Source organism: Aplidium turbinatum, chromosome 4 (genome assembly GCF_918807975.1).
Source record: "Aplidium turbinatum chromosome 4, kaAplTurb1.1, whole genome shotgun sequence".
Taxonomy (NCBI): Eukaryota; Metazoa; Chordata; class Ascidiacea; order Aplousobranchia; family Polyclinidae; genus Aplidium; species Aplidium turbinatum.
The window spans coordinates 37125203-37241450 of record NC_137475.1 but is presented as its reverse complement, the minus strand read 5'-3'; the positions used below and the strand labels follow the sequence as shown (position 1 = coordinate 37241450).

Below are 116248 nucleotides of genomic sequence, written 5' to 3'. Positions count from 1 at the left end.
AAAAGAGAATGTAAGAATCGTTATCCTCGCACTGGGTAGGATACTGACGCAGGCCCGGTCACCGAAATTGACATTGAAGTTTCCGATTGTTCAAGTGTTGTCGTGAATTACTCCATCCGATATATGACGCTAACTTTTCAGGTTTTGTGACCGTGCTTAATTATATTTATCGATGCATGTACAGGCCCGGATTTAGAGGGGGGCAGAGGGTGCAGGTGCCCCGGGCCCCCAACTTTTGAATGGCCCCCTACGTGGAAAAATGTGATTTTGTGTTATTATTATTTTTCCTTTCAGCTTCTGAAGTTTCTGCAAAATGCTGTGCAGTGCAGTGCTAGATTAATGCTACTGTAGACGTAGAGGTGGTCTTTCGCGCCGTAGGCTCGAAATTTTTTTTTGCACGGGGGCCCCCATCTAAAAGTGCCCCGGGCCCTCCATCAGCTAACTCCGGCCCTGTGCATATACACCCCAATAGCCTATTAGATCTTTTCGTGCACGTCTTAAACTATTAAGGTTTTGCCATCTTTTCCTTTTGTTAGTTTTGTTACCGTATTTCTTTTTCACAATATCATTTCTTTTGTTGAGAAGGAGCGACCTTCCTGGCGTCAGCACTACCTGACTACTCACTATAGAACAGCGAGCATTGTGTTTCGCTAACCATACCGGTGTAGCCTCCACACTAGCCATCAAGACTAGGGATCAAGACTTTTCCAAAAACATGTGTTTCTCGGCAGTCAAGTGTAGCAGAAACTCAGCGATAAACACGTGTTTCGCCCAAATTGTTGAATGGTTTGATATGCTTCTAAGCAGCTGGTATTAGTCCCACTGCGGACTTAACTACTTAACTTATCCCGGGGGGGGGGGGGGGGGGGGGAATTATTTTTTGTTATTATTAAGGTTGAAATTATCCATCGATTATACATTTTAATATCAACATTTGTTGGAGCTGGCTCAGCTGAAACCAACGCCGAACCAAATGACGTCAATTGAAACAATCTGAAACTTTGAATTGTTTTATAGTTTAGTCTTCATTATAATTTCAATCAATTATCGTAGGCTATATGCCTGCAAACATACAAATATCCAATTGGTCATGGACACTGCATACAGGGTTTTAAACCAGATTTCAAGTTTACTTTGCATGCTTAGCAATTTTTATTCCAGCAAAATTTATTGATGAACATGGCTGTTTTAATGTCTATTTTATAGCATATCGTATATGTCGTAGTATCATTGTTCACAGTGGCGTAGCCAAGGCCCTTTGGCACGCGTGTGACGTCACGATATTGAGAATGATGCTTTCAGTCTATATGTCTCTAAAACAAAGTTTGCCTAATTTTAAGCAAAACTGCATTAAAAGAGCGAGTTTTGCCAATACCAAACATTCAAACATCTCAGCCAGGAATTAGCAACAAGAAACATAGAGAGTTAGCTTTATTACCGAAAAAATGCCGAAGAAAACATGATCTTATCTTTTTGCTATGCCACCGGACAGCACCATTTTACAGGAATATTTATACCCATATTTTTGTTGAAAATGCTCTCAGAATGCACCAAATTCAAAGTAATTTTTCAAAATTTTCTGAGGGAGGCCCCCAGACCCCCCGCCGCTGAGTGTCGCCTTTGGCGAATACGCCGTCGGGCTTTGCCTCCAAATTCCTGGATACGTCACTGATTGTTCATATCTGTTTTATCTTTTTCTTACTTTTTAATTCATTTTCAAATTTTCTGGCCCCCCCCAAAAAAAACTCTTAGATTCGCGCCTGGTACCGCACCACTAGTTCCTGCCACATCATTTTGTTGGTTGAGAACTATGTGGCAGGAACTAGTGGTGCGGTACTGATGAGCCCAGCCTCATGGGCGAAACACGTATCTATCGCTGAGTTCCTGCTGCACTCAACTGCCGAGAAACATCATTTCTTTTGTCAAGCGTTGCTCAAACGTAGATCCCGAGACATGAACCAGTCGCGCTACTTGTCCATATCGTTTCTTCGAACGCAAAGTCGGACGGACTTTTGTTGTCAATATTTCTGGACCAAAAAGCTGTTGAAAACGTGCTTTTGGTGGTAATATAATTCAAAAAGCATGATGTGAAAAGCCCCTTTTTAGGAGTTGACAAACATGTTGCTAGATCAGATATTTAAGAACGATTTGGCAACAGTATCGATGTCAGCAAGAGAAATCTAAAACTTCAAAAACAGAAAAGGAATCAAGGTTGCCAGATAGGCTTTTTTAAGGCCAAATTTCTCGAATTTGGCTTTTTTTATAGTCTGTTGGCCTTAAAATTTATACATTTGGCTTTTTTCTAACTTTGGCCTTAAATTTGGCTTTTTTTAAAATTTATTCTTCAAAATGCATAATAATCAATATTTCTCATACATCGTAACCTTTACCAGATAAAAACCATATTCACCATTGTTCAATGTTCAATGCATGTTCTATAATTGTTTAATACTCGTAATATGACGCCGGCGCCGAGTCCCAGTGGTGCAAGATGTCACCACTGTAGCGGATTAAAACTCATGCGCTACAGTTCTTTCATAGGCCTACCTGCTATTTTTCGGGCTCTTTCAGAAATATTTTGCTACAATTTATTAAAACCCGCTACAAGTAATAAAATATCAATAAAAATTAATATTATGGACATTACATTGATAAAAAGAGGTAAATATCCATTTGGCATTTTTTATCTAATATTTTCCTTGTTTGGCTTTTTTGTATTTTTTTGACTTTAAGACCTTTTCATAGTCTGGCAACTCTGCTGCTGAATGCTGATGTTCAACAAGAACAAATCCAAGCTCGGATACTGGCACATTGAGTCACGACTTACAATGCTTATTCTATCTTGTTTGAGTTTGACTTTTTTGGCCTTTTTTCTACTGTACTTAATTGGCCTCAAGTTGGCCTATTTTTTTGGTGAGTTTGGCCTTTTTTGCAAATTTCAGTCTGGCAACCCTGAAAGGAATCTCAGAAATGATGTTATGATGTTCTTCAGCACGATTTCGTATTGACAAAAATTCAAGTTCTGCAAATAAAAATATTTTTCAAATATGTAGTAAGAAGTATGGGAAATCCACAGTTCAGCATATATATAATGTTTGTCTAAGATCAAATTTTATGATGTTGTCTGTAAGTGCAATGCCTCAGAGTGTATTTTTTTCTCTTTTTTTCTCTCTAATGTAACTCCAAATGGATGTGTAACATATGTACTGTGTGCATATCTGAAACAAACAATAAATAACGTCAGTTGCATTTTTGGTAATAAATCAACAGTACAGTAGTAACCTTAACATTGAGATTGATTATAAATGTGTTAGACAGTTGAGGATAGCCTAGCAAGACAGAGGATGGGTGCAACCTATGGTACGGTAGTTCGTACCCTGAACAGTTCATACCCTCAGTTTGTACCCTGAAAAGATCGATAGAAAAAAAAAAAACGAAGTCGCTGATCGCAGTTTCCACAAACATTTTAAAATTTTTCCCCTGAAAAGATCAATAGAAAAAATTTAAAAAAAACTGAAGTCGTTGATTGGAGTTTGCGTTTTTCTGCAAACATTTAAAAATTGGCTGTGGCTATATTTACACTATATAGTGTAATAATAGCCTCAATAGTGTTGCCAGATAAGGAATTCTATCCTAATTTGAGAAAAGTTAAGCTATATAAAACCAAAACTTGTATTTTGGAAAAAAAAATTATTCCTGGGCAAAGATCAAAACCCTAATTTAATTCCTAACTCTAATCCTTATCTTAACCCTTCCTAACTTAATCCTAACTCTGGCAACACCTGATTGTGGAAAAATAGCCACTTCCTTAAAAATTTCCGGTAATGATCCTAAGAGTTTGCCGAAGTTGCTGATCGCAGTTTCAGCACACATTTTAAAAGGGTTAGGGTTAGGAAACAATCAAGAGAAAAAATAAAAAAGGCCAAAGTCGCTGATCGGGCAACACTATGCGCTTAAATGACTTCATCTATATATATTAGGCAGTGGCTATTTGACCGGCTCCGGTCTTTGAATCTGAAACACTATTTGACCGGTCATGACGTCACTATACGTCAGGGTTGTCGGTATTTTACCCGACCCAAAAAAACCCATAAAAAAACCCAGAGCATCATATTTGTCCAGTTTTTATTAGAAAATTGAAAAAATGAACAAAAACACTACAAGGCACTTACAACAAACTTTAAATTAGGACTTAAGGATGTGATTGTGAAGTAAATTTCCAAGAATAAACTGAAAACGCAGTGGATATTGTACAGTACTGTACACAAAAACCAAGTAATGCCCCTTTGTGTATACTACACTAAAACTCATTTATGCAAGGCCTTATAGTTAAACTGGTGAAAGTACTACTCTACTGTAGTCTGTATATATGATGTGAAATGGAATTTAGGAGGCTATTTACCAATTACAGATTCTACGAAGCAGGACATTAAAGCGCGAGACAAAACGACGCAGAAAAAACGGCGCAGAGGAAAAACGGCGCAGACATAACGGCGCCAAAGTCAACACAACAAGTTCAATTTATAGAACGATAATACTCTGCAACCATAACAAAAGTTTATGTGTGAATAAGGATTTTTGGAGCTGATATACAAGTCCCCCCCACCACCCTTGGCAACTCATGACAAAGAGGAATTGACCAAAACATGTTAACAAAATGAGGAAAAGGTTCTGAGCTGGTTACGTTGACTTTGGCGCCGTTTTGCTTCTGCGCCGTTTTGTTCGCGCCTTAATGTCGTGGACTGCAAATTCTGGATTCTAACGCATGGCTGTTTCAGAGCATTTGCCTAAATGGCCATTGGCCACGCAATTGCTCATCCATTACTATATATAATATATATATAAATGATAAAAAATATTTAAACATGATGGCATAAATGCTCCTTGCCTTCAAATCTAAAGCAAATGATGCAATAATGTGATTTCTACCACGGTAGCATCAACTTGGTATAGAAATCAGTGGATATGCAACATCCAACTTGATCTTGAAATTAATGGATGATGCAACATTCAAGCAACATTCAAGCAACAACAGCCTTAGTGCATTATTTTATTGAGTTATGCAAGCATGTACTGTCTGTGAGTGAAAGGCACTTCATTCGTAAAAAGTAGTTTTGAGGTGAAATAAGCTTGAATCTACCTTTTTTTTGCATCTTTTTTAAAAAAAACCAATAAAACCCAAAAAAACCCGGGTTTTTCTCAACCCTGCTATACGTCACTATTTTTTCTTTTTCTCTTTCAAAGTTTCAAATAGCCACTGCCTATATATTACTGTATATGCATATACAAAAAACAAGGCAATGGCTATTTGACCGGCTCCGGTCTTTGAATCTGAAGCACTATTTGACCGGTCATGACGTCACTATATAAGCGCTTTTTTCTTTTTCTCTTTCAAAGCAACAGACGAGAAGCGCCGATATAAGTTCTAACTTCAACACGTATTCTTCAACTCAGTCCGTGGCGCGTGCGATACGTCTCTGGCTGCCAATTTAGAGGGGATGAGTTCGATACCATCCGGAAGCATTCTTTTTTTTTCATTTTTTTTTTATCTAAATTTTGACCCGAAGCGCATTTTTGTGGTCAATTTTTAATTTGAGTAGCCTACAGCCCATTTTTTATGTCTTTTCAAATGTGAGTAATACTGTTAGAGTTTTTTTAATTTGCTGGAATTTGAGAATTTCTCTTGGTAATTTTCCGATCGTCATAAGTGAACGTGTGTTGCCGAACGACCCTACATTTTTCTCTCAAGTTAGTTATATACAATACTTCTTTAAAAAATGGTTTTACCATTATCATTTCTTTTAAAAGAAGCATTGTATATAACTAACTTGAGAACTATACTTGAGAACTATTAACTAACTTGGACTGTAGGCTACTCAAATTAAAAATTGACCACATAAATGCGCTTCGGGTCAAACTTTAGATAAAAAAAAAAATGAAAAAAAGAATGCTTCCGGATGGTATCGAACTCATCCCCTCTAGATTGGCAGCCGGAGACGTATCGCACGCGCCACGGACTGAGTTGAAGAATACGTGTTGAAGTTAGAACTTATATCGGCGCTTCTCGTCTGTTGCTTTGAAAGAGAAAAAGAAAAAAGCGCTTATGCAGTGACGTCATGACCGGTCAAATAGTGTTTCAGATTCAAAGACCGGAGCCGGTCAAATAGCCACTGCCAAAAAACAACTTAAGTTTTGAATTGCTACCTCATGTTTTGCTGTGTGTACATATGTTTGACCTTAATATGTGACCTGTTTTTGATCCAACGTAAGTATGCCACAGCAGTGAAGGGTTGTTTTCCATTAACGGATTAAATGCTTTGTTGATAGTATACTTCAGAATAACCTCAGAGAAGCTGCTGGAATATGGTAGTTTGTTTTCAAGAGGTGGCTATTTTTCCACACTTAATACAATGGTTACAATCAGGTGTTGCCAGAGTTAGGATTAAAGTTAGGAAGGGTCAAGGTAAAGGTTAGAGTTAGGAATAAGATTAGGATTTTGATCTTTGTCCAGGACTAAAAAAAGATTTCCAAAATCCAAGTTTTTGTTTTCAACAGCTTAAACTTTTCTCAAATTAGGGCAGAATTTCTTATCTGGCAACACTAGTGAGGCCATTATTACACCATATAGTGTAAATATAGCCACAGCTTTATTTTTATTTTTGGTGTTACCCTGGGCTGTTCTATTGAACATATTTCAAGGTGGAACAATTACCGTAAGAAAACAACATGTTAATTGTTAGAAAAAAGAGTATTCCCAGACAAATAGCCAAACTGTGGATTGCTGCGTTTTCTTCCAGTGCTGCAACTTTGCAAGTAAGTTTCTTAAGCTATCTTACTTCGTAAATTAGAGACTTATGTTTTTACCTTTTTAATATGTTTAGTTAGCATGTTTGTGTAAATTGCCAGCCTTTCAAGCATTTTTTTTAACGATGTGTAATTATTTTCATAATTCCTTTTTCATTAAAATGTTGTGTACTGTTGTGGTATGTAAAAATATCCGTATTATTGTGTCATTTCTATGAAGGTTATATGGCAAATGTGTTGCTTTTTGTTTCAGAATGAAAAAGTTATTCTGTCTGGAATACAACCAACCGGAATCCCTCACATTGGTAACTTTCTTGGTGCCATTAAAAAATGGAAAGATCTACAAAATGAGTCAGGAAAAATTTATTACAGTATCGTCGATTTACATTCCATTACTATTCCTAAGGTAATTCATTTAATGTTCAACTTATAGTTTTAATAAATGTTATTGTGCACTTGTACAATGCACATGTGTAGGTTTCACTATACAATGGATGTGAATTCTTTACTAGTCTGATTAATGCCTCCTTATCATAACATGCCCTTGGCATGTTTGACTCAAACCTTGGACATCTGTTGATCTATTTTAGGAGACAACAGCAGTGTAATCTTGAAACTTCCAACTCCAATACCGGTTGATTGCTAATGTTTTTAGTTTTTGAATTGATTGCTGATATTTTAACTTATTTTTAAAGTATATACACTTACGTGATGTGCATTGGCATCGGTATGAATTCTAACCTTGCACTTGTCACTACCTCTGTTGTCACACTGATAGCCGTACCAAAAGTAGACGTGTGCCCAGCTTTGCAAAGCTTTTCGCAACATTGTTGCGAAATCACTTTTGTTGCGAAATCTCTTGTGGAGTTGTGACAATAAGTGACATTAACTGAACTTTATATCGCACTGTCAATTCGTATGATACAATTTCAACACTCCTTCAAGGTAACTGCAACTGGTTTGTACATTTAATCAAATGTTTATGATGAGTGGCTATTGCAACGGTGGACATCCGCAACTGTAAGATGGTTTCACAGCCTCTCACACTTGAAGAGTGTTTTTATATTTGAACCATAGACAGACAATATTTGTGTTTCATAATCTACCATTATTCTAATTTCTAATTGATATATTTCAACCAACAATTTGTCACAGGAAAAGTCGACTTTACAAAGCAACATATTTGATATGACTGCATGCTTATTAGCTTGCGGAATTTGTCCAGATAGGTCAGTGCTCTTCCAGCAATCAAATATCCCTGAACACACAGCGTTGTCTTGGACTATTGGCTGCCTGGTTCCAATTAACCGATTAAAGCACTTACCACAGTGGCAGGTTGGAAAAATATTAAATTAAATCAGCAACTGATAGTACTTAGTGTTGCTAGTAGATTAGCATATGCTTGTATTGCTAATTGTATGCTTTTCCATACCCCAATTGCAGACAGTTTTGTTCTGTGTAAGTATAATACAGTAAGCAACACCAACATTCACTGTTTACGTCTACGGTATGTTTATAGCTTATGAATTGTAGCAGTGGGAATGCGCCAAGTGTTAAAAGTATCAAAACCTTTTGGCATAATTTGTCTCAATTTCTCTATGCTGTATTGACGGGAGCAAGTCTTTTAGGCGCTGACAGTTAGGCGCTGGTCTAATAGGCGCGCACACTGTGGCGTCTGGATATTTAGGTGCGGAGCACTGTGGCGCCCGGTCATTTAGGTGCTATTCCTAATAAAGTCTGTAGATTGTATCAGCTTGGTAGCTTGCCAGAAAATTATATCATGGCTTCAGTGAGTGAAGCTGCTAAAACCGGCAATGCTTTTCACACAAAATGTTATATTGAGCAGAAAAATATATTGTTGTTTTATTGATTTATTATTGTTTTATTTGTTGTTAGTCCAAGTTTGCGTTGGTTAAAGCTTTATCAATAAATTATTCAAGCTTCCGAACATTATTGAGTTCACTTTTTAGTTAACTCTTTTGCGACCACGGACGTATACACACGTCTTGGGATTTTTGCCATGATGACCAAGGAAGTATCCCTACGTCCAAGGTTAAAAGGTAGCCTATTTCAAGCAAAAAAAATAATGTAAATGATGGCAGATCCATAGTCTTTGCCTGTCCTTTTTTAACTAATTAAAAAAAAAAAATTTGGCGGTGCAGTTATCGGATGAGGACTTCTTAAAGATGGGGACACAGTAGATTTTTTTTTCTTTCATTCATTAGAATTGGCAGTCAAAACTGGCTAGGCAACCCCTTACTTTGGAATTTCTCGATCAAAAAGACTGTAGGCTAAATTACGTAAACTTTTTGCTTAAAATTTTCCAAATTTCTCCATAATCATTCTGCTGTACCTCCTAAAGCATTGCGCGCAGAAACGAAGTAAATTTTTTCTCATGTGCAGAATTGTTTTGGCATTCGATTAAACTACATATATTTTCAAATTATTTTATCATGCTTGGGTAGTAAAGATTATAATGAAGTAGCCTACACTTTTCTGCCAATTTTTAATTTTTTTAGAAATTAGAAAAAATACCGTTTGGAAAGTTGCTAGTTGTACATACAATGTTTTAAATTTTATTGCAAAGCTTTGCATCTTCGGATAGCTGAAGGTGTATGCTTTCATTTGATGTCAAGATTGTGCGTCTACGTCGATCACATGACATGTTTTTACCGCGTAAATACAACAGATTTGTGTAAAAAATGTCTGGTAATTTAGATTAAATATAAATTACTTCTGTTCGGGATGGATTGGCCATGTGACGAGAACGCGTAAGACGCTCTACTACTGTTCACATGAATACATTTCTACAGGGCATATAGGCTACACCTTGGCTACAAGTTGCAAGCATAATGGTGAGACTTCGCTCGTTATTAAACCCAGTCCGGGTTTTGACGAAAAACTAAGTTACTCTTCACTCAAGCCTACCGCCCTCTTGAGTACAGCTTATGGTACATTTTTTACTGATGTTTAGTTATTATTTGACCTAACTAAAAGTGAACTCATACATGTTCGGAAACTTGAACAATTTATTGATAAAGCTTTTGCCGGCGCAAACCTGGACTAACAACAAATAAATGCTGAACACGCGCATTAAAAAAACAACATATTTTTCTGTTCAATATAACATTTTATGTGAAAATCATTGCCGGTTTAAGCAGCTTCACTCACGGAAGCCATAACATATTTTTCTGTTCAATATAACATTTTGTGTGAAAAGCATTTTCGGTTCAAGCAGCTTCACCCATATATTTTTCTGTTTAATATAACATTTTGTGTGAAAAAGCATTGCCGGTTTAAGCAACTTCACTCACTGAAGCCATGACCAACAACGCACACGCATTAACAAAACAATATATTTTCCTGTTCAATATAATATTTTGTGTGAAAAGGATTGCCCGACGCCCCTACCTACCTGCCAAGCTGATACAATTTACAGACTTTACTAGGAATAGCACCTAAATGAACGGGCGCCCTAGTGCTCCGCACCTAAATATCCAGACGCCACAGTGTGCGCGCCTATTAGACCAGCGCCTAACTGTCAGCGCCTAAAAGACGTGGACCCGTATTGACTAGGTCTGATGGCTAAAAGCCGAATTTTTATGTAAGATTTTTATCAAGGTTAACTACAGTTACATGTCTTCTTTCCAATCTTTGCAGGAGAGAATGAAACAGTCAAAGGATGGTGGATACTTAGGTACATTTTCGTATCCCGTGCTTCAAACTGCAGATGTTATCTTATACAAAGCTACACATGTTCCAGTGGGTAGGAAATCATTTCTGGTGAACTGCTTTGTTTATCCAATCTTGCTCATTTTGTGCCCTTGAGAACCTTCATGGACTAAGAACGAACAGTTAATCCCACTGTGGGTGGGTGCACAATTCAGTTTTTGTGCTAAAAAATTCCCTTGTGCCGGCACTGCTTTGCCGAGCAGCATTAGACCTTATTTTGAGATTTGTTTTGCAACATTTTTCAGGAGATGACCAATTTGTTCACATGCAACTGACTGGAGAAATAATTGCTACTGTCAACAAAAGCTTAAAAACAAACTTCTTTCCAACTGTCAACTATTTAAGAAGTATGTTCTTTTTCAATGTTTTCCTTTCTAGATTGACACTATACCTATGACATCAACAGTTGTTTAACTGGTCAAAGTACAATAGCCTATCTTGGTTATGGCCTCAAAGTATTTTTTATCGCTGCTGATAAATCGACCTTCATAATTTTGAACTGTCATTTGGTTCAACTCTTCAAGTACCTGTCTTGAGACTTAATCTAAGTGTCTAACTGTAAATACCATGAAAGGTTTGCAATACTAAGATCTTAAACGCGCTAATTACTTCCTTATTCTCAGCTGGGCCCTCAGGTAGAATTCGAAGTCTTCGAGACCCTTCAGTGAAAATGAGCAAGTCTGCTCCCAATGCCAAGTCACGTGTTGAATTGACAGATTCAGATGAAGAAATATGGTCGAAAATACGTGGCAGTGTGACCGATTGCACCTCAGAAGTGACTTACGACCCTGTGAATAGGCCAGGTGTTAGCAACCTTATTGAGGTAATTGTATTTTCACCTGTCCGTAACAATGCAACCACATGCTCACGTAAAAGTTTTGACTTTTTACTCTTTCACCCATTCATGGAAAAAGAAACTCTGTCTGTTGTCAAACGATATGCTATGTTGGGCTGTTACCATTACATTTACAGTATTTGAATGTTGCGTCAAGGTCTGGCAACAACTATCAACGAAAAGGTTTCTAGTGTATTGATCGATTCTGTTCTGGAACTTCTGGTATTGCAGCAACATATCAATTAATGAGATTCAAGTTTGCAACGGTGTACCTTTATATCACTTTTGTGCTGAACATATTATGTCAGAACGGGTTTAGCGCTTTAGGTGAATCACTAGTTCTTTTTTTTTTTGCAGATTCACTGCGGCTTTGCCGACATCACGCCAGATAAAGCTTGCAAGGAAGCAATTGGCTTGGATACTGGAATGTACAAGAGAACTGTAGCTGACGTTGTCGTTGAATCGTTGAAACCAGTAAGAGAAGAGTTCTTGCGATTGAGAAGCGATGAAAGTTATTTAGAATCGGTTTTAATCAAAGGCTCAGACCAAGCCAGAGAAGTGGCGACGAAAACTTGGCGAGATGTTCAACAATTAATTGGAATGCGAAGATAACGAATAATTGAAAGAAAAGTGTTGGTTGATTGTTCTATTTTGTCTGCTAACGTTTTTTTGCAGTTTATATTGTGTTCAGCCGATGTAATTTCTAATCAAACATGAGACCACTCATACTTTTTCACCATGGCCATTGGCCATCTTTATTGCTGTCATGTCATGGCCTGTGTAAACAGCACCTTTAGTTTATTGTTTGCATCATTATGTCGCTTAAAACACTTACGTGTTTTTTTTGTTTGTTTATCTTTATCCTGCATTGCGGGAAAGCGGACTTGAGCGCTATGCATCGGTGTACGCCTTCCGACATACACCTGACCCACGCTGCAGCCGACGGCAATGTCTGTTTCCGGTTGTCTACTCTACTTATGACTTAAATTTTGGTACTACCCATTACTCGAAATCGATCACTGGGTAGAGGCAATTATCGTAAAGTTTCTTGCCTAGAGAAACAACAGCAAGTGCGGGTGGCTGGAGTCGAACATGCAGGCTTTCGACTGTGAGCCCAACGCGCTAACCACTCGGCCATCCAATTTTATAGCATTGATACCAATCATTTTTGTAAGATGTAATTGCTGGAAACCACAAAATGGCTTGTTTTACCGATCTCATGTTGAAAAGTGCAAAATTCTAATGACTCACTTCATCGCTCATAGTTTTGTTTACTTCTACAGATGTTAAAAGCGATCTTCGTAGCCTAACCTCACTTGCAAGGGAAAGTTAACGTATTTACAGCAGTAACTCCCCACCTGGGATGCACAAAGTAAGTGAAAGCTTGTAAGAAGTTCTGTAAATGAATGAAATTTAGGAAAATTTATGACATTTTATATTTAAAGTCACCCATGGCTACTTAAAGATACGACCTGATTTGTCACATTCTGCAGAAATTTCCAGATTTTGCCAACTTTTGGTGAATGTTTAAATAATTTTTTGTAAAAATTATATTTTCACGCTTTCTTTACTGTTTTCCCCTGATGACACGAAAGGTTTTAACATCCTCAGATGTTGAAAAACAAAGAAAATTTGATTTCGAAGATTTTAGCCAGACTGTTAATTTTTCAATAACAGTCTCAGCGTTTTTCAACTCACTTTTTCTCATTTGCTATTGCCTTCCCAAGGCAACAAAATGCTTTTACTGTACATCATTAGGAGACAACAAAAAGTAAAAAAAATCTCAGAAAATGTCAGTAAAACACTAGCAGTAGTTGTAATCAAAATCTCTAAAATGTGACAAATCAGGCCGCATCTCCAAGGTGGCCATGAGTCAGGTGGCGTTGGAAAAGTCAAAACAGTGTTGTGCTGTGGTGGCGATCTCACGATATTCCGCAATGACTTTTAATCCAAAACACCAGCCGAGTTGTAGCCTCGAACATAGTTTTAAAGCTGACTTCATTTGCAATATTCAGTAGGCCTAGTTGATCATGCAGACATTCTCCATTTGCATGGTTTGTTGACGAATGGGTCGACTTCCAATTCCTTACCAGCTCGTGCGTTTTTTGTGGTTGGAAAGTAGCGCTTGAACTCGTTTGGAAGCAAACAATGATTGTCGCGCACCAATTGGGAGAATGAAGGTTTAGGCTCAGTTTCGCCGAATATCCCCTCAAATGTTAGAAACATGTTCGAAATTTTTGTGTTTATGCGCCGTCCTCACAACTCCATAGCAGGCTAAAGCCAGTTTGCAATTCTGTTATTAAAATGTGGTGCCAGCGGAGACTTTTTTCTGATGGGAATCTACGCAGTGGCTCTCCGAATTCAAGCATTATGCTTAGCGATTCCCCTCCAGAAAATCATCTTATTTCTGAATAAAAGGTGTCTGCGCTTTGCCTCCCTCTTTCAAAGCTGCTCGAACAGGCGCAAGTCAAGGGAGTGTTCTTTGATGAGGTTAAGTATTTTAACGACATTATTCGACACGTTGTTAAATTCAGGTGATATTTCGGGCTTGCCAGGTTTCCCTGTGATTGATGCAATAGGTAGATGCAATCTCCTTAATATGAGCAGTCAGTTTGTCACGACAGCAGCGCCGTTTGTGCCTATGCCGGCACATTTCACAGTTTCGCCACGTTTTCACGCTCATTGACGTGCTGTTAGCCTATATCGCTAGAGCTAGGACTATCTTCTTTGTTCCGGGTAAGTTACTGACAACAAATAAAATGGTGATAAAAAGGACCACTTTATTCATCCTGATATACAACTATCTGGTGAATTGAACGGTTTTGCTCGAAAAATAGTTTATCTCAGATGGTTGATTCAATGGAAATAATTAAGTATATTTGTGCGTCTCGACACCAATTGATCCGCAGACGGCCTGAGAGTGAATGAGGAAGAAAGACCATGGTTTACACTTACAGCAGGTGAACTGTTGGGATTATACAGCAGAAGATGTTACGCTTTTGTTAAACATAGGCAATGGCGTATCTAGAAAGTTTGTTAGGGGGGACTCGGGGAGCAAGACATTGTGTCAGTCAGCCGTGGAGCGGCTGGAGGCCAATGGGGGTAGTAGGCTACACACTGGGTAGTCCCAACGGTAGTAGGGGAAGGTCGGGACCTGCGAGCCACTTTTTCTTTTAGATGCATATCTTCTACGTTTCTCAATATTTTTCTCTAAAAATTGGTTTTGCAATGCCTTGTAGTGCTACCTACTCTACAGCAAAAGCACAAGTTATTATTTCAGCGAATGTTTAATTTACGCTCAAAAACATAAACACGCGCCAAGCGTCTCATCGCACCCCACATGTGGGGAGCGATAAGCCACAATTGCGATAAGCCAAAAAATGTAGTATTTTAGCAAAGAAATCACTTCACCATATCAAAAATACAATTCTAAAACATAGTTGCATTATTTATGTGTCAAATCAATCTTCAAGCCAGCTTCCAAGCTTTAAATTTTGAAACAAGCGATGGAGAATTTTCAAATGATTCCTTGGGATGAGTTGTCAGAGTTTTCATGTGAAATAGCATAATTAATAGTTGCAAACGAAACAAAAGTCAGAATTGTGATATATCCTAATGGAAAGGTGTGAAAAGCAGAAAAATGATGTCATATGACACTTTAACATCTACTATCACAGGCACTTGTCATGGCTTGCAGGTCCCAACGCAAGGTGACTCAAGGCTCCCTACCTGATCTTTCAGAAATGAAACAACAGCTGAAAAAAAACTAACATTGTATCTAAAAAACTTTCAGCTTAATCTCATCATAAATACATCACCTACCACTACAAAAAAGTTCATGAACATTTCTTGCATAACAAATGAGTTATTTTAAAACACATTCAGTCAAAAAAATTTACTTTTTTAACACAAAACCTATAAATCTTCATTGCACCTTCATTTTTAGTACAATTTTGACCAAAAGATTGTGGGAAAGTTATCCAAGCATAAAAAATATAATGACGTCAAAAAATGCAAAAGAATGCTTTATATTAAAAAAAATGGGGGTGGATTATGGCTCCCACCATGATCATGGGTCCCGACCTTCCCCTACATGGAAAACACAAATTTTGTAAAAATGGTTGTTAGGCTAATTGTTTCAAATTTTTTCTACTCGGGTAAAAATTAGACTTGTTTGAGTAGCCTATACCAACCAAAATGTCATATGATGCGTCAGAACGGAGGGAGGGGTTAGCTGAAACCGTCAGATAGGAGGGAAGGGGGTCCAAAATCAAGAGCGAATCCGCAGAAGTAAGTTACTGTCCCAATCAATGAACCAACAAAAGATATCAAACACTTCAGAACATAAACAATAAGTTAGTCCTTCCGACCTCGAATACCTTTTGAACATTCTCGGCGATTGGCAATGATAATTTACAGTTTAATGCGATGGCTGCGCTTGGCAAATATATCAATGACTGCATCATACTTGAGTACAATATCCTTGTTTAACCCTCTGTCTACCGTGGGGTCCAATGGACCCCAAAACAAATTTCGCTCTGCGATTTCTCAGCACATATAGCAGATGCGATATTGATATACCTTGACTTTTCACAGCTTTGCTTGATCTTTAGGACAATATAATAATTATTGATCTCAAACAAAATTTAGTAGCATAGAAAAAAATAATAGCATCTTGTACCGTGGGGTCCAACGGACCTCAAGCCTGCTGCATTCGAAGTAATCTTGTATTACAACAGCACTAAAAGAGGAGTTGACACTATTGACAGAATGTTTAGGAAATACACTTCCAAAAGAATGACGAGAAGATGGCCGATAGCTCTATTTTACAATATGATCGATGTCACTGCTGTCAATGCTTTTGTGATATGGCATCAATTGCAAAGCGAAAATAGCAGCAGAACATTGAAGCATGCATGCATGAAAGAGAAGAAAATTTTAGATCCAACTAGGAAAAGAGCTTGCTGGATTACCAGCTTCGACTTCAATATCAACAAGACATCTAAATCCGCAACAAAATAAAAGAAACAGCTGTTGAAGATCAGGCGCCGAAATCAAAGAAGGCTATAGATGCTATTTTTGCGAAAGACACGAAGACCAAAAATGCAGACAATTCTGTAGCCTACTGCTTGCAAACTCAAAGTTTGCCAAGAACATTCGCAATTAATTTGCAATGAATGCGATAATATATAAACTCACAATATTTCTTGTGAACTAATATGTAGGCCTAATATTCGCTTTTTATCCTAATCTCTCAATTGTTTGACCATTGCTCAAGAGTAGACTAATTCCGTATCAGTTTGGTTTGTGCATGGGCTACTGTAGGCTATGACTTGTTTGTTAAATTTCGAGTATTTTTGGTTTTTCTACAATGTTTATAAGTTATGATTTTTGTAGTCTGTTACGTCCTCTCCTATTGAGCTTTAATTTTGTTTTGTTTGTTTGTTTGTTTGTTTATCTTTATCCTGCATTGCGGGAAAGCGGACTTGAGCGCTATGCATCGGTGTACGCCTTCCGACATACACCTGACCCACGCTGCAGCCGACGGCAATGTCTGTTTCCGGTTGTCTACTTTACTTATGACTTAAATTTGGTACTACCCATTACTCGAAATCGATCACTAGGTAGAGGCAATTATCGTTAAGTTTCTTGCCCAGAGAAACAACAGCAAGTGCGAGTGGCTGGAGTCGAACATGCAGGCTCTCGACTGCGAGCCCAACGCGCTAACCACTCGGCCACGGCTGCCGAGTTTCGTCATCATCGAGATTTCATCATCGGAGCCAATTTTTTTGTCCAAAACAAGCACTTTGAAATTTGGGGCCCAATGGACCCCAACGGTAAAACTTGCACATTTTTTTTTCGGTAGACAAAGGGTTAAATACATCTAAGCTAGACCATCCAAACGTGGCTCGGTCATGGTCGTGAGGTAATAATTTTGCAGGTAGTTTAGTGGACTGAAACATCGCTCATTGGAGGCAGTTGTAACTGGAAGCGTAGCAAAGATTCGAAGCAATTTATGGATAATCGGATAATAGCCGAGTTATTCAGCAACTTGACACGTATCTACAAGAATCGCATGTCGTTTATCCACAGAAACTGCAAGCCAATTCGCTCTCTATCTTCGCAATTTAGGCTAATAGTAGCTGCAAAGCAATTGCTTGGTTCAACACCCAGCATTTCATGGTAGAAGTCGAAAATCTCGTCGAGTGGGCGGTCCTCATATTCATGAATTAATGATGGCAGAGATGTGCTGGCTTTAAAAGTTAGCGAGCAGTGCTCAATAAATCTCTTGTAAATGTGTGCCATGCAATTGTCAAGAAAAGGAAGAAAAACTGATTGTTTGAAATAGATCTCCGCAGTTTCAGCTGAAATGTTAGGTCGATGTTGTTGTCTAGGTGCTCTCCGCGGCATTCGGATTCCTTCGCCAAAAACTGAGCATTGCTCAGTGAGCAAGCCTTGCCAAAAAGTTGGTGAAAAAGCCTATTGATTATCGCCTCTTAGGTCTTGTAACACAATTGCACAGGATGAATCATCCAAGCAATTATGTCTTGCGCTACAACTTTTTTTTTTTTTTGCAAAATTTGTAATTTTATTTTTTACCTGATCATTAGGGGGAGGCCATCGCCTTTTACCCTCCCCCCTAAATACTTTACTGCCTATAGGTTTAGTTTTTCGTTGTGATGGTTAGCAATAAAAACAAGCAACTGTTTTATAATTAATCAGTTTTTGACCCGTTGTTGGTACAACTTGTCGCTAGTTAGCGGTAAAGAGCTAAAATATTTTAGCTTTTTGTCTGCTTGTCCCACCACTCATTTTGTGTTATTGATTCTTCAGGTTTGGTCCTGTCTAGAGATGTAAAAAAAACGTTTTTTTTTGTTTTAAAAAAAACGTTTTTGTTGTTGTTTTTTTATCGTTTTTTTTGTTTTTTATTCGTTTTTTTGTTTTTTTTTACCTATTTTGACATTAAATGTCACAATATGTAGCAATTAAGGTAATCTCATTGCAATAACACAACAGATTATTCGTCTGAGGACTCTGATCTTGCATAGCCACTTCGTAGCAGACAATAGACTCTTACTACATCAGATTTTTGTTAGTTTCATTAAATTTGTTCTTGTTCCCAAATAAAATAAGTTTTCATCTTTGATGTTTGTTTTGTATCTTTCTCCTGCATTGCGAGAATATGGGTAAAACCAGGCGCGAATCTAAGAGTTTTTTCGGGGGGGGCAAGAAAATTTGAAAATCAATTAAAAAGAAAGAAAAAGCTAAACAGATATGAACAATGATACTACGACATTAGGGCGTGTCAATTTACTCAAAAATTTTTAATTCAAAATGACGGGTGTTAAAAACTTGTAGTTGGACTAGAAGCTTCGCTAAATATATTTTTTTTCAAAAATAAATGACGTCTTGCTTGGTAAATTGTTCCCTAAAAATTCAAATATTTGACAATTTTTCAAATTTTACCGACTTCTAGAAATTTTCATTTACAACTTGTAGGTTATGTGACGTCATAGTTTGCTTCCTTTTGAAGCTTGCTAAGAAGGTGTGAGATATCAAGTGAAGTACTATGATATCATAAAGTGCAGAAATGCTAGCAAAAAACTCTCATTAACCAGCAACTTTTGCCTGCGATGACTGCAATTAAAGTAGGTTAATTTGATTTAATTCAATTACTGTAAGTAAACTAAACTTAGAATCAATTAAACTTAGTACCGGTAGTTGTTGATCAACTAACTTTTGTAACAGTAAATACTATTGCTGTATGACAATTTTTATTTCAACGCATGCCAAACTATCAGTTAACAGTAGATGTTCGTCGTCGTCGTGTGAGCCTCTAGGGCCGAGGGTCTATCCTTTTACCATCCCAGATTCACGATGTTCCCGGACTACAGTGGAAGGCTACTAGAGAGCAGCCAGTCTTTGGTTTCATCATCCATGACACGCAGACCTTCCGATCCGTTAGGTGGCTTGAAGATGGAACAGTCATTGATGATATGGTCTGCGGTCTGTTCCTCGGCACCACATTCACAGGAGGAGGAAGAGGCCATTCCCCATTGGTGCATGGTTGAACGGAAAAGTCCGACGCCCGCACGGAGACGGCTGAGGCGCACCCACGCCCGTCCCGGTAGTGCCAGGCCGATGGGGTGCGTGTCGGCGTCGGAGATGAACGAATGGAGTCTGGTGGCGGTTGACTTCCATTCAGAACTCCATTTATGGTCCTCCCAAGTAGCCGCAGAGATGTCTTGTACATCAGCTTCGTTGATAAGAAGTTGAGCGGCTGGCACGAATGGGTGTCTTGATTTCAGTCGACGGGGGTGCTCGTTTGGGAGAGCAGAGATCTTGTGGTGGAGGAGGTGGTCAGGCTCCAGTGCCCGTCGACCGAGGGACAGAGTGGCTTCTTCGAGACGAAGCTCAGCGGGTTGGATGCCAGCGAGAATGGGGAGATTGTCCAATGGTGTGGGACGCAGGCATCCGGTCACTGTGCGCAAGGCGCTGTTTATGGCAGTGTCGATGTTGTGGCAGTGAGCACTGCGACACCAAACAGCTGCACAGTACTCTGCTGAAGAGCAGACAAGGGCTAAGGCCGCCACACGCAAAGTGTCAGCCCTCGCCCCCCAGCCAGAACCCGCCAGGCGCTTGAGTAGCGCAGCGCGGGATGTGAGTTTCTTGCGCAGTGACACCAAATGGTGGCGGTATGTGAGCGATCCGTCCAGTGCCACCCCAAGACATCCCGGCCCGGGCAGAAGGACAGAGACCCTCCGCCGCTCTGGACGCGTAGCTCACGATCAGCCCCCCGACCGCGGAGGTGGAAAGCTGCTGCCACAGTTTTGGTTTCGCTGAGTCTCAGTCGCCAGTTCTGGAGATAGAGAGAGTTTTCATGTCCTGGCTAAAGGTGTCCTCCAGACCTTCCCACGACTTTGCGGAGTGGAGAACCGCCAGGCCGTCCGCACAAGCGTATTTTGCGGATACCGCAGCCGGCAGAACTGGTTAGTTTGTTTGGTTAGTTTGTGCACTTCACACAAACGAATTGCCACTCCGGCATTTAATAACCTGCTTGGATGGAAAAACTTTATCTAACAACAAATGGGCTGGAAACCTTGGGAAAATGCTGGAGAACGCAACTGACTTGGAAATACATCAATCCTTTTCCAAGATATCTATTGGAGAAGCACTTATTCAATTTGAAGATAGTGTTGTAGATACGGTAATCTTTCAACTGACCAAGCATATGGTTACAGGATGACACAGGCAATCAAAACCGGAAATCTTCCCTCGGATTTGGCTCTCTTACACATTAGCCCTGTCAATCATGCTAGATGGTTGACCACAGCAAACAGATTTTGTCGAATATGGGTTTCGAAAAACAATCTAAAAGGAAAAAATCTCAAAAATTTGAAATTGATTGTTGGATATCTTGTTGGTGTCTATTACCCTTGTTGGTTTCAAATTAAAGTCAAGCACAATTGGATTGAAGGACCACGGCATATTTTGTTTCAGCTTCGTCTACTTCAACAGCAAAACAAATCTGTCATACAAGCAGTTTTGCCGACAATCGAACGATCAGCGTGGTATGCATTTAGCGAGATGATAATTCAAACTATGTTGTGCTCAGAAGATATGGAAGAGAGGAAAAAAGGTCTGGAAAAAATAACAGCAATAAGAGGCGGTGACAGAGTATCCAGTTTAGGTGATGACTCTGTTCGTCCTAGAAAGACTCCCACAATTAACATTAATGCAACTTCTTTGATTGAATTGATCGATTGGTCAACAGAAGTCTATGAGCCTCCTTTAACTGTTGTGCTACTATTGGAAGAAATCAAAAAGTTTGTTGATACGCCAATGAAAGTCCCTGAATGGCCCAGCCACGGCCAAGCTGTAGAAAGATGTGTAAAGATGGTGACAGAAGCTGCAAGCCGAGTTTACATCCACGAAAAGAGAGATAGCTTTGTTAGAGTTCAACAAGCGAGTCGACGAATTATGAGTAAAAATGAATCGAAACAGGATTTAGCTCAAATGACAATGCCTGCAACTTTTTAAAACTATTTTTGTATTTGTGAACAGAATTTCAGACAATTTTGCAAAGTGTAAATTGTTCCCTCTTATGTGCAAAGTTTGAAAAATATACACAATTTTTGGCAAATATAGGTGGTTTAGGCATTTTTTCACTAAATTTTCAAGATTTCTTCTAAACAAACTTGTTTTTCTTACTTGAAAGAACAAAAATTGAACAAATAATTGTTGCTTATGTCAAAAAATATAATACGGAATAAAGTGACGAAGAATATTTTAAACTGGGAAAGAATCAACTTAAAATAAATTGAAAAAAAATGTTTTTTTGAGAATAGTTTAATTTTTTGTTAATTTACCAAGCTAAACAACTAAAATTTATTGAAAAAATTGCATATTCTATCTTACTACAAGCATACACAAGTTTTTAGACCCCATCATCTAAAAAAAAATACAATAAAAAATTTATTGCTACAATTGACACGCCCTACTACGACATATACGATACGCTATAAAATAGACATTAAAACAACCATTTTCATCAATTGTGATGCCGAGGGACTAATATCAGCTGTTTAGAAGCATATCAAACCATTTGATGCGGAAACCTACAATTTTTCACAAAACTTCGGGGGGGTCCGGGCCCCCTGGGCCCCCCATAAATCCGCGCCTGGGTAAAACTTTACACTTGTCAGGAAAAGTATTATGAAGCATTTATTCACTCTGTGAACACTGAGCATTGCTGAAAAACTCCACTTTAAAGGAAAAAAATTTTCATTCAGGGTTGGTAGTTACTAACAATAGTCAACATGGGTGGTGGGTATTTGAAAGGAACATTAACCTAAACCTTTTCTGACAAATGCAGTTACTTCTGACAGCTAAAAATATCAGTGATAAGATCTCTTGCATTATGTCACAAATGATCTGCATCAATGACAATCAGCATCAATGACAAAGTGTCTAAGACCTTACAACACACGAAAGGAATACTTCTGTTTCAACATTTATAAAGCATATACATCGTTGCTAAGCTATCAGTTAAAAAACATGTTTAAACAAGCTTTTGGCAATAGCTTGAAGCATTAGTAAATTACCACAAACAAGGTAATGTGTGTTCTGAATACTGCCATCCAGTGGCGTAGCCAAGTTTTTTTGGGGGGGTTTCAACCCCCCTTTGGCACGCGTGTGACGTCACGATATTGAGAATGATGCTTTTAGTCTCTTTATGTCTCTAAAACAAAGTTTGCCTAATTTTAAACGAAACTGCATTAAAAGAGCGAGTTTTGCCAATACCAAACATTCAAATATCAGAAGAAAACATAGAGACTTAGCTTTATTTCCGAAAAATGCCGAAAAAAACATGATCTTATCCTTTTGCTATGCCACCGGACAGCACTATTTTATAGGAATATTCATACCCACATTTTTGTTGAAAATGCTCTCAGAATGCACCAAATTCAAAGTAAAAATTTTCTGGGGGAGGCCCCTCAGACCCCCCACCAGTGGGTGTGGTCTTAGGCGAACACGCAGACGGGCTTCTCCCGCCGGCCGTCAAAACCCCCCCTTTCAAAATTCCTGGCTACGCCACTGCTGTGCCATCTTGTTTTTGCCAAATTTTTGTCAACCCATTAAGTGTGTACAAGAATAACAAGTAGGCTACCGGTATACTAACACCGTAGGCTACCTTCCATAAAGGGCACTTCCATAAAAGGAAAAAGAAATTAACTCATCCAAATTATGTCATGTATCAAATTGCATTAATTCAATGTTTGTCAGGTCTACTGCCACAACACATGCCTTCTGAGAATGAAGAAGAAAGTGAAACAACGTAGGGCTATGCAGAAAAACATATGCTGCTGCTAAGCACAAACACTTAGGAATTTCAGCACACCAATAAAACCACTTTTACTAGTTTAATGTTTTTCAAGAGCACTATAATGAAACTAAGCTGCAAATTGTAAAGAATTTGCAACTTTTCCAGAAAAATATGAAAAAAAAACAATAAAAACAAAAAAACGCGTGTTTTTTTTGACCCAAGTTTTTTTTGAAAAAAAACACGTTTTTTTTGCATTTACAACTCTAGTCCTGTCCAATAATCATGGGATTCTTGCTTTTTGGCACCCTTTCCCAGATATTAATTTTTATTTCTAGAACAATATAATTAAAAATCTTCGATAGAAATACTATTTTCTATCTATGCCATGGCTGATTTGCAGCCTGCTTTGACCATTCACGTAACAGACGAAATAAGAAGATTCTCTCTCCTCGGATGACATGCTAGGACTACCTAGGTGCATTTATGTTTTTCAACTTTTAAATGCAATGTTTTTTACATTATAGTCATTCATGGCCTATGCATGTAGGAACTTATTGTTTCACGTAATAAGCCTGTTAATAACCTAACGCCTGGTCAACCTAACCACAAAATAAAGAGTCCAAAATGTAGACTAAATAGTAAACTCGTGTTTAACAAATGTTTCAAAAACTAAACTTTTTTCATTACAAAAATATGTCATCCAATAGCACTGAAGATGAAGACAGTCTAGGTTTTAAAACGTTTGCTGAATATACATTTACTAGGAGTATTTACATTTTGAGTTTATTTATTTTTATTAGGTTTGTCGCTGTTCTAAACTAGTCTGTTTTTGAACCGAAAAAGTTTTGAACAGTGACTTTTTAAAATTTATAAGCTTACTGAGATGTACGACACTGTAAGTCGATATTGTTTCAATACTTGCAAATTTCTATGGCAGTAGGCTACACACCAAAAACGAGCTTATTGCAATAGCATAAAAGACACTATTTCGATTTAAATATTGGCTCAAGTGGCCTTTTCCACGCAATCACCTACTTTCATTTGAACATTTTTTTACAAACAGCGTAGGCTAATGTTGGTTACAACACGGGAGTTTTTGTGCCATAAATCACCAATAGCCCTAGTTTGATGGGCGGTTATATTCAAAAGCTTAACGAGTACATTTGTTGTGCAAATACGTATGTAGATGTCACCCGACGTGTGAATTCTGATCATTTTAGCATTATCCGTGATAACTTATGATTGAAGGATGAGTTTTTTTCAAACGTCTGTCATAGAAAGGTAAGGTCATATATGTTTCCAGAATTCCAGACAAATGTCGTCAACGCCCAACAAACAAGACTGAAGATCATTTTTTTACCACGTCCATAGGATCGGACTACATGAAATTTGACAAAGTAGCGCCTGAAACAATGTTTATCAGGACTAAATATTGACAGAGAAAATTTTAGTAAATCTTTGATCTTTTATACAAGTAACTGTTGTGGGTGTCACTCTTTATAAACAAAACTCTTTAGTAGGCTAAACCAAAACTCACCGATTGTCTGCAAAGACTCGCTGCATTTTGGCTAGTTAAAAGCAACATAAACAAGCCTGCTCCAGATTCTTCTCTTGGCTTTATTTCCACTTCAAGTGGGGTCGCCGGTATGGATTGCAGTCCTCCGAATCACTCTGTATGCAGCATCTTCCTTTTTCACTCCTACTATTTCCATATCTTCTGCCACACGGTCTCTTTATCTTCTTTTTGACCTTTCTTGCTTTCATTTTCCAACTCTCAATTGTCTCTTTCTTCCGGCACAATCTTCTGTCTGCTCCAGATATTTTAATAAAACTTTTGATTTAAGAAACTACACAGTTTGTAATAAACTGCAAAATATTTGTTGCAACTTTTTACACCAAAGAAATCACTTTTACTTTATTGCGTAAAAGCCTGTAGGCCTGGGCTACTAGCCTACTGAATGTATTGTAACTATTGCTAAATCTAACTTAGCCTAAACCAAAAAGTAATAAAACCAAATAACAAAAAGCTGCTAAAGAAAGTGTCAATTAAATTTTAATGTAGGCCTGTAGCTGCATGACCTATGCTGCGTCAGAAAAAAAGCGTTGAAACAATATCGATTTTCGTCAGCAGTAACAGGCTGTAGTTTTTGTAAAAACCATTGGGTCTACCGAAAAAGTTATTTTTCTAATAGGCACAAAATGTTGAAATCTTCCTCTTCCATCAACTTAAACAGTTTTTAAAAAAGTTGAAAAAAGGAAAATAACCTAAACCTACTGTAGCTGATCAACTATTTTTGGTTTACTGCTGTTGAAATAATAAACATCCTGAGACATGTTAATTAATCCAGACTTTATCTACCACAAAGATTGATTGACATACAGAACACCATCGCAGGCACGACGCACTTGATAATAATTGTCTCTTGTCTACTCTAGAAACTAGATCGACCACTAAGTAAGTAATCCGCCAGGCGCGCTAAGCTATCTAGACAAAACTTGCGGTGTCCTATATTTACCCCACCGCCTGTGAACCCACCTTTTGTAGGCATTTTTCAAAATGGGGCGGGTTGTGGTAATCTATTGATAGTGTAGTCCAGATCTTGCTCTAGATCCCGATCTTGCTATCAAAACCCTATGTCACCGCAATGGTGATTGTCAGGGGCTTTGTCTGGTCAGTAGGCTATCCTTTTTTATAGGGCCAGCCGTCAGGCACTATCTTCTTCTGCTAAAAATAGAGGAATTTTGAGGTCTTTAGCCTACATGTGTACATTGGGCCAACAAGTTACTAGAAAAGTATCAACAGCCGGGGTTCACCTCTAAAGCATGTTGAGGCTTCTCTGTAGACATTAGGGTTGAGCAAAAAAACTCTCCAGATACTTTGACTTTCGTAGAGGAAGGCTTCTACCAACGGTCTCTTGCAAACATACTGTAGGCTAAAAAAATACCCTTCATAGAATTTGGATTTTGAATAAATTGACTGTAACCGATCAATATGTGCTTATTTACAACAACAACAACAACAACTTACTTATCCTAGTATTTTGCAAAGTGTTTTACACATATTAGGCTTGTTGTTGTAAAATTTTCTATCGTCTGAAGTTTCTGAACATAGAATATTTTAAAAATTGATGTAAAAATGCTATGCGTCCTTGATTTGAGGTACGGTAAAGTCGAAATTACCAAGGTTGGGTTGAGTATGGGCTACTTAGTTACGTCGTGTAAACAATGCGGGTACAGGACATGCCTTCAAAGTCAATCTCATGATTAAACCAAACGAGAAGATCATTAAGGTAAAATAAAGAATTTTTATTTACGGAAGGTATACATAGAGATTGCACAAAAATTGTAATTGAAGTAAAATCGCCCATGCATAGTTAAGTGCACATAGCTCAACATTGCTCAAAACCCAGTTTTTGTAACCGGAAAACCATATATTGCTTTGTAAAGCCCGCAACTAATAAGCGTAAACAAATTTTACAGCAGTGTTCTTGAAGCAATAAAGACGTGTGAATGTGTGACAGTTGTTGTCACATTGGCAAAATGACTTTTTTGTGGTTGATTTTATTGCTTCCGTTTGCGGTTGAAAAATAAGCACATTGCCCAACCATCTTGCCCATCGAACTTGTTATTTTCCATTCGGAACAAATCATATACTTCAGTGATTGACATTCTTTTGAAATAAGGAAGCAATTGCGACAAGTTTCATGACTTTGACAATCAGTCCGCGTGTTTAGAGACGCTTTTTATTGGACAAAATTTGCAAACATTAACTTCCGGAATTCGATTTCTTTTCAGGGGATTTGAGTGACTCGATTTAAAAGTTTATCAAGGAATTTGGCAACCCTTACAAAGCTTTCTTGCGCTGCAAGTTTGTAACCGACAAGAAATAAGAATTTGAAAGCATCGAATAGAAACACAATTTGAAACCAGTCCAATTGATACAGTTTGAAATTAGTTTAAATGTAAAACTCCCTTCAGCATATAGTCTAAAATGTCTTGAGTAGTTGAGTACCGTAACATAATTAACGGAATCCTAAGTACGTAGTAGATTGGCATGAGTCATTACACATGCACGTGCTCACAAGTTGCATTGCATATTCATGGTCTCTAACTATTCAAGCAGCCAACACCAATGATTAAAGTGTGTTTTATTGCGTTAAAAGGATACTTGTGGTCAAAATAGACTCTTGACACTTCGCTGAAGTGTTCGTTGGGTTACAATCTGCCTTTTAGCAATTCAAAACATTCCAACGTCTATGTAACATTTACAGGCATAGAATTGACCTCTAAGTTGGACAATATGATAACACTTGAAATTAGGTCAAAGCTCTTCTCCAGCGCGTAATGTCAGCTCCAGATGGTTACTTCAATTTTGTTTGCGCTATCATTAGCAGAATTGCACTAATTCATTTCTATTGTCGAGATTCCAGAAGTTGTTCTGTTTTTTGTTTTGTTTTTGAGAAAATCTAGCGTTTTTTTCACAAATTCATTTTTTCCAGCGTTTTACTATAGCTACAGCGATATTTATACCGATGCTTCAACTACTGCTGTTTGAGTTGAATTAATTTTACTAGTAACGACCATTGGTTTTACTTGTAAAATGTCTCTTATGACAGCAACACCAACCAAGAAAGTCATAACTTTGCAGCAAAAGTGATCTGCAGACAGTGCCATTGATCTGACCACAATGTTTCTTATCATATAAAATGTCATGTTCTAATCTAGCACTTGATATTTACTTTTCTGGTTCTAGTTGAAACAAAACCGATGAGATAAAACTGTCAATGAACAATGGTTTAAACACCGAAATTTGCAAATCCAAACACTTGACCTTTGTATGCGGTAATATTACGATGTGGTAAGCTTATGAAAACACTTCGTTTACATAGCGGTGTTTCAAACGTGTTGTTTTGAAGTACGGCACTTCTGTCAAAAGTTAACCATTAACTTCAGATTTTGTGTAATAGTGTTATTGGCAACGTTACGTTTTGGTTTCCCTATCTTTCAAGCGTGTTGTGTTGATGATATCTAAGTTTTTATGTTGTGTTTTTCATTTTCCGACGTCAAATTAACGCTGTAAAAGTGTAGTTACAGCATGGCGGCGAGTGGCTACAGCCTCACTCACTGACTAGACTAGACCGTTGAATGGAGACTGGAGAGCCTGCTGTCCTTAAATGCGATGCTGACGTGTCCACAGTGAGAGTCGAACCAGCGCTGCTTGATTTTGATGTTTCTTCGTTTGCAGGCCCAGAAATTGATCTCACCAAGCTGTCGAGGCAAATGTTCTCTTCAATCAAAAATTTTTGTTGGGTTTCAAAGCGCACAACCTGCAGCCACGATAGCAGCCATCACAAACTTCATGCATGTCAGTGAATCAAAAAACAAAGTGGTGTCCATCTGCCACCCGAAGATGTTGAGACTGAAATAATTAAGCTACTGTTGCAACAAAAATTATTTGCAAAAGTAAAGATGAGCAAAATTGAATAATTAGGCACTCCAGAAAAGTAGGTCTATTACAACAACATTTTTGATTCCATAAATGTATTTGCACACAACAAATGAGCGTTTTCTGCGTTATGAACTTGGTGTTGCAATGTCTACAATGGAGAGTTATTTCAAAATACCAGTTAACTCCTAATTTGAGCAAGTTTATCTTCTTCAAGATAAGCTATGCTTTCAGTGATGGTTGATAAAAATCCATCACAAAAATATCTCCATAGTAAAAACCATTTGTACAGAAAATAGTTTCCTGAGCAAACATTTGGAATAAAAATTGCATTCCCACTGTCCATTAAGGGTATTCGTATGAGGAATTTTTTCGTGAGAAGTTTATTCCTACATTCTTTACCAGAGTTCAAAAGTTTACAATGCTACTGTAGATTATTGTAAACTGTTGGGTTCACTTATTAAGTTTATCACTGCGACCACAGTAATACGAACTTTTAAAGCAATGGTTATCCAAACCTGCTTTTGCTATTCATCAACTCAGTGTGTAGGTCTACGTAATTCACATGGGTGACAGATAGAGTAGGTTATGGCCGCGTTTTTCCCTTCTATCTTTTTTCACGCTCCTGCTATGACACAGCAAGTAGGCTATTTTTCTTTTGATGGTAGATGTAAAAATAAACTGAATTGAGTAATTCGCCTGTTAGATTGCCTATGCAAAAAAACAACTTTTTGAGATGACCTGAGTCCCAACCGCGATAGTTAATTTATCATACGTTGGAACAAGCATCTTGAACTTTTAAAAAGTTCTTTTAGTACTTAGTATTCAGAGCGTAAGTGATCGGTCTATGTAGCTATCGTGTATGAAGATTAATAGCATTTCTGGAACCAGAGAATGTTTGCAGATGAACCGCAGCAATTCGTTGAAAATGAGACCATTTGCTTTAGTGGTGCCAAGCTAGCAATCGCATTAAAAGAGAAAGCGACAATTTTACTAAGTTTAACCAATGCTCAGTTGTTTATCGATTTTTTTTGCATCAAAATTTTAGTTTTGCAATATTGTGCTTTTCATCAAGCAATATCTTAGATTGATTACTTTGTTTAAGTTACACATCAAACAGTTATTATAATAATCGTTAACGGCCCTGCAGCAGACAGTTGTAAACCTGCTACAATGTCTGGAGACAAGCCGACAACAAAAGTGGGCGTACGAAACCAGACAGCGTAGGGTGGTAGCGTAGGCGTAGGCAACAAAATGCTTATCTCAGTGAAAGGATTAGTTTGTTACTTTTGCAAAATGTCAAGTGGATTTTCTGTTAACTTATATTTAGAAGCAATTAATCTAAATTTGTTCATGTTCAACTTGTGTTTAGAAAATTTTTTATTTACAGTTTTACGATAAAGGTGAGATACAATTCCATCATTCAACTTTTATAGCAGTTTGTGAAAAGTATTTTTTTACTTCGCATATACAAATTGAATACGCTAAACGTAACGCAACACTGATAGAATTCCTCAAAAGCCTTGTTTTTTAAAATCGACTTCTTTTGGTACTTTTGACATAAAGTTTGATTAATTTAGAGGTCGAGAGTGGTTGCATTCTCGCATTCAGGCTATAAAAAAAACCTTCGTGATGACTTTTCAATAGTCTGCAAGTAAAATGGTTTCCTGTAGACTACAATTTGAAGCGACTGCCTGGCCGCGTTTTGAGAGGTCTGGTACGACGTTCGGAAGGGCTTAGGTTCGACACCGCTCAAGATCATGCGGCTGTGTGTTTGGTAGGACACTTAATGAGTTCCTGGCCTTTGTGTCCATTTTGTTTTAATCTAAATCTTCAACTACCGGGCGTAAGCCTGGATATGACAAAAAAGCAGGAAATGTTTCATTGATATACTGTACGCTGTAACTGAACCATTGTGGTTGCACAAATAATGGAGCTATCACACGTGTTGTTAAATAACAGCACTGGCTAGTCAGTAACCAGGTACATTGAACCATACTAAAAGTTCAAATCGTTTTCATGCGTCATTTGTTGTGATTTTCCAACGAGTCCTACGTTTCTGATACAAAAACTTCACGTAGGCTACGTACTATATGTATCCAATTAGTTAATCAGTTCATTTTTGCATTGATTTACCGTTTGCAGATGCTAAATCAATGTAAAAAGAGACTGGTTCACTGGCTAGTTTTTTTGCTTGAACATCATTTGATACATGGTCAAGATTCTTGACCTCTCTAGATGCAGTGACAAATTGTTTTTGTCTACCACAAATCGTAGTCCAGTCTGATATCTACGTTTGTCTACCAAGTGATCTAATGACGTATTGTTTGTTTTGTTGCAACGTCGCAAGTTGGACGATCTGGTAGGGCAATTTGTAAGTTATGTACATCCATAATTTCATGGTGTTATAAAAATAGGGAATGATTTTACAGCCAATCTCAAATAGTCGAGATTTTGTGTTTTGTGATGTTCATTAGCTAGAAATTGAACCAAGTCCGTTTGGTCATAAGATGGCTTGGCTGTTTTCTGAGATGATTGAAAGCACCGTGAGCATTCAAACTGCGTTCTCTTGCTCCATGATGCCATTTTTAACTTGACTATACTTTGCAATCTTTTTCTGCTTATCGTTGTGCAAGTGCAAGCATGCTGCATGCATATTGTAACTGGTATTTTTGGTTTAGTCCAAGATAAGCAAATGATAAAAAATAAAATCACTTTTGCGTGAGCCTATATAGAAATCCAAAGACTTCTTTTATCATAATAAGGTGTCACTTGCCCAGACTGCACTGTGAAATCGCTTTAGCCAGGAAATGAGTAATGTACAAATAGCATTTAATCGCGGTAACAAGCCACTCACAAAAATGTTTATTTTTAACGTTTTTTCTGTAGTGTTCACTCCTTTCAGCTTAGCGATCATCTTGCCGCAAGAAAGCAAAGATGTCACACCGAAATAGATCGTTTAATTAACTTCACTCTGAGACCAGCTTGACTGTGTGAGATTAAATTCACCTTCTGTGTGGTCGTGAATTTTGTTAAAGTATCTGTTTTTCAACGGCTACTTTAGTATTATAAAATAAACCTAGCTGAAGAATATACAATTTCAGCAATAAAAAGTGTGTAAGAAGACGATCTCACAAGTATTTACCCCACTTACACCCTGCTCTGGGGCGTATTTTGCCGAAAGGTATGAATAAATTAACTTTATGACAATTTTTCATATTTTTATAATCTTATTGTGTTCGAGGTTTTCTGAGGTTCGTTTGTGAATGTCACACGCTCGCCTTTATGACGCAACACTGAATCTGGTTTGACCAGAGATACAAAAACATTTTACTCAGTTACTGCTTTTCCGTGATTATTCATACAATTTAGCGGTGATCTTCATAATCTGATCTTGCTGTATAACAATGTGCGAGTCATAAACTGCTAAAAGGTTTAAGTTCTTGAAGTGCAGATCTACCGTCAATCAAGCGAAAAGATATATACAATTTTCAATTGCGCACACATGCCCAAATTTTTACTCATGGCGTTGACAGATTGAATTAAAGTGACGTGCTCAATCGCAGACATTGACTCTGAAATCTTTATGTAAAAAAAAAACTTTGTCGTTGTTCGTCTAACCAGTGGTTCTTAAACTTTTTGAGACACGCCTCCCTTTAACAATTCTAACAAAATTCGCGCCCCACCTTGTTTCAAAATCACAAAAACATTATTTAGGATAGCAATTCATTTTCAGGTAAGTTGCATTAATGCGAAGGATATAACTTTTTTTGGATACCAAATGTTTAATTTGGGGATTAGTAGCAAATAATGCACATCTCAGATCGGTTGTCTTTATGTTCACGAGAGTAGAAAAACCATTTTCGCACATGTGAGTGGATGAAAATGGAAGAAGTGTGCGTATAGCCACAGCACCCACACTCTTGTAAATGTGCACATATTTCGCCTAGAACTCAGTTGGTGGCATTGCTTCAAGGTTGTCACTTTCAGTAGAATTTCATTTTAGCTTCAAGAATTTCTCTTGTAAATTGTCGGGAATAGTTTCCTCATTTAGACGAAAGGGATTCCTTGTCATCTGCCATTCTGGAAGTTCGGTGTCACCCAAGTCTGGAAAATAGCGTTCAAATTTTTATTTCCAAAGTTGACGGTGGCAATTCACTTCGAACTTAAGCTCTCCCTTCAGTTCAATTTGGTTTTTCTCGAGTATCAAGGTTGGAAAATGAAGCTGCGTTTCCTTTTTGAACTCGACGATGCCGCAGCTCCAGTTTTGCTATGAAAGCATGGATGGCATCATAGTCTTTGATGCGATTAGTATTCTTGCCCTGCAGGAGCAGATTTAAATTATTAAGGTCTTCGAAAATGTCCACGAGGTAGGCCAACTCGACGATTTCGCCGACGACAATTGGCAAAACCACTCGCTACTTGCAATCTTCATTTTTTTAAAAGAGTCTTTCTTGCATTGGAAATAAGCTAAAGATTTATTGTACTTTAGTGGTCAAAGTGTTTTTTTTTTCAAGATGACGCTGCGAACGAGTTGGTCTCAAACCGTCGTTGCTCAGATTTTAAAAACATATGACGCATTGTGGTACAACGTAGTCATTTACTATGGCATCTATAAAGCCAAACTTCAGATAATTTTCGTCATACTTTCTCTTTTTCCCCACTCATATTATGTCAATAGAACTGATTAATTAAAAATGAACCTAATTAAATCAATGCTAAAATTAAAAAAAAATAGTTTACGCATGGTACTATTGTAGAGTTGGAGATACTGCTGTACTTCTAGCCTCTGTTACTTGTTGGTCAGTCGTTGCCATTATCATTACAACTAAAGCTCGAGGCTTCTGTGTCAAAAAACCGTTGTGTTACGAGAGTTACGGTGTCACAGAAACATTTAGCAACGTCTAAAACATCACAAAAAATGCGAGATGTGACAACAACACGCTCTACAAACACTGTGCCACTGTAACACAAAGATTCATCCTCAACAATCGACTGTCCAGCGTAGTTGTGAAGACATGTTTAGTCATAGTTCATGCAAAGTTTTTTCAATTTCTTGCGCCCCCCTTGCGAGCCTCACACGCCCCTCAAAGGGGGCGCGCCCCCTAGTTTAAGAACCACTGGCTCTAAGCAGTGAAAGATAGAGCCTTTAGCCTGCTACGCGTAAAGCAAAGCCTAATTGTTTGTGTATGTAATCCTAACGGAAAATCATCCAGAATTTTTACATTTCATCACCCAGGGTCATAGATTTTGATGAAATTTTAGCAGTAATTGTAATGTTGCTTTTCTGATTAAAGTGTAACCAATTTTAGAACAATTGAATCACACTTTTGAAATGTAAAAATGAAAACAAATGAAAGGTGAAATAAATCAAGTGTCTTCAAATGAATCAAATTAAGAGGCACGGATTTCGGCCGGAGTCGAAGTGGAGCAGGAGTCTGAAATCCTTGGTAATAACAGGACCTGGGTGGGAGTCGGAGTTTGATTTTTTGCCTAGTTATGCTTTCAGCGTACAAATATTTATGCTGCACTTGGCGCAGTTGTTATTTTTATGTAGGCTACTTCCAGGGGCGCCGGAAGCGGGGAGGGGGCGGCTGCCCCCCCTGCTCTCAATTTTTCTGTAGATGGAGGGGCAGGGAGGGAAAAGGTGCCCTTTTAAGTTCATGTAAGCTACTGCACATTTTGCAATATAACAATTTCTGCTATTCGCTTTTAACCTAATTATAATCATTCATTTTTGCCTCAAAATAATATATACGGCACAAAATTTTGCAACACAGTTCAGACCTTAAAACTCGTTTTTTTTTCGGCAGCCAACGTGGCCTACCGGGTGCTCTTTCTCGGCGGCCAAATCTGCGTGCTTGGATGCCAAAATACAAAATAAAAATAACGATTGCACAAGTAAATAGAATTAAACTTGAAACAATGCAAAAATTATCACTTAGCGTTGTTGAAGTCTGAGCCTGGGCGATGTCCTACAATAGAATCGTTGCACCACGCAATAACTGCTTTATCGGGATTGTAATCCAATACTGCGGGACCATTAAACGACACTCGCATGAGTGTCTCCAATGTGGCTGATTTTTAAGAAGTTCGCCACTCTCCTAAAATTCTCTTTAGCAAGGAAAAATAACGTTCGACATGTGTTGACGATGACGGCAAGGTAATAAAATAAGCATTTCAATGATGTGAAGGACATTACTAAAAGAAGCATAATTTTTGCAAAACATGATCAAAAAATGTTTTCCCCTCGGATGTTCAGTTCAGTTCAGTTTATTTTTTGTTTTGTTGGTGAAAAAGAAAGACACAAAAAGCAAAAACACAATAAACACAAATAATTCACACAACAAGGATGGCAGCGAAACACCAAAAGGTCACTAAAGTCAGCTACCACCCAAACATTTAAACAAAAGACACATGTACTACCATTTACATAACTGAGTAGATTTTGGCACTTGTGCTGAAAATCCAAAAAGTGTCTGGCAATACTGGTGATTGGAAAAAAATTGTCATTTTTTAACGTAAATTTAGGAGTTTTGCAGTGTTTTAGATTCATTGATCACACTTTGGCAATTTGGATTCTCTAAATTATCATTTCAAAGGAATATAGAGTAAATTTAGCTTATCAAAACTACATAGGCCTTCAGTCTGGGCCTCCAGTTCGTTTGTTGTCAAGGCCTGTGTATATAAATCGATATGGTTTACACATATGCTACAGTAACACAGTTTCGAAAAATGATTTGTAGCGTTATGTGAATTTTATATCCCTTGTGTAGTTTACGCTATGTAATGTAGTACTACTGGACTGGTACACACGCCCTGCAAAAACACATGCCCTGCAAAAGAAATGCTGTAGTAATCTCAGCAAAATTACTACTTTATTTATTTTTCCATTTTTGTTTTCAAAACGGAATCCTTTGAATGTTTTGATTGTTGCGTCAATTTATCAATATTGTATCAATGTTAATCTACATTACTTTGCAGCATCTTTGAATCAATCAATCCCCTAAGTTTGTTTATCAATGCTTCGCACCTGGCCTTCATTCGCACCTGCTGTGCTTTGTCATGTTTCTGTTTTTGACTCAAGCTAAAATTTTAATGGGAAAAGTACACTGATTTTCGAAAACCTTCATATGAAAGTTGTTAGAACAACCCAGACAGCAAATCAGTCATTCAACGTCTGAGACGTTGAATGAATGTAAAACACGACTGATTTGCTGTCTGGGAAATTTCATTCGATCGAAGCAAAACGAATTTGCAATCAAAGATATACTAACTTTTAATTGGAAAAGTACACTATTTCAGGGTTAAGATGAAATTTATCAAAATATATTTGGGGTAAGCCACCCAGATCTCCTGCAAATTATTTGCTTCTTTGATCTTCAACTTTTAAATTGTCTTATTTGTTTCAACTGTATTCTTCGTTAAAACTCGGTGGGCCCAAATTTTTTCGTGGATTCACTACTGCATGGGACTACTCAAAGAATTTCGTATTCCGTCTTGGCCACGATTCAACACTGAAATTTCCGTATCGCTCCATAGCATTTCCTACTCTTTGTATTGTCGATTAGCTTCAAGTAAAACACTGGATTTGTCAAATCAGACTCGTTATTTTTTCCTTCCTATGAGCCGCCATATTGGCGATGGGAAAGTTCCTTTTGAGTAATTGGCTGGTTTTGTGTTTAGATACGTGATTTTTTCCATGATTTCCATCGAGTTGTATTGATCTAAGGTGGATCGTGGCCTAGAAACTACCACCGCAGACTTTATGTTTAGCGTAGATAAACTAAAACACCGATGAAAGAAGGAATGACCTAGGGCCTAGGCCCAGGCCTGGATAGGGGGGCAGAGGGTGCAGGTGCCCCGGGCCCCATTTTGAAGGGCCCCCTGACGTGGAAAAAATGTGATTTTGAGTTATTATTTTTTTTTCTTTCAGCCTTTGACGTTTCTGCAAAATGCTGTGTAGTGCTGGATTAATGGTACTGTAGACGTAGAGGTGGTTTTTCGCACGGGGCCCCCCGATCTAAAAATGCCCCGGGCTCCCCATCAGCTAAATTCGGCCCTGCCTAGGCCTAAAGAATTTGAATATTATATTTAAACATTGTTCATTAATCGATCGCATAATGTGAAGCTTGTTTTGGCAGTAAAAGCGCAAAACACAGTATTTCGGCAAATAAACTTAAATGAATTTTACTGGAGTGACTAAACGTCTCAATAAATTCATCTCTTTTAACTTCAGACAGTGCTTCCACTTCTGACAATTGATAAATCCTCTTCAGTTTCCTGTTTTGTCTTGAAAAATCCCTTTTTTCTCAGTCGGAAATCCTTCAAAATTTCCTTCATAGGCGAGGTTATTTTTGACGTTATTTAAGTTAAAAAAGGTGCTAAGTGCTAATACAACTTTAAAGTTATTATAACTTCAGTTAAAGCTATTTTAATCTCGATTTTTTTCAGTAGCACCGGTATGTCGAAGCAACATTGTTGTGCGAATTATTTGTGTTTATTGTGTTTTTGCTTTTTGTGTCTTTCTTTTTCGCCAACAAAAAAATAAACTGAACTGAACAACATTGTTTTATTAGAACAGTAGGCTGCACAAAAGCAGCACATATTTTACAATAACATGGTTAACTTCCTTTGTTCACTGTCCAGCCAAAAAACTGCTTGTCAGCTAGTCGGTTCTGGGACATTTATTACCTGGAGTTCTGGACATCATTTACGAATTGCCACTCTCACCTTTCCTACCCGGACTCCTAACCTATCCCTAACACGGAAAATGTACAGATAGTAAATGTCCAGTAACGAATTATCCATCCATTAACAAATTTATTTTTGTGTTTAGTTCGGTTTTCCTTGATGCGCTAACTTAACACTATAAGCTAGGCCAGGGGTCACCAAACTTTTTTCTCTAAGGGCCGGATTGCTGCCAGATTAACAGCTGCGGACCGGATGCAAATTGTGAAAAAATAGGTACAACTATTTAGAATCTCTATTGACTTGAATTGAGCACAATAAATAACAAAGTCAGCGGTGGAATAGCAAAGTTGTGATGAAAATCGAAAGGTTGAGCTAGAAAAGTTATCCCCTGCTGTGATACTACACTAGGCCTACAAGGCATAGTGCTCTTGAAATAACATTACATCTTTCCAAATTTGGCCTAGGCTGTGCCCATTTGTGGTGGCCTAATGATAAAAACAGAACACCAACATGTAGGCTGCCTGCTGGAAAAATGTACAAATTCAACATACAACAACTAACTATAAGAACAAACAATTTTAACAAAGAAGTCTCTATTACACAAAAAGGCAAACCAGCTGTTATTTCCACAGCACGTGGCGGGCCGGATGAAATCAGTTTGCGGGCCGGTTGTGGCCCGCGGGCCGTAGTTTGGTGACCCCTGGGCTAGGCTATCTCTTTTTTCTCCTTGTCAGTAACGTCTTCGCAATCATCGAAAACTGATGAAAAACTTCAGGATACGGCCTATTCATGATACTGACTCAGTCTAACTGTGTACACTATAGGTCAAGTTCAACTGTAAATCAACGGATTACCTAATTTTAACTAAAAGAATTGAGAACTAACTCACTCACTGCACTCACGTCCAATTTCCAAAATGGCGAGAATAGAAATCAAGCGACAGAAAGGCGAGAATGGGAAAGAGAGTGTGAGCATAGATAGATGGTGAGAGCTGCTGAGAGGGGGTTCCGGATGGCGAGTGATGACGGAAACCAGCTGATCATAGTTATTCCAGTCGTTTTTAGAACTTTTAAAACGGAATATTAATAAAATTTTCTTTAAAATTGCTAAAAACAACAACTCCCTTTTTAAGACAAAATTTCATCCTAAAATTGTTAAAAATCCTTAAAAAATCCTTGCGATCTTCATTTCCTTTTTTTATCCTTCGAAGCGTTGAAAAATCCCGATTTCGGGATAAAATCCTTCAAAGTGGAAGCACTGACTTCAGATGTTGCGCTAGGTGGTCGTGCTAAATTTATTTTTGTTTAGTCATAACTTTACGGCTTAGAATAGATTGTGCCCATTAGCCTACAGACATTTTTAAATCAGTGTAGTTTTGCCATCGTTTTATTTGTTGGTTAGTTTCCGTATTAGGCCTATTGTTAGTTTAATGTTGGTGTATTATTCAAACCATTTTAAACATTTTGATGTTTTTGCAGAATTTTTCTTTGTATGTTGACTTTGCATTTTTTCTACATTATAAAGGCTTGAATCACCGGTTTTGAATAAAATGCTGCTGAAAATGTAACTTGCAAAAGTTTGGAGACTTTCTTACTCATATTTTGTTGCTGTCAGCAACTCATTAAGAATTAATTAGCCAACAAAATGTTAAAGTTACAAGTTTTGCAACAAATAACCTACGCTGCGCTTGTTAATTTATGATGATAATGCATCTCTTTACAGTAGATGAGGAATCGAAAAACTTTCCTAAAAAAATGTATAGGCCACATAGATTATATAGATGAAAAGTTAAAACATTAGAATTTTTTTAAGAAATGTTTATGGAAGAAGATTTTAACATATTTTAATTGTATCTCAAATTTTAGCTTTATTAGGACTTACAAAAGGTATTAAAAAAAACGTCTTAAGCACCTAAAACGAATTTTTGATGACACGACAGAACCATCAAAAAAGTTTGACTTGACTCATTTACAATTCCTCTGGCAGCCTGGCTGCGTTTGTGCAAGAAGTACCGTAGCTCTAATATGCTAAGCAAAATTTCTACTTTTTATAATTTTTTGTTGACATATGCTAAATTATGATGTTGTCTTTGAGAATTTGAGTGGATTGTTCTTTTTTATCACATTCGGATCGGTCATAATGTAGGCTAAATGGCAAATTTAAACAGAATTGCTAGTTTTTAACCTCACCAGGCCTGTAGGCAGGCCCTCGTCTCAACAATACTGACACTCAAGATACGAAGGGATTTAAATTTGTGGTTGCTGAAACTATTCATTAAGTCTGCGAAGGAAAGTGAAAAATTAGACGTAGTTTAACATTTTTGCATTACGAAAGAGCATGAAATTGATCACCGAAATCACGGCAAAAATGCGGCACAAGGAGAGGCAAAACAGAGCAAGAATTATTGAAATTCCAGCGCCCGGTAATCGATTTTCTCGAATCTCAAGAGTTATTTTCGTTCAGTTGCCAGCCATTACTGGCAGGTCAAAGTAAACTGTTGTCCAGTTGAACAAAACAGCTTAATCTTCAAAGCAGGTATCAGACGGTCACTTGTTTGTTTATGAAAGATTACGTTTTCACAGAGCATTTTGGCGGCAGTTTCTTTGATAAGTAGCGCAGCCTAAATTTTTTTATGTTTCTGATTCAGAATCAAAAGCTATTAAGTCAGTTTAGTTGAGCTATATAAAGATATTTACGATAACACAGACCTTTTGTAGTAGCTGCAAAATCGACCAATGTGGGCGTAAGTTGTCATAATCTTGAATTACAGCGATGTGGTATAGGCCAGTCCAGACTTTCATGGTCTCGGTGCCAGCAAAAGAAATTTCAACGCATTTCGCAGCAAAACTGAAACCTCAGATCGTAAATAAATACCTAAAAACAATTTGCTGTAAGTGTATAGCCTACTCATAAAGCAGTAGAACCGAGACAAAAACTACTGCATAGTTGAAACGAAAAGAAGTTTCAATACTACAAAGCGGTTCAAAACGAAATGAAACAAAATTCTTCACGAAGGCGTTCCATTTAAAACGAAATGAAAGCTTTACAACTTTGACATATTTTTGAATTACTTGAGTTGATCGGTAGCAAGTTTAAAAAGCATAAGAGAAAATGCAAAAGCAAATGTTTAAAGAAAAATGATTTAGTAGCCTAAGGGATTTGAAGGTTTAGACATGTTTTATGCAAGAGTAAAGTGACATTCTTTCCATTTTATTTTGGTTTCTGTGTTTTGAGATTCTCATTTTGGTTTCGTTTCGAGTTTACGAAACCCAATTGCTTTCCTTTCGAACCGAACAAAACGAAACGTTTTCTAATTTATATGAAATGAAGCCAAGAAAATGAATTTAGCATCGGAACGACAACGGTTGAAATACATTTTTCTCGAACAGCCTTATAAATCCACATCAAAATTAGTTTTTTTATACATTCCTGCAATAAAACTTGTATAAATTTCCTTCTATAAATTAAGAAATGCTTTTTTGTCAATAACATATCAAGAAAGGCATTGACTTGCCTTTATCGAACTAAACCGTAGATGAGTTTCGTAGAAGCAAATCGGGCATGAAGACAGAAACTGCGAACTCAAATTGCCTTTGCTTCAACTGCAAACTGTGGCATATTGCATGTCTCAAATTCCTTGGCCGCCTAAGTTAATGGCTAAACAATTCGAAGAATCTTTTTCTAACGTTAAAGGGTAATCATGATTGAAGTTGAATATCACACGCACACTACAATCGCAATATTCGTCATGAAAAAACGGAAATCAAGCAAATTTGATAACAGACTAAAGTAAATTTTCGATCATTTGCAATTATTGTTCTTCCCACTTGCGAATATTTTAAAGCAAACGGATATTATTGCGTAAAGTTTTCGAAAGACGTATAACTTCTTTGTAGTGATTTGTTTTCTTTCGAGATAAGTTTCTTGCAAAATAATTCCGCTTCGTATCATTTTGATCAAAAACACCTTCTCAAACAGCCCTGAAAGCTGCACAGTGATAAAGTGGGTTGACAATTAGTTCATCGTAGCCTATTTGTGTGATAACAGCTTTATTATTAGGTAAGACTTGATAGAAAGCATCTATAGGCCGTAAAAATTTAACGCAGACCATTTTAGGTTGTCTAGTGAATTTTGCGGTTAGAGCAGTGCTTTATAATCTTCTAATGTCAGCTGAAGTGACATATTTAGACATTCATCAGTTAGTTAGACCTTTGTAAGCGCAGTAGATGAATGCTATGCGTCGTTTGCATACGACTTTAAATGTTTGTTTTAGTCAAAAGAAGTTGTTTTGTCTAACCCTAACTACAATTCAGAGGTTAAAACAGTTGTTACCTTTTTAACCTTGGAGTTGTCATGCTAGATCTGATAACTTTGTATAGGCTAAACTTTAGCATTCTGCAAACTGCCAAATGCAGATTGAGCTACAAGTAAAATCCTAACGAAAGTTTTAGTTTACAACCTTATGTTGTTAGGTGGCGGTCATTTACACCCCATTTCGCCTTTTCTTGGCATTCTCACGAGTTTACCAGTGTAGATGAAACACTAGGCCTACCCTTATCTGCTAAATTACCTGTTTCCGGAGATTTAAGTCAAATTATTTGTAGAATTCGTGTATATTACTGAATTACAATATGTGGCCAAAATGTCAAACATTTTTCCTAAAACCCTTCTTGGATCGTATTCCTATTCATTAACTGGCATCAACTACGGTACTCACATCGTTTTAAATAAAACGCTCGCTTTGAAAGTCTTGAATTTCTTCAAGTAGGCTACAAAGGCAAAGCCATGAGCAGTTGCAATGTATTGGCGTAGAAATAAAGTATAAAGGAAAGTTACGGAAACTCGACAGCAACTAAAATCGTTGTTCAATGAAGAAATTTCTCGACCATAAGACTTTGAACTTTGACGTTTCAGTTAAAACGTTGTTAGGTAGATAATGAGGCCTAAAGTCAAGCGGCTGTAGCCAAAACTTTTCACATCAGTTTTCTATGAATGAGCTGACAGTGTTTTTGAAAATCATTTCGTTCCCTTTCTGTGGTGCCTTTGATCTGATTTGCGTCTGAAAGTTTGTTGTAGTAAAGAAAAAAATAAGTTTTGCTTGGGCAGTCAATCCAAACGTTCATTGATCAACAAACCGATATGAAATTGAATTTGTGACTGTGAGATGGAAAGCTATTAAACTAAACTTCAAAACAGTGTTGCATAATAACAGGATATCTGGAGCTTGTATGATTATCTGATATTAACATTTCCTTGTCATGATTTTCTGTTTTACAAAGTCTGTATCGTGTTCTGAACGATGTATTGCATTATTTCGTGATCAACACATTGGAAGAACATGGCCGCAGAGCAGCTATAAGCATTTTCGTATTGATTGAAATGACCGCAGTGTTTTAGAAATCTGATTGATAAGGCGAAGATTGAGGGGGAAACAAACACAAACAATCTGATTTGCGTTTGGACTGCTCAAAACTATTTTTTGATCAAAACGCGAGATTTTACTTGAAAGAATTAAATCAAAACGCATCGCAATCCTGACAGCGAATTTCGTGTCCAAGCGAGACGAAAAGTTTTGAAATTTTTAAGCATTCTTGCGTTGTACACTTGTAAGCATGAATAACTTTCAAAGAGTTTCGTTTAGAATTCACAACGAAACTAAACTGCTTTTCTCTTGAAACCAAAACAGACTATTTTCCGTGGAAAGGAAACGAAATATCTCGAAACAAACTTGCCATTTTTTTTTCTTCAAACTTTTTGCTGCGTAAGCGGATTAACGATCTGTGGTCACATAATTAAGACTTCAATACTTCGCCACTATTCTGAAAAACATTCTATGACTAGCCGATCCATTCATATTTGGACAAGTCTTCAAATACCTTCACTCAAACTTACAGATTCAGACAGACATGTTTATTTATGTAAAAGCCGAGCCTTATTCATCACAAAATAATGCACTTTTCCTTGGCACTCCTGGTAACAGGGCCGTGTAACTGTAAACCGCCCTTCGTATCTCCCGGCAGGGAAGGGAACACGTCTGTATAGGGGCCATTTTAGTCTGTTAAATGTTTTTTGTCTGTTTTAAAAACGAAAAAATCTACTACACAAGCTCGATATAGAACAATTTATAGACCAAACAAAGATTATATTTGTCAAAATTTTCCGGGAGGCAAACCCCTCACACCCCTATGTAGCTTTAGATTTTTGGACATTAAGTTGTGCATTGTCCATTCATCTTATCAATTTTGCTTTGTTAAAACTCTGGTCTTTCTGCAACTTTTTTCCAGATCCGCTGCAGCATTGTCGGCATCTTTAGGCCTACTATTTTTTTCTAAAAAAATCTGAGACTTGTTTTAGTTTCTCCTGAAATGATGAATATAAAAAGTTTCTTAACAGTGAAAGACTTTGCGGCCATAACCTAACGCTGTCTTGTTCTATTTCAAAGAGATAACATAAAACATAAGGGCTCACGAGTGGATTTTGTGGGAGGGGAAAAATGGTGCTCACACTGCCCTGAGTGGTAGGCTGCTGGAAAAGGTTATAGAGTGAACGTGTCTGAGCTTTTAATTTTCTTTTATCCAGGTGATTGGTTTTGAAAATAAATGTTTACAATACGTTAATCAAGTAGTTTTCTGGCTGAATTTTCCGCGAGTGAATCTACAATAATTTGGTGAAATATCGAAATAACGTTTCGTTGAATCTTGATTTTGATTCAAACAACAGCATATGTCAAGTTGCCATTGTTAAACAATTTACAGTGAACCTTAGCAAATAGCAGGGAGCCGAAATTACTGTAAACTTAATATAAAGCAAGGCATCAATGTCCTAGTGTGGTTCTCATGACCCTAATGTTGACATTTCTCTCAAGCAGAGAAATGAACTGCTGAAACTTCAGGTTACCAGTTCTTGATAGCATTTCTTTAATTTACAGCAATATACGTCAATTTAACATCACGTACATGCTGTTCTGTGTCCCCATGGCGAGTCGCCTTGTCAAGTCGATAATGTTCACTTAAAATTTTTCTGTTTTTTGAATTCAACTTGAAGTTCTCTACTAATTCAATTCTAGAGGCTTATGTGTTGTTTTAACAAGGCAATGTGGTTCTAAAACGGAATGATAAAATAAAACTAAATCCTGTTAGACACTTTCGATCGCTACGCGCCATGATTTTGTTTAACTTTAGAATGTACCGGGTCTTTTAAGGCAAGACAGAAATGTTTTTAATAAAGAGTGCCACGGCTACAAGGGTCTTTGCTCAACAAGTTTCCATTTGGTGAGAGAAGCAATGTAGTGCATCAAAGCCAAACGCTTTTTACACATTGTAGATACGCCAGCCGATTGTTACGCTCCACTTATGCCGGCTATATTCACATTTTTTTAAAACTTATGCTTGAAGTTAGGCCTAATAGTAAAAATTGAAATGAAACGAAATAGAAAAAAATCTTTTGTCCATTTATTTTTTTACTAATCGATTAGAATACTCCCCAACACTTATCAATGATCAGATTGGTTTAGACTGCACGGGGTAATGCAATGCTACCACATCTATGTAAACTGATAACATGAAAATAGAAAAGTATAAGTCTCAAGTGAATATTGAAGCTTTTTAGTGTTCAATTGTAAGTTTTCCAGAATTCTTTTAGTTTCGCATTATTGACGTTTTTGACAACTGTGACTTTGCAGGTGATTTAAAACTTTTCTTGTCATTTGAATATTTGCATAACTTAGCAGCAAAATGCCGAATTGAACGGCACAAAAGGAAAAGAAATAGCGGTCGAGAAACAAGAGCAGAAAGGTGTGAAGTCCTTTGCTGAGGCACCAACGATAAGACACTGCATTGCTCGCAACACCTTGAGAGAGTTACATAACTACTTGCTTTATTATAAGCAAGAAGGTGGAAACAGGGCCGTTGGGAGAACCATTTGGGTCTGGTACGGATGAGAAGTCCGCCCCCCCTCAAAATAAGAGACCTCTGAAAACAATAGAACTCCAAAGAATACGCGGTGTTTTCTTCGTTCTTTGTCCCTGAAAATCATCCTCGTCCCGGGTCCAAAAGTACCCCCTAGACCCCCTGTCAACGCTACTGGGTAGAGAAATTAACAAGCATTTGCAACCCGCGGTATTTTTATAAGGAAACTCAGCATGATATTTTCTTTGCAAGGCGTTTGCAGATTACAATAGAAATCAATGTAACAACGTGAGAAACTGTACGGTCTAGTGTAGCCTATGATTTCTGATCATACTACGTACAATTCATAGAACTCTAAAGATATGCTTTGTAAATAGTACATTTTTTTTAGAGTGCCTAACGTGTAGTTGGCACCTGCCTTCACGTTTATAGCATGCTATTTGATTTTTGTATCGCTAATCTCATGACTACCATATGCCATTCCTATCTTCAAATTGCTATTCCCTGTCACCAAAAGTAATTTAAAACTTCCATGGCGCTCGAAAACAAGATCGCTGCTGAAGTCATACCCTATATACGCATTGTATAAATTCTTGAAAAGGTTATGCTACTTGAGTTTTGTTTCTGATTTTAAGTTGACAAGACCAATAGTTGCTTTCTTTCCCGTCCATTCATTCTAGATCTTCTACCAGCAAACATATGCATGGATGTAATGAATTAAAACAATTGCTGAAAGTTCTTGAAGTCGTCAGGCCCGTAGCCAGACATTTTCAAGGGGGGGTTCCCAAATCCAAAATTATGGACCTTTTGATAACTTTCTTCTTGGCGTGTCCACAAGCAAGCAATCAAAACATAAGAAGTGGCCGTAAATGATATATAGACCAACAAACAGAACAAACTTCAAATTATCAACATTACAAAAACGAAATAAATAAATAGGCTACAAACAATTTTCACATTAACATCAGCACATTTACAGTGGAACTGACAGGGGCGTCGGAATCGGGGGGCAGAGGGGGCAGATGCCCTTTTAAGGTCATGTAAGCTACTGCACATTTTGCAATATAACAATTTCTGCTATCCGCTTTTAGCCTATATTGTCTACGATACAGGGATCCGCAAATAGTGGGCCACGACCCAATCTATGTTGGGTCGCGAGAACTTCCACAGTAAGTCGCAAAAAGGTTTAAACTTACTAGAAACTGACATCCCGCAATGGGCTACTCAAGCGTGGCGTGCGTGCGGCTAAATGCAACTGCTTGTAAATGCAACCTAATCTCTCACAAATACTATTGCAATAAATTGCATGTTGCGTACGCTACATTAACTTTATCCAACTCATGGATAAAGTTAATATGATTGAAATTTGCGCACACTAGCAGTAGCGTTGATAAGGGGGGGGGGGGAGGGCCCCGGATGATTTGAGAGACCATAACTTTTCCAAGGGGCCTGGTAACTTGAAGAAGCCATCGCGTATTCATGAGATATAGTGCGTTTTTTTCTTAGAAGTATCTCGATTTGGAGCCCTAGAATCTCATTGGTACCGAGCCCAAAATATCCTCTCAACGGCCCTGCACACAAGGCTACTTTTAACATCGTGTTTTTGGAAACAAGTGGGCCTTTTAATATGGTTGTCAGCAAATTTGACTTTAATGTGGTTTACGCGGACATCTATGTAGGTTAAGTGGTTTCTATTCCTTGGGGGTTCCATTTGACCACGGGAAACGACGTCAGGAATTGTATATATGTCATAAGTAGTAATTAAACACAAACTTGGAAAGGGCATATGTTAGATCATCTTACGCAAACACCGATAACGGTAAATGCTAGACCAATCGCAAATTGATCAATACACGTCATAGTAAATAAGATCATACCTAGAAGTATTCAAAGTGCAGCACTAATGTTGTTGAACATTCTGATAAGTTTATTGAAACATACCGAAAGCTCAACTGCTTAAACACTCTTGGGTGTTATCCGTGAGCACAAAGTGTATATTATAAATTGTAACTGTAGTTTAAGAATTTACGGATTTCCGTTATTGTGATTTCAAAGATAACATGACATGGTATCATGAATTGAAACGTGAATGCTGTGGGCTTGGTTTGCGGTAGTGTGTATTGTGGTAAGACTCCTGCACTTAGCCGAAGTGTGAAAGGAAGCAGAGGCTAGACTGTGGTTTGATCAAGCACCTCTTAGCACAGCAATTGCCACTTGTTATCAAACGATCCATGTTCATTGTTTGCTGACGTAGCGACATGTAAGTTTGTTACATATTTGGCATGCAATTTCCTAAAGTTTCAGCTAAATGACAGTGCTTTACTTGATGTATCACTAAACAATTTGTTCTGTTTGAACAAAACTTAATTATTTCATTTTTATCGGTCACATTTTTTTTATGCAAATGTGATCTTTATTTTTGCCATTAAATATATTCAAAGAGGGTCCAGTTTGGGCGCATTGCTAACGTTTTGTTTCCTATTAACTGCAGAAATAAACGTGAAAAAATATCCGCCTCTATTTAATATTTCTATTTGTTTCTATTCACTTCTTCTATCGAGTCTTCTAAAGTTCGTTGATACACCACAGATTGACACATTCTTCCGCAACGGAGTTATACACTGACAGGTCCCACCTGCTGCACCGGGTGGTAAGCCAAGGGCAAACAAGAAGGTGGTCCGCTGTTTGGAGATCGGTGCCACATATATATCCAACTGGGCCCGTGTCGTAGCCCCACTCCACCATTGCAGACTTAGTGCGTCCAACACCGGTTCGGAGTTGATTTAATGTTTTCCACTTTGCCCAAAGAGCGTTTGCTCCTGAAGGGAGGGACTCTGATGGTGGGACCTTCATTTCAGCGCATGATGGGTCATTTTCGAATTGTTGTTTCCATTGCTTAAGTCTTGTTTTTTCTATTCACTAATACTGTTCAAATGTCCCTGAAAATTTTAAGATAAGCATAAATCCCCATACAAAGGACCGCCTATCTATCGTGTATGTGCTTTCAGCTGCTCATACATAACATATTGAAAGAAACAAACTTGTCAATCAACGTTCTACCGGTAGCCATATTGTCGAGTTTAATTCAACGTTGTATTCTCATTGACTTATGCCAATGAGAGTTCAGACCAAAGCCACTGGTGTCATAGCCTTAGTTAATCTATTTGATTACGCAGGAGATGATGCTGCTTATGATTTAAATGATATATTTGACATGTCTGTTCTAAACTAGAAGATTACACAAGATTAGAATTTAGTACACAACATTCAATCATGAATCTTGTTGAGATTATGACGTCATTGACTTGTAGATAATGATGTCATGTCCAATGCCAACAGGATGACAAGTGTTAATTGATAATAGAGTAGAAAGCTTTAATAATGTGCGAAGAAGATTTATAAGCAGCCTTGATAGATTTGCAATTCGTTTCGAAGCGATTCCTTTCAGTATACAAGTAATAGGAAATTATTCAGGTGAAAAATTTCAGTGAAAATGTAACGAAACCAAAAGACAACCGCGACTGCTAAAATTTTCCTGCGACTGTAAAACAAAACTACTAGATCAATTCCGCGGCAAAACCGCAGAACTGGTAACCTTGGCTATTGGACCATCGATGTAATCGAGCCTTTTTTCCTTTACTATTTTTCAGAGTACAATAGTCAATGGCATTGCTCATTTCGTAGTTGGCTTTGCGAGGGAAGGTGCTGTGTCGTTGTTCAAAAAGCGGAGGTATTTGTAACCTAGCGTTCTAGAGCAAGTCGCCAGATTACGGATTGTCTCCGTCTGCTTTTCCAAGATATCACAAACTGAGTTACGAAGAAAAAGATCAAGTAATTAGGCTATCGCAAAGTTTGCAAAGATCTACAGTAAGTTTGTTTGCCGGAAAAGGCATCATGGTTCGCAGTTGGTGGTCTACTGGTATCTTCACGGTGATTGGACTTGTTTGTATTTCATCTGCTGTGAAATTAAGGATATCGGACTTTAGTTGGCAGCGGCCGCGTTTGCCCAATCTTGCACCCTCAGTAGAAGTCGCTACTGGTCCAGCAGAGTTCAAAGGTCATGTACGTAATGTTCTACGTGTAGACTGTGATCTGGATTGTCAGGTTGAAAAAGGAAAACAGCCCCTTACTTTTGAAGACATCGAGAACGATTTAAGTTATGAGACATTGGACGTATCACAAAACATGCGATTCAAAACAGTGGTAAATGTATCAGATATCCCAACAGAAATGCTTCGACAAAGTAATGATGACATTAGTAGGCAATTTACAGAAAATGTTACTTCTTCATCTGGGATTTTGAGTCGCAAAAAAAGAGCTGTGTTTGGATATGACACTCGACATTCCATTTCTACGGATAAATTTTCGACCATGTACCCTTTCTCAACCGCTGTAAAGCTGTCAACAGGCTGCGCCGGCGTATTGGTGTCTCCAAAGCATGTACTCACATCTGCCCATTGCATTCATAATGGGAAACGGTATTTGAAGGTACGTTTGTGGTTAATATTACGTTTTTTGTCATTGTCTGCAATGCGTTAATACTGAATGAGCGTTTTTATTTTGTACTGTCTTTTTCTGTAGGCTACGCAGTTTTTTAAGCTACACGCACAGCATTTTTCTTTTGTGTTGGTTGTTTATCAAGCAAATATTGTCAAGTTGAGCTTTTAATCTTTTAATTGACCGTCCTGAGGTAAAATAAACACCCGACTGCGGACCAAAGCCATTAGCGGATATCTTTATAGTAGGTTTAAAGGGGCAATGATCAAAAAATTGGTTGAAGCATGGATGCTTTTCGTTGAGTCAAAATAGTGCTGGTGGCTTCGTAGCTATCGAAGAAATACATTCACCTTTTTTGCTTCCGGAATTTAGGGAGTTTTAGTGAATTAAATTCCACGTTTAAAAATAATGTTTTCAAGTTTGAGGCAAAAACACTAAAATCTTGATTTTTACCCTAAAAAATTTGAATCATAAACAGGCTCGAAAAACCTTAACTGATGAAAAATAATGTAAAAAATGAGGATGTCACACTAGAAAGTTTTGTCTTTTGAAAATCAGATTAGCGTAACGGATTTATACATTTGTACACACGAAAACAACATAAGGTTTTGCTGAGATACATTTGCTATTGTTCACCGGTTTCCGTTCTTTTTCGTCTTGCTCTCTAATCGATAAGCTTTGTAAACCCAACAGGAAGAAAACAGATCTGTTTATGTTTTCATGACATTTTCTACTTCTCAAAAAGTTGTGCTGTTGTGATTCAAGCATTGAAATAGCAAAACTTCATCTTGTAGTGTGCTTAATATCCACAGTAAATGTGATGTAAAAAATACTAGTTAAACCTTGAAGTACATCATGTGACGTCATCTAATTGGTTCTATTATTTTCATTGTGATTTGTGACGCTTCAGGCTTGTCTGGAGTTTGAGTTGATGCTGCCAGGCCAGAACGGCTTCTACATCATGTTTGATTGTTTTTTTTATGCTGAACTACTGTCTGATATCAAATGGTACCCTAAATTTCATAGGTGATTTTTCTCACAGTTGGTGTATCTGCTTCCACTGTAGTAACTTGGAATGTTTAAACATAACTTCTTAATTTTCCATTAATGTAAACTGTAAAACAACCGTGATACAGCGCCACGCAATATATATTTTTGTTACAGGGAGCGATTCGCATATTACCCGAGATGAGTTTAAAACAGTATGAATTTGATCAGTTGCACTAAAGCACAATAAGACGTTCTACAATAATTTTCCAACATCATCATATCAACGTATCCTGAACATGTTTCAGTTTGTGGTACCCAGTTAGGCAGAATTTGCGTTGCCCACTCATGTTTAGTTGGTTACTGCGAGTGTCTGTTTCAGACAAAATGTTGTTTTGTGTGCAGATTTGTCCTCATTGTTGATTTGTGGTTGGTTTTTGAAAAGGTAATGTTTACTCTTCAACTTCTTGCTTGAGATTTCCAGTTTTCAAAAACGTGACTGCTGATCCACTAATCACCATATAACCTGCCTAGCCAGCTAGCAAATCAGTTATTTTCTACATTCATCAGACGTCTGCAGGCGTGTAATCATTGCAAAAAGGAACCGATTTGCTGACTAAGAGTTTCCAGCATCAAACAACTTGAACGACCTGAACACTAGATAGTAATGACTTCTGAAGCGCCAGGGGCTAGCTAGTGGCCAATGCGGCGAGTTTTAACCAAATTACATCTGCAGGCTTGGCAATATTCTCCAGGCATACAATCATAATTTTGTGGGTGGATTGACCTGGAAGTTTTGAAACAACCACAACACTTGTAACAATTGTTGAATACAACAGCTTTCCTTACCGAAAGTTTCGGTCCCCAAAAAAAGTGCCTGACGTTATGTTTGATTTCCTGGTTTCTCGTATAGAAACTTAAGTCCCAATAAATAAATTTTCAGCCAGCAAAGGCTGCTTTTTTACATCACTAGACGTTAAAAATGGCACGCCAAAAAGACAATCTTGACTGGTTGAGTTAGTTGGAAACGAAAAAGTTCTCAAAACATTGTTGAAAGAAGTTTGCAGTCCTCTGTGAAAGCTTTATCTGTTTTTTAAAAGGTGTTGGATAGTGTTTCTGAGTTTAGCATAGGTATATGATTCCATACAGCAAAGGCATGAGATAAAATTATAATACAGACTGCTGTTTTCCGTTATTAATACACTTGTCCAGACAATGAGCCAACATGACTGTAAAATAAACAAAAAATTGTTTGTATTTCTGTCTGAAAATCGATGTGTCGTCCATTATTTGATTTAGCCTATACTCAGTCGAACAACGCACTGCTACATGAAAGATTTAAGACAAAGCTAACAAAATAAAAATCCTATTTTATGAAAAAATGTCTACGTCCAAAAGAATTTCTTTCTAATGAAATTGTTAGTGGTCACATTTCTTTTTAAAGATTTTACGTTGTAAAAATATTTTTCACGCAGGAAAAAGTTCTCACTTAAGCAAAAGTTCTCACTTGGTTTTACTACAACAAAACTTTGAACAGTTTTAAGCTCAAGGGTGTATTTAATGCTTTGTGAGATAGACCAGGCGCCAAGTCTATAAAATTTATTAAAGGTAAAAGCGTTAAGGATAAAAACATATCATGTCCTTAAGCGAAAAGAATTTCAATGAATTTCAAGTGATTTGTGTATTCTTAATATATGCTATAAAGAGTCTTTGTAAAAATACCTGGCAAAACGCACGTTGGATTCCTTGAAGTCCGTTTTGGCTCTTTCTGTAAAAATGCAAATTTTGGTCGATACTACATCAACAAACATTGCATCAGCAGATATTGTGATGACAAATACGTAACAATGGATGATGCCCAAATGGTCCAAGCAAGCTAAATATCAAGTATCAGATAATGGGACAAAGACCTGCAGTAATATACCACGTGTCGAATATTTGTACATATTTTAAGTAATCATAAACGCTCGTCTATTGAAAGTACTTGACTAGCATTGTACAAGATCTTCTAATGGTCGCATTGAAACGGCTACCTGACCAATTTTTGACCTGACAATCTTGCTGACAAAACGATTCGTACACATGCTGGTTTGTGGTTAGAGCAAAATTACGCCTGATCACTGGTCAAGGAAGAATACTTTAAGCCTATTAAGTGTGCAGTGGCCGTAAAATGTTATTGGGCATTTTTTTTTTTTTGTTAAAAGCCAGACGTATTGCCTCAAAGCAAAACGCTTAGTGAATGGCAAATTGTCATCAAACTTCGCGATTTTCAAATATTCATTGAAGACGCTATTTGAGCAGATGTGTTTCAGTTTCATTTTTGGATTAAAAATCCCTTAGCCTACTTTAATTCATGTTTTATGTATGTCAGTGAAATCGATATACGAGCACTCGAGAAAACGCTTTAGTTAAAAATATCAAGGGATTGTGAAAATGCTTCTAAAAGTAATCACGAAAGACTCATGACATAATTTCAAGAAAATGATGTTTCTAGTGATGTAACTATTTTCGTGTCGCCACACATCCTGCTGTTTTTATCGTGTACCAGCACTAGCTTTTGTACCGAAACGTTGTCCAGAATCAAATTACTAATCATATTTTATGTCGTCCTGACAAAGTTATTCCTCAGAGAGACACTTTGGCGGCCTCCAACATCCCTTTCGGAAACCAGCAGTGTGTAGGTAAACTGATTTACTTCACCTTTTTGTGGCAAATCAATGCGGTTGGAACTCGATCAGTACAAATAAACCACTTGCATCAACACGACACCTTTGCTCAGTTACAACATAACATTGTCATTGTATTGTAAAAGTATCTGTATCATTCGCGTATGTATCTACAGTAGCCTACATGTTTTCTTCTTTTGGTCGACTACATGTTTTTTTTTAAATTTTTGGCATTGTTGCTTGCTGCTTTTGGATGTTTTCACAATTTTTGTCGTAACACTCGAAGTAGTGTAAGATGTGACCTCTTCTTTTGTATCTTGAATAGTTTATTTGAGTTACCGTGATGTTTCTTAACATTACAACCGTACGTTAAGTTTTGATTCGACTTGAATTTCAAATAGGGTAGTAATTGTTCCGCACTGAAAATACACATCCCACCCTGCAAAAATCACAACTCCAGTGCCTAACAACTTACTTATTGCCATTTCTGAACATAAAATTTACCGTTTTTTAGACCTTAGTGCTGTCTAAACTATCACCCATGAGAATTAGAACTTGGTTCGTCCAATTAGTGAAGCTTTGTGATGTCTATTATGACATGGTATAGGATTACTGCGTTTAGCTAAATATAAACTAGTTTTCATTAAACAAAGCTCTTAAATTCTTTAAGAATTTTGCTTTTACATTTTGAAGTTGTTTAAAGAGTTACTTTTAAACTCCATGCCCATTAAATCATGTGGCTATTTTGGTTAAATCGATATACTTATCTTTTATGACAAATGTCGTATTTTTTCTTTCCAATTATACAGTAAAAACTGTGTGAGCGAGCGTGTGTCTTTGATATAATTGTAGGTTACACTGAAATAAAATACATTTATGCTGTGTGTGGTTTATACTGTTAACTTTCTTTTTTATAATATTTGCATATGTCTGAACTCCAAAACGTTTTTTTATAATTGAGAGTTTTTTGATGAATTGTTTGAATTATTTGTTTTAACATATTTGCAGTGCAATTTTCATTTATGCAAATTACTGTAGATTATGTAAAAATGTTCGTCGTTAGATAGCGTGTTTTATGGGCCGAATCAATACCGTATAACTTCTTCAAATTTTCTTTCATATAGGAAAGTTTTAAGAAACGGTCTAAAAATATGTGTTTTTTATCAATCCATCGCTTTAAAAATGTTTTTAGTAGTCCAGTATTTTCCGAAGTTTTTGTCTGCGGAACACTACAAGGAACCAGAACAGTCAAACAAACTAAAGCTTTTTAAAACTAGGTCCGTAGATCATGACAACTTTCAAAATTGTTATGGAATCTTTGTGTTCCGTGAAACCCACTTTGGGAATCCTGTTACTAAATTTAAATATGCATAAGGTAGGATGCCTTTTTTGGTGGTTTAGAAAGAGGTTGAGTACTTTGCGTGGCTTGTATCAGTTTCAATAGTGTTGTTATTGATTATTCTAAGGCGATGCCCATTTCAAACGCAACTCCTCCCTTCGCACAAAAATAGCGCTACCTGCAACCAGCCTGCACAGTCAAAATATGGCAACACTCTATGGTTGTTGTTATGCGTCTCCTACATAGTTGCCAGTCTTTGGCTATTGTGAAAAGCTGCTTTAAGCTTTTGTGAGGTTTAGTTTTACGTAAACTAACGTAAATCCATTAGCTACAAATTTTCCGTGCTGTAGCAGCACAGAGACACATTGAAAAAATCGATATTGGGCCGTTCTTGTTCATGAAAGAGTTTCGTACTCGTGATGACGTCATACAAAAGCGACTGTACAAGTGTACAGCAGCCATCGTGTTACATCATATCGATCGAAACTGCTGATTGGATCTGCAAGCCTGCTTGCAAATTCGAATTTTTTTTGTTTCGTTTCGACACAAAATGCTTGTCTTGGTATCGATACGCAGAGAATTACGAAACGGATAACCAAATATTCATGCGTACGAGTTTTTAGTTCAAAAATATTTCCAAATTTTTCGTTTCTACAAAAAATTCGTTGGAACTTTGCTTTGAGTAACCCTATGTACATTATGGGGTCCCTTTGACGTTTACAACAAGTCTCCACGACTCTCTGCTATCCCGCCTACTCAATTGCTCTTTGCTTGAAATCCGTGGGTGGTTGTGCGATGCTATCAGGAAGTTAATCTTCGCTATGCGCTGTCGAAAGTTTATAACGAATGAAAGGCTTGCGTTTTGCATTGATGCAATTTATGTCAAATTAATAAAGAATTGCTCTTTTTAATGAAGCTTACCCAAAGTCCCCATTGTCAACATTGAGGTAATCCAGCAATTCAGCAGCAGGAAAGTTCTTCAGATGTGAAAACAATTTAACGTGATATATTTTTCTGTGCTCAGCTGTTTCAACTTGATGTTTAAAAGAATGTGCCACGGCCTACTAAAACACGGCCAAATATGTTGCTATTTGGGAAAATTTCTAAGAGTCTGAATTGTTACAATCATAGCCATGATAAACCTGTCATTTTTCCACTTACAGAAGTAGCCTATGTAAAACAAGCAACATTTGCATCTAGACATATTTTTGGCTTGTTTTACCAGAGATTAGATATGTATGTTAAGCACAATTTATGCAATAATATGTAAAATATGTAAGACTTTCAAACTGCATCCTGGAGGTAGTCTCACCATACAGTCGTTAGGTTTTTTTGTAAAGTGGGATGTTTCGCCAATAGCCATATTTTACTTGCAAAACTAAACTTGGCGAAAAACAAACGAATTAAAATTTAAATTGACACATCCAACGAACAGCTTACAACTTTGAATGCACAAAAAATCCTTGATATTTTAAATGGAACATGCAATTGCACCAAACGATACTACCTCCAGGGTGCAGTTGAAAAGTCTTACATATTACATTCTTATTGTGTAAACTGTGCTCAACGTACATACCTAATCTCCAATTAAACAAGCCAAACATATGTCTAGGTGCAAATATTACTTATTTTACATACTTCTGGTAATGGCAAGATGACAGGTTTATCATAGCTACGATTGTAACAATTCAGACTCTTAGAAATTTCCTCAAATAGCAACATATTTGGCCGTGTTCTAGTAGGTCGTGAATGTGCTTTTGTAAAAGTATGCATGCTGGCAGTCTCACATGTGACCAGGAATTGCGGCAATGTTTCATTCTTTCCTGGAACTAACAATGGTTCAGATTAGCTGTTAACCGTTTCGTTGCAATGCATTTGCATAGCACAGCCGATCAAAGTACAGACACTTTGTCGATGGGTGTTTCAACGGAAAACAAAACGCTCTCTTCGGTTAACACAAAATATTCGCATACTGCTCACAAATACTGCGGTCTTTGGCCATATATGCGGATGTGGTCTGATAGAACTTCAATACTGTATAACCATTTTGCTAATAGACGTCAGATCAGACTTCCGAAGCGGATTTTTGTTTTCGCAGTGATTTATCCAAAATTGCTTTATTTTGAGACCTAGATGTTGTTGAACGTGATAACAATTGAAGGTCGCACTATTGTGAAATATATGTTATGCAATTTATATTTGGCAATGGATTTAACCGAGTTTCAATTTTCAAGCAATTTATGCGCCAACCATTTCCTTATTGACAAATTAAGAAAAATAAATTTAGTGGCAATACCTAATTGGATGTTTCCGCTTTCTGTCAAAAGGTCAAAGTATTGTTGCCTTTTGCTTACCCACAATTTCCTATCCAAACCGTGTTGCGTTTATTGAAATACTTTACACCAAAAAGCTAGAGATAAGGCTATTCACAGAATGAATAGAACATGAAGCCACTAGAAAAATTTGATTGTTCCAGAACAACTGTTTTGTTTGTCGTACCCTGGCTTACACCCGGTGGGTGAAGATTTAGATCAAGTGAACGGGAAGGTAAGGAAGTCAATCTTCGTGTCCACCTTCAGGCACCTTCAGGCACCTTCAGGCAATTGTAAAGTATTGTGACGGAATTCTGCGGTTTTCGTTTACTTTTTCAAAGTTCAATTAAAGCTAATGAACGGAAGCTTTTCCGAACAGCAAAGCCACGAGAGAATTGATTAAGCTATTCGGTTGTTTTACAGGCAACCGCAGTGACTGTGCAGGGAGCCAATTAGGTTGCCAGAGCGACATCTGGGTTGACGTGAAATTGTTTGATAAAATTACATAAAATATTAAAGCGCTGGTTCAATGTTGATTGATTGGTTTATACTTTTTTGAATGCCTCACGAAATTGTGTCTGGTTTTGAAACAACTTGCTAAGCCCATGCACTGTATCCAATGCCTGCGTAATTTCATGCTGTGGAAAATTAAACATGGTTAGGCTATTAACGTTTTGCAATACATTTAGATTTCCCCTAAGCTGCTACACATCAATTAAATTAAATTTTCCGGTCTGTGTTGCTTACCTAATACCCATATTACACACTGATATTTGGAAATAGGCTAGCAAGGCCTACACTTACGAAAGCAGTAACATAGCCCAATTGGTGTTCTGCCACAGTTGAGCGAGAAGGGAATAACAGCAATACACAAGTCATCCAGTTAGTCGCTTTCGGAATAAAATTAGAGTTAAAAATATTGTTATTCTTAATTGGGAAGATTTGCGGTGAAACAAAACAAGAATTGGTAAAAGTAAAACCCATAAATCAAACATTTCTGGTCAAGGTATTTAATGCTGTAACACTGGAGCATATTTACCTTTATGTGATTCATAAAATTGACAGAAAACCAAACGACAAAATATTTCTTTACTTTTCGAAATTCTGCCACACCCCCAGGTGAGCACACGCGGTTGAAAAGGTTCTGCTGCAACAGAGGAATTTTCCAGCCAGCACATCAGACCTTTTTGCTATAGATTTAACTGCTGCAGACGTTGAACCACTGTAACAAAGACTGATTCGCTAACTGGTGGGAATTTTTGGCCAGAAAGATAAAAAGTGACGTAGGAGCCACAACTTGCATGGTACTGAGAATTGAAGAAACGATTACTCCTTTGAACATTTAGCAAACTGTCAGCAGATCATTTGTTCTCTTGTTATTATTCTGAAACGAAATACACAATCTTAACTGACGTCAATTTATTTGAAGAAATGCAGACGTTTCCATACCTTTGCTCATTTGTTAAATGTTTGAAAACTTTTCTTCGTTTCTTTGACAGCTTTAACGTTGTAATACAAAACAGAGAGCAACTGCTGTAGTTATTTGCATTTGTTTAGCGTTTGGCAGCGTAAATTAGATCACAAATTTGTTAACTTGAACCTTTAACAAAACTCCCATTAAACTTTATGTTTCGACTCCACATTGATCAAGTAAACCGCATTTGAGCCTTTCATTTACAAACATTTGAAAACACAATGCTTTTTGCAATCCTTTGCATTTTACAACATATGTATGTTTTGAATGTCAATGGTCGGGCTTTTGTTGGTGGTTTAAGAGCCATAAAAAGTAAAAAAACTTACATCATAAGGTTTCGTGGCTCGTAATTTCGCTGTGCATAATATTTCTGGTTTTACCTAAAAAGATGGACCATTTCTTTACCTACGATGTTGTAAGATTTGCGTAACGCTGTGAATATTTTGAGAATTTTTTTTACTTCACATTATGCAGGTGCTTCATTGATTTATTGTTATTTTACTTGAAGCTTTAAATCAGTGGTTCTCAACCTTTTTGTCTTGGCAGACCGTTTTACAATGTTTTATAACCGGGCGTTTCAAAGCGACACACTTAGAAAAATTTGCTAAACTTGTGACGCACTTATGACGTTTGATGACATTGAAGAAGTTATATAAGCTATATGTTGGCACACAGGATGAAAAATCAGTAATTTATATCCTGATTTAATTTTAATTTTTTTTATAAATTTTATCAAAAATTAATTGCAACCGTTACAAGAGTTTTTGCAACCGTTACAAAGAATATCTCCCTTTTTTCATTTGTCATCAATATTTTGTTGTAATCACAGTCATGGCAAAACTGTGAGTGCTGTCTCAAAAGAATTAAGTTAAACGTGGCCTTATTAAAAGATTTAACTGATTTACGGTATGTGATTTTTTTAGTCAGGAAACCAAACCTTTGTGCCTATAAAATTTCAAACGACGCATCAATGCGTCGCGACGTACAGTTTGAGAATGGCGGTAATACACAAATAATGCACAACTAAATTTTAATTTTGTAATTTATCAATCATGCTTCAAACTCGGAAACTTTCACGGACCCCTTGGGTTCCGCGGACTCCTGGTTGAGAACCACTGAGTACTTTAAATGATTTAACACACCTGGGGAAGTGATTTATTTCCTATCTCAGTTCATCCGCAAAATCTACGCATCGCTGAATGCAGGCGGAAGGCCTTGACCTTGATCAAGTATTTGCAACCTCCAACTCCAATCGTTATTTAATGCAAACACTATTTTGTATAAGAAGAGTAACCTGCGTTAAAGGGCATTAAAACCAACACTTAGGCCTACTTTGTCGATAACTGTGTCTCTTAGTTACTGATGATAGATACTGATGCGGTTGAAAAATATGACTAACAGTTCGTATGCTTTCTGAATTGCTGCTTTCTTGTTCTATGGTTGCAAAATTGAATTAATTCTTCCATTACATGTGCTGGAACATAGCAAACCTCTTTGCAGATACTTTCTGCTTTTAGCTATTACGTGATGACGCCAATGCTTTTCTTTTCAAGTCATTGCAGCAAAAATCAGCATGTTTTTTGTATCTAAAAAACGATTATAACCTGTCGGCACGATCTGAAGCTTTAGCAGGAGGGTCCACGAGGTACTTTTGCTGGCCTGGGATCATTTTAGGAGCTCAAAATTTTTCCAAGTAGCCTGGAAAGGAAAAAATCACTTCGTATTTTTTTAATTCTATTATTTTTTCAACTGTTTCAAACCTAGTGAAGCAGAGAGCGTTCTTCCTGGCTATCAGCACAAGGCTGTACAACAAGCAATTGCGATTTGCTAACCATAACGGTGTAGCTTCCACGCTGGCCATTTAGTTATACCATCCAATCAACTACTATGTTTTTCGGAAGCCGATTGCAGCAAGAATTGACACCGTGTTTCGCCCATGAGGCTTGGCTCGTCAGTATCGCACCACTAATTCATGCCACAAGGATATTTGACCACCGCCTTTACCAGTGAGCTTAACTTTTATGTAACAATTTCGTCATCAATTCATATTTGCCGTCGTTTAACTTCCCATGGAGTCAGCTTCCTTCAAAGTTTTTTTTTTCCATTTTTGAATCGAAAGTACAATCTTGAATTAAATTCGATCCAAAGATAGAATATCACGTTTGAAAAGCGAAATAGGTTTCAAGTGTGATTTAGTTAAGACATAAATTAGTTTTACAAGAGATATGTTGCTATTCTTGCACCACAGATCTAATCTCAATCTGAACGAATGCTTTACATTTCCTTACTTTGTTCCGGTCGTTAGTTGTCACTGGGTTGTACATGTACATTTCTTATGTTAAAACGTTTTACTTCTTTCAAGTTGCAAGATTAGATGTCTAATCTGTAACTACCGACTGAAGACGCACTAGTTTTCCTTGCACGCTTTGCTTGCCTTTAGGCAAAGCGCCACCTTTGATTCAAATCTTCAAGAGTTTTGTTTTGTACCATCGAATGATTGCTTGTGCATAACATTTGACAACATCAAAGCCACATTGCAAACACGAAATGTAATGTTGAAAAGCGCAAACAATGCCATAGTCCAGCGGTTAGTCCGATATCTTCTGGTTTCAGCATGAGGGAATTCAGCTGATTAGCAGCTGAATTCCCACCCCAACGAAAGGTAGCTTACTCTATGTAAGGTGTGGCTGGTGAAGGCCTCTTGTGAAAAAATACCTTATTATTTTCATAGTTTACGTTCACAAAGAGTAGGATAGTAAAGCCAACGATGGGCACTTATCACAAAATACCTTATAATTCTCATGCTTTACACTATTCACAGAGAGTGGGATAGACTTTGTTTGTTTGTTTTTCATATCTTTATTCTGCATTGCGGAAAGCGGACTTGAGCGCTATTTGTGTCTGTTTCCGGTTGTCTACTCTACTTATGACTTAAACTTGGTACTACCCATTACTCGAAATCGATCACTGGGTAGAGGCAATTATCGTAAAGTTTCTTGCCCAGAGAAACAACAGCAAGTGCGGGTGGCTGGAGTCAAACATGCAGGCTCTCGACTGCGAGCCCAACGCGCTAACCACTCGACCACTGCTGCCGACAATGATTGGCTAGTTGGGTGTATGATATTTTACTTTATTAGACATTGTTAATTCATGGAATTATGTAGCTATAATAAAATTATGCCGAACTGTTCTTCAACACCAAAATCTTGATTTATACGGATAATTGATAGACTTCTATCGTACTTGAAGAGTGCTTTATTAGGACATTTACTCCTCTACCACACACGAAAACAATAAAATAGAAATAAAAGCTTAAACTTTTACCAACAAGGTTTAAATGTAGGCTATGGTTTTGTATCTATCTTTTTGTTTCGGTTTATTTTCTGTCTGGGGCTGAGTGTTTAAGATACCGTCAGATGTTTTAGATAATAATTCAATGTACGGTATGAACAGTAAACACTTTATTTTAATTGTAGACTTCAAGATGAATATGGAGCTTTTTGTAGCCTGCAGTAACTTGATATGTAAATTGACCTTTAGCCCTGTAGGTTGTGGCACATCTATGACAGAGTTGAGCATCAACTGGAATTGACAAAAATTTTCTTACTCCCAAGTATAAATTTTTCACACTCTACATCTTTTGAGCGTACAAATTTCTATAACGATAATTAAGTGGTGTAGGCCTATACTACGTAGGCTGTGCCGTTTAAACAGAGCAGTAGGCTATTGCGGGAGATTTATTAATTATATCGTTGACTGTACTGTATGACATGAGTTGGACAAGAGCTCACTTTCAAAAGTGTCTGTTGTGATGGTTTAAATCGTCCTTTCCACCAAAATATATGGAGTATTATCCGCGTATGCATAATCACATTCCAGCCTATGCTATATTGATAGCTTATCTTATTTGCTTTTTTTTGCAGGGAGTGAAAAAGCTGAGAATAGGAAAATTCATCAATAGGAAAATCAAAAGAAGAAACAAAAAGAAGAGGAAGAAAGGGAAGAAAAATCGCGGCAGAAAACAACGCAGAAGAAAGGTCGCTAATGAAGAAAGCAATGGAAACGCCTTGGTTAGATCTCGACGTAGCGCTCTTAAACCACCAAAAAAATTCAAATGGATTCGTGCAAAGAAAACACACATCCCCCAGTCGTGGGTGCTGAAAAAAGGTCGTCGTCATCCGCAATTAATGGTCGAATACGATTACGCTGTCATCGAATTAAAACGGCCACTTGGGGCTTCACATATGAAGATCGGAATCAGTCCAGTCAAAGAGCACTTGCCTCGAAACCAGCGAATTCATTTTACAGCTTTTGACCAAGGCAAGAGCAAGGATCTACTATACCGATATTGCCAAGTTGAGGAACAGTCTTCTGAGATGATGTACCACTACTGTGATGCACAGAAAGGAACATCCGGAGCTGGCATTTATGTAAGATTGTACGACAGAGAAACTTCATCCTGGGACCGTAGGGTTATAGGGATTTTCTCTGGCCATCAATGGGTAGACATGGGTGAAGGCCAGCCCCCGAAAGAGTACAATACTGGAGTGCGAATAACTCCCTTAAAATACGCTCAAATTTGTTTTTGGGCAACGGGAGACTACAGTCAATGTCGAGGTGGATAAGGAAACATCTGATCGACGTAAAAAGTTACAATAGCATTAGGTGACAAGAGCCTATCAACAGTTCTGCTCTGCTGCAGGCGTTGAATAGGCTGTGTTGCACCTTGCATCAAAGTTCCGTATGTGCTGTTTAAAGGACTTTTGCTAATCGTGTACTATTGTAGCCAAACATTAATAAAACCTGAACGGAAAAGTTTGATCTTCATTTCCAAGCAAATCACGCATTTTCATTTTAATTTAATGTTGTTTGATATTGCGTTGTGGAAATATTTGGCTGTTGTAAACTATTGTACACTGCTGCGTTATTTATATCTTTTACAGTGATGACATTTATTTTATCTTTTGTAAAAAAAATAAAACATAATTGTTTAATGATAGCTATTCATTCAGCATAATATATTTATTCTAAGCTTGTTTGTAGTCAAGTTCACAATCTATAAAAAGCATCAATTACAAGCAAATGTTTTGTTTGCGACTTCACATGGTAGTCAACCTACAAGCAATTGTTTGCATTTTGTAGTTTCACTTTATGGAAAGTTCATTGCGAATTGCATAATGCTAGCCATGCTTATTTGAAGTCGGTAACGTTTCCTTGTGGAGCAGGCAATTTTTCGCAGCATAGTCAGTGTATTTAACCATTCGCATTTCACTGTTGAAAGAAACACTTCATTTCTTTCTGTAGATACGCGCAGATGTCATACAAATGTACAAAACATGTAAGCTTGAAAGTTGAAGCCGAACCTATGACTGTGTTCACGTTTTTTTTTAAATACTGAATCTGGAGGTTTGTGCATCATGATGAACACTACATTTCATGGATTGATTTGATTAGTAAAATCTTTATTCTCGGATTGAAAAAATAACTGAGACTTTACTTTGAATTGCTTTGTGCCCACTGCTGATTTGTGTCTACCTGTCGTCAAGCCGTTACCATGGCGTCAAGAAGGTAATCGCTCGCTATCCAGTCAATTAAGAAAAGCAAGCATGCTTTAACATGGTTTTGTTTTTAAACCAAATATTATTTCCTGTCTAGATTACATTATTTTCTCGAAAACCAAACAATGAATCTGTGACATGCGTTACATTACGGCCACCGCATTGCAGCTGTCACACGACTGCCATGAGCTGTTTTGAAAAGAAAAGACTGAAGATTTGCCAAGACTCGAACCCACCTCCTTGTGTAATACATGCGCACCTCACCAGGCTAGAAATTCAGTTCACTAAACCTTCTTTAAAACTTACCTGTGACATGTAAAAATGACCTGGCTAGTTAACAAAGTGGTATTTTTTACATCGATTTGGAGTCTACTTACGGTGACTGAATGTGAAAAACCACAATTCTGTTAACATGCAAGAAGAAACTTCTGTGGAATCGATACGAGGTGGAGTGGCATGGTAGTGAGAATTACCCGTGGTTTAGGATTGGGCGAACACTGCAGACCACTTATTTCTGTACATGTTGCATCAGTTCGGAAGGCACACAGTATAAATACAATAATAGTGGTGATATACTGCTTTTGACTTAATTATGATATAGTTTAGAATCTGGTTTATATGTAGTTCTTTTGCTTAGATGTTTACATGTATTAAAAGTAATTTTGTGTCAGTCTCCAATGATTGCCATTTGCTGCATTCCGTTGTTTTTACCGTCTCTTGCTAGTCAACTCGTCGTAATGCTCATTGAGTGCTGTTTGGTTTTAAGAGCAAGAAATCAGCACGTAACTTACATTTTAAAGCAGGCCAAAGCAATTTTTGCTCTTTTACGTGCTAATCTGCTGTTTTATATCCGAAATAGTAGGATTTGACCTTTTCAACCTGTTTAAGCCATTGGTGGATTGAAGATTTGCTTGTGTTAACTTTGGTGAAAAGTTCAAATACGCCCTGGCTATGAAAATTCGTGTATTAACGTCTTTATTTTTAGCTTTCTATGGTAAACTTCAACAACAAAGTATTGTCTGTTTGAAAACATTTCTTTTCTACAACGTTCAATATTATAAAATCTTAATTCCACAATTAATGCTATATCGGCTGGATTTCGTCATCTTTGTGAACACAACTCAGTATTTTTAAAGAATAAATACTATTAATACTACCATAAGTGCTCAATGCCAAGCAAAAAAGCCAAGCAGAGCAAATTACATCAAATACTTATTCTAAAACCTCTACAGCCTGTTTCACCCTAAAAGGGGGATTATCAGAAGGTCCTTGTTTAAATAGAATATTCGACTTGCATGAGAACCTTCTGATAGATAAAATATTCTATTTGAATAAGGACTTTCTGATGAATAGACTATTCTATTTGAATAACGACCTTCTGATGATCCCCTTTTTTAAGGTGAAACAGGCTGTAGAGGTTTTAGAAAGTAATAACTATATTTCATGGAATCAGTATTTTTATATTTCTTCCACGTGCTGAGACGTCAAAGCGATTCAGAAGGGCCGGCTTTCATAAACAAAGTGTATTTGTGTTTTTTTTTACCCATTTGAGGTGAAAAACCCAACAGTGACGCATCATTTTCACAATGTACAAAAGCGTTCATCGTCGTCTTTTGGTATATTGTGTAGTCTCATCGTCTTTGTATTGAGACAGATTGTTTTCGTATTCAGCATATCAGATTTAATTTTATCTGTGTCGTATTATGTTCTCAACACACTGCATCTCGTGCTGTTTTTCGTCCGCAATTGTGCATATTATGCTGTAGGCTTGCATGCCGATGTGCTATTATATCTTTACATCTGCTTGCATTAGTTCAAAGTCAACCGCGGAGAATACAAGAAAATTTTTGTCACTTTTCTTTGCCACACTGCTAAACCCGATAAAAGACAATTAGGCTATAGGCTATTGACGCATGTAATCTAGTAACTTGAAGCTAGAAGAAAATGTGACTTGATGCTAAACTAGCGCACAAATTCTGTGCGTTCAGTCATGTACTGAGGACAGACTTTTGTGAAGAGACTTTTTAATTTTCATGGCCTTGAGCAAGTCTATACAGTTGCAGCATTTCAAGTCCAGTACCGTTGAGAGGGTTGTTTGGGTCCGGTACCAATGGGATGTTGGGGCCCGAAATCAAGACAATTTTAAGACAAATGCACTGCATCCAAACAACAGGAGTTGGTCTCGTCAAGTTCTCGGGGCCCTACAGTCACCCTGGGTCTGAAACAAGTTTTTAATTTAGTTTAGTCTGGTACGTGCAAGCCATTTTTAATTTATCCCCCTTTCGTTGCAAAACTTATACGCCTACCTCCTGAGTCCAATTTATTATTTATACTTATGATGATGTAACTATGTTCCAACATGGCTTGTGCAAAGCGAACGTTGCAATTCACAACCCTGTAAATTGCTGGCAAGTTGCCAGTTCCGCGGCTTTCCCGCGGAATTGGGCTAGTTTTGCTTTAGAGTTCTGGGAAAAATTAAGCAGTCGCGGATTGTAGGTGTTTGGGCTAGTATTGATTTTGGTTGCGGCTTTTGGATTGCGTGGATTCATAGTTTTTCATTGAAAGCGATGAGCTTACAGTTCGCGTCATAGGCAAAGTTAATTTCATGCAAAAAATTGATGGCTTTAAAAATGGCTCTTTTTGGCTCAACGTATTTGAGGGAACAATTTTCTTTCTAAAATGGGCGTTTTAGAAAACTCATCATAAAATTCCCCTATCGATTGGATCTGACAGACAAACACTTGAAAAATGGACTTCGAATTGCGAACACTTCCATTATGGCAAATTTGAAAAAAGTCGCCAGAAAAGAAGCTAGCTGAAAATTTCTCACTGAATTCGTTTAAAGTCGGTGAGACAATAACTTTAGATAGCAGATTTCTTCAGAAATTTATACCTATTTAACTTATTATATATAATTTAACTTGTACATAATATAATTTAACTTATTATTTCTGCAAGGAGATAACCCCTAACAATACCATAACATCAATAATAAAAGAAAAAACTATTTTTTGTGCCTGCAACTACTAGTCAGCATATGTGAAATAGCCTAAACGTGCGGCTTGTGGTTTCACCCAGTTATTTATATTTGGCCCTCCTGTAATAAAGGTTGCACAGCCCTCTTTTATGCAGAAACACATTTACGTAATCGTTATGCATAGTTTGTGGTATGGAGGTCTAATACTTCTAAGAGTTTCGCAATGATCTTTTGTGTGTAAAAAATAAGATTATTCTCCGGAAACATTAAAAACCTGCGGCCCAGCTAGAAATAAAAATAACTCATTCATCATATCAAAAAATTCGGTTCTACTTTTGTACTTATGATTTGATTGGCATGTTTGCTACTTCACTGAGGGTATAACGTAATTATTATGAGACTTTTGGTGCATCTTGTTTGCAAGATTACTGATATATTGGAAGCCAAAGATATCACTACCAGTAGTGGTGAAATACCTGTCTATGTCTGCAGCTGAACATACCAGACCACTGAAACCAGCACAAATGTTTCAACAACTTATCTTTGAAAAGAATAAGCGGTTTTTAAAAACATCGGTTTTACAGTCGCTTCACTTTCGGTTCGTCACGCTTGCGTGCATGCAGTGATTTAACGAAAGGAAACGGTTTTGACACATTTTTTAGTCAATTGCATTCTGCCCTCACCTATTCAAACAAATCCGCTAAGTCAAACACCACGCACCCAAGCTAAGCGAGCGTCCTTCGTTGGCTTCAAGGATAAGCCGAATTTTGCGGTCTTGCCAAATCACGGAGCAGAAGACTTCAAGATCAAAGCATTCCCGTTGGAAGTTGGGGCTTGACATAGCCATCAAATAGGTCCGAACTTATGTGACGTCTTAAAACTGACATGTCATATGTGGTGATTGAACCGCATAAAAGTTTGCACCAAAATTTGAACAATGTTTGAAAATAATAACATGTTTGACAATAACAATGTTTGAAAATAATAACAATCCCAATAGATATCATGCCCCTTGATAACCACCCCAAAAGCAACGTTTTGTGATGTTTAAACTAATAAGCAGTTTCATTCCGTTGCGGAAGCGATAGAAATTTAACCTTTTTTGACTCCACAAGTTTTTTGAAACGAAAATGTTTTCAAACCAAATTAACTGAACTGTTAATCACCAAAGTGTTTATTAGATGCCAAACGGTTCTTAATTTACAATTCGCTTAATAGGCTATGCAGTTGAACGACTGTTTTCTATTCCACTAATGACATTTTATTGGCGCACCGTGGATTAAGAAATTTAGGGTCAAATGAGGGGGGGGAGCTCGATCAGGTAAATAGTCGGCGCACAGTTTCTAGTAAATATGTTATTTGCTTTCTCTCCTGTGCAAACTCCTTTCTTAATCGTTCTTGTAAACGGAGTTTGCAAGCTAGATAAAGACTTGTTCAATCCCGGATTACAGGGTTGAATGTATAAATCTTCTTTAAACACCGGAGGCTAATCAATCAACGATCAATTCTAGTCGGACACGTATTTCCCAGGACTAGTGGTGTAACCAGATCCATTTTTCAGGGGGGCAACATTTTCAGTGAAGTCATAAACGAAGGCTGTATAAACCAGTAGCGTAGCCAGTAATTTTGAAAGGGGGGGGGGGGGGGTTGACGACTCAGCGGCGGGGGATCTGGGGGGCCTCCCCCAGAAAAATTGCTTTGAGTTTGGTGCATTCTGAGAGCATTTTCAACAAAAATGTGGGTATGAATATTCCTGTAAAATGATGCTGTCCGGTGGCATAGCAAAAGGATAAGATCATGTTTTCTTCGGGATTTTTCGGAAATAAAGCTAAGTCTCTATGTTTTCTTGTTGCTAATTCCTGGCTGAGATGTTTGAATGTTTAGTATTGGCAAAACTCGCTCTTTTAATGCAGTTTTGTTTAAAATCAGGCAAGATTTTTTTAGACTGAAAGCATCATTCCCAAGCATAAAGAGACTGAAAGCATCATTCTCAATATCGTGACGTCACACGCGTGCCAAAGGGGGGGGGGGGTTGCAACCCCAACCCCCCCCTTGGCTACGCCACTGGTATAAACGTTAAACAATAATTCATAAGGCTTTGGCTGGTCATACGCACGCGCGTGGCTAGCAAAATAGTTCAAAGACAAATGTGTAGTAGTAGTCCAGTTTTAATCCGGTGATGTCCCGTTACCGAGGGTGGCCGGATTCACCTCCAAATGCCGCAATCGCCTTCACATCGATCTAACGCGTCCTCTCTTGTCAAGCCCACCTTGTTGCTTTCTTCCTCAACTTGCCTTTTCCACGTTTTCTTGGGTCTTCCTTGTTTTCTACGACCCTCTACTCGCAACTCCAGCGCTCTTTACAAAACATCATCTTCATCCCTTCTCAAAACATGAGTAGCCTATCAACAAATCAGTAGCCTATCGTAGCAGACCCATGGGGGTTTGGGGAACCTCCCTTAGAAAGTTTTGAAAAAAGTAGTCCACTTTGATAATGCGCATTTTAAGAGCTCTTTCAAACCAAACCAATAGTAAAACTTCGTTAAATAATGCTCTACAACTATACAAAAGAATTTCAGAGGAGGGGGGGGGGGGGGAATTATTACTCCTCTTACTACAACACGGATTGCACTTGCTGATTCTTGTTTGGTTACAAATGAAGAAAAATCGACGCAAATGATAGTTTCCAACAAACGATCCAGCCGAATCAAGATAACGCATCGTCAATTGTGATCAACTGTGTCACATTGCTTTCAGCTGGGTAGAGGAAAACGGATATTTAACCGAATCTGGTTAAAATAGGCGAACTACTGTAGGCTACTGCACCATGAAATACAGAATCCTAATCAAACATAAAGAATTCTAAACTAAACAATCAAACAGTTCTTCCTGATTAACGTCTAATTAGCTGCATTTTACAGGGGGAAACACCCCCTCTAGTTACGCAACTGCCCAGGACGACTACGCATTTGAGCATTCAGTTTCAATCCAAGCATATTATGTCAAACCGCACGAATTACAAAGGCAAACTTTTTTCGAGATTAAACTCCCGGCTCCTGTTCTGGCAAAAAAATCAGCATTTCTTCGTATCACTATAGTTTGTTTTTTAATATATAAATGAAATGCATGAAATTAAATAAAATATGAAGGATAACACACGGCCATTGCAAATAATAGATCAATGAAGGGAACGTAAAGGTCACGTGGTTTGCGGCGTCTAATGCAAGTCATCAAAAATGCTGACGTAGTGAACAAGACCTTGAGAGAGATGGCAAATGACTTTTCAAATTTTCTTTCAGATATTCAAATATTATGTTCGTACAACGTTAGAAAACGGTAAAACTTTGACTAAGCAGACTGTCTAGAGTTACAATTAAGCCACAACAGACAGCGCCTGTTGAATTATTCAAAGCCGATTTTCCTGCAATTGATTAGGTTTCCCTTCAAAAGAAAAGCCGATTACCCTGGATCGGCTATGAATTTTTCATTGCTGACGTCACACAATCAATCGAACCACCCAGACAGCAAAACCGTCATTATTACATTGACTCAACGTCTGCAGACATGTAAAAATGATGGATTTTGCTGTCTGGGAATGCACAAATACTGAAGACAGCAATCTCACAGTAATTATGGGCAAATCTGCAACAAAGATTGGTTTACAAACTGTGGCTATGAAGGAAGTGAATAAAGTAGCAAAAGCTTTGTTTCTTAATATGCAACCCAGACAGCAAATCAACTGTTTTTACATTGATACGTAAAAAACGGTTGATTTGCTGTGTGGGAATTGCTCATGTACGCGATCAGAGTCAGTGACGTATGCTAATGAGCTGTTTCAGCATGTTTGCTGGTAACAACGCAACTTATACAAATTTGGAGCGGAACAAAGCAAAGTACTGAGACGTAAAAACAAAGGTGATCGTTGTGGTTGCATACGCCTTCGCCATTTTTGCATTGATTCAACATCTGCAGACGTTGAATCAATGTAAAAATGATGGATTTTGCTGTCTGGGTTACTGAAAAAAAAAAAATCAAGTGTGAAGCAAAATGTTGTTTTGAAAGCAACTGCACTGAGACTAGTGAGATGGTTCATTGATCTGACATTTTGCTTCAAGTACAAAGGTGCATGAGATCTTTGACATAACTATGTTCACCATTACTAATAGGAAGTTGATTTAATTAATGTCTAATCGTTAACACATGTAAGTGCGCAAGTCAAGACAGAAGCTGTTTGAAATCATCCAGATAGCGCAATATCCGTCATTTTTGCATTGATTCAACGTCTGCAGACGTTGAATCAATGTACAAACGACGGATATTGCTATGTGGGGATAAGTCTTACATTATTCTAACCGCTACACAACGTCACAGAGTCAAAGTATTGCACATTGCAAAGCGATGACAAAATGATGCAGAACGTGCTGAAGGATCAATAGAAAGCACGAATACCTTCTATAGAGAAGTAGTTTCAACCTTTTTTTTTACCTTTGATACAAGAGAAACTGTCAAAATGGATCATCCGACAAAAAGGCATTCCAAGTGGTGTTTCCTATAGCCCAGGGGTGGGCAAACTTTTTGTACTGAGGGCCACATTTGAAAAAATGTTGCAGCCGGGGGGCCGCACACTCTCATTACAAAGTAGGAAAATTTACCCTGGTAAATAATCGCATATTCATATTAAACACAATTTTTGTATTTCACACTCAGTTACGTTTAAAGCTATGCAATCATCATCACAAAAGTTAATGAGACTTGCGCAAGTGTTCACAGTTTTTCACAGTCTTCTGGTTTGGTTGTGTCTTTTTAAATTGTACTCCTAAACAGCCACAGACTCACGGCACAACAAGCAAACTGCTTTATTCCCAATTTCGATAAAATAGTAGTTAACAGTCCATTCCTTATTGAAAACACGACTTTCGTCTTCAATCTTTCACTTTTCAGCACTCATTACTTTAACAGAGTAAAAATATAAATCTTTTATTTTTTAACAAAAATCCTGTCGAAGTAGAAAACATTAAACTGTGCGTCTCAAATAAAAATGAAAAGCTATTTGGAGGAAAGTAGAAGTAGCCTACTGGTAGGCCTACGGTAGCTGCTACCGTATTTGTATTTTATGATCAAACAATTGAATCAAACAATGCGTGAGAGCATGTTGCAATACATGCGCGACTGACGTGTGTGTGTTTACGCACTGAAAGTGAAGAGAAAAACACACTCGTAAAGGGAATAATATTTTGTCATGTAATCTGTTTAATTAAAACAATAAGTGATGATTAGTAGTTCCTGCAAGTGCCGGCGGGCCGCATAAAATGGTCTCGCGGGCCGCATGCGGCCCGCGGGCCGTAGTTCGCCCACCCCTGCTATAGCCTACTTAGTTACAAAATCATGTACTTTTTTATTTGATTTAATGCCTGCAGTCTTTCAATCAATGTAAAAATGACTGATTTAATTGCGGAGTAACAGGCAATCATTGGCTTCACAAATAAGTTGTGATCGAGTGAATCTCATAAAAATGTTGCTCGTAGAAATTAGGTCCCGCTACAATGTAGTGTTGGGAAGCGCAAAAGCGGCGATTAAGCAAATTAAGAAACAAAATCTACATCGAAATGTTCTTAATATAATGATCAACAATTTACCTCGTCATTAAATGCATGTTTTTAAAATCTTGTGGAGGTAACTTGAACACAAGGACATCGAACCAACAACACACTTACTAACCAGATAGCAAAATTGGTACTTTTTACGTTAAATCAATGTAAAAAGTACCAATTTTGTCGGCTGGGTTAACATTCTAATAAGGGTCACAGATATACAAGCAACATCAACTTAGTAATCAAACACGGCAACTGAACCATTTCAATTCATTTTTCAAGCTTTGACCTAAAACTATCAATGACCTGTCAATCAATGACATGTTAATCAATCAAATGTCAAACATAAAAGGAATCTTATAATGAAATAGAGGATGGAACACTGATGAAATACTATGAAGAAGAGGATTAAGGAGAAAGAAGAGCATTTAAAGGATCATCAAATATGTCTGGATTATTATCTTTGGAAGAGGAGGCTGGTTTTTTTGTCTTCTTCTTTTTGGTTTTATTCTCCGATGCTTTTGGAGGAGATGAAAAGATGTCTTCTGAAAGAAGAACAAAAGACGAACATTACAAAGTGTCAACAACATTGGTCATTTCAACGTAAAATGACAAAAGAATAACAAACGTTACCGTCATCAAAGAGTGACGGAGCTAGGGCCGATTTAGTTTTCCCGCTTTTCTTCGTTGATTTCTTCGCTTTGGGTTTCGAAGACGGGAGATCCCCGAATATATCCGCGTCATCGGCAAATAAATCCTCCACCTTCGTCTTGGGAGGTTTGTCTTTGGTTGACTTCTTCTTGATCATCGGTGAACTGGTCAAGTCACCGAACAAGTCGTCTCCATCGAGCTGATGCACACAACAAATTTACTTGTACGTTGCACACAACATACATTCAGTAAACTCGACATGGAAATATACATGCCAAAAGTAGCTGGGCTGGGTCGGCGAGAAGTGCGAAAAAAAGCTACTAATCCTTAATATATCAAAGATAAAGTGAGCACCACAGTTTAAGTTTATCTTCATCTTGTTCAGTTATAGCTGCTTCCCAGAGTTGGTTAAACATGAACAGGCAAGACAGAAGGTATAATATTTCTAAAGCCATTGAATTGCGTATAAATTGAAAGCCTTTAAAGTTAAATAAAATTGTAATCAAAACAAATCAAAAGAACTTGAAGGTTAAAGTACAAAACGGGACGTAAATTTTTTTCCCACGAACTTTCTGTCTTATTTACATGTTTCGGTAAGTGTAGTCATTACTAGTTACCGCGTGCGGTAAATTTTTCTGTCGGTTACTTCGCATAGAGTTTGTACTAAATACCGTGTGAATGCAAGAATTTATTCGTTGGCTTGTTTAGTTCAGTGGTTTTATCTTGTGCCTAATGTTCGTGAGAACAACGGTTCCACACTCATCGAAGTGGCTACCCTTACAGAAATATGCAAATGAGACAGAAAGTTCGTGGGGAAAAAATTCGCAAATGGGACGCATGAATTAAGGTAGACAAATAACTGGAGTAACTGACAGATGTGTTGGAGAAAAACACGTAAAATTGTAGATGTGAAGGACACAAGATATGTCAGAAGGAGCACTAAAAAGCTGGTTAACTTTTAAATATCTTCATGACAAAAACATTTTCGATTAAATTCTTTGAGTTAATAGAGTATGTTTGCTACGGTAGAATTATTAAAGCTTTAATTATTTAAGCTAAAACCTCAATTGCTAAGGTAACAGGGATCAGTTGTCAGTAGATGTTACAGAAAATATATTTCGCACTTATTCAGTGCATCTTCAGTCCTGATCTCATTGAAACAATGTTAATTGGAATTTATTTGGTTTGGTTTCGTTTCGAAAAAAACATTTTGTTGTAAAGTTGAAACGCATTTCAACATTTATTCAGCTTTAATTATTAAAGCAAATAACCTCAGCAGCCAATTTTCCTTTCTCTTCTTTGGCGACCTTGCTTGGTTTTGAAAATGAAAGGGGACTGGGTGAACCAAAGATGTCCTCATCCTGTAAAAGTTAGACGTGTAATTAACTTTTATCGATTTAATTCCACTTTTCCTGAGAATGAAACCTTGCACTATTTTAAAAACATGCAAAGAGGGAAATACCTCACCCACCTATACCAACCATGAAATTTTATGGAGAGAACACATAATACAAGAATTAGCAGAAGTTTGTTTCATGGGCGAATAAACTTAACTGAGTTGGTAAAAACATCTACCGGAAACAGATGCATCACTACGACTAAAAAATAGTCAACAGAATGCAATGTCATCACTTTAAAATGTCTTTAAAGTTTTTGAAATCGCACAACACGTTTTTTCAACATCAAACTAGAATGGAAACAAGATATTATTGGACTCCGGTGTAGGTTGGAGCTCAAAAGTATTTACAGCCTTTAATACTAGCGTTTAGACTTCAGGATTTAGACTTCTGTTGAAAAGACGTGTTCCTACGCCAAGTCCACGTCAGCAAACTCCAAGCGTGTTTGTAAAATTTACAAAAAGTAATTTTTGAAGAATAGCTAGCGGAGAATAGTTATGATCGAAGTAATGACAGGTACTGACGTCATCAAGTGCTGGCTTGCTCGCCTTCACAGTTTTGTCCACGGAGGATAGCCTGTCATTGTCCATGTCACCGAACAAGTCATCGGAGAACAAGTTGTGCTTTTTCGAACTAGGCTTTTTCTTGGTCTCCGGCGAATCAAACAACGAGGTATTGGACTCGATTTCACCATCGGCCGCAAAAGTGTCATCTGTTGCAGGCGGGTTCTTCTTTTTTGTCGAAGGCTTCGGCTTGGCGCTGAAGAGATCGTCATTATCGTCGTCGTCCAGGCCGAAAAGATCGTCAACGTTGATCTTGGGTTTCGATTTTTTCGAATCTTTGGAAGGCTCAAACAGGCTGTCGAAGTTATCTGGAAGTTCAAACACAATTTTGTGTTTGCTGCCTTTCTTAACCCGATGTGTCATGACGAGGTCAGAAAAGAACCCACAGCCTTGCAGCACACGCCCAAACACCAATTAAAAAATAAATTAAACCATACAAAGCCAAGTTTGAGTACAGTACAGATGTGTACGCTGTGTCGACAAAAATATGATAATCATGATGATCACATAATAACAATAACAGTAAAAACAAATGTGACGATGCCGATGAATCAATAGACTTAAACAAGTGATTACCTATGTCGGCGGGTGGCTGGGTCTTTTCCGTGACAGCTTCTAGTTTTGATTCTTTCTTAGATACGGACGAAGACAAAATATCATCTGCAAGCAAAACGTTAGCAACGATTAATCGATTGTTGTTCACGTTATCATTACCAGTTACCATCGACTACAATTACAGAAAGCAGAATCTGTCATTTTTACATTGATTCAACGCCTGCAGACGTTGAATCAATGTAAAAATGACGGATTTTGCTGTCTGGTAATGATACCAAAGCTTTGCAACAGCTGAGATGAAAAATTTCGCAGTACCTAAGATGTCATCTTTCGTGGAGGTCTTTGGCTTTTCACTACTGGATTCAAGAGCGGCTGGTGCGGAAATGGCGGGTGTCGGCTTGGCCGGTGTTGGGTTGGATTGTGTTGACATCAGGTCTGAAAGTGAAACAATTGTAATGATAGTTGTTGATACATGAATGAGCTGCACCGTGGCTACATGGAGATACGGCCTTATTTGTCACATTTTGCAGACTTTTCCAGATTTTGCCAAATGAAATTTTCTTCGTGTTTTTCACTGTCTTTACCAGGTGACAAGTTGTATTTTAACATCACCACTCACCAGTCTTTGAAATACAAGGACAATTTGATTCAAAATTTTTTAGTCAGACTGCTAGTTGCTTAAACACAGTCTGATTGAACGTTTTTAAACTAACTCTTTCTCATTTTTAACTCTTTTCCCAAGGCAACAAAAAATTTTTATATCATACGAGTTAGCAAAATTCTTCGAAAATTGTTACAGACAGTAGCACAAATCTAGAAAATATGACAAATCAGGCCACCCCTTCAGATTGACTGCACTCGCTCTGACTAGAATGTTCATTGTTCAATCATTGTACAAAGCGTATTGATCTAGCTAAATAAACCGGATTGAACTGGTTCGAACCGGTATGTTTTATCAGTAATCACGGGTAAAGAAACTTGTTGACACTTTTCAGAAGACGCCTTTCTTGTCAGTAAAACAATACTAATCTGCTAATTAAATAAAACACAAAAACGGCAGTTATAGTACATCTCTGTTGCAGTGGAGAACAAAAATGGTGTAAGTGCTTGCAAAGACGGTGGCTGAAAATTACATTGTTGAATAGCTGTAAAAAGGTTTCCTGTGGTCCTACCATTGCTTGCCGCTTCTGCGATTTTTCTTCTCGCTTGCCGACTAGGAGGTCTTCTTCCGGCTTGACCCCTTGACCTTGTCTTGGTAGCGCTCTCTAGCGGCGCAGTAACGTCGATAGTGGAAACAATAGTGGGCGCAGCTCCAGGAAGCAGTGCGCTTGGGTTGATGGAAAGACTGGCCTGGAATTGACAACTTGAGTGAGATGGAACTCTTCGCCAATATGGAAAAGAGTACAGACTCCAAATTACAGAATCTGAACTTACATTCCAACAAACGTTTTGGAAATTATACGGTTCTAACCTTTAGTGTTGAAATTAAACGATATAAATCTTAGTGCAGCCAAAGGTGTTAAATCCGGTTGCTGCTAGGGTCGTAATGATTAGTTTCGGCATTTTAGCTTCTGTGCTTCTTTACATTACACGGAAACTGCCAACTAAGCTTGAAAATGGGCCATAGAGTAATTAAATAGACATGAGCTATTTAATTATTATTAAACATAAATAATTCAATAGTGATTTTAACAGCAACAAACGTAAATTTTGTTGAATTTGAGATCTATCAATAAACCGGAATTCCAATTGATTCCCTGTCACGTAAGTCTCTTGGTTACCGGTTTAAGCGAACACACGCACGTTTAAGAACATGGTTTTGAGTAAAGTTGATTTACTGTTACGCAGACTCTTGGAAGTTGTAACAATTCAATTTTGACACATTTCTCTGAATAAATTCCTCAGCAGATGCGGAAAAACGGATTTAGAGTTAAAGGAGATCACCTGAAGTTTGCCTATCCCGTCTCCAGCTTGCCTGGCGGTGGGTGGCGTCACTTTCGACAACGTTGGCTTCCGAGACGATGACGTCACAGAGAATGGCTTCGGAGTTACGTTCGTGGAAGGGGCAGACACACTGGAGCCAGGGAGTTTGGATCCGAATAAGGCATCAACCGCATCTTCCGAAGACTTTTCTTGCTCCTTTTTAACAGGTTCTGAGGAAGTGACACCCTTCTCACTGCTCACCGAGGTGGATAACTTTTGGGAAGCGGACCTGTTCGGTCAAGATCAAGATTTATGGGAGCTTGAGAAAATAAATATTTCGGAAATTGTTATGTTGGTGAAATTAATTTGAAAAGCAAAACTTTGTTAAAGCAGCTACGTTAAAACGACAATCCAAATTATCTGAAATGATACGAAAGTGAATTAAAATCACAATACTTCTCTCTTTGAAAGTTACATGATGTTTGTCTTACCTTTTCTTGCTAATGGCAGCCAATAATTCTCCACCTCCAGCTCCGAACATGGACACTGCTCCTGCTGGCTTCTTCCTCGTGGGCTCCTCTTCCACTTTCGGAGGAACTTTTTCATCTTCAACAGGATCTACAAGGTTCAAATAATATTTGACAGTTTTCATCATCATCCAACTTCTTTTTTGTCCCGACTAGTGAGAGTGGTCGATCACTTCCTTCCAGCAATTGTCTTCACTATTTTTTCCGGTCTTTATGATCCGCGAAGCTAAAGCATGTTGCTTCATCGCACGAAATGTGCACAATCTTTACACATATTGTGAGAAAAAACGTACCTTGCTCTGATATGACGTCACTCTTTGAAGGTTTTTCATCCGGTGACGTCATTTTTGCAACAGGCAATTTTGAGCCGAACAAATCGTCATCATCACTATCGCTATCGAACAATCCCTTTGCTGAAACATAGATTTTCATTATGGAAGTTTTGCCAGATCCATTTCTCTTGTAGTTGGTTTGATCACTACATGTCGCATCAATAACCTGTGAAGCACGACGTGTCAATTTCTCGTGTTCAATCCACTACTCAGTGGCTTAAGACAGTAGCGTAGCCAGGATTTTTGAATGGGGGGGGGGGGGGTTTGACGACCCAGCGCCGGGGGGTCTGGGGACCTCCCCCAGAAAATTTTGAAAAACTACTTTGAATTTGGTGCATTCTGAGAGCATTTTCAACAAAAATGTGGGTATGAATATTCCTGTAACATGGTGCTGTCCGGTAGCATAGCAAAAAGATAAGATCATGTTTTCTTCGGCATTTTTCGGTAATAAAGCTAAGATTTATATGTTTTCTTGTTGCTAATTCCTGGCGGAGATGTTTGAATGTTTGGTATTGGCAAAACTCGCTTTTTTAATGCAGTTTTGTTTAAAATTAGGCAATTTTTTTTTAGACTGAAAGCATCTTTCTCAATATCGTGACGTCACACGCGTGCCAAAGGGGGGGAGGGGGGTTGTAACCCACAAAACCCCCCCCTTGGCTACGCCACTGGCTTAAGAATTGGGTTTCGTGGACGAAAGGCAAGGGAGCTAATTTTGAGTGCAGTTTCAAGTATGTTTTTGCGTGATTTGCAAACAGTCGCTTGCTTACGATGGGCGTCGAGCTAAGGTCCTGTTGAGCGTCGGCCAGACGCTCTCACCACTCAATCGATATTTGTGTTTACGAACCACAAGAATTTAAAACGCTGATTCGCGATTAAACAAACAGGTGTGGGGATGGCCTTACGTTGTTTGGTGGTTTTGGCTGGGACGGATTTAGGTTGAATCGAAGGTTTCTTCGCTTTTATATCTTCTGCACTTGATGCAAACAGATCGTTGCTCTCAACAGAGTTCTGCTCCTGAAAAGCAAGTAAGATCATTTTGTAGAAAATGCCATTTTTCAACAAATTATAATATTATTTGAACTTGCGGATATCACACACAACAGTCGGCTGACTCGTCGAGTTCTACGTCACGGTTTTCCGTCATTTGTTCCCGTATCGCGGAAGTTGGAAAACTTCGAACTTGGCGGCATTCCACGCGCACCCAGCTGGACGTTCTGCTGCAAAGTTCTCCTCCTGGATTATTATTTTCGTTGGAAGACTTGTGTCCTGGGATCCTTGCTCAGAAGTCAAGTATTTTAGAAAAAGTTAAAAAAAAAAGTGTTTATGGAATATTTATGGTAAAAGGCGGTAGGATGGCGAAGAGGATAAGGCGTTGGCTTTCCAACCAGCTTAGTCTGGTTCGACTCCTGGCTAAGCTGGTTGTTGAAAACACCGCTCACCTCTACCTGGGGTGTAATAAATTGAGTGGGCATAATTTCTGAAGGAAAGGCGGCCGAGAGAAAGGAACTGGTCACCCTACTCTCCTTAGTGCCGAAGGCTTAGTACAATGAGAACCTTATGTTCTCATACCCGAGACTTGAATCAAGCATGGGACTCAACTTTACTTTTTATGTTAAACAATGCGGAAAGTTCATATCTCCTTATTGAATGGCATTTAACCATAAAGCAAATTAATGCACAAATTCCTAGCCAATCAGGAATACCTTTTTAGGTGGCTTAGGCTTTGATGGAGCTGCGATAGGTTTAGATTTGGCCATTCCACTAAACAGGTCGTCATCACTGTCGCTTTCATCAAACATGCTTAGCTTGGAGGTGGGAGGCTTGGATGCTGCTGGAGGTTTGGATGATGCGGGAGGTTTGGATGATGCGGGAGGTTTGGATGATGCGGGAGGTTTGGATGATGCGGGAGCCGGTGTCACCTTACGCGAAGATGTGGCAGTCTTGGACGCTTTCTGGATTTTACTATCATCAAGCGGAGAAGATGACGTTTTATCATTGGGCTTCAAGGTAGGTTTATTTAATGGCTTCTTCTTCCCTGTTGAACTTGAAGAGGAGCTGAAACTGCTCTTGTGTGGTTTTCCGGAAAACAGGTCTTCATCTTCGTCATCGCTCTGCCAGACGAAAATACAGCGTCCATCGTAATATGATTAATCGTTGAAATGTTTTCCGTCTCAATGTCATCCATGATCACTTGTAACAATGATTTACAAGCAAATTGTAGGTGGTTAAAAGAATGCAAAGCAAAAAAAGTAACAAAAATTCATTTACTGCAGTTTTAATGCTGGGTAGGAAAGTATTTTCAAGGGAAAACGCATTGAAATAAGCTTGGCTTTATTTGTAAAACATATTTTAACAATTAACCACATCGAGCATTATTAGCAATGTTGAAAAAATCAAAGTAAGCTCGTATTGCTTTCTTCCAACGATCAATGAAAAAATCGAGAATTGTGAATAGAATTAGTCCATGCAACAGAATAAATGATTAATTAATTATCCAATACCGATTGCAGACGATCAGCAACCGCTGGCGGTGATGGCTTGGTATGATTAGACGCGAATAAATCGTCATCGCTTCCCGAATCATTGAAGAGATTCGTCTTTGAACCTGGTTTTTGTCTTGGAATAATTGGAGACGGCTTGGAGTTTGTTTTTAATTTCTTTTCTCTATTTTCAGTAGTTTTTTGAGGAGGAGCCAAAAACAAACCATCGTCGTTTTCATCGTTGAAGAGTGAATTTGCCTTTTTCGTTGCATTTCTCTCGTTTTGCTGGGATAGTTTAGAACTGGAGCCTTGAGAGATGTTTGAATTGAAACTCTTCACAGACCCGCTTTGTGCGCTTGATTTAATAGTGGAAGCTTTAGTCGAGCCGCCAAACAACTCGTCTTCGTCACTCGAGACTCCAAATAAAATGCTCTTTTTCGGCAAGACTCGCTTGGCATCGCCCTGTTTCACTGGTGGTTTTTTAGCGGGGGTAGTTTTCGCTTTACCCTTGCCACCAAATAATTGTTCATCGTCGCTGCTAGCAGAGAATAAAGATGTCTTTTTCGACGGTGAAGCTTTGACTGGTTTTGAATTTTGAATTTCTGAATTATCACTTTTTGATTGCACATTGGACGACGGTTGACAAACCTTCGTAATAATCAAGTACAGCATCAATTAAATGCAGTGTTAAGTTGAACGTATTGAAAGGTTAAAATTTAGATGAAAATTTGAGAAAAGATGGTTGATGGTATTAAATCAACAAAAAATGACAAAATCATTCAGTTATTAGCAAAGTGGTTGGAACATTCGGTCAATTTAAACACAAATCATCACAGAGCTGAAAATGCAAAAATTGCATCCATGGTTCAGTAAATGACTCGAAAACCAGACTGGTTGTAGATGAAATTAAACAATTGAAATGGGTTTAGTTTTTGCGTTTTACATTCTGAAAATTTTATCATCTTGATAATGTTACTGAAAATGTTGCACGAAATAATCAAGAAGTGTACGTCAGTTGTGGAAGACGGTGCTCTTCTTCTGATGGCTTCCTGGAGGGCATTTCCTCCGCTCCCAAACATCGATACTCCTCCAACAGGCCGCTTGGTGGGTGGAGCAACTTCTTCCGGAATAGTTTCTTAAAATGTAAAAATGATGTCATTCAAAGTTAATTAAGTTAACCTGTAACCGTGTTTGTACAGGAATACTTGTATTTTTACAGTCTTTCACTTCTGCTTGATTCATTTCTTATCGAAACGAAGATTAAGTGCTAAAAATGGGTCCATTTTGGTCGGTCATATACCACCTTCTTCCTTTTCGACGTCATTGAACATTTCATCATCCTCAGTGTTTTCGTCAAACAGACCTCCGGACTTTTTAGCAGGAGGCTTTGGATCTGCTGAATAAACATGAAGAAAGTGAAATCCGGTAATTGACAGGGTTGAGAAAAACCCGGGTTTTTTTAAAAAAACCCGTTTTTTTTTGGGTTTTATTGGGTTTTTTAAAAAAGATGCAAAAAAAGGTAGATTCATGCTTATTTCACCTCAAAACTACTTTTTACGAGTGAAGTGCCTTTCACTCACAGTACATGCTTGCATAACTCAATAAAATAATGCACTAGGGCTGTTGTTGCTTGAATGTTGCATCATCCACTGATTTCTATACCAAGTTGATGCTATCGTGGTAGAAATCACATTATTGCATCATTTGTTTAGATTTGAAGGCAAGGAGCATTTATGCCATCATGTTTAAATATTTTTTATCATTTATATATATATTATATATATATAGTAATGGATGAGCAATTGAGCGATTGCGTGGCCAATTAGGCAAATGCTCTGAAACAGCCATGCGGTAGAATCCAGAATCTGTAATTGGTAAATAGCCTCCTAAATTGCATTTCACATCATATATACAGACTACAGTAGAGTAGTACTTTCACCAATTTAACTATAAGGCCTTCTTGCATAAATGAGTTTTAGTGTAGTATACACAAAGTGACATTACTTGATTTTTGTGTACTGTGCAATATCCACTGCGTTTTCAGTTTATTCTTGGAAATTACTTCACAATCACATCCTTAAGTCCTAATTTAATGTTTGTTGTAAGTGCCTTGTAGTGTTTTTGTAAATTTTTTTAATTTTCCAATAAAAACTAGACAAATATGATGCTCTGGGTTTTTTTATGGTTTTTTTTTGTTTTTTTTAAGTGGGTTTTATTAAAAAAACCCACCCGGGTTTTTTTGGGTCGGGTAAAATACCAACAACCCTGGTAATTGATCACCAGGGAATAGACGAAGTAGAATGAAAAGAAGTCAACATAAAATAAAAAAGGCAAGTATTTAACAAATAAAAAAACATCTTGTGGCCAGCAGTCTCTTTTCTGTGCATTACCAGGATATGGATTTAATGTACGGATTTTACAATACAGGATGAGAAACAAAATTCGCTTTACGCCACCCTATACGGGTCTCTTTTTTAATTCACTTTTAATACCTATAAAAGAGAATAAAAGCAACTCAAAAATGTTGCACTACAATAAGGAAACAAAACAGATATGAAAAGCAATTAACACTTTATTCCCAACAAAGTCCCTTCTCTGTTTACCTCTGCAGACAGGGTGGGAAAAATAAAACATTAAACCAGTGTCAAAATTAAATGTTGCTTTATCACATCTATTGTTTTCATAAGGTACAATATTAACCTTTCGTTGTAGATTTGGACTTCTCCTGAAACAAATCATCTTCATCACTGCTCTCTTCATCAAACATGTTGGAGGATGCAGCTTGTTTGGGTGGCTTTGGAGATGGAGGAGCCGCATCGCTTTCTTCTGACTCTTCCTGACCCTTTAGCATATGAATCGAATCAGGAGGAAATAACAGGCGATCTTGATGACATTTTTGAAGAAAACAAACAGTAATAATACAGGGAATACCAGGGCTATGGAGTCGGAGGAATTTTGGCGTGTGCAGAGTCGGCCAGTTATAAACCGAGGTGTGACAGCCCGGGGAAAGACTACAGTACATGGGCGGTTTTAAGGTTTTCAGTAAATAAGTACGATGTGGATTCAGCAGCTTACATTTTGTAAATCTTAACAAAAGTTCCTTTGACATGACACACAACACAAAAGCGATATCGAAAGTCTTGCGTGAGTCGTGAGTCCAAAAACTGGTTTCTACCTAACCTGGACAAACACAAACAGTTGATAGGAGTAAAGGGGTCGGCCCCAGGGTGGCCGAAACGAAACAGAACACTACTTTCCATCAAAACATAAGAAATTTTTGCAGTAAAGTACAAACTATCCGCAGAACAAGACACAATGAAAACTTTCACTTACATGCTACATATCCAACCATCCTACGCTTACCTGGAAAAATCCTTTTTTAATAGCTCCACCAAACAAGGACACACCTCCGTGAGGAGCGTGTTTTGGTTTTGGCTTCTTCGCAATGACAGGCTCAGGTTTTTCTTCTTCTTCAGAGCCAGATCCTTCATCTTTTTCATCAAAAGTCTGGACCCCATCAAAAAGACCTGAGAATAAAATTTGTAAGTGGGGGTTTGTAACATGCTTCTCGGTTGTTGCATCTCAGTTTGTAAATATAGAAAGAGAAGTCCGCACAACAAGGTATTTTCCAACATGCTTTCACAATAAGTATTTTTTTTTTCAATGCAGTGGCTTTATTCCAAGACAAAATACTTTCTCATAAACGAAGCAAACCTCCTTTGTTTTCGCCAAACAAACCACCTCCCTTTCCGAACAAGCCACCAGTCCCAGCAAACAGGTCGTCTTCTGGCTCTTCTTGTCCAAACAGATCTGAAATGCAGTTGGAATCACAACACACGCAAGTACGCGTTTTCAGTTTTATGCCCGCAGCGCTTTTCAAGTAGACAGTTTCAATGCAGAGGTAGGTTGCAAATGAAGCCGACCACAACATTTTTTACCTATCAAATCCGTTTTCTCAATGCTGAAAGCAAAGCAGGAATGAGGTGTGGTGACGTTTTTGCATGACTCGGCAGAATACCGAAGCCACCTCTGACAAGCAGGCCGCCGAAAAAACTACGGAAACGAATATGAGGATAAGCCTTGCATGGCTCAATCAAATAATTAACTGCAGCAGCGATGCTCCTGCTAAAGTGCAAATTTAAGAACTTAAGAAAGATGAGTCATTACAAGATAAAAAATATGAATACCTTGTTCTGGCTGGGATCGCTTTGATGCAGCTCTCTTCTTTGATGAAGTACGCTTCCGTGGTTGAGAAGCAATCTCTTCTTCTTCCTAATAGTGAAAAATGGAAAAGATTTAAAAACAAGAAAATGTAAATTTGTGGTTTAGCGGTTCTATTTGTCAAAACAAATTCCTTTTGTACCTCACTGCTGTATTCCTGCCTTTTATCGGCAAATAACTCATCATTATCGGAAGAAGACATGTCTGTGCTGGATGACATGGATGCTGTCGTCTTCCTCGTAACTGGACGATCTTCCACCTCACTATCGTCTAAAAACGCACAAAAACTTTATCTGGTTCCAAAAAAGTCAACTTAGCGACATGACACCTTTTCGTATTTATATCAGCACGGTTACAAACTATGTAAATCAAATTGAACGTCAGTAGAGCCGTATTTTTAGTGTAAAGAGCATAAATGACTTTAACCTAAAGCGAACTAGACATAATATACAATATGTACACAATGTGTACAGCCATTATTGTTTATCATCATTTCACAATTCTAGATAGATAAAATACGCTACCCAATGAAATACGAAGGTAAAATTACACTAAAAAATGATATAGAATCTGCAACAAAATGATATTTTGTTTATAAAATTACCGGAAACACTTTCATCATCACTGTCATACTCAGAGGAAGAGACATCGGACACGGATGGGGCTTTCTCTATTTCATCTTCGGACTCACTCATTGATCCCACTTCGCTCTCTGCATCATCTACGTTGAAACAAAAAAAGTGTGGCAACACTAAACCCCTAACAATGGACCATCTTGTTGTGTATCCACAGCTTACCACGCAGTACGGTAAGCAGAAGCTTTCAGTGTACAACTGTCTTGTTGCGGCAAAATGTACCAACTTGTAGACTGTCAATAAAATTTAGAAGACTCAATAGAAAATAACTTCCGAAAACTTTAGCCTTTTTTTTCTAGAATGATTCTCTTGTACTCTAACAGCACCTCCAACAGGTATATGATGACATATTTCAAAAATCTACATATTTTATGATAAATTACTAACCGCTGAGCAGATCACCGACACCCACATCATCTTCTTCGTGGAAACCACGACTTCCTATCAAATGCGGAAGTGGTCGGGTAACATACGGATCCTAAAGTTTAAAAATAGTAGATAACCGCTGAAGGTAAAAGAAATACTAATATCAGGTGCTGCACAATTACTTTTTAATTAAGTTACTTGGTTAATTAAAACTTGTTTAACAACTGCTGCATGTATTTTTTTTTTATTGTTAAATACAAACTTTCGCATGAAGGACATTGGACCTACCCAGCTGAAGAACAATAAATCCATATCTATGGTTTTGGACATAAGCGACTTAACTGTTGAAAATGGGCCAAAAAATATAAATTGAATATCGTAATAGTACAGTAGTCCCCACTTAGTAAACTCACGGTTAATATGCCTACCCGCTTATTGAATCCAATTTGGTCCTTAATAACTGAATATCTAATAGTAGAGAATCGTCCCCGGCTTAATAGGCCCAAAATCGTCCAGTCCAGAGGTGGGCTTGATAAGCGGGGACTACTATATAATGTTTAACAATGTATAATCACCTGGCAACAGATAAAATACAACACTTTGTTCCAAATAGTATCTAAATCGCAACGTACTACAGTGTGGGCGCCTACTTGCCTACACCTACAAGTCGTTCTTGCTTCACTGTTCACTGAGTGTTCAGTCATAAACGCACCAACTGGAGACGTTAGTTAAACTCACTTTTGGCTCTAATATTATTTCATTAGCTGGAAGTGGGATCGCGTCATCGTCATCATCTTCTGAATCCGAATCCATGACTTGAACATCCAAGACGTCATACGCGTCGTTGATGACGTCTAAGCCGAAGCTAACCGCTTCTTTCAACTGAACAAAAATTGCATTGCAATCGAAAGTTAACCTATGGTAACAACTAACAGAAGATAGCCGTGGAAGGAAGTGACAAGTGGCATCCAAAGCAACATAGGCCAGATCTCTTTCATCACGATGACAAGGCAGCGGGGTGATCAGAAGGTCGACAAACTATGACTGAATGAAGTCATTTAAATGTGCACCGACAAAACTCGAGTGAGATCACTGAAGAGAAAAGTAAAATTTGTTTGCTCTTATCTACGGGTACCTGTTTAACAACAAATACTTTTGAACAATGCAGCATGCCTTTTTATTGGAATATAGTATTATAGTTTCTACTTCAATGAATATTTGAACTTTTGAGGATAACATAACTGTAGTTTGGAAAAGTGATTAAAAACATGTCAGGCTTAAAATTTCTGATTTACTGACGCGTGGAATCATCTCTGCTTCACGCTGTTCTCTCGTCTTTGCTTTTTCATCTTCTTCCTTTTTCGGGGAATCTTTACTGACAGTATCGTCTTCATCATAGACTCGCTAAAAATCATCGGCAGTACCAAATTATTAGCAAGGTATGTATTTATTGTCTACAGCAGCAAACTATAACTACTAACTAGTTTAAGAATGACACAGTTCAAACTTTTCGGCAGTCGAGTGTAGCAAGAACTCAGCGATAGACAGTTAGACACGTGTCACTGTCAGTAGTCAGGTAGTGCTGACGCTAGGAAGATCGCTCCTTCTCAACAGTTCAAATTGTTGCATCAATTTTATGGGAATTGAGGTTTAAGAGCATTTTTGAGGTGCTGATTTCAAAAATGGCATTAAATGTTTCTTATGTCGCATAGCTTTTAGCATATTTTTGCATATGAAGGCTTTCATAAGTTTGCTAATATTTCAGTTACACACCTGAGACTTAATCACATCGTGGACATAAAAAGCAATGTGTTTTTATAAAGAAAAAACAACTGACAAAACAAACACTTAATCTTAGCTCATATCCATCTACAACCCACAAAACGTATGTCATCATCAGAAACAATGCACAGAAATGTGGCCTTCCAGTAGGCTACAGAATCACAGTGACAAGCTTAGCGGTGGTGGCAAAACATTGAAAAAGCAAGGGAAAAACAACAACATGATGGCATGCAGTATTTTCTGTGCTTGTTAAGAATAGTTGCAACCAGCAACCTCTCTTTTCAAGCATAAACAATAGTCTGCCATTATGTTAGCATTCCAATGATGATATACTTTTGTTGTAAGTTTTATAACTTCGAATGAAAACTGATGCAATTTTTGAAATCAGCATCCCAGAAAAACAGCAAAATTTAGTCGAAACCCAAGTGTCTAAAAATGTTCTATATATAGCAGTGTTATCAATCTGTGTTACAAAGACAATTGGCTGCAATAACCTTTTAACATCAAGAAAGAATCGTTTCAACCAAAAGCAGAAATAGTAAAATTTTCTCATTACAAATTCAAAGATTACTTCACAATGTAGATAGTAACGACCTGTTTTAGCCTGATGCAGTGATGCTGCTAAATTTAGTCTGATGATGCAGCATCAGGCCAAAACAGTTCGTTAATATCTACATTGTGAAGTAAGCAACGGTCATGCTGCTAAAAGCGAAACTCAATCTATTGCATAATCCAAAGATGATATGCTCTACTCTGTGCAACAAATTAATTTAGCTACTGGTATATATAACTTAGATATATCACTGAAGGTTTAAAGCATTGATTCTAGCAACACAATGAAGCTTACATTTTCAATGAACTGGCTATCACTGAGAGTTAGAAAGTAGTCTGTGACAGATTGAATCTTTGCATCTGTCAATTGTGTGTCATAAAGTAATTGGGACACTTCACAGGATACGTTATGCGCTTGTGCAGTCAACTTTGAAGCAAATTCCTTCATATGTTCCAACAGCTAAACATAAAATAATGAATTTGATTCACTAAAAGGTTATTTTACAATTAGTTTAACTTTAAAAAATAAAGGCAGCGGCTATATTTACCACACCAGTGTTGCCGGATAAGGAATTCTGCCCTAATTTGAGAAAAGCTTAAAGCCGTTGAAGACAAAAACTTGCAATTAGAAAAACCTTGAAATGCTGGGCAGAGAACAAAATCCTAACCTTACTCTTACCTAACCTTAATCCCAAATCTAACAGCACCTGTCAATACACAATGCTTTTTGATTGAAACTATGGCAACCAGTGTGAAAAACTAAAAAGAGTATTAAAGTACAAGACCAGTGAATAAGACTAAGTTTGTAACTGAAATTCTTTAACGCATTTCATCTAAAACTTACCCCAACATCAGCTGCTAATGACCAATGGTTAGAGTTTTTTCTAATTTCCTCCACACTCCATGGATGCTCCCAAGACTTTTCTGCTACAGCTGGTGCCTGAGACAAAGATATATAATAGTCTTGGTAAAATAACTAAATACATGTGTATTAACACAGACATTTACTCATTCCAATAAAGAATACATAGTTACACATATCTTAGTTTTTGAAAATTATACAGAACCATGGCCTTGAAGCAATACCGTAAGTGAGGTATATATCTTAACACAAGGAATCATTGTATCAATTCACATCAGTTTATTTTGGTACAATCAGAACAAATATTGAAAAAACTGCATATGGTACCTAGTGCATGTTTAATGCCTGCTAAATCACCATACGCCACTGAATTTTACAAACCTGGTTTTCAGAATTTGGAGCATCAGGTTGTGCGGCTGTTGCATCCATAACTTGATTGAAAAGGTGATAGTCCACAACAATTTAATTTTAATAGCAATGGCGTTTCTACAATCACATCAAAAATTCATTGAAAACATCCAGGTGGATACAGTGCAAAGTGATAAACCTGTTATAAACCAAAGAAAAGTTTAGCCTAACTAAAATATTGTGCCGACCAATTTATCACATATACAGACGAAATCGGTTAATCGTATCACCTATTTGCCAGACGTTTTGATACGATTATACGATTGATTCGTTTAACCAATTTGCTAAAAAAAAGGTTCTTGGTGAATGGCCTAATTGTTGAGAAGACGTCTATGCTGACAACGCACGTTACAAACTGATACTTCCTACAACTGTTTACAATTCTGGTTAAACTTTAAAGAGTTTACTAGTTTTCTGTTATATAACACTATGCGATATGTTCCAGCCAGCAAAACTGGTTCTTTTTACATTGATTTATTGTCTGCAGACGTTGAATCAATGTAAAAAAGACCAGCTTTGCTGACTGGGAAGAGCTTGTACGATCAAAGCATTTTTCTGCAAACTGCTGCAATCGGACTTGTTTTCATCTCACCGATATCTGTGACGTCACAACGCGAACTTTGGCCGTTGAAGTTTTTGATTCAAGCGTGCTATTTTTAGCCTACCAGCTGTGTAGTTTTGAGAACGGAATGTGGCCTACAAAAATAGGGGTATGGTAGAAAAACACAGCTCACACTTATTGTTTGTTTTGAAATCACAAAGGTTTTTTTCAAGTTTTTTGCGCTGCCTGGTAAAATAATTAATTTGCAGTGTTCTTCAACTGAACGAAACTACACAAATGAAATTATGCACTGCATTTCACAACAGTAGGCTACTTTTATTATTCAGCAATTTTAAAAAAATTCTTCAAAGTTTTCTGGTTTAAACTTTTGGACATGTTTCCCTCTCAAGCCGAAATACTTTGTCGGCGTCCATTCCTTGGAAGGCCAGTCGCCGATGGATGACATCAAAAGCATTTAAACTTCTTTATTAGGAAGTGTGATTATTCCTTTTGTCTGCTCTTCCGTTTTAATGAAACCCAGCTGTGCGAAAATTGGTTGTTTGCAGTGCGATGTCTAGCACATAAGATTATGGCCTGGGATTACAGACACTTGCCTTTGTTTTGATCGCTTGCGTCTGTCACACCTTTGCTTCATTTCGCCTTTGAAAATTGCAGACAAAAAGAGACATTCTCTTTTTGCTTACGGGTACAATTATACGATTAAATGAATGAAGTATGCAAACGTGAAGCAAATCCTGATGCTTTTATCCGACTTATTCTTTTAAGCGGTATACGTTTAACCGATGTTTTGACTTCACATTAGATTGGATTTGGTTTGGGATTTCAGGTTTTGATTCAAATAAACGATTGATACGTTTAAGCAGTATACTATTAACCGATTTCGTCTGTATAACATATTTCCAAAAGCAAAATATATAACATATTAAACAAGTGCTCAAAACTAAGCATGAAATAAGCTTAATTGATACAACAGAAACCTTGTCAAATTGAAAGCACAGTCTTCGTACGGGTTTTACAGACAGACTTCAGAGTTTTGGATTTCTTTGCAGCAGTCGAATACAGTGTTGCCAGATTCGTGAAAGAAAGAAAGGTTTTCATCTTTTTTTTGACAGCGACATTTCTGCAGTGTTGTAGGCTACGCGCCAATGAAATAAATTGACGGCGTCAGCGCGAATTGCTTAAAAACTTTACGGCGTAAAGTACTGCGTCAGCTCTTAAAGAAATTGACGGCGTCAGCGCTAATTTCTAGCGCTATTTTAGTCAGGGTCTCATAGAACAGAAGTATTTCAACCAAGTTTAGACTAACAATAGCTATAAATAAAGAGCAGGTATTATGTTTTGAGACTGTATTGTAATTAGCTGCTTATCCTATTAGTTATTTCCTTGTAGAAACACAAGCATTTCAAAATGTTTGTCCGACAATCCGCTGCGTTTGGGACGCATAATGTCCTTTCCAAGTGAAAACATGCGTTCCACAGTAGCGCTGGATGGTATTGGTGTGTTGTATTTCAAAAACAAGCCTTGAAAACGTTTACTCGGAAAGGTATCACTGTTCCAAGCGTGCTGTGATGGTGTAGCATATATAAATCTTTTAACTAGGTCTACTGCACCAACATCGCTCTTTTCAGGGGCATAGATCTCTTGAAATATAGTATCTTCAACCTCCGCGATGACATTCATTGATTTTTCGCTTTCTCTCTCTGATCCCTCGTTCTCGATACTGTTCACGACAGTGGCGTAGCCAGGGGGGGGGGGGGGGGGGGGGGGGGTTGGGGGTTGCAACCCCCCTTTGGCACGCGTGTGACGTCACGATATTGAGAATGATGCTTTCAGTCTAAAAAAATTGCCTAATTTTATACAAAACTGCATGAAAAGAGCGAGTTTTGCCAATACCAAACATTCAAACAGGAATTAGCAACAAGAAAACATAGAGACTTAGCTTTATTTCCGAAAAATGCCGAAGAAAACATGATCTTATTCTTTTGCTATGCCACCGGACAGCACCATTTTACAGGAATATTCATACCCACGTTTTTGTTGAAAATGCTCTCAGAATGCACCAAATTCAAAGTAATTTTTCAAAATTTTGTGGGGGAGGCCCCCCCAGTGCTGTGTTAAGCCCTTGGTGGGCCCCGGGGCCAAAATAATTTTGGGCCCCTGATCGGCAAGCAGACTTATGATAATATAGTGTGTATGTTAACTGCACTTATATGGAAAGGTGGTTCACTTCACTAGACTTTCTCACCAGTTGAGAAAACAATACAAATGTAAATAAGAGCAAACACAGGTCCATCAAGTCATAGCTACACCTTTGCTTGCAATGAAAGCCAAAAATGTTAACGATTTCTAAACATACTGGCAACGGTCATGAAGCGTAGTGGTCATTCAACCCAGATCTTATATCAGTATATATCACACAGTAGAAGTTAGCATAAAAATTTGACATGCTTATCACAATTGAGTTCATACAAGTTTTTATATCGGACAAGAATTGACAAAATTATGAGAATTTTAAATTGGTTAGTTACAGTTGAAAGCAATTTTTTCCAAAATTACAGTTGGCATCTGAAATTTCACTAACCTATTATTTTTAAATGTATAGCCATAACATAGCAAAACAGTTTAGAAGTGCAAAAAATAAAGTGAATTCACAAATGCTTTAACAAAAAACATTTTAACACTTTCACCAAGTGGTAATTATGTTTTGCCTTATAGGATCACTGGGGTGGAGGCTGACTTGGTGACCTCATAAGGTCTTTCGCTTCCTTCCTCTCTCACTTTTATGTAATGTACCAGTGCATTTGGTGTAATATTTTGTGAAAAAACATAAACCAGTGATTGATTGATTAAACCACTCACCATTACAATACTTTCAAAAAGCTACCCAAGTATACCCATTCAAAATGCTAACATGAAAACTCAAGTGTACTCAAAACTCAAATGTGCATAATCAGGAACTTTAGTATGATAAAAACAGTAGTTACCAATCTAGTGATATACTTTCAATTCACAACAGAACAGTGGTAATTTATAACAGCACAGAATGGCGTACATGGTTCATTAACTAGGCCTACTCACACAAGATACACTATTATTAGAAACCTGTTGTTAATCATGCTATATTTCACTAAAACATTTTTTTTATTAATTGCTTTATTTTTGGAACATTGTGATTGTTAAATTTAAGAAGCACAATTATTATGAGCAGCAGTTGCTGTAATCTAACTGTTGAATTAACTTTACTACATGTAATTATTTTTTTCATATGCAAACACCATTGGTCATGCTAAAACAGCTGTTATTGGAATGGTACATGGGCATGAATGCTGACTTATGTAGATGAAGTTTAATAACTTTATCACATGTTGCAACTACTTCACAGGAATCACAGCATACATAAGAAAATTACTATGAACTTTAACAAAACGGAGCAATATTTACAGTGCAACACTAGTTAAGAGGTTTATAGGTAAGGTCTAACAGCTTCATTACTCACTGACAACTGTGCAGTACTCAGAAAGCCTTCATAGGTTACTGGTGCTTAATGAAATGTTGCAATGCTTACTGCACAATAACTACTACCTAGTTAAACTTTTATAACTTCATAAACAACCATCAACCCAGCAGTGTACAGAACACAGCAGAAATATAATTTATAGTAAACACAGGTCTATCAAGTTATACCTTCATCTTTGCTTGGAATGAAAGAAATGAAATATAAAGCAGCAACGATTTGAAATCACAAACAAAATCCTGGCAACTGTCATAAAATACTTATTATACTGGTATCTAAATGTATGCTGGTTACACTTGCCGATAGCTACCTCTGTAAAGTCAGGGATATTTATAATTACGGGATTGTAAATGCTAAAAATGAAATGCTAATTAATCTGTGAGAAATGCTATTTTGTTTACTGTTTACAATTTTTTAGCAGTAAACAAAATATGACTGCAGAAATGGAATAGACTACAAATAAGACAAACATTTTTATGGCCTACATCTAAAGGCAGGTGAATTGATTATTACACTACTCAATGTCCGCTTATTACTTGCTGACCTTTGAGGTCAGTTTTTGAATTGTTTGCCTTACTTTTGGTGGTTGTTCTTCAGCTTGTGGCCTGCTGGTCACTTTATCTGGTTCTTACCACAGCAATTAAAGACATGGGTAAAGATCGCATTAAATGCTTCATGGTTTCTGGTACATTCAAGGTTTAACATTTGGCTCAACATAACTTTTGAAAAAAAAAACTATGCAAAGAGCTTTGAGAAAAACATTCCCTTGTTTGGAACATCTGCAAAACTTTTGCAGCACGTCTGCACCATTGGTAATCATAGTAAACGAATGTACTTCAATGGCAATAATGGCAAAGCAAAGTTTGCTTGGTTCTGACAAACCTCCATGGTCAGCCATTTCAAAGAATTCCTCTTTGAGAGTTTTGTTTATAAATCTGAAATGTTCAAAGCAAGAATGTCGCTAGTTCAAACAAGACATCTTCTTTATGAAATGCTGAATGAAATCTTGGTACATAGCAATGTTACACCATTCTAGAACTAGACTACCAGTTGTAAACCAGTAACATTCACTTTGAAGTTAAGCTTAAGAAAACAAAACACCCTGTAAAACCAAAACGTTAAGCTAAAAGTGCAACAGCCTTAATGCAGCTTATGACACTTTAAAAAAGACTTTTACCTTGCAAGTTATACCAGTAGATGTAGAAAAATACTTTATTGTTAAAAGGGATATCAATAGACCAACCAAACTTTCAGCTAGTCCAGTATTACAAAAAGTATTTTATGTGTCTTGTTTAGTTATTGGCAGACTTCAAAATCAATCGTACCTCACTCTTAAAGTTTATGCTAAAGAGAAGCTAACCTACAAAACATGAACGCTTTCACCTTACCCGGTATGCTAAAGAAAGGTTTCAATCTATGCTTTTGCAAAATTTAGACAAGGCATTGCAATAAAGTTATGCAAATGTCTTACATAATTTTCCCATTTATGACAATCAATTTAAAATGAGCTGTCTACTTCGTGGTTTAACAGTAGCTTACAAAGTATGGTGATCCTACCAGTGTATAAAGTGGTTTCAGTTCAACAGTTGCCAATTCCAAAGTCCTACCACAAAATACGAAAAAATAAACAACCAAAATAATTAAAACACATTTATCTTAAACACACCTTTGTGGGAATTGGGCCCGTCTTGACTTCAAGTATTCAATTGCAACCAACCTGTTTTATTTCAAATACAGGTAATTTTACTAATGTTGTCATATTTTAATTTTTCTTTAAGATAATGTGGTGTTTTTAGAGATGTTTTGGTATAAGGGCCCAGCATCTCATTGGTACCGGGCCTAAATTATCTTCTTAATGGACAAGTAGGCTACACGCAGTAAACTTTAACAACTAAAAAACACATTGTTACTGAAACGCAAAAGTCTATTACCTGTGGGCCCCCTGAAATTCCATCACAAAATAACTACAACACATTTATTTTAAACACACCTTTGTGGGAATTGGGCCCTTCTTGATTTCAAGTATTCAATTGCAACCAACCTGTTTTGTTTCAAATACAAATGATTTTACTAATGTTGTCGCAGCCTATTTTAACTTTGATTCAAGATAATATGGTGATTTTTGAGATATTTTGGTACAAGGGCCCAGGCCCGGCATCTCATTGGTATCGGACCTAAATTATCTTCTCAATGGAAGTACACGCAGTAAACTTTAGCAGCTAAAAAACATGACACTGACGCGCAAAAGTCTATTACTTGTGGGCCCCCTGAGATGGTGGGCCCGGGGGCCGGGCCCCCCTTGGCCCCCCCCTTGACACAGCACTGGGCCCCCCAGACCCCCCGCCGCTGGGTCGTCAAAACCACCCCCATTCAAAATTCCTGGCTACGCTACTGGTTCACGATATGAGTGAGCACCATTTGGCGAACTTCTTCCGTTTGTATTCCAGGTAGCCATTCCAACCAACGCGAAAACCGGTAATTCGGATGAGTCGCGCTGGCCAGAATAGATTGTGAAACTCTCATAGTGAAACGAGATCTTCCATGAAAAAAAAAATGACGCATAGCGCTTGACGCTTAAAATCGGCAAAATAGTTGACGGCGCTATGACTTACGTCAACTAAAAAATAAATTGACGGCGCTAGCCTCAGCGTCAACAAAAAGTTTGACACCGTCAAATGACGCCGTTAAATTGACGGCGTCAACGTACAACACTGCATTTCTGTCCATTTTAAATCATTGAAAAAAACTTTGGAAGTAGTTTTCAAAGCAAGTTCCAGTGTTCTGAGCCAAGATATTCTCCCAACTTTAATTTTGTTAACAACAACATTAAAATTTCACTAAATTGCCTTCAAATTTCACGTCTGGCAACACTGGTATAAAAATTGTTCCGTTTTTCACAAATTTCATTGCTTTTTATCACCTCTGGTGAACAGTTTTCTACACACACCTATTTGTCAATTTATTTTTCAATGCTTAAAATAAATTCATTCTGCTGTTTTTGTTGTCATATCTATACTGTACATGTACTATACACTCTTCTTCCACATATAGGGATACAGGCTACTTAGCCTAGCCTACTTGTGTGCCCACAGCAGAAATGTCCTGATCTATGCTACCATTTTAAAGACCCTGATCCAGTTCTAATCCGACAAGTAGGCTACAAAATCTGATCCTGTGCTGATTTAAGGGTTTGAAAATTGAAATGATCCTGTAAATTTTGCAAGGACTACCGTATGTCAATTGGTTAATTTGAATTTTTATCCTCAGATTGACAAAGCTTCTGATAGGTTATTTCTGGTAGTTTTGCATACTTGTAGATGTAGAGGCTTGTAACGCAGGGCCGGTTCAGGGATACCTAAAGAAGGGGATACGAAGGCTTTTATTATGGTAGGCAATTTAACGTATTCCACTTTCCCAAAGCAGTAACGCAATCATACGTGAAATAATCTACGATTCCTCGCGAATCAGCTGATTGCAGTCAAGTGACTCAGCACGTGATATTATGTGCGTTTTTCCAATACCTTGGTTTTTCTCCAGAGTTATTGAATATCAAACTAAACTAAGTGAACGAATCTCCGTCATCAGCGTAGCCTAGTGGCGTAGAGTTTGGGCAACCAAGAGATAGAGTCGTTTCGATTGCTTGGGTTCGATTCCTACATCCTGTCGGCAGCAGTGGCCGAGTGGTTAGCGCGTTGGGCTCGCAGTCGAGAGCCTGCATGTTCGACTCCAGCCACCCGCACTTGCTGTTGTTTCTCTGGGCAAGAAACTTTACGATAATTGCCTCTACCCAGTGATCGATTTCGAGTAATGGGTAGTACCAAATTTAAGTCATAAGTAGAGTAGACAACCGGAAACAGACATTGCCGTCGGCTGCAGCGTGGGTCAGGTGTACGTCGGAAGGCGTACACCGATGCATAGCGCTCAAGTCCGCTTTCCCGCAATGCAGGATAAAGATAAACCAAACAAACAAACAAACAAACAAACCCTTTTTTCTTCAGAGTTCAGTATTTTTTATTAAAAATCCATGGAGAGTCAGCAGAGCCCTAGGCTATTTATGGCATATGCATTTCGCTCTACTACTGTAGAGCATCATTAGTGCCTTTCAAAGAATAGAATCTCTTTTTTTTCTTCTGTAACTGAACTGAGTGCAAAAACAATTCTTGGCTGCAATCAGGAGATTTCAAACATCAGTGATGTCATATGTCACACATGATTGCGTTACTGCTTTGGGAAAGTGGAATACGTTAAAGTGGGCAGGCACTTTAACATTACCCACTCGTCGAAGAGGTACGCAATCATGCGTGACATGTTCACTCGCGATTCAGCTGATTTCAGTCATGTGACTCGACACGTAATATTCTGATCGAAAAATTTTGATACAAAGAAATTTAACTGAATGCTTCAATCAATCAATCAATCAATGTTTTATTTGTCAGTAACACGAACATAGGTACATGTTTGAAATATGCAATATACACAGTACAAAAGTTACACAAGTTCCCATACCGACAGGGAGACAACGAGACGACCATACGGTCTACCAGTCAATTGCCACCCTACGGAAATTACAATTTTGCCATTTAAAATAAGCTTACAAGAGAAAAATAATAATTGAAACGTTCCCGCGCTTCAACAACAGCATACGCACAAAAAAAAAAACATATTGATGATAACGTAGGCCAAAACACAAAATTCCATGAAGCAAGCAGAGAATAATAAAGTTTCCGAAGCAACTGACAAGTTGGTTTCCATAACATATCACTTACGATGCACTGTAGCTTTGTAAAATTAACGTTTTGATCTCTTTTTTGAAACAATGAAATGATAAGTTTTTTAGCCTACTTGGAACCTCTGACCAGAGCATTGGTCCCAATACCTGCATGGACTTCTTGCCAAATTCTGTGTTTGATCTGTTTATAAAATAATTGTTGCCTGTTTGATATCTTGTGTTATGCTGATGAATAGATGAAGCATTTGTAAATAAATCACAATACGTAGACGGATACTCATTCATATGAACTTTGTACATATGTTTTTTTATTTCAATCAATCAATCAATCAATCAATCGTTTATTTATCAAAAAACAAAACACAAAAGTGACATAAAACAATAATACATACAATGTTGAGGTTTTGTTATTGATAGGGAGACAACGAAACGACCATACGGTCAACTAGTCAGTTGCCACCCTGGAAAGAATAATTTGAGTTATGAAACTAATCAACAATTTAACCAAATTAGTTACAATCAAAAAAGAAAACACAAACAAGACTAATACTTCGACTAGTAGCTTACAATTAATTGTCAGCTTCATAAAATTGTGTGCGAGATTTTCCAACAAATAGTAATCATGAAAATCAGTGGACACTGGACACCATGACAATAGACATTGTTGAATGTAAGAGCTTAGGCCAAATGAAGACCCACTTATCAAGTATCATAACTTTGCAAAGCTGATGCTTTGCTATGTTTTTTGAAATCATAAAAAGATAACTTTTTGAGATTGCTTGGAACCTCTGACCACACCACTGGTCCAAATACTTGTATGGATTTTTTGCCAAATTCTGTATTAGTGCGTTTAACAAAATAATTATTGTTTGCTTGATATCTAGTGTTATGGTTGTGGATGAGTGAAGAACTTGTGAACAATGCACAGTAGGCAGAAGGGTACAAGTTCATGCAGACTCTGAACATGTGTTTTTTTACTTCCAGTGTACATATGTCTTCCAGCTTTAAGATATTCATTTTAAAAAATAATGGACTGGTATGGGCTCTATAATCGCTTTTTGTGATTATTCTTATTATTCTTTTTTGCATTTTTCTGAGAGGGTCTAGAACTTTGTTGCAAGCTTTAAATGTTATGTATGTCTTTTAGTTTCAAGATGTTCATTTTGAAAAATAAAAAATTAGTGTGAGCATAGTAATTTTGTTTCGTAATTATTCTTATAACCTTTTTTTGTAATTTTATTAATGGATCCAGTGCACTGTCACAGGCCTTTCCCCAGCTTGAAATACAATATTGCAAATGACAGTAAATCAAAGCGTGATACACATCTTTTAAAGTGTCTGTGTTGACATAATTTCTGAGTTTAAGCAACGCCCATGAACCTTTTGCTACTTTTCCGCAAATTTTATCTATGTGATATTTCCATGTTAATTTGTTATCTATGTAAACGCCAAGGTATTTTATTTGATCTTTTTGTTGAATGCTTGTGTTACCAATGTTAATGTTAAAATTTTTTATGTGTTTTTTATTTGTTATTTGTGCATTTGCAGTTTGTGTATTATTTTGTTGTTTTGTTTTGGATATGGACAGCTTTGTCTGATGCAAATAAATTATTATTATTATTATTATTAGCATGTATTCAGTTTTTGAGAAATTTGCTTTGCCACAACCACCGTTGCCTAATGGTTAGGGCAGAGGAGTATCGATTTCGTGGGTTCGATTCCCACCCTCTGCTAATACTAACTTTTCTTCTGCAACTGAACTGAGTGCAAGAAGGATCTTAATGACTGCAATCAATGGAGTTTATAAGGAAAATTGTGACTAAACAAAACACAAAGCAATTTCACATTGAAAAGCAGGCGCTCCTCGACGAGTGGGTGATGTAAAAGTACTTTGATGTACTTTTTATTACGTCTGACAATAGAAGCATAGATATCTTATGTAAGATATCTATGATAGAAGGGCTTCTGATTTGATTGAATCTTTATCCTCGGAGTGGGAAAGCTTCTTGCAGAGATTAATCCTGGCAGTTTCGCATACTTATAGAAGCCTTGAATCCAGTGCTGTATTCGTAAAAATACACAGGGTATACTGTCAGATCTGCCAAAATGATAAATAATGCACAACTTGTAAAATACTAATCTTTATTCTATCATAACATGAATTAATTATCAACATCAAAATTGGACGAGAGGTACCAAATTGTTTATTTTTCTATGAATACATTCCAAACAGCCTGCCGAGAGGAATCTACATTTTTATCCTCTTTACAAATTTGGGATCTAGTATCCTTAGCTGATCGGTGGTTTAGCAGCCAGGATCTTACATATTTTTTAGCGGTGAATTGAGCCACAGGTGGTTCATTGCAATTAATAAACATCAAACAGCTCCCATTATCAATGAGCAAAGATGCTCTTAAACATGTGATAATATTGTTCATTAAACTGAAACCACGTTCACATTCTGCTGTTGAACAAGGTAAAGTTGAAATAGCTGTCAAGAGAGGCTTCAAATTATTGGGCACAATTTCAACTTTTTTACTAAAGTCTCTTAATCCTTGGATTGACTGTATTTCATCAATGTCTAAGCGTCTACAAATTGTTCTCACCTCTGCTTCTCCATGACGCAAATTTCCTTCTATCATTTTTTCAGGTTGCAAGTTAGCAATATCAACCAGTAGCCTAACTGACCATTGTCAGTGTCGGCATTAGTGCAAAGTCGCATTTGCATTCTGCTAACAATGCTCTGAAGGAATTGATTCGCGTTAATTGGCACCATTTTAGAATTCTATATCAGAGGAATATTTCTGAACATTAAATTATCCTTCGCTGTTAAAGCCAACTGTGTTTTTTCTCGTGGATTTTCCTTGAAACTCTCAATAATTCGTATTGTCCTTTTTATTAAAATTTCGGCTCAAGGTAAAGTTGTATTTCGAGACTGAAGTTCAATGGATAACATGGATAATTCTTGCAGAACATCATTAGGAATCAGTAAGGATAGTATAGGCACTCTCTTTGGAAAACCAGAGGGTATACTATTAGTTACTCGAAAAAGCAGAGGGTATAGGCTACTGCGTATACTGCCGTAGGCCTATACCAGTGCCGGATTAAGGGGGGGGGCGGACTGGGCTGAAGCCCAGGGCCCCCACTTTTGGGGGCCCCCATCTCAAAGAAAAAAATCTGCTAATCTTTTTAGTTGCACAACTGGAGATTACTGCTTTAATTCGTATCTCAAACAAGAAAGGGCGGCTCACCCATATGTGCTGCGGTGCTGCAGCACCCCTGCCCAGCCCCAGTTATTCAATTTTTCTTCGTTTTTTTTTAACAAAAAACATATTTATTTGATACTTTCATATCCGAAAATGGTACGGATTACGGGTCAAAGTTATGATAATGCTGCCAATATGAGTGGCAAGTATAACGGTCTTCAAGCTCTTCTGCGCGAGAAATGTAGTGTAGCTCATTATGTCCCATGCACAGCACATTCACTTAATTTAATCGGTAGCCTAAATGTCCTGTAGAAACATGCCGTTCTGCCACTGAGCTTTTTGAATTGTTGCAAAGCCTTTATTCATGGCTCGTCTCGTCTACTCATCGTTGGCAAGTCCATCGAAAATTCCTAGAAGGTTTGCCTGTTTTGAAGACATTAGGGCCTATCTGATACAAGATGGTCAGTTAGATATGATGCAGTTCTTTTTCTTCTATCGAGTCTTCTAAAGTTCGTTGATACACCACAGATTGACACATTCTTCCGCAACGGAGTTATACACTGACAGGTCCCACCTACTGCACCGGGTGGCAAGCCGAGGGCAAACAAGAAGGTGATCCGCTGCATAGGCGTAGCCAGGGGGGGGCATGCCCCCCCCCCCCAAATTTTCCAAGTTTGGATTCCGAAGTTGAGCCCTTTGTTGAAAATATAATAAAGTTTGTAGAAATTTATATCGTTTTCCAAGACATCTGGCTATTAACACCCTCAAGGACTTGTTTTAGACACACAGAAAGACACCAATAAATTTTGCAAATCGTAAATCGCGCAAAATTTACGCGATTTACGTTTCTTTGAATTAATTTGTGGAAGCAATTTCAGAATGGCTTACTCTGTTGGGTTCTTGTGTAGTTATTGAGTTTTTGTGTAGCTGAGTTTTTACTGTTTTCTAATTTTAGCCGCAGTTTTTGCCCGTTCGTGTGTAAAAGCTATCTTTAATAAGTTAATAGCTGTTTATCTGCTAATAAATTTCATACAAATATTACCCTAAAAGTCTTTTCAGAAAGCGCTATAATCCATTATTTGAGTGTAATTTTTCAAAATTTTTCCGGGGGAGCATGCCCCCGGACCACCCTAGAATACGCGTGCCTTCGGCACGCTCTAACCCCCTACCACTTTTATTGCTTCAACCCACCGGGATACGCCACTGCACATCAAGTGGCGATGGCTTTAAATCAGTGGTTCTTAACCTTTTAGCAGTGGGGACCGGCAAAATTTTTAAAAAATGTTTGCGGACCGGCAACCAAAGATCGTAGTGAATAGACTGAATATTTGTAACGTTTTGTTAACCAAAGTTGTCGTTGCGCACCATAATGCAAGGTTTTAGCATATGATTTGTATTCAGGACGAAAATTAGAATAAAACGGCAATCAAATCAACTCAAACAGAAAAATGTCAATCCATTTCCATACAAAATCAATGACAGTGGGAAATTTGCTACTGTTACGCTGCCAGTAGCCTATGTGAGGAAAACGAGATATCAAAAAAGTTTCTAAAACACGTAGCTCTGTTTCGGCATCCAGGCGATTTCTTTACTTTGTAAAAGCCAGACATGAAAAAGAACTGTCGTTTCTAAATAGCTGGTTGAAACAATCACCATCAAATCGATTGTTTTGAAAGTTAGGCACAAATTCGTTTGCAAGAGATAACCAGAAGTGTGACGATGATGTTTTTCGAATCTGGACTGCAAAGTAGAAGCATAACATATTGTAATTCAATCAGACTTTCTTTTTCATGAAGATTAAGGTCGCATGTGTTGACATCATCGATGCATGGATTGTTTATCCAGAAGTTTCCATGTCGAGGATCTTCATGTTACGCGAAACGAATCGTTAAAATTGTTAGCCAACTCTTTCAATTGTTGACTCACAACGCTCAGCACCTCTTTTTACTTTTTTCACCACTCCATTTCACCAGCATTTTCCACAGCCACTCGGCTTGTCTTCATTCCATTTTTTGAAAAACAAGATCTTTGCTTTCTCAAACTCCGGTTCTGGCAAATTTCCATTGCAGGCCTGACTTTATCCCGGAACTTCAAACTTATCTAATTCCAAATTTTCGTATCCAACGACTTTGAAATTTTTCAAAATCAAGGACAAAATTCCCTATTTGTTTATGTATTTCTGTGTTTCAAAACTTTTTGAAAACTAGCCTACTGTATTACCGTATGCACTTTGTCACAAAAACATTATCAACGGCATAGAATTAGGTCATCAAAAAGTTCACCTTTATTATCAAACTATTTTACGTGGAGATATGTCAGTTTTACAGCTGTGCATGTTTCACAGTGCGATCACAATTTTACAATATGCTAATGACTCCACATTGAAATAAGCTTTGCAGAAAGTAAGATCTTTTGCGGACCGGCAAAAAAATGACACGGACCGGCACCGGTCCGAGGACCGGCGGTTAAGAACCACTGCTTTAAATCAAACACTTTGTTGTTCTCTTTAATTCATCAAATATTTGGCCCCCCCAAAATTTTTTCTGGCTGCGCCACTGGTCCGCTGTTTGGGGCTCGGTGCCACAGATACATGCAATTGGGCCCCGTGTCGTAGCCCCACTCCACCATTAATTTTTAGCAAACAACGTCACTTGATAAGGGCCCCCACTTTCAGCTCAGCCCAGGGCCCCATAAACCCTTAATCCGGCTCTGGCCTATACCCTCGAATACAGCACTGTCTGAATCACTGACGCAGTGACGCAGGCCCGTTCACCGAGATTGGCAGAATGGTGTTTCCGTTTTTTTTGCGCAACACTCAGAATTCAAAATATACCACTACATCTTACAGGTTTACAATTTTCCATATACAATAGATTTGTTTTCTGTCTCACCATTAGTGCGTCTGCTCCGGGAGCCGTACGCGCACCCAAACACTCAGCAGGCACACCATGTTTACATGGAAGATAGGCCTACCTACCAGGGAGGCGAGGAACTTACTCTAACCGAAGGGACTCACCGCGGTAGATGGTAATCTGTGGATGTAAAAATGATGGTTATTGGCTGCCTCAAGCTGATCTGCCTGTCTCGACTTTCCTCTTGCTGATGTTGGAGCAGACTAGGAGATGGCGGGTCAAGCTCGAGAACTAGCGCGTTTTGGTAGAGAATTGATTTTAATTTAGTTTGAGTTTGTTTGTGTGTTTCTTCTTGTTGCCCGCTTGAAGAAGGGCACCTGCTTGTGGAAAACGGGCCACTGCAGTCTGACATCTCATTTGGCAGAGATGCTAGAGGGGCGGCCAGAGAAAAGGTAGCTTTTGCTGACTCCAGAGTCTTTTTGGGATGGGCCGCTGCAATCCTGTCATCCCAGGGCGAGTGTGATAAAAGAGAGGTTCGGTTAAAGATTTCCCGCTGCAATCACTCTTCCGTGATAGCGATAGAAGCCTGTGATAGTGCCTGTGATAGAAATCATCAACTACGGTACGTTTGCACTTATGCGCTCAATCACCAGTAATTTAAGAATCTCATCACTGAGTTGGACCAAGAAAAGGCCGACTTGAATTTTCAGGATAAGTTAAAATGCTACGTGGCCTAGTGAAAAGCGTGTTTAGCCTACGCTTGAAGTATGGCCACCCGTATGGCCGCTTTTGTTAAATTGATCGTAAATAATCTCTGTTTGTCAAAAAATGGCAATTTGTACCGATAATGGTTTAATAAATCTTGTTATGATAACCTGCCCGTTAGCTCAGTGGTTACGCGCCATGCTCAAGATCACGCGGCGCAAGTTCGACTCTCGGAGTGTGCGCTTGAGCAACGCATTTCAGGACTGCTCTCCATTCGGCGTCACCTAGTCAATAGAATAATTTCCTGGCAACAACACTTCAACAATCGGAAAACTTCATTCTGCCAATCTCGGTAACTGGCCCTGTGTCAAGAGCCTCTACAAGTATGCGAAACTACCAGAATACCCAATCAAGGCTTTGTCAGTCCGAGGATAAAGATTCAAAACCAAATCATTGCGCCATTAGCATCAGGCCTGGATGTTCATTGCATGCTCATGGTTATTTGTTAATTCAACTACCCGCAGGCTATACGGTAAGTTACTTGCTTTGCAGCTAGCCTACTGCAAAGGCTTTCTTAAGAAAAACAGGTTACTGGTAACTTTTCAACTGTCTTTACAAACAATATTCTTTAAATATGCTCTACATAACATTTGCTAACTGTCTTCTGTAGCTGATTGTAGCCTATCAGCTGCACTACAAAACTTTCTGCAATTTTAAAAAGAACTGCATGTTTAACACACTACAACTACCGCTGCCCTTCTAGTGTCGTGAGAATAAGGTAATCGCTGTGAGCCTTCGTATCCTCTTCTTTTCGATATCCCTGGGCCGGTTACCGAGATTGGTAGAGTGAATTTTCTGATTGTTGAAATGTTGCTACCGGTGAATTATTCGATCCAAAATGTGCCGCTGAATGTAGAGTATAGCCTAGTCCTTGAGATGCGTTGTTAATGTTCAAGCGCACACCCCGAGAGGAACTTATACTTTAGCCTATGGGAACTTGTGTCACTTTTGCAATGTATACACAACTTGCATACTTCGACCATGCAGCCCTACTGTTCCTGTTTCTGGCAAATAAACCATTGATTGAACGCCGAAACAACACCGCTTGATCTTGAGTCGGGTGCTTAACCACTGAGCTCACGGGCGGAACTGGGCTACATTCACGGCTAGTTCTAAAAGTATTCACGGCTAGTTCGTGAATACTTTTATGCGTCATGGTTCCTTTTCTGCAAAAATCAAATCCGTCCTGATCCTGTCGGTATTGTTTGATCTCTTGTCAGGGCCAATTTTTCAATTCAGCAACTTCAATTTTTATTTTGTAAACCGCAAGGAGCCACACTCGTGTCATGCACATGCACATTAATATTAAGCTACCATGTCTCTTACTCACTCAAATATATAATTTAGGCTACAACTCATTTACTATTTACTTACTTATTATGCATATTACCATACTTAGCGGGACTTTGGGCAATCCTTGTCTTGAACAATTCTCTTCAAATCTGGCTTGTGTTTTGTTGCTGCTAATCGAAGCAACTCGTTGACATGGGTATCTCGATGGCTTGATGGGCTTGGTTAAGGTAAAAAGATGTGGTTAAGGTAAAAAGCACTGACTCACAAACGTATGTTCACTTGAACACTGACTGCCCGTTTAACACTTGGGTATTTTTATATAACTCAATGGTCTCTTCCCTTACAACAGGGTTCAGTTGGTTTTACTTAAGAAAGTCAGTTATGTACTTCTCAGCCGTAGCTTCATTTGAGACCAGCGGGAGATTCAAATAGTCCGTCGCAGAATTAAACCGGTCGACAAGGAACGAAATTTGTGGCTTTTTCTGTTGTAGGACACGGAACCAGAGCACAAAGCGTTCTTGAAGGATTTCAAGCAGTGTTACGTATCCAATAGGCTACTTTTCTTATTAATTATGCTTGTTTTTATATAGCGCTGTATCCATCGCAGAATGCGTTGCTTCTCAGCACTTTACAAAGCAGACAGTGTCAAGGCAGCCGTATAGAGAAGCAACTGAGTACATTATTACCCGAATCCATTCCGTTGCTCAGTGCTCAGTTCTGACCCGACAGGGTAGCCTATCGAACCCATGTCTACCGATTTAGAGGCGGGCGCACTAACCACTAAGCCACCGATTAGCAACTTTCTCGATGGCTTTTAGCAGAGTAGCCTAATAAACTTTGATAAATTTCCATTTTGTATAAGTGCCTCCAACAGCTTCAGTTTATTGACAAGCGCAAACACGTTTTGCACTAGGCCAGGTAGCATTTTAACTTATCCTGAAAATTCAAGTCGGCCTTTTCTTGGTCCAATTCAGTGATGAGATTCTTAAATTGCTGGCGATTGAGCGCATGAGTGTTAACGTATCGTAGTTGATGATTTCTATCACAGGCTTCATAACGTTGTTGAAATTCAATATTTTAGATACAAGTTAGGCCTACTTTTTGTGGATTATAATTATTAGAAAGAGCTGTGGGTTGGCCAGGCCTGAAATAGGCTAAGCTTTACTGATATAACGTTTCTAATGTGAACAGCAAACATCATATTAACTACATACCAGTATATTAGTGTGGTATGAGTGTGCATTTTATAAATATGAAAAGGACAACTAGATCACCAAAAATAGAAAATACGTTCTTTAATGACAAGAACCTATTCGTGTTAATAAGGTTTTAGTTTTTCGAGTTACTGTAACATTTTAAGAATGACCATGAAAACAAAGATGTTCACTGCTTAAAGGAGCCTACATTAAATTAATGAGATTAAATCTCAAACGCCCCGGAAAATTGTCTGCTTGCGCCACAAACAAAGGATTTATACAGTAGTAGTGCACGATTCATTGTATTGCTAGACAACATACATGATACTATCGCTGTCACGTGGGATTTTTGCGTCTATCAAGTTATCAACCCAACACTGTAGCTTTAGAGAAAGAAATTCTCTGGCCTCACAAAGAAGCTTTTTTCTGGGTTAAACAAATATTGGCTGATTGATTTAGTTTATTATTCACAGCATTTTCATTGTTTTTTTTTTTTATCAGGAAAGGAAAACAAATGTAGGCTACATTATTTTGTAAAATGATAATGACTTCCCAGACAGCAGACGTTGAATCAATAAAGAAATTACGGACTTTGCTGTCTGGGTTAGGTAGCATAGTCATCTGCAAAGCCGGTAATAAATTAATGTTTACAATCTAAAACAAAAGTTGCCTCGTTTTTACCTCAACTGCAGTAGAAACATCGTCAGACGACTCACCATCTGACAATTTAAGGTATAAAACATATTTTCAGAAAATTATTCCAACGATAATTGCTACGACGACTCGAGTTCCTGTTACGTGTGGTCGCGCTCATCATTTGCAATAAAGAGTCGTCAATCACAGGGAGCTATACCTCGCAGTAGCGGTAATAGCCCCCCTCCCTACTAACACGGCGGCTCATCGTTTATTGGACATCTTTCTGAAATATCATTTCACGCTGTAGCCTACTTCGCAACCAAACCCTTAAACACCAGATCTTTTCAAAGAAACGCGAAAATTCGTGGAGCTATGTCTTTGCCTCCCGGTTTCAGCTGCGTCATCAGAACGTTTTTTTCTGCTCTAAGACGCCTGAAAACGTGGTTGAGAAGCTCAATGACACAAAAAAGACTTACTCATCTTGCGTTGATGCATGTCCCCCAAAACACTTTGGATACTATCCATGTCAAAGTACTCATGACACAGTTCATAGAGAAAACACCTGAGCGAAAAGCAACCTTCGAAATCGTGTGAGAGCTGAAGCTGACAACTGAAGCTGAAAGCTCCAGAAGCTGACAACACTACGGCCGCAAAATAGTTCCCGCGCCACTGGTCGCTGTCAATTAAAATGCAAAAATAATGAAAAAGGCAATATAACGCAAGACAACCACTGCACGCCCAGCAAGCTGGTGCTAGAGAGAAGCCCAATTACGGATCCATGGGATGCACTGCCTGATTCTATATTCAAGAAAAATGTACGACGAGTCCAAATTATATCAAGTTATCTTGTTGTGCATTGCGATTTCGAACATTAAATTCTCTTTAGCACAACTTTATGACAGGAATAGTAAAATCTTCAAAGGTCAGTAGTCCCTTTTTGTTGCCTTGGGGAAGCAGAGGAAATGAGAAAAAGTAATTTGAAAAACGCTTGATCAATGATCATGCTGTTAAAAAGCCATCAACAGCCCGACCAGATCAGTGGCCGAGTGGTTTCGCCTTCGGCTCTGGTGCAGGTCGATATGAGATCGATTCCAAATCGGGTCAAACCGAAGACTTTAATAATGGTACCGATTGTGTTCTTTCTTGCATAACGCAGTAAGAACAAGTCCGATAACAATGTGATGACATTGTAAACCAAATATAAAATTAAAAATGAGCCCTGTCGCTAAAAAGCTTTAGCTGTTGTAAACCAAATATAAAATTAAAAATAAGCCCTGTCGCTAAAAAGCTTTAGCTTTTGTAAAGCGATATCAAATTAAAAATTAGCCCTGTGCCGCTAAAAAACCTAAACTGTCTTGTAGCCTAAAGCGACAATAAATAAAACCATAACTTTATTATAACAGGACTGACCGAAATTTTCGAAATCAAATTGTCTTTGTTTTTCAAAGTCTGATGATGTTAAAACCCATTGTGTCACGTGGGGAAAACAGTAAAGACGTTAAAATATAATTTTTAAAAAGGTTTGAGAAATTTGAGAAGCAAAAAAGCAGTGTGATAAGCCCATTAGTTGAAAATCCGCTGTAAACTACACCATACTGAAAATGCACTTTAATAAAAAAAAAAGCAAAATCTTGAAATAGTAGAATGTTTTTCATTGTCGCCAGCTACAGCATGTTTGTTCTGTACAGTAATTGCTATTTACAACCAGAACAACAATAAAGGAAAAACGGCTAATTCTATCTTTTTATTTGCACGATTGCTAAATTTTCTTTCTTAAAGGTTGTAATTTATTTCGTTAAATTTGATGATAGCACTACCGTGCGGAACTAACAATTGCAGGTCCTTCTGCATTCAAAGAATGTTACCGAAGTAAAAGATTTTTCACATACACCTGTATTTTCACAACTGTGAAAGTCGAGCTGGCAAAATAGTAATTAAAATAAGTTTCGTTTGAAACCTAGAATTAAAACAGAGACATTTCCTATTTTTACCTTTCTCTGCATGGTACTTTTACTTCGGATAAGTTCATGTGGAAATCTATGCAAAGCAGGCTATGCAAATTGATGCGGCAGCGCAGGTGATTATAAGCTATGTTTTAATTTGGATAGATATGAACTCTTCGAGTACATTTCAAATCCAAAATTATCGTTTTAGAACAGCTGAACTTTTCGTTGTGGAGGTTATAAATTGATTGAGTAGGCTAATAATCAGAATGCATTTTGGCAGCCTACACTTTTAAGACTATGAAAAAAGCCAGCAAAAAGCAGAAAAAATCATGTTTCGCTACAGTATTGCAACTTCATCTTTAGCTACCGAAAATACTTATTTATGTTTCCACATATCTAGCCATACAGTATAAAATTTATTTTTTTGTGCTTGTTTCTTTGGTTGCGTAACCAAACACCTGTTCAAAAGTGGGATAAGCTAACTGAAAAAGGGGATCTGGTACTAAGACACTTCCTGAAATGGCGATCTACTTTATGATCAGAAGCAATCACTAACAAAGCAAATCAATATTTATTTTTTTATCTTTAAACTTTCACTTCATTTGGCTAGGCTATTACTCACAGCAGAATCTCATAAAAAAGCTATGATGCAGAACTGCGGTTTTCATCCATTAGGAATCGTCAGTACAAAAAGATTTTTTCGTTTCAATCTTATTGTCACTGATAAGTCACAGTGGACGGAAACCGCGGTTCTGCAACATTAATTTTTAACATTATTTTTTTTATTGAAATACTATTGTGAGTGATCGCCTAGCCAAATGATTTTAAGGTTTAAAATTAGAAAAAAAGTAATGATTCGTTTTCTTGTTCCAAACACCTGTTCGTAAGTTCATTTTGCAGGCTGTTGCATAAGCTTATAGTTAAAAGCTCACAAAGTTATGTAATAGAACTTCATGTCGCTTTGTGTTAAATTTGGTTGCTTTAAGCAATCTTTTCAGGCACAGTTTATAAACGCGTTTTTATATAGCCTACAGTAAAAGAAGGTCTGCCGTATTTTGTCCTTTTTATTGTGTGGTCAAAATATTACGTTTATCCTGCCTAATTTATCCGAAACTGGAAACTAGACTAAAACAATGCAATTACAATGTCAAAAAGGCTGCTTGTTTTTCAGTCATGAAATGCCAAACAAGATACAATCAATGTCAAGTCTTGTTATCTATCTCCAGAAAAAATGTCAAAAGGTCAATTGGTGAACTGTTTTCTTATCATTGAAAATTGGTTGTCACAAAAATGGCAAGCAAATGATTTCATTTTTTTTTTGAAGACATAGAAGCTACAAAGCGTTCAAACAAGTAAAAAACTTTAAAACTGAATGTGATGAAATTACATGACTAACCACAAAATTACGGCAACAATTTCAAAGAAAGGGTAGACTGACGTTGTAAGTAGTATGTTCGTATAGCAAATTGAGGACAGGCTGACCTGCTTGAAACCTACAGCAGCGCATGCAGGCATGCGCAAAAAATCCCAAGATAGTTTTAAACTTACAAGGCACCTATTTTGAGAGAGTTGTTTTTTTTTCTTAAAACTTGCCTTACTATATATGAGCATGACAATGTTTTAGCAAATAGGAAATGGGAAATACATTCTGGAGAATTATTTCCACTCGGCTGTGTTGAAAAGATTGAACAGTTGATAGGCGGGTAGTAACTTCAGTTCAGTTGAAACGTTAAACCTTCGCTAGGAGTAAGTCAACGTTAGAAAGGTGGTGTTTGCAAAAATACAGACTGTATATATTCATCATGTTTTCATTTGAGGATAATTTTAATAATAAAAGACAAATATTGATTATGTCTTGCAAATTATATTTGGTTATCAAGTTAGGCTAAGCAGGTTTCCAATGTTTTTTGTTGAAATTTTTTCAATTTGAAAATATAGTGCAGCGTATCTAATATTAAAGGTGGTCCCATACTTAATTCAAGTGTCGGGTATGAGAAGATAAGGTTCTTATTGTTCTCATTGTACTAAGCCTTTGGCACTAAGGAGAGTAGGGTGGCCAGTTCCTTTCTCTCGACCGCCTTTCCTTCAGCAATAATTATGCCCAACCAATTTATTACACCCTATAGGCAGAGGTGAGCGGTGCCTTCAACAACCAGCTTAGCCGGGAGTCGAACCAGGTTTGAATAATTGGAAAGCCAACGCCTTATCCGCTGCGCCATCCCACCGTCTATCTAATATCATCTTAAAGGAAATTGCAGTATTTTTATTTATCTACTGAACTATTTCCAAGCATGATTGAAAAAATATGTATAAAAAGCGAAGAGTAAAAAAATTGTTTTTTCTATGAACCACCTTTACTTAAAAATAGCAGCAAATGTAACGTTTTGGCCGATTAAAAGATTATGCCGTATAACGCTTGTGTGTCAATCTATCAAAAGTTATTTCAAATATTTTGGAAATTGAAATAAATCAATGACCAGCACTATTCAAAAGTATAAACCTACAGTTTATAGAACCAAAACAAATAATTGTTTCGATAGTAATTTATCTGATATTTTTATATTTAGAGATATTTTTTCTAGATGTTTATAGCAACACATTTCTAATGTGAATACCCTCAAAAGATAGCGCACTAGAAAATACAAACATGATCAGAAAAATCGTCACTATTATTCTTATTATTTTCATCATCATTCCTTCTTTTGTTTACGGAACCACTCATTCTAAAGAACGGGGAGTATTAGTTTCAGTGGAAAGAATACACGGAGTCGAAGAAGTAGCGAGTCAGACAAGAAATAACGTGATGTAAGCCTTGCTTTCTGAAGTTGATACAATTTAGATCAGTTATTTATTTTAAATGTAAATGTAAAATCAGTTAGGTCAGTTATTTATTTTAAATGTAGATGTAAAATCAGTTAGGTCAGTTATTTATTTTAAATGTAGATGTAAAATCAGTTATTATCGTTTCCTGAGAAGTGCCAACTTGAGTATGGCCGAAAACGTTCGTAGTTTATAGTTTATGTTCACTCTAATGTATGATGTTAACTACCGTGTGGTTGCTTGGTTTTATCTGTCTATATTCTGAAGTTAAGTTTGCAAAGTCAAAAGAGTGGTAACATCAATTCGTGTTCAGCTTATCTTCATATCACTATATTGTAGATAGGTTGAGATAGCCTACTACGTGGCCTAATAGGATGATAATCAAACCAATTCTCAACCAGTAGTCTTTTAGATTTTAATATCTTTTTTACTTTTCAGGAGCATGGCAATGCTGCACTGGAAAGCCTTTTTATGCATTGTCCGCAGACAAAATACTTTGTCATGCCGCATGCTGATGTATATGTTCGGTACCGGGTGATCATCTAGCCTACTTCAACAGGTGGGCTAGTGGACATACATGCAGACTAAATATATATGTTTTAATAGCCAATAGATTCCATGCACAAAAACATGACATGAAGTAATTAACTTACTGTACAACAACATTAAGATAAAAAATGAATTGAATACCCGTTTAAAAGTAGGCCTAGTTGGAATTAATCAAGATTTGCGACGGTGACAACCAAACTAATAAGATTTCTGTCTTAAAAACGTTTTATTGTGATTTCATTGAGCACACCCTGTACGTTGGATGTGGCTGTATACATATAAATACCATTATCCTTATTATTAGCATTATTGGACCTTGTTTCAAGATTTCTTCTGTACATACAGTTGAAAAGCGGCATGTTTTCTCCATGTTTTCAATGCGGAACTACTAAAAATACACTAAGCAAACTAAGTGCAAACTTTATTTTTTAAAGTTTCTTATTAGGAAATTTGAATCTTTTTGTTAACATAACTCTGTCACTACTGAACGCAAGCAGAAAAAATCAAGCCAAGAAATGTGTTTATTCTAATTTGATATGATACGGACGTTACGAAACTACAGTTTGTCAATACAGAAATGTAGACTTTCTTTCCTTGAGTACATTTACTTCTCATATTAATGAAAGCACTTTCAAAAATAAACTAACTTTTTTTGTAAAAATAAATACGTCATTTCTATAATGGCAATAAATCACTCGAATCGATTAGATTTCTAAATGACATAACTACATATAATTGCATGGGATACATAAATAACGGTTTCATCCAGTAATTTCTGAAATTATGCCAAACTTTTTACCAGTTTGAAGACCGATGGAACTGATACAACACTGCAAAAAATTAATTGGTACGCAATTGTTACGCAGAAAACGTCAAATTGCTTTAATTTTTTTTATTTTCTACGAAAGGGCGTTGTGATAGGCAATGTTTTTGTTGTGGTAGGCAATTCATTTGGGGCAATTTTCTCCAATAGGGGCCGCTATTAGGCCAATGTTTTCGAATAATTCTTAATATAAATCGAGAGAAATGCATTTCTATATCTGGTAACATTAACACTAAATCCATAAATTTAAATTTAAAATTCATTTGGGGCAATTTTTTTCCAATAGAGGCCGCTATTAGGCCAATGTTTTCGAATAATTCTTAATATAAATCGAGAGAAATACATTTCTATATCTGGTAACATTAACACTGGTACAGTATATTATGTTATATTTTTGATCACATAAATGGAAAGTGAAAGTTGGCCTATACCTTGTATAAATTGATTTATTAAAAGTCAATCTGCTCTTTTAACTCAATGAAGGCAAAAAGTGAACCTACAACCACAAAATAAAACTGAATAATAGTTTTCCAGTTCAAATTGAGCTAAATTAGCTTTCCACATAATAGGGAGTACCAAAAAATAATCTGCTGATGGAGTAAAAGTAAAATACAATCTACTTACTACAGAAAATAATGACAAAAATTACTTCAATCCAAAAAAAAGGAAAATGCTTATTTTGGTATGAAACTCCTTGAATTGGCAGTGTTAATACAACACTAAAAAAATAATTGAAAATAATTACTGTTTTTGTCGCCATGTTTGTTACGATTTTATATTACGATTTTTTGTTACAATTATTTTATTACGATGTTTTTGTTACGATTTTTTTTATTGGTGACAGTAAAAGTATATTCTGTCTTTTTTTGATCAACAATCTATTATTTTTTATTGCTAAGAAAGAGAGTTTAAAAAAGTCAAAAGTTATTGAGGTATTTCGTTTAGATTAATTAGGTTTAAAATTTCATTAATTAAGTCTAAAAGAATCTGATCTTTGCAGATTTCTCACTGAATGCAAAGCTGGGAGAACTGGGTTGGAAAATACATCAATGTCTCAATCATCAGTTCTCCTCATGTCTATTCTGAGTACCAGAGTAGAAATTTTTCTTTTATTGTTTTACAAGCAAAGTATTACTTTCATTGTGTCATGCTGGATTTCAATGTAGCCCATAGGTTCTTTTTATATATAAAATTTATGTTTTGTATTAATTCACTTTGTCAAATATTGAATGATTGTAAAAAAAAGATGTATTTAGCTGGCTTGACAAAGATGTAACCTAACAGAACTATACTATACACGTCTATCGGATCCAGTAGCGTAGCCAGGAATTTTGAAAGGGGGGGTTTTAACCACCCAGCGGCGGGGGGTCTGGGGGGCCTCCCCCAGAAAATTTTGAAAAATTACTTTGAATTTGGTGCATTCTGAGAGCATTTTCAACAAAAATGTGGGTACGAATA

At 37.6% G+C, this 116248-nt stretch overlaps 3 protein-coding genes across 4 annotated transcripts; 2 read left to right on the top strand and 1 right to left on the bottom strand.

Moving 5' to 3' along the window:
- Positions 1–6593: 6593 nt before the first annotated feature.
- On the top strand, positions 6594–13793 carry LOC145768561 (tryptophan--tRNA ligase, mitochondrial-like). 2 transcript variants are annotated; one of them, XM_082580088.1, is made up of 7 exons: positions 6594–6813; positions 7058–7210; positions 7960–8139; positions 10465–10501; positions 10782–10883; positions 11160–11359; positions 11729–13793. In XM_082580088.1, exons 1-7 carry the CDS (start codon positions 6727–6729, stop codon positions 11981–11983), a joined length of 1014 nt encoding a protein of 337 aa, XP_082436214.1. In that variant the 5' UTR covers positions 6594–6726; the 3' UTR covers positions 11984–13793. The 2 variants fall into 2 exon arrangements, with proteins under 2 accessions (XP_082436214.1, XP_082436213.1); XM_082580087.1 differs by having other exon boundaries at positions 10465–10570.
- A 35152-nt stretch (positions 13794–48945) lies between these two features.
- LOC145768779 (serine protease 23-like) lies at positions 48946–65925 on the top strand. Its single transcript, XM_082580370.1, has 2 exons — positions 48946–49733; positions 62444–65925. The coding sequence occupies exons 1-2, from the start codon at positions 49140–49142 to the stop codon at positions 63143–63145; spliced, it is 1296 nt and encodes a 431-aa protein (XP_082436496.1). The 5' UTR covers positions 48946–49139; the 3' UTR covers positions 63146–65925.
- Positions 65926–69946: 4021 nt separating this feature from the next.
- Positions 69947–89920, bottom strand: LOC145769130 (uncharacterized). The gene is made up of 27 exons (XM_082580722.1): positions 89873–89920; positions 89474–89569; positions 88925–89089; positions 87595–87699; positions 87034–87177; positions 86317–86407; positions 85899–86015; positions 85437–85564; positions 85261–85345; positions 84788–84883; positions 84437–84600; positions 83774–83915; positions 82374–82469; positions 81952–82208; positions 81095–81721; positions 80297–80704; positions 79496–79607; positions 78555–78674; positions 78226–78352; positions 77756–78023; positions 76984–77161; positions 76127–76246; positions 75833–75916; positions 75218–75564; positions 74568–74657; positions 73279–73495; positions 69947–73190 (listed from the first exon to the last, which is right to left on the bottom strand). Exons 1-27 carry the CDS (start codon positions 89918–89920, stop codon positions 73054–73056), a joined length of 4569 nt encoding a protein of 1522 aa, XP_082436848.1. The 3' UTR covers positions 69947–73053.
- Between the last annotated feature and the right edge of the window lie 26328 nt (positions 89921–116248).

Excerpts from the sequence above, each read along its gene's own strand:
- LOC145768561 (XM_082580087.1), top strand. The coding sequence starts at position 6,727 with ATGTTAATTGTTAGAAAAAAGAGTATTCCCAGACAAATAGCCAAACTG. Across the intron at positions 10,571-10,781 it reads AGCTACACATGTTCCAGTGG|GAGATGACCAATTTGTTCAC; the intron begins GTAGGAAATCAT and ends AACATTTTTCAG. Across the intron at positions 11,360-11,728 it reads GTGTTAGCAACCTTATTGAG|ATTCACTGCGGCTTTGCCGA; the intron begins GTAATTGTATTT and ends TTTTTTTTGCAG.
- LOC145768779 (XM_082580370.1), top strand. The coding sequence starts at position 49,140 with ATGGTTCGCAGTTGGTGGTCTACTGGTATCTTCACGGTGATTGGACTT. Across the intron at positions 49,734-62,443 it reads ATGGGAAACGGTATTTGAAG|GGAGTGAAAAAGCTGAGAAT; the intron begins GTACGTTTGTGG and ends TTTTTTTTGCAG.
- LOC145769130 (XM_082580722.1), bottom strand. The coding sequence starts at position 89,920 with ATGGATGCAACAGCCGCACAACCTGATGCTCCAAATTCTGAAAACCAG. Across the intron at positions 83,916-84,436 it reads TTAAAAAAGGATTTTTCCAG|GGTCAGGAAGAGTCAGAAGA; the intron begins GTAAGCGTAGGA and ends CATATGCTAAAG. Across the intron at positions 74,658-75,217 it reads GCAAGCCAGCACTTGATGAC|GATGAGGACATCTTTGGTTC; the intron begins GTCAGTACCTGT and ends TAACTTTTACAG.